We start from the raw sequence: 115,434 nt of genomic DNA, 5'->3' as shown, positions 1-115,434 counted from the left end.
TACATTTCTCCAGCTTGAACCAGGACTGCATCTGAGAAGCAGACGTTAATTTTGCTCCCCGTGCAATAACAAGTTTCACCTCTGTTTTTGCGAGAGCGATTGTACACTGATGAATATCATCAGAATGGGATCTGAAACCGCTGAGAGGCAGGCAGAGCCGCCCGTCCAATGTCTGCATCAATTATTCATACGATATTATAACAACTCGAAAAAAAATAAAAGTTAGCAGAACTGAGCTTCATCACCATCTGTATTCCCTGATGAAAAACAAACGGTCCTGATATGACCTGTGTCTCGGTGAGTGAAACTTTATTGAGTATTGATTTTGTTCTCTCTTCTCCAGATGACAAACACCTCCTGGTCAAGGTCTGTGAGGAGCGAGGGGATCAGTGAGCTGCATCAGCAGGGATAGCTGGCTCAAAATTCCCTCTGGCAGGACCAGGATCCTACGCTACTGCCTGAATCCAGGCACTATCCCCTCTGCTATGCAGCACAAGCAACCTGTTCCAATAAAAAAAAAAAGTTTCAATATAATCGCGAGATCATGGTTGAGCCCCTTTACTAACGTTTAGAAATTTGGGAGCTTTTCCAAGGAATACTTTTATCCAAAGCAATGTACATTTTTAAGAACGCAGGCCCAGACAGTTCCTGGAGCATTTGGCGATTAAGGGCCGTGTTTGGGGGCCCAATAGCGAAATGACTCAAGTGACTCTGGGATTTGAACCAGCAACATTCCAATCACCACCATCCTAATCTGCTGGGTCACACCATGGACACATGTTTCACTGGAAAGGTGTACTAAAGGGTGGTAATATGTATGGAAAATGTTTACAGTTAAATAATACTTCGAATACAGTCACTATCCATAACTACGTATAAGTACAATAACTAGTACTTAAACTTATATCTTAAAGAACTTAATTGAAAGGAAAATGTCTCGATTTTTTATATATTATACATAAAGCACCTTTCGTTTTATTCATTCATCCATACAGTTTTATGTGACGTGGCAGTTAAGTTTTTGTGGAAATTCGTAGTTCTATTTAATAGTTATACCTTTAAATGTCACCATTCAGCCAATTACACCTTAAATATAGAGGAGGAGGGAGAGCTTTTCTTCCAGTTTATGTAAGTGACTTTGTTTAGAAACAATGATTATGCAAACGCTGGGCTGTTTTCAAAACGTGTCAGAAACAATGGTTTCCTTTTCATTAGTTGCTGTAACCTAATTACTCTTTTAATATTTTATAGCGTACTTTCATGCTCTCTCCGGATCAAAGTCTTTACATGACGAGGAAGTCTTTGTGTGAAACTAAAGGTTCGAATATGCAATAACCAGATGGTCTTATTAAACGTGAAAATGCAACCTTCCCTTACAACGTAAAATTTTATAAACTTTGATTATATCATTTCAATTCACTCCCTATTGAACACTTATATAGCGCCTTTTCCCAAATAGGTTGCCCAAAGTGCGTAATCAAACAAGAGTTGTACGAAAAATTAAGGGAAAACCAATTTAAAAAATAGTAAATAAAAGTCCAAATAAGACTATGTATACGGAGTCCAGGAAAAAAAATATAATGTATAGTTATAAATATTCGCATCTTTAATGCGCTTAAATGATTACAATTATATTTATTTTACACTAATTAACAATGGGCCTCTCTCTACCTTAAACTAATTTCACTTTTCTGCTCGGAATAACATGCCGCAGCGTATCCCTTCCCTCCAGCGCTGCCTCATGCTTTTCAGCTCGTCTAACAATAAACGATTAGCCGATTTGAACAAACCACCGTGTTTTAGTAATAAAACCCCTCCCCACAAAAACACTATTACTATATAAACACCTTTCTGCAAACACCCGCTTGAACATTCCGACAAATGCCGATAAATCACTTCGCCCTCGGGACATCATAAAACATTTTCTTAGGAAGAACCGAACTAAGGTTTTTTTGTGTAATACGCCTCAAGTATTGTTATTGGATCACGCATTAATTGAATATGAAATATGGATATTCATAAGCGCGTTTCATTGGCTGGCAGCTGCTGGACGGGTGGCCCACGGTAAATTACGGTAAACTACGTAGCTCTCGCCAGCTCCTTCCTCCGGGCTTGTGCTGTTTTGCAATGGGAAGCGGAGGCGGCCGGGCTGAGAGCCGTAAAGTTACGCTGGCTATTCGGGCATTGAGTTGTGCTTCACGTTTAGCAATTTTCAGTTTTATCTGTGGCTGACATACGCGGAATATGTCACTGCGAGGATCAGCAACGCGCAGTAGCGAATACTGACAGGAGCAGTTATCCGGGGCGGATTGCACTATGCAATTAATCAGGCTGTAAAGTAATGATAGCATAGCACCGGGCTTTACATATTTATTTATATAAAGGAGGTGTCGCACTCGTCTTCTGGTGTTTGGGGCTCCTAGCTTCATATGGAGGCATGTCGGAATGGCTTGCACCAGGAGAACCAAAACTTTGGTGTCTACATGCGTGATCCTAAGCGGCATGACCAACATCGTCTGCTTGCTGTACGTCGGATGGGTCACTAATTACATCGCTAATGTCTACATAAAATTCCCAGAAGCTGCTCCGGAGAAAAAGTTGGAAGAGGACAACAAAGGCGAAACTTTGAGGATTATTGAGAGGCTTGACCGACTGGAAAACGTGGTCAATCAGCATATTCAAGGTGCGTTTCGCTTTTCTGTAAATCTCATAAAAGACTGTCTGTTTCGCTAAGGCGTCTAAGGGTTTCAGTCTAGCATGCATTATATTGTACCCTTTCTTATAATAATTGCCTGTGCTTTTGTAAAAGAAATTGAAACATTTCAGAACTCCACATTACACAAAGACAACCGGTCATTCATTGTGCACTTAAGTTGCGCCGCCAGTTAGTATTATATTGACACAGGTGGGTGAGGCATGCGTAAGCGGTACTAAACGGTGTTATCTTGGGCAAAATTGCAAGCTTTTTTTCACTGAAATGCAGGTTTTACAGGGTACAAAAAAGGGGACCCGAAGATGATTAGGAGTGTGCAAACATTTCCACGCTTGGTATTATATTTGGCATGTGTGCTCATCTTCACTGGACTTAAAATAACTTTACTACTGCTCTGAACCGGCGCCTCGGCTGCTGGCTCTGTAGCTACTTGTGCAGAAATGACGGCACGTCTTTCTCTTTGGCTCGTTTGTAATGTATTCTCTCTTTGCCTAATTACCCATGTTAGTTTAGGCATGAAATGCAATGAGGGAAAGTTCAGTTTTGAAAGGATTATGAAGTTATGCCTAGTTTTTGTGTTACTTTTTATTATCATTATTAGACCCAACTTTGCTTAATTTGTGTACGTTCGAGTCATTAGTTTTGTTTCTCACACTAAGACCAACAGTGTGATATTGCCCTCGCAGTAAAAACATTTTAGCAATTTTTTTTATTGCAGTCAATTTGTCCTCATTGCAACTAATTATAGTTATTGTGTGTCTATTTGTCCCTGCCGTTTAATTTGAATGGAGCAAACTGATTTGCTGTAGAACACTTTTGTATGTAGCAGACACCAATATCAAGGACAGATTGTACAGAAACGCAATGATGTGATGAAGCTGTCCTGTGTAATTTAGCAGCTGGTGAATATGGTGAGCAAATATTCCTTCTAGTATCCAGTATAATATAGTATAGTTATGTTAGACTTCTTTAAACCCTTCCCAAACATTCATGGTGTCCGTTTTGCTGGTTTCGGTTTCTTGGGCATAAAAAATAGCCAGGTGCAAATGTCATGTAGAATCATGACTCTAGAAGCCTGATGAACAGGCATAGAAATCTCACTCTTGGTGCCTTTATCTCTTAAGAAAATACTGTAAAACGCCTACTTTTGATCAGTAAAATTAATTGAAATATGTAGATTGGAATTGTAGCTGTTTAGCTGCTCAGAGCGTGATGACAGTATTAGGCACGTATAGCCTAGTGTCGCATGTCTGAAGTGAACATTAGAACAGCTCCTGGCATTGATCCAGACTGTATGATAGAATCACAAAGTGTCCTTTCACATGCTAGGGGAGACTTTAACACCTACCTGGGTCTTTCGGGAGCACTGGAATGAGCAGCCGCACTGCAAAATTCCTCAAAGAGCTTCTTGGTTCTCTCTCAGTATTTCCCCCTATAAAATATGGGGCAGTTGCTACAGAGTAATAAGTTCAGACCTTACCTCACCCCCCTCCACCTCTTCAAGCCTGAAAATACTGCCTTTATGAAAGGGTTTGCTGTTCAGTTTATTTTTCCAGTCTGTAGTCCTTTTCCTTGGCTATTTAAATGGGATTCTGTGTTGTCATGGGTTTTGACATGAATATTTCTTGTGATAATAAAACTGTATGGTGAGCATAGCATGCCTGCAGTTACTCAGAATATAAATTAAACAGCATTCCTCACACAACAGGGCAATAAATACTGTTCAGGAGGAATTGTTAATCAAGTGATGTATTTCCTGACGTTTTCTGATGCTAGTCAATAATGCAGTGTTTAGTTATTGGCATTGATTAAAAAAGAAAAACCAAACAACGTCTGTTTACCTCAGCAGCTATACAGTACACATTAACTAGCTGTCAGTTATTACTGTACTCTTAGAATGCTGTTTCTATATCTATATATGAATTACAGATATACTCCACCTTACTAGTTCCCACCAAGCTATAGTAATGAATATGTGTTGTTCAGACAATAGACTGCTTGGTATTTCCCTTATAAATAAATTTGTAGGTCATCTTAACTAGCTGTTCCCTCCCGTAATACCAGTCCCTTCCCCATATTTCCGTATGGATCTTTAGTCTTGTGTCAGTGCCCATCGATCTGTTGTACCATCCTACTGTGTCTGGTCAGGGTCATGCGGAGACCTGAATCCTTTGTGCGCCATTTGCTAAATCTGCCTGGGGGCCCCCTAGTGGTGAAGAATGATTATTTTTTTTTGTTCACCCCCACTAAAGGAAGAATTGCTTGATTTATTTATTTGGTATTTAATTGGTAGGGCCGTTGAATACCATAAAGCAACTTTATTGATCTACAGTAACAAGTACTGAGTTTTGGTGAAGTATCAGAAACGGCACTCAATAGTTAATTTATGGTACTTCCTACCACAGAGACATGCTCCGAATTTAAATGACAAAAGTTCTTGTTGAATTGGATTGCTTCAGCGTAATATTAAATGCGGTACTACAGTAATAGTATCATGTTTAATGCAACAGTGCTTAGCGTTACATCCAATTCATCAGTACGTTCTAAAAATATTAACTTGTTCGTATTCAACTGTGCTGGTGTATTTTTAAACCCAAAATATACGCATAGTTTTATAATAATTATGCAGCTTTGGAGTCCAGTGTCTCCTTATGTGATTATTTCTTTTGGTTGTTTTTCTGTACTAATAATGATAACTTCTGTTTTCCCGCTTTTAAAAATAAGAAATTGTCATGCCTTTCTTGTGCTGGATCCATTAAAAACTGGATTGTGTTTTTTCTGAGTTCCATATGACATGAAAAAGAATAGTGGAAACGGGGGGGAAAAAAAACGAGTACATAATCAGGCTGGCAATTGATATTCCTGCTTTCAACATTTTCCTGTGATGTTTCGTGGATCTTGAAAATTTAATAAAGATTTTAGGCAGCAACATAAAAACAACCCTAGATCCCTCAGAGGAAAAAAGGTGGTAGGAGTATTTTTAGTTGTTGACACAGGTTTACCATAACAGTATGGTTGTGTTGTGATATTGATTATAACATTTAATACAGCAACTGACAACAAATATCAGAAAAAATCCATATTAAGTCTGTTGAATATATCTTTTGATGAATTGCACTGCATATGATTTGCTGCTGCCTTTTGTGCAGTGTCTCTGCATTTTGAGGTATTCTACACATTCCTATATAATCTTATATTATGTCAGCACTAAAAACTAAAAGGTGGTTTCAGCATTTCGTCTCCCATTATAATAATTGGATTATCAGTTGTACCGCATATTGTATTATGTGCTTTATCTCTCAGGCGTTTTTGTAATTTTACAGCTACTCCCCCACTAATATTCTTAACACACACCCACATTTTATGTAAATTTTTCTGCCCTATGCTACAAGGGGTATTTCCTTTTTTTTTCCCTTCTATAGATTGTCATGCTTTTCCATTCATTGAAACTGAACCCCCTCATGTAAGAAGTGTTCAGGCTTATTTTTATGTGAGGGTGACTCTCTGGTTGATTACCCCTCCACACATTGTTGGCCTGATTGAATGGGGAGAGACCTTTCACAGGGACGGATGGATGGGGGGGGGGGAGGTGAGCTAACCAGCACTAAGTCAGTGGAAGATGAAAATGTTAATTTGCAAAGATTTATTGGAAGGTCTTAATTAAATCATGCTGCGGAATCAGTTGAAAGGCCCTCTGAGTTGTCATGAACATTAGGTCTTGATGGGTGAGAGAAACTACCAGGGCGATCGGAGTATCTCGCATGTGCCCTTGACTATACAAAGAGGCAGATGGGCAGCCTTTCTAGGTGTTTTCTGAAATCCTTTAAGTGCCAGCGTTATGGTGGCATGACAGAGCGGGCAGTTTGCCTTCAGCGAAAATGCCTCTGCAATGCAGAGTCAGTAGTGGTTGAAGCCCTTGTGGGGCTCTAGGCCGGCTTTGCCATCAGAGCCCCCGGCTGTTGGTAAAAGTTGTCAACGTGCCGATGGTAAGATGATGCCGCCCTGGGCGATTGCCCATGTTGCCCTTTGCCAGGATCTGCCTCTGTGCAGATCTACTCTGAAAAGATTTCTACCAGAAAGTCAGTTGTCTATTTTATGCACGTTTTCATTTATTCATACTGGTAGTAAGGAAATTTCTTTGGTGAGGGCTGTGTGATTAACGGGGGGTTGTGTTCTAGTCACTGCTCAAGGCATCCTTAAAAGTGATATCCATTAATATTTTGGTATATTTCAATGAAACAGCCGAAAATTCACAAGTGCAGGGAAGTAACTTGTAAAAATGTAAAATATCGCTACCTTTATTACCTATTACTGTACCGCTGTTGCAAACGTTTTTGAACATTTAAACATCAAAATAATGCTTTGGCAAATACTTAATACCACGGACAGCACGATAAACAAAACAGTGGAATCAAGCCTGAACTTTGACTTGAGGTGCAAATGACTATATTGAAGTCTTTTTATTTTGGGCTCTGAAAAATCCTGTGCACTCTCTCTGAAAAGACCCAGTGCTCTGAAGAAGATATAATTCTTAGAAAAGCTGAAGGGACAGAGGATGAAGAACTTGGACAGAAGACATAAAATTCTGGAGGGGTGTTGTCTGTATAATCGCTTGGGATCAGCATCATCTTAATGATACCTAATGATAAAATATGAATTTATTTTTTTCCCCAGCCACAAACTCTACCTCATTCTGGGATCCCCACATCCCAGCCAGCTGGAAGACATCCTCTCTCTACCATGCTCTCTTGTACACCATCCAGGGGGCGTAATAATCAGATGCACTGATCTCCCAAGCTGAGGGCTCTCGATCCGAAGGGCCAGTGGCTCTATTTCAAGGTCCCTCTGGATCTCTGCACCCTGTCACGGAGAGTCGGATAACCTCCATGTGAACATTGCCTTGGAAGTCTTCTTCAGTTTGAGGTCCTGTAGCCAGACATTCAATCCTGACTGCTTGCTTGGGTTATCCTGACCAATCTTGGCCTCCTCCTCATGCACAGATTCCAGCTTGCTTATAAATGATGATAAATAAATCGATCATTCTTAGCCCCTGTTCAAGTCAAGTGACAGAACTATGACGTCAACCATTGACCTTTGGCCTTGGGTGCTCTGGTATCATGTATGTTTATGGACATCCTTATGTTCAAACGTAGTGTTTAACAATCCATGTGTTGCAGTGAAGTCCAGTAATTCCCTATTCAGGTTTAGATCTGGGAGGTTATTCTAAATCGTTTCTCACATAAACACTGAAGTCTCCCAGTAGGACTACAGACTCTGTAGGCCATACCCTTTCAAGCACCTCACCCACTTTCTCTAACAGGGCTGGGAACTTGGTGCATACGCACAAGCAGCTGTCCATGTGTGTCTGCCCTTCAAATAGTCTACCGGCTCCTCCTTTGACCCTGTCCAGGATAAATGGTTGGAAGATGGATGGACATAATGCTGTTCTTTGTGTCTAATAGCGGAGTGTAAGGTCATAAAAAGCAATGGAGTCATTCTCAAGTTTAGATATTCCCAACAAGGAATGCTATCCAAAATCGACTGAGATGACTTAACTCTTTGAAGCTAAATTTCATGACATTAGAATTTATACTTGGCCAGCTTCTGTTAACCCTAAAAAGGACTCTACTCTCAGAACATTGCTTATAATTGTTTTGAGCTTGGATTTTCTTCCTGTATATTTAATATGAACACTCATTTATTGAAAAAGTTCAAACTTTGTGTTGGCCTGCGTACAGAAATTCCTTCCTGACACAAATTCACTTCTGTTCCTTGATCTTAGCTTGTTTTTGATACTTTTAAACCCTGCTATTAAATTTGGCTTAAGTGTATTGAGCTGTTTGTATCCATTCTTAATTGCCTTTACTCTAACTTTGCGAGTCATTCTCAGTGTGTACAGAAATCAATTGTTCTGTCACAACACGCCATCATTTCTGCGCACTATTCAGGCAGTATTAGGCGCCTCCTATGTGCTAATACTTATTCAAAATTCATTATAATAATACCATACAAAGGTGTCATGCATTTATAAGCTTACACTTGTACACAACTATAGCAGTTAATCAGACCCAATGAAACACTGTCCATAGCCATTCTTGACAAAATGCTTAACAAAAATATAGAGAAACTAGCTATTGTTAGGTAGTGGGTGGTGGAGTGATTTTCTGGGTCTGCTGCAGCCTCACACCTGCAGGGATGCGGGCTTGACTCACACCGCTGGCTTTTGGTGTGTGGAGTTTGCATCTTCTCCCTGCCTCTGCGTGGGTTTCTTCTCCTACAGTCCAGTGACATGTGGTTTAGGTGAATTGGTGTCATTAAATTGCCAATTGATGTGAGTGTGTAGCCAGCAATCCGGACAGGGTGTCCTTTGGCATGTTCCCTCTCATTCCTGGGACAGGCTCGCTGCGATGCTGTGGCGGATAAACAGTTATGGAAAATGGGTGGGTGATTGAAAATTGTATCCTTTTTACTCTGCTATGTGTACTGGAGTTGGCTGTTTTTCCAATATTTTATCTTTTTTTAAAAAAAAATAAATACATTTTTAAATCCGGCTGCTTTTGTGTTGAATAAAGGAAAAAACTTTATGTATTTCTTACATAAAAATTCCATAAAGTATAAAAGGAAGCCCTGAATATGATCATCTGTCTTTTGACGTTACGTTTTTTTGGTGTTGGCAACTGAATGAAGATCAGCCCTAGTCTGGCTGAATAAGTTAATATTGCGTAATATAGTTTGAATGGTGTGCTTCAAATAAAACCCAAGAATCCAGTAACATCAAATAAAGGAAACGGTATGGTTCCCAGCAACCCTGAGCCGAATAGACAGCAGCCGCCGGACGGAGGGAGGGATGGTGTGAGTTCTTTAGATTAAACGCTGTGTCTGTTAATGTAACAAGTTTAATGTCTTGCAGCTTATATTCATTTCAATTAGCCCAGTAGTTCTGGATAAGAGGATATTTATATAGCCAATATAAATATTATATAGTATTGGCTGATACAGCAACAATCGGCCATCAGCCAATGGTTAAAAACGAGCCGATATTTACTGCCAATATAGTACAGTCGTCCCTCGTTTATCGCGGTTAATCCGTTCCAGACTCTACCGCGTTAAATGAATTTCCGCGAAGTAGAATTCTTTATTTCTTTATTATTCGGCTGCACCTGGCATTGAAGGATTTGCGGGGGTGCTCGAATACATAGGCCTACAGTCCATACGTACAGTAATTTTAATTGTAATACAGAGGTGTATAATTGACCCAGACAACCGAGCGCGCGCTGTATCATTTTCACTGTCTATCAACTTTTTAATGAATAAATGTATTTGAAAAAACCGCGATAGAGTGAAGCCGCGAAAGTCGAAGCGCGAAATGGCGAGGGACGACTGTAATTCCCTTTAAAATGGTGAGCCTTATTGCTTGGCACACCTACGTACTAAACAGTTAGAAAAATGCCTGCTGTGTGGAATTATTTTAACTTCCTTCGAAACACATTTTGCAAACATTGATCTGCTAAAATTCTACGAGAAGGACCTACTAAAACTCTTCAACACGGTACATTTGATTGGTCACGTTATGGCGAGACGGTGAAGAGTATGAAGAGTTCCTGAAAAACAAATTGTCTACTAAAGAAGGCTGCAACACTGCCAAATAAGGCTATGCAGGCATTTGAGCGCAAAAGAAAATTCAGTGCAGACACTGCAAAATCAAAAGATATTACTCACAAAATTACAGAGTTTTGTACACTTGATGATCAGCCCTTCTCTGTTATAAATTTTAGAAATATAAGATGTGTACGGTTAGTGCTCTGGGACTGTTGTTTGCCAGAGTTGGTATTTCTTACCAAAAAATGAATACTTTTTCATATTTCTGGAATGCAATTAATTAAAAAAATTGTGTGGAGTGTCTATTTTATTTAAGCAGAACCTCCCAACCAATCGGTATCGGTAGCCGTTTTTGAAATGATCGAAAATATAATATATAAATTTCCTTATTGGTGCATCACTGTTTGTAACGTAATGAGAGATCAACAGGCTGCACTTGCAGCGATGGCAACAGGTTGGCGTTTGCATCATGGTTTCGATCCTGTTTCAGAACCGTTACACCATTACTAAAAGGGAAGGCGATTCTTTTGCGATATGAATATGTAGAATGGTTGCTGAAATGAATTGCAACAAAGGTTGAGTCCATACATTTGGTCATCTGCTGATGTACTAGTTTATATTTAAAAAAAGGCATTAATTTATTTGGAGTTATCGCCAAAGCTGTCAAATTTTATTAGTTAGTTGTTTTTTTTGTTTTTTTTTTTAACTAAACAGAGGCCGTAATATATAATAATATCTAGAATTTTTTTTCATAGATGTTTTATCCACATACCAAAAGCTGCAAATTCAATATCTTGTTTAGAATAGGAAAATAATTATAAAAGATGGACAGATGTGGCAGTAAATTTTGACAGAATACTGTGAAATGTTACATATTGCAATGAAGGTTGTCAGGGCCTGTCACTTTACTCTGAAGCAGTGTTGAGGTTTCTGGATGCCAGGGACAGGCAACTGCAGATTGAAGAAAGCCATCGCACTGGAATAATCAAAAACAAAGTGCCTTTGTTTCTCCCAATTTACAGAAATCTGATCTGATCTTTTGATAAAAATGGCAGGCTTGTTGTTGAATTACTAGAAGTACAGTGCTGCAAGCCACAAGAGATCTTAGCACATATAAATAAAAAATGTTGTATGTAATTCATTTATATCCACACTGTTTGAAGTTTCGATTCTCAATGATCAGACTCCATTGTATCAAAATATGTTTTTGTTGTGAGCTAGTAAACGAAAGGTTTTTTTTCCCCCCTTAGATTTGCTTTGTTTTGACTGATTCTACATCTCTCCCCTACAATAAAACGCTTTGTTTTCCCATAGCACAAATCAATGAATAAAGTGTTATAGTGCATTCTGAACTATTTAAATCAGGAAGGTTTGTGAAATGAAAACTGCACTGGACCAAAGCGCGGTTGCTTGTTTCCTTCATGAAGAAGTGTGCAGGAAAGGAAATCGGGGTCATTTCAATTGCTCTCTGTGGCCAGGTCCAATCTGGACATGCCCTAGATGACGCTGGGGAGCAGATTTACCCAAAAATCAATTAAAATCTGAGGGTCAGGTCAGGTCCTCATGGTTGATGGAATGGTTTTATTACATGTCATCAGTGGAGGTTTGTTTGGATGTTGGAGTGTGCTCTAAGCTTGTCTAATTTGCGGCCGTATTTAATGCAGTTTTCTAAGAGGAAGTGGGGAGTGCACCCACAAACCCCTCGACGTGTCACTCCTGCACTACTGCGGGAATCTCAGTGGCAGCCTGAGGTTGAACCCAAGGGCCTAAAGGTTGGCTGATTTATGGCACAATCACAGGCGGTTATCGTATGTCAGTCACTGTCGTATCGCCATGACAAAGCCGTGGTGACAGAGACTATTAATCAAGTGACCTTGCATGGTACAAGGTGGCTGCGTTTTTTAGATTGAGGTTTTTTTTTTTTTTGTTTGTTTCATACGTTGCCACAGCTTCTATGAAATTGACTTTGATGGCAATAAATGGGATGTAAAACAGTCTGCCCATTTATTTAAAAAAAATAATAAATAATAGGGGAAGAGAGGCTTGGGTTTAATATTTCATGACACTGCTGTGTTCTTCATTAAAATGGAGCATTGGATATGAGTTTGTATCACTTAAGGCTTCTCTGTATAAAAATGCTACTTTGTTGCTTTACATGTTGGATAACTACATGTGTAATGAAGAGGAGTGAATAGTTTAGATTGGAGGTTCCCAACCTTTTGTTGTCTGTAGACCAGTTTACATTGTTCCTTTCATGGTAAAATGGCTGGGGGGTTGATCGACGATTTCATAACTTGAACAGTGTACATTTAAAAAAAAAATAATAAAATGCATGAAAGTGAGAGGTCTTCAGAAATAGAAAATATGTAGTTTTGTTATTGCAGATTAAGCAGCTCCTCCGCAGAACCTTCTGTGGTTCGCTGCAGACAAGCGCTTTCAAGGCATCGGATGGCGGTCAGTATCTCCTGGGATCCTCATCCTTGGTTCTGATAGAGAGTGGGGGGTGTGACGGGCAGACCACTCTCCTGCAAGACCCCACGTCTCCATACGTTGACCGGGAGCTTGACCGTCCCTCCCACTTTGTGCCAATTAGGTAAATCCATATGACCACACTGCATTCAGGCCACCTTGTAAACGGCTTGACTCGATAATGAGGCTGTCTTCACTGTTAGTATTCCACAGACAATCTGGCCCGTGCCGTCCAACATTAATATGAAAATATATGTGCTGATGAATTTATTGTCCCTTTGTATAATGCAAGCCAGTCACCTCCATGAACACTCCAACCACATATTGTGCCGATTAGCTAAATGCCAAGTAATTAATTTTGGGAAAATGTGCAGAGATCTCTGTTGTAACGAACCTGTGCTTAATTGCTGTATTAGACTGGCAGCTGGAGTAATGCAGCTCCTCAATTTTTCTTCTGTGTTTATTTAGGGAGCTTGGCATCGGGCATCGGGAGTTATGTTACTTCTCTCATGTCCTTCCGTGAGATAGCTGATGATGTTTATAACTGCAATAGACGCTCCATGACTCCATGACTCACCGCTAACAATCGCAGTGTAGTAATCCCCCAGTATATGCCAGGAGGGCTGTCAATGGGCTTGTAGTGTGACACAGACTGTCCTTACTGCCTGTGCCCATGACCTTTGAAATGTATTCATGTTTACAACAGTTCCTATGTAATCCTACATGCCTTAAGTAGTTTCAATAAACCACATACCAAGGCAGTTCTCGTGTGTTCGCTTTCAATCAGTTCATACTTAATTGCTTTTCCAAAAATATGCAGGCAAAAGCGAAACGAAATACCGTACCCCCCCCGCCCCCAAGACCTTAAATGACATGGAAACATGACAAAGTAAACAATAAGACAGTAACGAATAAATAAATTGTTAAATCAATAACTCATGCTGAATCATTTTCTCTCCTCCAAGTTTCTTTTATAATTGAGGTATTTCTGGTACAATATTACTCTTTTCATGTGCAAATTATTTCCCCTAAATTGTGCTTGTGGATCATCTAGTAAATTCTGTGAGTACCTATTTCTGCACAGTTATATGCGCATTCTGTTAGCTATATAGTACGTTGTGGCCATTTAATGACTTTTCTCCGTTCCAGTTGTCTTCTATTTTCAAGTAAATCTGTTTTTAAGAGGAAGAATGAGGTAACAGTGCCAGCCGATGTCACTTTATTATGACTGATGGTATCCCAGTCCTGGCTGTAATTTCAGCTTCGTCCATTTCCTGTTTGATAATTAAAATTTATGGGAAGGGCTGTGTGGCCATGATTGAATAGACAGAGTCCTTTTGTTGTTCTTTCTTACATCAAGGGGAATCGGCTTTATTTGTTCTAAATACCAGACTGGTACCTTTGCATAATACGTCCGCAAGGCATCATTCCGAAAGACAGATACAAGTGTATTTGGAGAATGCGTTATTCTGAGGTTCCGCTGTGTTAGTGGGAGAGACGCACTGCACAAACTTCATTCTGAAGAGAGTCATTAGCTGTTAGACCTGGTCTTTGTGTTTTAGGTAATGAGAAATTTCAGACTTCAGACACAAAACAATGCAACACCTACCAATCCTTATGTGGAAAATGTAAGGGGTGTATGTGTCTGTATTGATTCCAGTGCAAATAATGGCCAGGTATACTAACCTTGCATGAAATGTGCATTTAGAGTGGCTGCAAACGCATTAATAATTCCAATTGTAAATTTAGATATTCAGCAGCACAACTCTATTAAGATTTTTGAAATAACTAGTCCATATTTGGAGACAAATGTCACATTTATAACATTTAAGGTATGCTCTGTTTTTAATTTAGCATAGTGATATTGTAGAAATTAATTTTCATGTTCCAGGATGGGTCAGGTGATGTACCCTTGAGCAGGAAATGTATAAAATCACATTTTATTTCTTTGAATAAACCAGTCATTCAAATACATTTTGGAAAAAACACCTGTGTCTTTAACTTTAAGACATTAGATATGTTTATGAACCGTAAGAACTTCTTGGATTTATATTTTCTTCCTATATTTGAGAAAGTTTAAAAGTGCTGTGATAGCTCGTTTCCCTCGTTTACAGAAATAAAAATAAAAAAAAACTCTGCCCTAGCATTTTTGACATTTTCTGCATTCTTAATACACTTACATTAAATTCATAAGGTGATAAACCACTATTGATCATGAGTCCTATTGCAATTATGTTCAATTCAAATAGTTATACAGCTCATTTCAAAGTCTTCCCTTATTTGTTGGAGTAACTGACCATCGCCAGGATTTTAGACCAAATCAGTGACGGTACTTTAGTATATCTGCCCGATCACCTAAGAGTCTCCAGTGCTCTACTAATGTTCAGTTTGGCTGGATGTACGAAATGAATAAGCGGAAATGTACAGGCTGGGTTTGAGGTTGGCAGATATAAATCATGTGAGAAAGAATGGAATAATTAGAAGGAGCAAATTGATGAGGAATCTTAGAGAAACAAAGGTTGAGACTGAGAGAAGCTTCAAAAGCGAATGCTGATTGTTCTGTACGCCTCCGCAGCAGAACCCAACAGGTTTCATCAATGCCCTGGTTCTACTGGGAAGTGGTGTATCATGCCTTCCTCTCCCAGCAGCAAGGCATCACTGTCCTGGTGTGTTTCTGTTTCTAGGTAACACTTTACTGCAGTTACTGTTCCATATTTTGACTTGGAAGGAATGAATGTGCTAATATCACGTCGCATTCTCTCTTGCACCAAAGAACAGCCACACCTGATTGACAGTGATGTTCATACGTCTCTTCGTGGCCCAACTGTGTACCATGAAAGCATTTCCCACATCTTTGTAACATCATCACCTGCCTGTGATGTCTAGACGCAGCGTGACGAATGCCTGGACTCGAGGTTTGATCTTCATATCCTGGTCTACCTATCAGAACCACGCAGCAGCAACTAGGATTAATCTGACTAGGCAGTTTTTTCCAGGCTACCAGAGTCCAAAAGTGTTGTTTCTTCCATAATGTGGGTCATCACAACGTGACTTTTGTGAGGTGAGATTGGTTTTTCTTTTTTTATTAGACTTCCAGATTGTCTAGTGGACCGCCTGTTGATCTTGTCCAATTGTGTCTGCCTTGGTTCTCCTGATCATCAATGGCTGGCTTTCAAGCACTGACCTGCCATTGGATGGTGGATCTGCCAGCATTTTTATTAATATTATGATCTGTACAATCCATGTCTCATTGTCTAAAGCCTCAAACATCCTCCCTTCATCCATCTCCACCCCTTTATTAATCAAAGTGGACATGGGGTGAAATCCATCGGATCGTAGTTTTTCACTGGTATTCTTTCATTCAAATTGTGTCAATAGAGCAGATGATGTTTTGTGCAATATGTGTGTGATATAGGTCTGCATACATTAGTTATCAAAGGAAAAATGACTTGCACACATAATTAAACATCTCTATTTAGCCCCGTTTTCCTTGTTTATGTTGAATTGTTTTGATATATTTTATGGTTGGATGTGTAGACCTTTTACTTGGTTTGTGGAAAGGGGGAAGACTCACTAAGTTCAGGAAAGGCTGGAATTAAATCTGTGATATATAAAGTAACAGGATAATTTGCCCAGTTGTGACTTCCTGGAACGAAAGACTCAGCAGGGGGTGAAAGACTAATGTCAGAACAACAGTTAATGTTACCGAGAAAGGGATTTAAAATAAGAACAATTTTTAAAAAAACTTTTTTTTTTTATGTTTTAACGTTCTAGTTTTTCTGTACAAGACAGTGACATTTTGTGGGCATCTGTAAAAGAGTGCTGGCAAAGATCAGATGAAAATAAAACTGAACTGACAACTGAAAATGAACTTGTCTTCTAACTTTCTAACTTTGTTAGATTTTTTTCCCTTCCCATCCAGGGGTAAAATATTTCAAACTATCCTTTATCGACTGAAATGCTTCTGACTTCTGAAATATTTTCTCTATATCAACCTGCATTCAAGATGAAATGATTGAGCATTCAACATTGTAAATTGTTAGGAGTTAAAAAAAAAAATGAGAATTGGTTACAAATGTAAAAAATAAGAGACAAGATTTTTGTTTGATCATTAATTTAGGTGTGATAGAGGGAGTTTCACAATATGGTAATGTTTAGTATGCTTAATTTTTGATTTTATACATTTGAGTAACATTGGATATGGGAAAACGTCAAAAACATAAGTTGTATTTTCTTCATTAATGTGTTAATTGTCACCCTTATCTTAACACACGGTATACATATTGTGAGAATATATTTCTGTTTTGCATATTTGTTAGATAGTATTTCACTCTTTAGAGTTAAAAAGTAAAACAAAAATGAGATGTTGGTGCCCTATGGATTTATTATTTAATTACGCATGTCGTCCTCAAAATTAAAATGTTTGCTTAAATGCTAGGAAAAATAAGCAAGTAACAAGTAAAAAGATATTTTTAATATGATAAAAATATTCTGGAAATTGTTCTGTGTGGCGCTGATTCCTGGAGGGCCAAGTACTGCACACGATTTCCCTGTGATTCAGACGGATTTCAGGAAAGGTTATTTCTATGCATTATAAAGTTCAGCCTTGTCTGTACACCTGCCAAACTGCAGGTCTACTGTTCCAGGTAGGATGGATTAAAATTATATGACCTTAATCTCCTTGGTGGTGTGAAATATAAAATTGAATTTCAGAAATTCCTTCCTTTTTCAATTACAGGGTGTCCTTAGGAGAATGGATACCCAGGAGTCATGTGACGTCGAGTGGCACAGCCGTCTTATTTGTGATGAGTCTGGTCTGGCTGTCACTCCGGGCTCCCAGGACCTGTGAGGTAGAGATGCTTATGCAGAGGTCAGCCACAATGACCCGATTGACCTAAATCATTCTCATCTCAGCAGGAAAATAACCTGCTTTGTACTCGCTCTGGTTTCTGATTTACACTCAGGTGTGACACCTGGGCTAATCCAGAGCATACACAGTTGCATATATTGGGAATACTGGGCTATTTTTTTTTTCTCTCTTTTCATTAATTTTTTTCTTTAATTTATGGAAATCATATATAAGTACAGAGAGATGTAGAGATATATACTGTAGGCATGGGTGTAAAATATGGCACACCCCCCCCCCCCCAATGTCCTTGACTGTAGGTATAGATACATAGATGGACAGATTTAAAGGATCTTTTTTGATTTTCCTATTTAGTCACTGAATGACTTTCCAAAGGAAAGTATTACAATGAGTAACTACACATTATGCCATTTTCTTTTACCATGTTTTGCTTTCACTTAATTTCCATATGAGAGCCGAGCAGGTTTCCGCCCACTTGCTCTCACATACTCTCTCCACAGGAAGCTGTCATCCGTGGGGCAGGCTCTCCCGTATGCTTCATGCCTCCCCTGTGAAATTCCTCACTCAGCCCCTACCTCCGACTCCTCGTCCGTTCACTTCCTCCAGAAAAGTTCTCCTACAGCATGTCCTCCTTTCATGTCAAGTGCCACAGTTTTGTTCTGTGGGATCGTCGAGTTTTTAGCAAAGGAGGGGGAAGGAAAAGGATGCGTAGATTCTGCTTCGCGGGAATTTTCCTGATCACTGTTTTGTAGTTGGCAGAAAGGTGCCTAATTAGCACGTCGCCTGTCCATTACGCTCAGCATTTTTCTGTGTTAGTCTGCCCTTTGTCTGCTGTGGTCAGCATTGGTAAGGACCAGAAGGCATCTTTTAGCTGAGTCAAACTGACACTTGGGACCCACATTTAGGGGTTTGAGAGGCTTTTGTATGTTATTTTTATGAAGTTTACAGCAGCGTTTCCGTGGGCCGGTTTATAAAGTGGCCTCCCAGATCACACTGGCAGAAAGATCCAATTAGCTACCGGAGTTTTGCGGCCTTTGAGGCTGACGTCACGCCTCCATTTTTCGCTGCTGTCCTAGCTGGTCCGGACTTTTCTCCCATTCTCTCCTTCCTCGCTCCCACCATCCCTCAAATGCAGTCCTGCCCCCGTCGCCCCTCTTGCCCACGCTTTCCCGCTTTCGCTGTCCCCACGGCTGTTGTATGTGTCATATTTGGCGTCTGCGAGAGGGACATACCTACCCGAGGTTCATGTGGCTTTTGGCAGCATTCTCTCGTCTCTTCCATTCGTCTCTTCCATTATTCCCCTGCCTGACAAGCAGCCAAGCAACTGTCTCTGTTCCTGCTGATGCTTGTTTGTTTGGGTGGGCGGCCGGCGGGGGGGTTGGGGGTTTTGGGGGTGTTCATTTTGCATGTATCAAATGTTTTCCAGCCAAGTGGGTGGAAAGGGTGTCCATCTGAAACCAGAGCCTTTCTGGAGGGGCACTGATTTTTAGAAAAGGATTTTAGGGAACTGATAAGTCCCTAAAAGTTTAATACTTGTGTCCTCTGGAGTGTCCCCTTCGTTCCTGCAGCTCCCCTATCAGATTTCAATGCAAACTTGTCAAAATGTCGTGTCCCCCACACGACGACACTACGATATCGCTCCTTCGCGACGCGCTCCCGTTTGCCTTCTGTCGTCCGCTTTTCATCGATGATGGAAAATCGTAATGCGTTTATCCGTGAAGCGATGGAACAGAGATCACAGGACTGTAAAATGGGATCAGCTAAAGTCGCAGAGGCTGTGCAGAATCTGTGCTGGAAGCAATGGCAGCCGCCAAAGTCTGCCTCACCGTCCTGCATATACACGCCATCTTCCTTCAAAGAAAACGCAGTTTGCTCTCGTTTGCTGTTTTTGTTTTAATCAGCAGAAGGAAATGTGTTCACATGCAGCAGCTTCATACTGCGACCCCGGATGCCCTTTTGCCAATGATCCTGTGACCTGTGCCGCAAATGCAGGCGTATGGCTATGTGACCTAACAATTTATGTTAGCATAGTGGGAGTGACCATTGTGCTGTCCCGTGGAATGAGCTTTCACTTCTGAATGAGTAAATGTGGGCAATAGATTTCAGTCGGACTCCATTAGATCGAATTAAAACACGAAGCCTTTATTTCCCATTCCAGTTCCTAACGGGCACTGGCCTCTGCTTTGTACATTATTCATATGGTCAGGGGTCCAGGTTGTACATTTTGTTCAATTACTTTTATTTGCTGTTTTTTGTCACACATTTTTCGTGCTACATCGTGAGATTATTTTTTAATCAGTAATTAACCTTTTTCCTGGTTTCCTCCTAGTCTGTAGCTTTTATCTCACTAATACAGAGAGTCATGCTTGACCTTGTTCTTACTTTGATGTTTGATATTTTTTTCTCTCTTTTAAATGGACCGTTTAACATCCTTCTGCTCACATCCCATGTTCCTCTCCTCGACGGCCTTTTGTCAGTATCGTCGTCAGCTCGATGTTGACTGACATGATCCCCCTGGGATTCCAAGCTAAAGAAATTGCCACTGAAACTTCCTGCCTGAATATATTCTCACAATGTAAACCTCCTTCTCAGGCTGCCATTCTGCCCCCAATCCGCACCCAAAAATACACATACCTGACAGGTGCCACATCAGATGCAGAAGACACCCAGCCATCTCCTCGTCGCCTCCTTCCCTGCTTGTTTTAACATTCTACACAAGGGAGCATCTCATGTAGGACAGTGATGATTGGCACAAACCCTCCAGAGACTTCAAACTGAAGAATTCCCCTTGGTACTTGGAAGCTTTCATCCACAACAGTATGTACATGTTTAAAAAGCTCAATTGCAAAGAAAAAGTTGTATGATGAAGTTGTTGTGGTTCTCAAGTAATAACCAAGGGTTACCGAGACATTTTATATAAAAGGCTGTTCTTGAACATTGATTCCTTCAGTTGTATAGATATAGCAAAAGATATAGAACGGCAAGTAAAGGCCGTGTCTGTGCTTTTATAGGCCTGTATGAATCATTGCTGTTGATGGGATGTAAAAGCTAGTGACTTCTGTAAAAGCAAACTCGTTGCACTCAGGGGTCCTTTGACCTTTAACAGCACTATTCCCGGAAAAGTGCTCATCGCGACCGACCACTGCAAATAAAATTCAAGCATATAACCTACATAAACGTGCTGTGAATTTAGGAGAAATTGTAGGGGGGAAAAAGCAAAAAAAAAAATTAAAGGTACCCCCCCCCCCCATTCCATCCATTTTCAAGTGGCCTGGATCCCCTCCTGTCCCAGGCACAGCACAAGGGGGCAAAGCTGGGGAACTCTCCGGATGTGATGTTAGTCTATTGCAGGGTACACACACACACACACACACACACACACACACACACACACACACACACACACACACACACACACACACACACACACACACACACACACACACACACACACGTTTGTATTCATATCTTTGTGGGGACTGTCTGTTCATTTCCATGGGCAAAACCCTAATCCCAACAATGACAACCGTGGCCAGTCTTCACTGATTGCACATTCCATTATTAAGTGCAGAGTGTGTGAAGGTTGAATGAGCAGAGCAATGGAACAGCTGTACATAAAATATTGTAATCCGCACAACATAATGGGAGACATATGGGAGTTCAAAAGAGGACAAATTGTTAAGCGTGTCGCTGTGACCAGGACGGCAAGTCTTGTGGCGTACCGAGAGCCACAGTATCCAGGGTAATGTCGGCATACCACCACGAAGGACGGACCACATCCAACAGGAGTAACTGTGGACTCAAGGGGAAGCTGTTTGACAGGGAAGTCCGGGCACTGACCCGGATCGTATCCAAAAACATAAAACCACAGCTGCCCAACTCACTGCAGAATTAAATACCCACCTTGACTCTTCTGTTTCCATCAAAACAGTTCATTGGGAGCCCCACGAGGTCAATATTCAGGGTTGAGCTGTATTACAGTAGCTATACCTTTGGTCACTTGTGCCAATGCCAAGCATCAGCTTCAGTGGTGCCAGCAGCACAAATCTTAGGCTGAGGACAATGTCAAACATATATAGATCTGAATCCACCTTCACTGTTTATCCCTCATCTGGGAGAGTTACGGTGTGGAGAACCCCAAAGAGGCTTACCACCCAGACTGTGCAGACCCAGACTGCAGCAAGGGGTGGATCAGTGATGGTTTGGGCTGCAATATCATGGCATTCCCTAGGCCTACTACTTGTTCTAGATGGGTGTGTCACTGCCAAAGACTATCGAACCTTTCCGGAGGACCATGTTCATCTAATGGTTCAGACGTGAATGTGGTGATGCACGCACGCACACCTTCACAGTCCATGGGCAATCATTTAAGAGGAGCCAGTAAGTCTGATTGCATGTCTGTGGACTGTGACAGAAAACTAGAGTACCTGGAGGTCCTATGCATGAGAACATGCAATTCAGAGCTGTCATGGAATTCGAACCCCTGATCCTGGAGGTGAAACAGCAGTACTACCTGCTGAGCCACTCGTGGATCCTAAATGCTTTTGTCTTTCTGAAGACTCAGCTTAATCATAGCTTCTTTTTTAACAAGTAATTGAAGTCCAAACAATTGAAGAAGCTCTTTTTAAATTTAATTATATCTGTGTGCCAAAATTTAATCTCGTCAGTGCTCAGAAGTTTTACTCATTTTGCAGGAGCAGTTTTTGTACCTGGTTGTAAAAGTCTCTGAGGTTTTAATCCAAATTGCAGATGCCAATGACTATTGCAATCTTTGGTGGATACAAATGAGAAATTATCTGCCTGGTTAATATTAATTAGTAATTCGATTAGAAGATGCAGGTATTTGAAGATGAAGATATTCTAAATTGAGTACATTATTGAGTACACTTTTTATGGCTTCAATCCAGTTTTCCAATCACTATTGCGCACTTCAAGATCTAGTCACTTCCAGCTATATCTAACTTAAAGGGACATAATTGTTCACTTCTGTTTCATCATTGAACGTGTAGGTGACGATAGAATGTGGCATTTCACCTTTTAAACCCGAGACTGTTTAGATTTACATACTATCAATTATGGGTCGGTTTTTGCAAGCCTGGATAGCTTTTCCACCCTTTTTCTCCTGACATTGTGATGGCCGTTCGATCCCGTCGTCGATCTTCCGATAAACATTCAAAACCTGTGCCCGCTGGGAGGGGGGGAAATCCAGCGCATGTATGTTTCAGTGCGTGTGTGCTGGCGGCTCGTGGGTCCTGCTCACTCGACGGGCCGCACACGTCAGGGTGACGCGTAGCACGCCTTTCCGGAGACTTCCGTTTGCTCCATTCCACCCGCAGCTCCGCGCTCCGTAGGCACCCTGCTGGCACTTGGTCCGGTCATGGAGTGACGAGAGGGAGACGAACGCAGCCATGTGTCCCCAAACATGCCTCTGCTAAATTCGTACGCTAAAGGGTCACTCCCTATCAATTTCTGAAAGTACTGCAGCCGTGTGTTACATAAAAGAAGATTTTGCTATGCAAACAAAAGAAAAACATCCCTCTTGACCAGTCAAATGTACCCATTAACCACCCTTTGTGGTCTTTGAGTAGAATGGCGCTGTGAAATGGTTGATGTGCGAAGTGGGCAGAGAGAATGCCGGATTCTGGCCTAGAAGATGAAGCTTGTGAAGGAAGGCGTATACACATTCCATGTAAACCGTGCACACAGATGTTTGGGGGCATTTACAGTGCATTTCTGGCTCTTCATGAATTTTCTCTAATGGTGTGTTTGGCAGCCATGAAACCTACCTCATGTGAGACGTGAATTTTTTCAGAACTTTTCAGTTGCTCTTTAGCAGTATGTTCACAGCCTAATTCCTTGCTTTAATGGTATTTTAATGTGCATTCACTGCCACTTGATTGCTTATTTTTTCTCCCCATATCTTACCAAAGAATTTGCCTGGTAAGTTGGAATGTTTTTTTCCACAAACACAGTCCAGGAGTGACTTTCCTCATTGTAATGCTTTTATTTCGTAATACAATTTGATGATTTTCGTAATGCTTTTATTTGCACTGATGTGTAATTAATTTCTGAATTGGAAGATTTTGATTTAATGTAGCCCGTTTAGATTTTGGAATTATGAAAATTGTTTGTCTGTATTTTCTTGCAAAATCTATGCCTAGATAATTCTTGCCAATTAGCAAATGACCAGAGAATTGCAAAATTCCAAATCTGAACAGAATAATATGAGCCTCCCAAATCCACACTATTCATAGCTAATTACACTTAAGATTGAGGTAGTGACCACTGTGATATATATCTACTGTGAGTGTATGAATAATTGTTATACGTGTGTCCATTGCTGATATCTTACTATTCTCCCTTAATGGGGTGCACAATTGAATCAGATATATTAGAGGTTGGATTAATGCAATGCACCATCCGAACAGAAAAGGGACAGATAAGAAAATGAAATGTCTTTCCTAATAATATAGTAGATTGGTTCTTGGGGAAAAGACATCTGATTTGTTATGGAGATGATCTTTTGATGAAGCTCAGGAACCGTAATCTAACAGTCTATTCTGCCTTGGCCCGATAATCAGGAGAACCTGGCAACGGATCAGTCAGTGCAGGCCACAGAAGTAAGGCAGCTTATAAGTAATGCTTCTTGAACATCAAAACTGGATTCTTCTTGTTGCTAATTGCAACCTATTCTCGGGAGCATTATTGCTTTTTTATTCAGGATTTAGTCCCTAGACTGTATGAGACCATCTTTGATCTTTCTCATAGATTCTGTTAGAGGTCTGAATGAAGGTTGAAGGACAGTAAACAGGTATGTAATCATCATCAGCAGCATGCTAACACGAGTCACTCTGGTGGATAATTCAGCTCAAAGGCACGCGTTCACTGAACTGATTCAGTACACCTAAATGCGGCATTACCTCTTGTGAGATATATATTTCTGAGATATGAAGCTCTCTGCAGTGAACTGAAAGGGCACGCCGCTCTAAAAGACATGGAACGTCGGCAAAGAGCGGAGTTGACTTTTGAAGGGGAGAGGAAATGCATAAAGAAATATGAGTGAATGAATGGGGTAAAAGATTACAGGTTTGGGGATTGCAGGTTGCTATAGGCAAAACAAATCGCAGATGTATCAAAAATCCAGAGCAACAAAGAGAGGTGACATTCATCTGAATGAATAACCTTGTTTACTTTACTTTCTCTCTCAGTATGGCTGGAAGTATTGTAGCCACCTATTTTACACTAAAATAAAGTAAATGTATGGCCTGGGGATGGGAAAAAATGATATTCAGTATTAAATCGATGCGATGGCATCATTTTTGTGCAGTTATTCAGTCTAGTGTCATATAATTTGGTGGAAAGTGAGGGAAAATGACCTGAAAATGAACCATTTCTCCAGCTCTGCCCCCCCCCCCCAAAAAAAAAGCGTGAAGAGCTTTGTAACAGCCACTTACCTTAAACCCCTGCTCCCAAATTCTCTCTACCATCCCTGTGAACTTTCCGTTTAGCCCTGATCTTTGGTTTAAAAAAGGAATTTTAACTTTCATACATTCATGAATATCACCGTCATCACCCTTCGGGTATCCACATCAGTTTTTCAAATAATTGTGTTATGATATGTTATGATATTTTTTTTCTGTTCTATAGGGCATCTCAAAGCAAGTAACATGCTTATTTTTAGTGCAAACTTTCTGCCCACACAACAGCCCCTGGCCACACCAGCCCTTCGACTGCCGCCCCCATCCTTTGGGCAATTTGAAGTGTGAAAGTATAATACTTTCAATAGCACTTCCTGGTTTAATGACTAGATATTACATTTTCTTTGAAGTAGTCTAAAGAAGAGGTACTCTTTTTTTTTTTTTTTTTTTTCTCCTCCACAGAACGTCTGGTAATTACCTTGAATGACTCCATAAGCTCATGTTCAGAAATTGATTATTTAGTTCAGAGAGGAAAAAATATATATTTTTGCAAATTTTATAGTGAAGAATTAGTGCTCTAAAGACCTTGAAAACTTCTGTAATAGAATCAGGGATGTTTTTGTGCTGCCTCTGTCTCATTGTTGTGACCTTGCCTGTGGTTGAGGATTAATATGAAGGAGAGTGGATGTCCCTTTGGCAAGCGACCAAAAGCAAGTTTATTTGGCAGAAGTGTGTGTGTGTTTTTTTTTTTTTTTTTTTGGATTCAGGAGCCTCAGGCGTTATCCACGGCAAAACAAAAAGGTGAATCTGAAATGAGGTGTTACTTCTATGTTGGTTCCTCAATGAGAAAGGGAGCCGTAAATTAAAAAAAAACAAGCTTTCAGTTTCCTTGATGATTAAAAGCTTAGTAAAATGTGATCTGTGTATGCACAAAAAAATATTCGACTAATTTCTGCAAAAAAAAAGACCAGAGTAAGCCACACATCTCATACTGTATCTTTTTGAAGGTGGTTCTGGGCGATGAGAAAGTGGACAGAACACAGAACCGTGGCACAGCAGAGTTGTCCTCTCTTCCTACTCTTCTCCTGGCCAGTAGAACTTCAATCTAGAAACAGAAGCGTGTGAGAAACTCTGAGCGCACCCTGGAACGTCGTGCTCTTGTAGGCTGAGCGTTTATCGGGATGCCCTCTCACCACTGCCCTTGTCCTTGCCTAAAAAAGGCAGGATTTATGAAATCCTGCCATTCTTAGACTTTTGAAGAGTTTAATTCTGGGGGAATCTAAGGAGTCAAAGAGAAAGTCATTTATTGAAAAAGTGAGTGAAGTTCCTTTGCAGGGACGTCTTGTTTCGAAACCCAGTGCTGCTTAGTGTTGTTTGGATGGTTAAGTCAAGATGGATATTCCATAAACTCCACTTCCCATGTAGATGATTTGTATTTAGGTAGTATCATTTAACTTTAGAAATAATACTGTGATTAGTAATGGTTTGTGGAAGAGGAAAACTCATTCAGTTCTTTAAATTCAGTGGTTAAGTCAGTCTTAGGAGCTAGTTGATAGTTAGTGTTTTTGACCCTGGGGGGTTAGTGCTGACCGGTCCAAGTTGTCAGCTGTGAGGGCTGACAGTAAAAGAAACCTTTTTTTTTTTTTTTTTTTTTTAAAAAAAAAGACTACGCAATATGATTGCTTGTTCTGGTAGCTTAGGTCTTGCTTGCTGGTAACTCTTCCAATAGGGTGAGTAAAATACATCTTACCTTCGTCCTAATGTCTGATTTGGAAATGACCGAACAATAGGAACTGCAGTTTTTTTTTGTTTTTGTTTTGTTTTTGTTGTTTTTTTTAACCTTGTATTTCATAAACTCAAACATCACAATAAAACATCCTTTCAGGTGTAAATTTCGGGAGGATGACACTTTTGTCAGTAACACCACTAAGAGGAAACGCATAACAGTTCTTCATAGCATTTCTTTCAGCTGAGTCCTCATCAGTCACGTCTAAACGTGTTTGATCCTGAGCATTCCTGAGCTAAGAAGCCACTTCGAGGTTCGTACACTTGGAGTTCTGTTTCATACCTGAAAAACAAATGAGAAGAGACTATATTCAGTGCCTGTTCTGTGTCTAATGTGTGTCAAACTTAAGAATAATTGTCCAAGACAGCACAAAGCGGCAGTTTTTATTCGTATACTATGACTCAGGCAGCAGTGATGTCTCGTACTTCTCTGCTTCTATTCCTAGAAGACAAAATTCCCGATCATGAGTGTAGAAGGTAGGCCAGAAAAATACATATTCAGGAGTATTCTGGCATTGATATCCTGATGCTTGGAAGACAAGATAGCAAGTCGTTCAGAGGAATTGCAGCCAAGGTCCCTTGTTACCATACCAGCTTGTTCCTCTTGCAGAATAAGGCCAATTTTAGGAATCATCCACTGGTTGAAATCTGAAATGCATGGGGTGTTTCTATTTTCATTCTTTCTCTACCAGTTACAGCACAAACCAGTGCACACGACCCCCTCCTTGCCATTTCCCTTATCTGGGATTCTGTGGAATGCACAGCATCTCCTACCTTACCTGTTTGTTCTCTGCCGTCCACCGGGGGCAGTGTTCCCTGGTGGCGTCATATCAACATGTCACTGCAGGTTTGTGCAGCCAGCCAAGCATCACCATGCATTCCTCACATAGCAATGTTTAGGGGCTAAATAGCTTGTTGAAAGCTGCCATACGTACGTGGCCAGGTCTTCTGGAGCTTGAAACAGTGGCCTTCAAGATACAAACTGCGTTCTATCAGTATGCCCAGGTGCTGCTGTCCATGTCCAGCTTCTCTCAAGAGCTTGTTCTGAAATCTCATTTATGATTAAAAGAAGTGCAAGAATTCTTCCTAAGCTGCCCAGGCACATTTAAAGAGAGGTGGCCGGTCCAGTATGAGGGATGTCTTTTGTGGTTGTACGGCAGTGGCCTTTATGTAGGCAGGCAGTGTCAGAGGTGGGTACTTGCATAACGCCCAATTCTATGCCATTTCTGACAGGCCAGGTGTAGGGGGTTACAGCAGCTGTGAAATGTGGACTCTCGTTTTGTGAGGTATGAGCCATGGTTTTGTTTAAAATGTCACAGTTCAAGGGAGGAGTTACTGTCGGCAAGGTGCACGTGCCTGTAAGGTTTACTGAGTCTTTTGTCCAAACATGACCTTAAGTGCAACTTTGTAAACATTGATTTTGCTAAGGTTGTAACTAACATCCAAACTCTTGGGAGTTTGTGAACCATGCTTAAAATCTGAGCACAAATATTCACCCCCCCAAAATCGCAGTGTTCACAAACCTAATTAATGCAGTGTTCATTTGTTTAAATTGCCTATTTAATATTCTGGATTTTCACAGAACATTTTGTTTTTTAACATCACCTTTGTTCAAATATGTAATGTATGAAACTGAAAATGAAGTATGTATGTCTGCGAGATTTTATTTAATAAGTATGAAATGAAATGAAATTACTAGAGGAGAGTCATCATTAACACTGATAATTTATCATTTCTTAAACCGATTAATCATTCTTTGGCAAGTTTTACTTAAATAAAAATTTGAATAGTGTTAAGTATTCGATCCAGATTGCTATCCGAGAAATCTGTGAATTCTGTTAATGTGTCATGTTACTAGTAATAAGACTTCGACACACATAATTTTCATGCCTGGTGTTGATACTTTTGTCCCACAAATATGATTTTTACCAGCCTTGTTTTATTTTTCAGCAGCTATTATTATAGCAAGCTAAGCTCTCTTGTTGCAGAGCTACTTTGTTGCACAGCGAAGTACTTTTATGTATTCCGAGTATCTCCATCATTTGTTCAATAATTGTTCACGTGTTGCTATATTGCATCTTGACGTGGTTCATTTTGCCCAAGGCCACACACAGCCCTAGATTTTGCATAGTTTACTGGTAGTCACCTATAAACTATGTAGCCTTCTTTTGAACTTGTGTGTTTTATACAATAAAAAACAGGGGATGGATGATATTGGAATTATTTCACATTGCAATATTTGAAAATTTTGTGATGAAATATTTACAAATTAGTTGAAAATGTACCTAAAAACTATTGCCTAATAGTACTTATCTACTAACAGAATCTGTCAAAAAAAGTTGGTGGTGTTGCTGTAAGATGTGCCAACAGACACAAAGAAGTGACAATAAATCTCTTGCTTTTGCTCACTATCATCTCTATGGGATATAAAATATCTCCACAGAGCAGAATCAGTCAATCAATCTTTATTTATATAGCAATGTTTTAACATTCATGTCTCTGGCGACTTTTCCTGTGAAGTCAGTAGATTGATTGGGTGAACTTGGGGGGTCATGAGGTCGCTGGAATGGGGTGTGGTGCTCCCAATTCAGTGACCTTAAACAGAGTCTGAACCCTTTGGTACTGCGTCTCTTCAGAGGATCTTTGGGTACCGCTGGTTTGACTCTGTATCGAACGAGCGGCTGCTCAGGGAGCCCCGAATGAGGCACGTTACCTGCATTGTGAGTGAGCGTCAGTTATAGCAGTATGGCCATGTGGCGCGTTTCCCTGCGGGTGATCTGGCTCCCGGCGTCCTCATTGCTGAGGACCCGAGTGGCTGGACCAGGCCAAGGGGACGCCCACGGAACACCAGGCTGCGGCAGATAGTCGACCATTTCCAGAGTTCATGCTCCCCAACCTGACCTAACGTTAATGTTTTGACCACAGGGTTTACGAAGTGTTTTACAGACATTTTAAAAGAAGGAAAAGAGAGAAATTAAAAGAAGCATAAAAAACCTAATAAAATGCTAGCAGTCCACTGGGCGTTAAGCAGCAAAGTTCTCCCTAGGGGATTTTAAACCCTACCTCACTGGGGGGTTTAGCCCCCACCTTGCCAAAATGTCTTGCTGACCAGTTTTTGTTCACTCTCCTCCTCACTCATTTTTGTCTGATCAAATATCAGGAGCTAAGCTATGGAGTCATATGTGCATAATGATATTTTCGTTTTTTTTCTTTCTTCTTATTTACCTTCAATGTAACTGTCTCCCCAAACGTCATTACTGAACAGAAAGAGCAGCTTGTGGCATGCAGATGCCTTTGCTGATCTTTTTGCAATTCTTTGGCATTCCTGAGGTCTACTTGTCCTCCATCTCCTCTGTCAGCTTCTCCGCGAATTTTCTTCTCTGCATGATTTCTGGATCTGCCATTTCCACTTTGGAACAGGCTGGTCTCCAGCAGATTGTTCCATGGTTTTTGTCTTGGGTTTCGTCCGTCTGACGGAAGGCTATCAGAGTTGGGTTGAAATTGCCCCTCGCTCCCCAATGTTCATCTTCTGTTGGCACACTCATCTAATCTCTCTACTATCCCAATTCCAGCTATCAAAACTACTGCCTCTTGAATGTAAATACAAACGGTGAAAACGAACCCATTCATTTCAAGCTGGACGTTGAAGGGGAAACTAAATAATTGCACTCAAACTATTAGGAGTGTTTAATTTTTGAGTTTTTCTATTGAATGAGGCCATGTAAGTATGGCAAAAATAAGCAGTTTTGCAGTGAAATAACAAGCAGGTAAATGAACATTCTGTAAGCTATTCTACTCACTGAAGTACAAATTATTTTCTCTTCCATCAACAATCCATCATTTTTATGGATCGATCCTATAAAATTTCATTTATCCTGAATTTGATGTTTAATGGCGCATACTGTCATTGGTTATGAAACATAAACGGAAAAATAACGAATTTGTTGAATGACGGATGAAGTTTTTCCATCATGTTGGGTTTAGATAAATATTTAAATGTTGCCCTTACTGAAAATACCTATTCAGTAAGAAGAGAGTTGTGTGTCTACAAATTAGATCTGAGTAACTAGTGCAAAATTACTTTACTTCTACCAAACTCTGGGATGGGATACCTTTCAGCTCAGCTCAGCTTCACATTTGCAAGTATTTACATTTCTGTTGGTCAAAGTCTCCAAGTCAATAGAGCACAAATAGAGGTCTATTTATACACATCATTTATATATCCAAGAGTGTAGTTTTCTGTTCGTTTTTTGGCTTTTATAAAAGATGAGTAATTTGGTTGTAAAGAATAAGGACCTCATTTCCCCATCGAAGATGTATCGGGCTCAGATAAGTACATGTATTTACAAACTATGCCATCTTTATTTGAAGCAAATAAAGAACAATTTTTACAATACAGAAAATGCATTTTATTTTAAAATTGTGTAGGATTTTTAAAAACTTTTAAAACCATTTCACTTTCTCAAGTATTGTTTGTGACACTTCACTGCTGTTTCTAAATGAATCCCTTGTGTATTTCTTTGTGGGGAAAATACTGTAAATAACGTTTGGTACAGCAGTACTAAACCTAGAATATTTGGCAGACTTGAACGTATTGTTCTTTTTCATGAAAACACATTTGCCATTAGAGCATATAATAGTAGTTCATCCATCCATCCATCCATCTTGCTTAGCATTTATCCGTAACAGGGTCACAATGATTCTGATTATCTCGGTAAGCATAGGGCAGAAGGCAGGGGACACTCTGGATGGGATGCCAATCCAGTATTTATCCAGAAAAATGGTTTAGCAGTGTTGTTCACTAATAAAAATATAACCAGACTTAGTAGCAGCTGGCTTCCAAATGGCTAAGTGCCTTGACGGGCATCTGCTTGCTGATATTAAGCATGTTAGCCATGACATCCCATTTGTGTATATCTGTGTTGACATATTGTGTTTGCTTGACTCTTGTACAGTTCATTATATGGAGCCAAAGGAACGAGCTGAAATAATAGGATGTGAAAAGCTTGTAAACAGTAACAGTAGTAACTTTCAGAACTGCGGATTTCTTTTTTATCACTTTATTTTTACATCATAAAGACATTGTGAGGGATAGAGAAGAATTGGCAGTGTTGAAATGCACCATAGCCTCTGTTTCTATTGGCTGGGCACAATCGGCTGTTTGAATTGGTAGAGGCAGCACCCCCTTTCTTAGCTGTGCTGGCCAACAAGGAATAACAGTATTATATTTGTCACATAATTGAATCTCCAGGATTGTTTTGTTCAGTTGGTCAGTCCTCAAATAAGAATAATTCAGGCATATAGGTTGTATTATAGGTCATGTATGTGTGTATGACTTTATCTGAACTGAACTAACTTTTCAGTAACTGTCGTATCTAACCACATATAAAGCCAGTTATACAGTAAATTATAATTCCAATATATAAAGTATAGTTACCTCGGTTGCATAAGGTTAGGGTTGCCAGGTTTTCATGGCAGAGTTACTATAAACACTGTCTGTGTTTATTGGGGGCGGTGTGTGAATCGGCAGGTTATGATGCTATGCTTTTGATCAGAAGGTCACTGGTTCAAATCCCAGCATTGACCGAGGTGGATTCGTTGTTGGGGCCCTTGAGCAAGGTGCTTAATCCCAGGTCACTCTGGGGATTGCATGGGGGAAGAAAGTGTGCATTACTTTGCACCCGCCAAATAAATAAATAAATAAATGTAAATTTCACCTCCTGTTGCGATGGGCTCTTTGTGGGAATGCTTTCCCAGTGACCTCAGCCCCATGCCGTTCGTGCCCTGATCTTGATGCATTACGAGTTCCATGAGTCTCATTCATTCTTCTTGTCCTTTTTTGTTCTAGCCCTGTACCCCATTCTCATGTATGCCCGGTAACAGGAGACTCACCCCAATGAATCTTCTTTCCTGTCTTCATTCCTGTCCTTGAGCCAAAGGCAGCAATCCCAAAGCATTTTCCCCCTGATCTATACATATATAAATACTAATGCTTATCGCTGTGCCCTGAACTCCCTAAACTCCACTTGGAGCTCTGATAGATTGAATGATTACTGGGCTTTTGAATTAAAGGTCACTTCATTTAAGGAACAATATTCTTTTCAGCTTTTCCATCGAATTTGGATTTACTATCAGACTGATAGCGGATCTGACGACCGGCTCCTTTTCCCAAGCAAATGCAGAACAAATAGATTTAATGTTGTTTGTGTTCCATGGGGTCACAGTGCTGGAAGATAAAGGTGATGCATCGACACAACGGCAGTAAATGTAGTGTTTGTTTGTGAATTACCACTGTTTGGTGCGACGGCGTCGCTTCCACCAGTGAGACTATTAGTGACATCCTGGTTTACACAGGGAGGCTACGGCACACATGACGGCGTCTTCAGGGGATCCCGCCGACAGCTCTTCTGCAAGCTGTTTCAGACCCAGGTCTCACACTGACAGCCAGATATTAGGGACTTGATTGATTTTAACATTCTGCAGCAGGACCTTCGTGGGATTGTTTATTGAAATTTGAAGTACAAAATACAGCTATAATACACGTGTGCGTGTGTGTGTACACAAATGTATAAAACCCCTAAAGTATGGTAGATCAGCATACTCTCAATTCCTATCTCAAATATTAGTATCGCTATTTCACTGATTTATCACGCTAGCTTTGCCTGATTCATGGTTCTTTTGGTGCCATCACTGTTGTATTGAACTATTGTATTGCTGTATTTTAACACCTGTCTCATAGTGCCATCTGTTGCGTCGGAGGAATGGGACCAGAGCTCAGGATTTAAAATCGCTACATATGACAGTACTCTGTACTCTCCAGACAACTGCTTTTGGTCAATGGTTACGTTGTCTAGCACCAGTAGTAAACCAAGTAACTGCTGCCTTTTAGAATTAATTTCCCTACAGTTTAATAGCATAATCATACTGGAAATAATGACCTGAATATTTATTTTCTGAAGATCATATACAGATATTAAAAAGTAAACACTGGTAAAATAAAAAATGTGTTCCGTAAAGTGTTGTAATGAAATCTATAAAGAACCTTCAGAAAATGTCAGCAGGCATTTATACAAAATATGGCCACATGTCATAAATGTTTACAGCAGTCAGCACTGCTGCAGTGAAAGAAATGAAAAATATAATTTTGTAATAATTTGTTTGGTTCACCGACTCCTGGGAACAGCTGTAAATAACATCACACTGTTCTGGATTAAATAGGAATGAAACCACGAACAGTAAGGACATTAAAACCTCTGTAGTTCGATTTTTATAATCTTGGTTATATACAGAGTAAACATGTTTGCAGATGTAGCCTGAATCTTAAAGACAACGAAATCATTATTATTGATTCTGATTTATTGGTTCTTCTCAAATTAGTTTATATGAGGTATTGGTCATTTCAAAATGTGGGTGCTATTAGTTACGGAAAATGGTGTTAGTTTATTATTTATTAATAAACATCTTGACAGTTTCTGATCAATGCCCCAAAGAACAAGATGCATTTTATTTTCATGTTGACTGTAATTTCAACGAATTATTCAATGAATTTGCGGCTATCATATATGTTCAGTATCTGCTATGTTGGCTGGTCTAAAAGGAGCTGTGTTACCAGATCACATGAGTCAGATGTGACATATTCGCAATCTGCTACATATCTAAATATGCAATAATTGTATTTCACCTAACGCAGTAAGCAGCTTGTGGCTTGGTTGGTTAAGCCACCCTATAAGTAATTGGAAGGTCACTGGTTCAAATCTCAGTGTTGGCTGAGTGGTTTTACCATTGCCCTTGAGCAAGGCCCTTAACCCCAGTTGCACTAGGGACTGTTTGACTCTACTTACTCAAAAAAACAGTATGTTACTTAAGAGAAAAAATCAACCGCTAAATAAATAAAATATGAATAAAAAGATGAACTTGTAATCAGATTTCAAATGCATTTCATCTTTGCAAATAAGGTGAAAGACATTTCTAAAAAAAAAAACGTAGAAAATAGCGGTATTCTGGTTACAATGCTGCTATGTATCACAGATGGTGCAGCAAACTTTTGCTAATTGATTTTTGATGTTTTCCAGAACTGCGTATGTCTTCCATCACTCTGTACGTGCTGTAATATCCGGAAGCTGCTAAATGTGAAATATGATACATTTTTATTGCTTAAATCCTTTCAGATTGAAGATAACAGGAAAAAAAAAAAGAAATAAAACAAGTCAGTACATGATGGTCTAGATAGAGCAGCTACCAGACGTGTCAGATAGCTGGTGCTACAGGCAGTTTGTAATTTGAATTTGGTGGCAACATTTTCGCTTTAGTATTAAAATGTACAAGACTAGCAGGGGATATTCTGCTTTAGAAAGTCACAGGAGGTCAAACGCCGCAGATTCTTTGCATGATGTAAGACCATTGGTGAAACCAGCATGGAAATAAAGTGGTAATGCAGCTTTGGTTTTCTGTCCTTTCCACCCCCCCCCCCCCATATTCATTTTCTGTGCAATGCTTCTGGTGCAGCCCCTGCTGCTGGCAAACAGTCTCCATAATCACCTTTGCCACCCACCTTGCGAGTGCCTCTAGGATACAAATCCTTCACACAGGCCGGCGACGTTGCCGCGGCTACGACAATAGTATGCCATCCATTTGTATAAACGGGCGAGACCTTCACCCCCAGTGACATTAACACACGCTAGGTCTACGAAAGCCTCACTGGCACTGCACACTGCACACCGTCTATCTCCTGAGTAATAAAGGCGAATAACCAAGTAGGAACTGCGGAGAAACCGTTTCAGAAAACGTTACTGCAGCGTTGCAGCTACCAGCTACAACTGAACTTATTTCACCTTTTGCTCAGTATAAATTAATGATCGTCCTTTATATTGTCCCTACTCTGGTCCTATTATTATTTCATAGGTGATTTTCAGAAGTTCATGACTCTGGCTTTCACTAGTGTAGGTAATACAAATGTTAAGCATGTTACAGCTGGATTTCCTGAAGTAATATGTTTCAAAGAAGCACAAAACATCATCTGGGGAAATCCTTTGTGCCTTTTGTGTAGAAGTAATACTGGTTTAGAAGAAACTAAAGACTAAATCGTACAGGTCTCTGTAAAGACTGAATCTTTTGAATCTGAATCTGAACCTTGAATTTCTGACCTTTCTGAAAGCATTTAGATTTCAGTAGGAGGAAATGTAGCCTTTGCACAGTGTTGTGTTTGACGAGGAGAAAAAAATGAAAAACTGAACACTGACGTTAACGTTCAGTTACATTTAAAATTTGTTTACATATTTTATATATGAGGGAAATGGGTGAAGTAGGGGGCCACACCGCCTTTGTGGGTTTGTGTTGCCAAGTAACATGAGTGGGGGTGATAATTTTAATTGACAATGTCAAGAGGCCTGGTGATGTTGCAACAATGGTGATATAAATAATGTATCACAAAATACACACTCAGCATGGTTCACAGTGTGCAGACAAGTGTTAGAAATTTGCTTTTACATTTTCTGGGGAACAGGGAAAAGAAGTCTGATAATGTGTCTATTTACCATTGAAATTGGTCCAAACCCATTAGAGCCTTTACATGCTGAATGAATGCATATGATGAACATTTCCATTAAATGAGTACAATTATCACCGGTTTTAATTTCTTGGTACTTGGCCCCTTGAGGGAACAGATTCATGCAATACTTGTACAAACTGAAAATGAGTTACTACATATTAGATTAAGGATTAAACTATTTGTAATGTTAAATTAAAAAGTGACCAGTTGAAAATTAAACTAGCTCAGTCATTAGTATGGGCATGTAGGATTTTGTCTTAAAATATGAAAACCAGCTGCGTAATTTTTGGAATTTACATGATAGCTTCTCCTTTTGAGAGCCGTGAAAGCGAGGAGGAATTCTGAAAATTGACTAAAAAAATAACACAAGCAGTTAGCATTCCGGTTGTTGGACTGAAATGGAGGAATATTTCTTCCGTGTTTTCCCCCTACCCTGTGCAAATTATAGCCTGTGTACGTTTTACATGCTCTGATGTATTTCTGCATAATGTCCTTCCCAGATTACTGTAGTGTACTGGATTTGGCTGCACTGGATTTGGCTGCAGTGACTCGCACCTCATACAGTGAGGCTGACAAATTGAGGATGTTGGCCAAGAGGCACAAACTCATACTTCTTTATCATGTCTTTGAATATGATTTTTCACAAATAATTTAATACTGTATTTATCTCAAACATACAGTGGTGATGCCTACCTCTGTTGCTAAACCTTAAAGTATACTCCCAATTGCTTCCTTATTTTATGGAATGAAGCAAAATTGACTTGCCACTTAACAGCAGAGATTAGTACTCTTACACCCGCAGGGTTACGTGCTCATTTCCTACTCATCACTCAGTGTATGTTGTTGGCTTGGTTTCCCGTTTTAACGTGGGTTTCTTTCTGTTCTCCTCCCAAAGTACCTAAAACTTCCTGGCTTGTCTGTCTGTGAGTCCCTGCCTTGTGTCGTGTTTCCTGGAATAGACTCCGGAACTGGCGACTGTACTCGTGTGATCTATTCAATAAGAAGCTGATGAGAGCGACTCATGTAATGTTGGATCGTCACACGTTCCTCATGTCAGGTCGGAATTTGAAGATTAGATCCTCATTTAGTTTGATGGGACTTTGAACACAGATAAGCGCTGAGACCATGTCAGTGGTTCTTTTGTTTGCCTGGTGCATTCCTGACGGGGAACCCAGCTGCGTACCAAGTAAATCTCCGGCGGGGTTCTTGCACTGGCTGCGCTTTTTTTTTCTAACTTTGGTTAATTAAGAGAATAATGATCAAAATAAAAGAACATGGAACTTTGTATTTACGTAAACATGAATAACTCCCAGTACAGCCTGCTTAATTAGATGCTTTTTCTTGTGGTCCCATTCAGATGTCCCATGCACACTTGAGTGAAGTAGAATTCTTTGGGTTTAAACTATACTTCATTGGTGATAGGTTATGAACATGGGAATTGATCATTAAAATTAGATCCAAGAAAGTGCACCATGTAATGTTAAATTAAATAGAATAAATGATTACTCAGTCGTATGGTTACTCAGTCATAAAATCTCAGTTCCCTGTGTCTGTTATTATAGATAATTCTTTCTCATTCTGACCAGGTTCAGATTTGTTCCCGAGAACCTGATTTACTCATAGATGGATTTCTCTTTCAGTATTATCTTGGGGGAGGGGGGGGGAGGGGGGACAGTGTGGGTCACAATAGTGAGTGAGTATGAGTTTTCCACTTTCCCGTCCCGGTCTTCCTCTCTCCCAATTCTCCTCAGCTTTAAGGCTGCATCAGGTACTGTGAATGACTGGTAATAGAGGCAAATGAATCACATCCTCTGAGTGTTAGGATGTTGACAGGGCCTCTTGAATCTGCTGATGGTGTTGGGAGGGTTTCAGTAGAGCAGGACCGTTATTCCTGGTCTGGCCCCGCTCCAAGACAAGGCAGATGAAAGAGGCAAGTTGTCTCTGTAATGAAGTAATAGGAGGTTGGAGCTAGCGGTATCATAGCGGTCGACCATGTCGTTTCCGTGGTAATGAAATGCGATGAGGTTTTCAGTGAGGTAAATCTGTGAGATGTCTGGGATACCTGCCTAGGCATAACCCGTCTTTCTAGATAGAAATCGGAATCGTAATTTTTGTTAGACCCTATATGTCTATACGTTTCCAGTGAGTGATAATCTAGTCAGGCACTGGTGATTCAGAACATTTTTTCAGGATGCGTCAGGCATAAGGCAGGGTCTATGCGGGGTAGGATGCCAGACTATTATGGGTCGTCATTGGGCTATGAGGTGATAGTTCTACTCATTGTATCACTATCGCATAAATATGTATGATATAGTATATTACCTTTTTGTGTTATTTGTATGTATGTGTGTGTGTTTCATACTGTATATAAAATACACATACAGATACCCCTTCACATTCATCAAGGTTAGGGACAGCAGATATATACATAAAATTACACAAACAGAAATATACACACACATGTAAATAGATACGAGTGCATATGTGTTTGTGTGTAAACACGGAAATGTCTCATGTGAACTTTGCTTTGTAGATCTTTTTGTAGAAATTTCTCAGTGGCCCCTAAGTGTCTTAAGCTACACACCCAACAGCGTTGTTTACCCCCAATCAAATCACACATTTATGTGGAGCCCCCTGTTGGCCTGAAACGAGTCACTACACACGGGGGGGAGAAAGCCGCTTTTTGAGTGGGGGCCCCAGGAACATCAAAGCCAGCTCTGTACAATCTATACTTCTAACAAAAACACTGAATGTTGAGCCTTATGCCGAACACTAAGCTTTAATGGATTTCCTGATTTGTGCTATTTTACAAAACTTCTGCTTCTGATGCCTGATTTTACTGCAGTGTTAATGCTTTTACTTGTCAGTCTTTCGCTTGTACATACAGTGAAGTGAATGAGCCTTGAGGAACTCTTTGTGGAATGTAAGGCCATTAGAAGTTAATCTTTTTCTTTTCTTAATTACCACAGTCTCCCATTAGGAGCCTATTTCTATTAATAGACTTTTTCATCAGAGCCGCTTCTAGCTGTAGGTCACACAGCGGTTGCTGCATAGTGGCAGAAAATCAGTCAGCATTCAGTCACTCTTTACCACAGGCTACTCTGAGTATATTGTTAATATTCTAGGTATTTTGCTTACTTGTATATCTCGTTCATAAATACATTTCAAGTAAATTATTCCAGATGCTGACACATCTATAAAAGAAGACTTCTGTGTTTTTCTAACCCGTTGCATCTTTGTTTGTATTACTGTATGTTACCATTAATCTGTCATTTTCACATGCTAATGGCTTTTGGAATACATCGTCAATGCATATATTCCATCTGGATTCTTTTCTTTTTGGATTATTATCACTAGCTATTTTATAAATTATTTTATATTTAAAATGGAAATGTAGGTGGATAGTGTCAGATTTTTTTTTATCTATGTCTTAGTACATTTGATTTTTTTTTTTCTTCTATGTATTGTATTGGAAAATACCTTGTCACAGGTCTAGCCTGACAACCTAAGGCAGTAAGGGCACTGGCTTTGTTACAATAGAAGTTGGATTTCTAACAAATGAAGAGTAGCAGAGCTGTGTGTCTTATAAAAAAAAAAAATCAATATCCATACCCGAGAACTGTGCGCATTCTGAAAATGCAAATATAACGTTATATTCCGTGCTTTCAGCACTCATAGCCTTGCTCTAGTATGACCAGAAATAACCTGTAACTGAGGATTATTCAGAGAGACGGCTCACTTTTTCGTCATGTCCTGCAGTTTTTTTGACACTGTTCAACACAAGACGGAAAACATAGACTGTCCCTATTTCCTTGCTAGGGGATTGCTGATGGCAGCAATACTTATGTAATATACTTACGTAAAGCGATTTCTGAATTTTAAATGACGATATTTGTACTGTATTGACTGTGGTTATTATAGACAAGTATGTTATCAGTGCTGTTGTAGGACGGATATATCGACAAGATTGTGATTGTTTCTGGGCCAGATTGCAGATTTTGCACTTGGGAGCATTGCCAGTTTCAATGTGGCTGCTTCCACTTCTAAACTTAAGATTAATGGTGGAAGCCAAGCTCAGACTCTAGGGTTTCTTTGCCATTTTTATAAACTCCACAACACTCAAACTTTACCCTGATTTTTTTTTCATACTAAATTGACTACAGCTCTGCTCTGATCTCAGAAGCCCTTGCAAAGGATTAGCTTTATACTCAAAACTCTTTTTTTTTAAATTTTCGCCTCATCCTCAGAAATAACTAAAATGGTTATTAAGCTGCAGGGAAGCATGTGAACTGACCGATGCTGAGACGTCCCAGGGATTCTTGTCGGGGAGGGAAAGGTACGGCTTGTTGCCATGGCGCGATGCTGGCGCATTCGATGCGATTCTGTGATGCATTTGGGACTGAGTTCTTGCACTGTAATGACCAGGCGCTGATCCAGAGGGACATTTTGATCACATCTCTGAGTGAGGCTGTGCCCATCCTTTTTACATACAGTACAAGAGTGGGTAAATTTTCTGGAGTCTGCAAAATCACCCCATCAGAAACTAACCAATTGACAATTAAGTGCAGGCATTCTGTGAGCCAATTTATATGGTCATTGAAGTTAATTGTGAACTGTAAGGGGGGGAGGGGGTAGACCTCATAAAGGAATCCTTGTAGAATTTTCAGTTATCATATGGCCAACTTCTTTTTTCATCACCATGAATGTTAAAGGATTAGCTTCAGTGCTACCCCCCTGTAGTGGGACAGTCTGGGGAGAGATATAGCTGTGTGTTTTGCATACTGACCTTTGTGACCTCTGATGTTGAGAGTCTTGTCAGTGTCTAAGACCTAGAATATTTTTGTTCGTACATTATTATAGGCCTAGTAATCTCATAACAGCGGACATCACAGTCTTACTGGTCACTTGCCAAGATTGTGCTTAAGACGATAAAATCACAAACTTGTAGATCAGCAGATACAGAATAATGAAACTCTTTATCTGTGGCTCCTTTCATCTATGACACCAGTCAACGATCATTCTAGTAACCTTGGAAAAGTCACGCCAGAATTGGATGTTGCGGTAATTAACGTTCCTAAAGTCGTGTAGGCACAGCTGGTCCTTTGATAATCTAATCTTCTGTTATTTTCTGCACTGTAATACGCTGCTTTACACATCCCGAGACAAAATGTTGAAGCAATACCTGCTAGCTTTGATCTTTTTCTCAGTTTTTGCATACTTTTGTGACTAAAAGCTGTATACTTAGGATAGTGGTGTAATACCCTCCAAGAAGATGAAATACCTTCCTGTCTCATTTGGTTTTTCCTGAAAAAAAATGCAAGTCAAGTTCGAACCTCAACATTTGTATTATATAGTTAAAAGTGTCCACTGCACCCTCATATTATAGACAGAGACTGTTGACTCTTATGTCTCTGTCTTGCTCATTCTTTTAGCTGAATCGGCCATTTTGATTTCCCAGACATGTTAATATGCTCTCTGTCCCATCCACTAGTCCTGACATAAATTGGATGTGTTTGGCTTCCCAACAGACCCAAAACCTACAAGCACCTCCCATCTGTAATATGTTCTCCCAGTTGCAGCATCACCTCCCAGTTTCATACCAGCTATTCAGCTGTTTCAGTGAGTTTTAGGCAGCTTCCTTCGTTAATGAGCTGAGAGTTATACGGAATATACTGCCGTTTAGCATGCAGCACTGCAAAGGCTGCAGAAAATCCTCAGAGACACATTTAGTTGCTAAGGGCACAACCCAGAAGGTCTGCGGTCGCGGTCCTTGCATACTATGTGGTTCAAGTCCATTCCACCTGCCATGTGGAGTATTTAGGGGCCTTACCGGGTTGCCTGGGAAACCATAGACATGCACTGCGGAAGGTAATTAGACCCAGGAGACTTCCGCTAAAAAACAAAAGAGAGAGGAAAAACTGAGGCATCCACATCTCGCACATGTAAGGCTGATTTTGTCCTGACCCTAGTGAGCAGTAATTTGTCTTTGTTCCCCTGAAACACATTAAAATTGAATGCGAACATTATAACTGCTATTAAAAAGAATGTCAATGTATGTATTTCTTGCAGCATTGGGGAAAAAAACTTAGCATCAGCCAATCCATTTCAGTACGGTTGTATAAAGCCATTATTAAAAGCATCTTTCTGTCCTCCATTACTGTCTGGTTTAGTGACATAGCTGTGCAGCATCTGTACATGTCATTAAAAGGACAGGGGAAGGTCATTTGCTGTAGTTTCGGTTTCAGCGAAGACTTGGAAAAGGAAGAAAGTACACTGTGTAGGGCTCTCTCATCCCTCGCTCCCAGGGCGTTACCTGTGCACCTCACTGCTGACCACCTGACCACATGATTATTAAATCCTGGATTCTAGCATTTTAAGCATCTGAACAGCTTATTTTGCAAAACGCCATTCCTGATGGAAAAAGGAAACCAAGAGCAGTTCAGCACCATCTGATTCCTGCTTCGACTACGCATGTGTTACTCCGGAGGAAATGTTACTCCGGAGGAAATGTTTTCTTAGTGCTATAGGTACGTGATGACATGTTGGGAGAATTAAATCCAGGTTTTTAATCTCTGCAGCTGGGGGGGGGGGGGGGGGGAGTATTTGTAAGTACTGCTCACAGCGCATCTAGTCTTTACACTGACCCATTTCAAATTTCAGAATCAGAATCAGTTTTATTAGCCAAGTAAGAGTGTTTCCATACGAGGAGTTTGCTTTGGTGGTGTTTTTACAAGACATTACAAAAAAGGACATTACAAAGAGCATTCTACGTTTACAAAAAAGTAAAACACTAGATTGGTATTTGGGTAGTATAATAATTATATAATAATTATAATAGTAATAATAATTATAGGGATGTAATTATATATATGTATGTATGTACATAGTAAAAATTTAAGTAGAAATTATATGAGTATAAACTATGTAAAATATAATTTAAAGGGCTTTTATAGTACAATTTGACATAACTTGGCCTGACTGACAGTTGGTTTATTGTCTTATGTGAAAACCCTTAGACTTAAAATGGTTTTGCAGGTTCCTGTACTTGTACTTCCTCTTCGCTGTTTTCCTTTCACTATCTGTTAGTAGCCTGTGACTTTGAGGGCTCTTTATTAGCATGTTTTTTTTCTCTTTTTTTTTTGGCGCTGTTCAAAGGTGTTAAAAAAGTGTGTCCTCTGGTGTGTTCTGGCATCCCCCTCCAAAACTCTGATTTATTTATTTATTTTTGTGCTGCTGTGCTTTGCTGTGCCCAGGTCTTTGCCTCTGATGGATAACTGCTATAAATAATATATAAGTTGAACGCTGTGTACGTGTATGGGACTCTCTTGCACTGTTGTTTTTAATTATTTTGGCAGAACTGTGTCATAAATATGCAGTTTTGGGGTTCATTGTGTATGCAGCTGATGGGTTCCATGCCCAGCCCTCATCCAGCTGCTAATCTCGGTCAGGGTAGTGGAGATCCTGCAGACTCTCCCAAGCAGCACAGGGTACTGTAATACCTGCAAAATGAAGTTCTTCTCCATGTTCTTCTCCATGTTCTTCTCCATGTTCCCCCATGAGTGCTACTGCTTTGATTATCCCTTGGCCCTGGTTCTTCCAAGTTTTGTGACTACAGTTGATCAGTTTATGAACGGCAAAGCAAATTAGCTCATTTGGTGAATTTATTTAATTAATTTATTTATTTATTTGGAATGTTTGGTTTCCTGGAACAAAATCACATTTCCTTTCATTGATAAAATAGTTATTGATTATTGATTGTTATTGTTGATTTATCACCTTTAAAATGGCAGATAACTAAAGAACACTTAATATAAAACTGTACTTACTTTGCTTTGTTACTGTACTTTATCAGTAGTTTTATCAGCATACTGTCTAGTTTTTGCACTGCACCGTCTGAACTACTTTGCATTTTATCTTGTATTTTTTTGCATAGTCTCATATTCTTGCACTGTCTATTGTTTTGCTCTTTCTTTGTAACAGAACCAGCAAGCACTCCAATGCACCTGTTGCACGTGGCCAATAAAGATCTTGAATCTTGTATCATGAAACCTTGTTCCTTGGTGAAGATGAATGTGGGGCTTTATGATCAAGCTGTAAACTAGGGGCTGTTTAGGGCACCTCAGTAATGTGTCCCTCTCACCACTTCCCTGTTGCGATCTCTGCAGCTGCATGACATATAAAGGCACATCCCACCCAGTCTCTGCTAGCTGGGAAGCTGGAACGATTAAGAACATAAAAATTGGATATACATATTCAATTGTTTTAAATAGTTTCATCCAGTGAAGCACAACCATAGAAGCACTGCATGGTACTGTAAGTTGAAATAATAATATCCCTAAAAATCAAAAATATCTTGCCAACTTCTACAAGAACATGCCTACTAATCGGTCTTTCATTTTGTGTCACTGAGAACTTACACTATATATGTTTTATAACATCAACAACAGTAATGAATATGCATATATTACATTTCTAATGTAGTAAGGTATTACTAATATTTATAGGAGGAGACACTTTACCAACAAGTATCATAATTATTTCATATTGCAGTCTCGCCCTACTTTTCAAATTTGAATGCATTTTGCTGAACATTATCTCATGCTGCTCCAAAGTATACCTTAAATATCAAGGTCGCTATGCTGATATTACATCACACCATAATTAAGTCATGATTTACATCCATATGGTCATTATTTACATTTATAATACAAAGCTGCTGGCATTCAGTAGCCAAAAACACACTGCAAATTGCAGTGGCGACCATACAGTAGCTCAGGTTCACAGCGATTCGTATCCAGTGGACGCGACAAAACATGGAGAACTGGATATCATTTTGGTTATTACAGGACTCCCACTGATTTAACAAAAAAAAAACTCTGCAGTCCTTCAAAACCAGTTCCACGAAAGCATTAAAGAAAATATTAGTTGACAAGTAATAAAAGAACAGTGACAACCTGCTGAAAAGCTTAGACTGGGGAAGCTGAATATAAAACCGAATTTGTGGATAAGTGCTGATATCTTACAAGCCCCGTTAACCCTTGTTGTCATATTCAGAGATGGAAAATAAGTCATGTGGAGGCTGAATAGATATAGTTGAAGGCCTGAAGTATATTTTCCCCATTTGGAGTGTAAGCTTGTTTATTTGGCAGAATAGAACACCCAAGCTGTGCTGCATTTCAAATGGTTACCTTTAGGTGAAAGCAATGCCTTTAATGAGTCTGCAGTGTCAGTGAAGGGTGACCATCACCCAAACCTCAATGATGCAATGATGGATCTGTTGGGTCTTTGAGGAAGGAACTCTGGAGTGTGCCTCTAATTAATTACCTCTGCCGTTAATTAGCATTCTTTAATTACACTCACGGTGCATTTGATCATTTTGCATTTTTATCGCCGTGCTTTATGTTTCTGCGCGGATACTGATGCTGCGGGGATTGTTCCGGAGTGTCACGTTTGCATGAAACAGAATTGATATTGAGAGAGCAACACTGCTGTTTTGAATCTTTCAGTTCTGTCTTGCAGGTTGCGGAATAAGAAGGAGGCAGTGTTGGAGTCGTGAACTGAATCACTTTGAATTTTAAAATTATTCTAAAAAAGACCTGTAATAGCATGGGCTATTTTAAAGTTGAAATATGCATTTTTGTATCTATCGTCAGGTTTTTGTAATGCTATGGAGATCTTAATGCTCTTTTTGTATCAGCCTTCACATGGCTGGTAAATTCTTTGCTTTGTATTATTCTGTTTGTCTGAAAATGTATTCCTTAAGCAATCCTGCCAGAATTTTGAGCAGTAGGACTACATCTTCATGCATGGGTCATCGTGTTGAAGTCTGTGCTGCTGTTTGCTCACAGAATACCCTGTAGTCATGGTAATACACAAACAGTGCACGTATTTAATGCTCATGCTTGTAAGTCTTTAATTCTTATGTTCGTGAAACATTTACCTCTGCCTAAGGTTACTTGGACATTAAATATGTAATGCACATTCGAGGTTTGATTAACTTATCTGGAGGCCCCTGGCAGCGCCACCCCCCCCCCCCCCCACACACACACACACACTTTGGGTGAGTTGGGGCTGAGTCCAGGGGTTGGGACACGGAGGCACTGGCTCCAGCTGAAAGCTGATTGGCCTGTGCAGTACCCTGTTCCTTTTCGCTCACTGATTCAGAACATACCACTGGCTAATGATGAGATTGGCCCCTCTGTATGAATTGTGGCCCCTCTATATGAATTGTGGCCCCTCTGTATGAATTGTGGGGACCCTCTTATGCCCCCTCCCTTAAATAATCCTAGAACTGCCCCTGCATAAAAGGATGCTCTCACTTACTCTGCAGTCTCGGTCCAAATCGCCCTGATGTTCTTCTCTTCCTGGTCACTCACAGATACTCCGCAGAAGACTGACACTGCAGATGAGCTGTTCTCAGACTCCTCCCTCTTTGCCCACTGGGGACAAGACCTAAGTGCAGAGAACCGGAGGGTCGCGCTGAAGAAGTTCCAGTACTACGGCTACAATAGTTACCTTAGTGATCGCATCTCTCTGGACAGGACCATCCCAGACCTGAGGCCTGATGGGTAATTACATTTTTTCACTTCAGCCTGAACAAGGCATGTAGCACAGCCTCAGAACATGAACTTTGCAATTCTCTAGTGTTCTTCATAAATCAATAAACCTGGAAGGAAAATACAGTATATTGTATAAACATGGCAGGCTTTTCTGCTTTTCTGTTTTTCATTCCATTTCAGATTTTATTTGTGTGTGTGTGTGTGTGTGTGTGTGTGTGTGTGTGTGTGTGTGTGTGTGTTTGCATAGATCACATTTGAGGACCAAATTGTCCCCGAAGTGTAGTAAAACCTGAAATTTCCCTACTTTTGGGGACATCTTTTGAGGTCCCCATTTGGATAACCTCAGTTTTATAAAAATCTGTGAATGCAATCAAAAAAGTAAAAATGCCAAAAGTCTTGTATTTGGGTTGGTTACTTATGGTTAAGGTTAGGGATGGGTAGAAGTTAAGGGTGTCGTGATTGGGATTAGGGTTTTTCCCCATAGAAATGAATAGACGGTCCCCATTTAGATAGGTACACCAACATGTGTGTGTGTGTGTGTGTTCCAAGTGTCCCCACAACGTGATGAATACCCATTTTTTTTTTTTTTAACCTTATGAGGACCAGTTTCCTGTTCCCCATATGGGAAAACTCTATTTTAAAATAATCAGTGACTGCAATGAAAAAACTTATGGTTACTTATGGTTATGGTTAGGGCTGGGTAGGGGTTAAGGTTGTCATAGCTAGCATTGGCATTTTTCCAGTAGAAATGAATGAGCGGTCCCCAAAAAGATATGATTACACGACTGCATGTGTGCGTGTGCGTGTGCGTGTGCGTGTGCGTGTGTGTGCATGCATGTGTACACATACAAATATTACTGTTTCTTTAAACAACAGTATCTTCTCTAATGAACACTTTTCCCACTGAATCATGGATAGAGAGAAATATTTAAGCAGAATTTTCAAACTGTACTGGGCAGTGTGAGGGTTACATCAAGTCAAGAAGTATTTTTTTTTTTTTATTGGTTTCCATGGGAATGTGGTTACTGTGGTACATGGGGGCTTTTCAAGCACCTTTACATCAGGCATGTTTTTCACATAAAGTTTAGGAGAACGATTGTTAAAAAGCATTTGTGTCCTGCCCATCCACCTTCCATCTGCTTATGTGATCCAGGGTCACAGTGAACCGGGCAAGTCTCAAGAACGACATGTCACAAGGCAGGAGACATCTAGGGCAGGATGTCAGTCCTTTGTAGGGGACACATTCACATATATCACACTGTATAAAGACACATGCAACACATAAAATACAGAGCCAAGGATGAGCATTTATATTGGATTAGATGTAGACTGAGCACTGCATTTCTGCACAGGGTGTCTGAACTCTCCTCTTTTTCGAATCTCCAGAGTGTGTAGAATAGCCTGCTTAAGAAGCTGCACTCTGTTCAATGTCTGCTCCCCCAGGTGCAGAAACATTTCCTACCCTGCAGACCTCCCACAGGTCAGCATTGTTTTCATTTTCGTGAACGAGGCGCTCTCGGTCATCCTGCGCTCCGTCCACTCCGCCATCCACACGACGCCCTCTCATCTGCTGAAGGAGATCATCTTGGTCGATGACAACAGCAACAATGGTAAGCGTGTGCCCTGTTTGCTCAGTGTATGGAAGCGTAGATGTTTACTGGATGAGATGGTTCGACATTTTTGCAGTAGTCATGTTTCTGCTTATTCACTGTAGCCAAACAGATTAATATGGAGTAATCAGCGAAGAGGAAACACTTGAGTGTAAACAAGGTTTTTTCCGATGTAATTACCAAGCAAAATAATGTTAACATGGAAATTGTGAAATTAAGAATGCAAATTGTGCAACAAATTAACCAGTATGAAGAAACTGAATCTGTCATATTCACAGTCCATCCCCCTGTGGTGAAGCTGAGAAAGGGAACTGAACTTGTTCCTTATCTGCCTTCCTGAGTATCTTAAGTATTAAAATAGTATCTGTCAGATTAAAAAGGAAATAAACAGTTATCAGTATTGTCACTCAGGCAGAAAAGGAAGGAGGACGATTCCAGTTTCCTCCTAGTTTGTCTCTGCCCACCTGCTGCTGAGTTTGGCTCCAAAGCTTCCCGCAACATTTGACCAATGGCACCTGCAGTCAGACAGACTTCTGCAGGTGTACAGTCCTAAATGAGGCCCTCCCGGCCACGATCTATCCTGAAACGCCGCCAAATTCTCTCTGCTGTTACAGCTCTGCACGCCCATGCTTGTAAGCAAGTGTCTCTGCAATCACACCTGCTGGGACAGGGAAATTCCTCACCCACTGCAAGATTAAAATGTCACGCCTGACCAGTCAAAACTGGCCCTGGTACCGCACGATTCTGCCCAGCTGGGATAAGCACTGGGCTTAAGAAGGCCTCCAGACCATGGGGCTATGTCAGGCCCCCACTTCAGGGCTACCATCGCCAGCATTTAAAATCTTGTCCCTTCCCTGGGTCATCTAGACACCTGAAGCACAACATTATTGGACTTGTGAGTTTGTCGAGCCGGAGTCTTGCCTACAGTATGGTAGCATTTCCTTAATCAGGAGAGAACCGAAAATCAAATAAACCGTAGCATTTCACCTCTCAGGGGATTGCCCTTTTTGAAAAGCCTTATATTATTTAATATCATGTCCTCAAGCCTGACCCTCAGGAAATTCACACTCAGCGTCTTTCTACCGTCAGTTTAACTTTTTTGCATGAACATTGTGCCAGGGAAAGTCTGATAGCAGATTTCCACTGAGCTTATCTATTTTCTTTTTTTCCCACTGATCTCCAGCCAAAGTAAGTTTACCTGTCATCTGTATGCCATTTTCTGTTACTGGAAGTTAAATCTCTGGCTTAGCTAATCTGCATCATTTTAAGAACTTCACCCTGAGTTACAGTACTTGGCCAGAAAGCCTGCGCCTGCCTTTCATGAGTTGACTTGTGTTGTTCTCGACAGTGTCATAACGTTTGGGTCAAACACTGCTCTTTGCAAGTTACCTGACAAGAGTAAACAGGTTACAGGGACTTCAGGGATGCACTGTGACACAAGACGCGACGATGAAACCTCACCGGTGACCTTGAGGTCTCCTTGAAGGCTAACCAGGAAGCAGGAAAGCCGTGCAGTGATATTAAAGTTTCTGGAGATATAAACCTATTATTTGTGGGAGAGAAATATAAAGGTATCCAACGGCCCCCTGGGAAAGTGGCAGGACAGAGTATTTGAGGTTGTCCTCCCATCTGCAGCTGTACTGTACATTGTAGGCCTGCATCAGAAAGATTCAGAGGTATCTGTGTTATCTTATAGACTAGAGATAAAATATCCGAGAGCCTGTCACGCCTTATTAAAGAGAGCTACTCTTCACCCACGTCACACATCCTTCAATCCTGTCATTCAGTGGCGATCCTAGAATTTTTTTAGATGGGGGGCACGAGAGGGGCATAATTCATACAGAGGGCCAACCTTATCATTAGCTAGTTATATGTTTTGAATGTAAGCAAGAGTGGTGGGGATATTCTGGGTACCAGTCAGCTTTTAGCTGGGGCCAGTTCCCCACCCCTGTATGTGGCCCCAGGATCATTCAGCATCCCACGGGAAAGTACATTTGCTACAGTTGGTTTTTAGTATTTATTTTTTGTCTGGCACTCATTTCATCGTGTCACTTAATCTGCTGTAGTGAACTGATGGGTCGCTGTTACTCCCTTAGGTTCAGCTCGCCCTTGGGGGGGGGGGGGGGGGGGGGGAGGAATACAGAATCCAGGAATACCGAACTTCCTCCGCTAATCACTCATGCGCCAAGCTTGGGAAGGTTTTGCTTCTTCCTGCCAAACGTTTTAGTGACCCAGTCATATATTAGATTATCTATAAGGACACTATGTCGCTGAGAAAATGCATAGAATAATAAAATTGTGATATTATATTCATCCCTGTGGGGAAATTGCCGTTTTATTCCATCTTTCTCTCCATGAGACATACAGACACATCGGCTGTGGGACAAAAAAAACTCCCTCTCTAAATTTATTTCTAAATTCATCATCTGCTAATTTGTTACAATAAGCTCTAAGCATATTGTGACTTTTACAGAATAATTTATCTTTGTACAGGTGTTAAATACAGAAAAAAAGTCAAGTAGTAGAGACTAATTTGTATGAATAAGCTTCTAGAATTTGTGGTCGTGTTGGTTTTGTTATTAGCAGAGCTGGGGTTGCTGTGGACCCATGAAGCACATTTACAAGATCTGGGGTTTTGTGTCATTCTTACTCAACGTTCAAATGCATGGTGATGCTGATGTAATTAAAGTGAACTGGGAAGTCCCTGTACTGTGTTTCAGAGCTAAGGTGCGGCTTACAGATTTTATATGGAGAAAATATTTTGTATATCATATACTGTTGTAATATATATTTAGCAAAGGAAAAGGTTAGAGAGTTTAAATATACAGTAAGGGCATGAAATAGCCAATCCAAATACACTCTAGATACAATTTATGGTAAATTCCACATTGACGGTTACTCGTTTGTTGCTTGTGGTGGTTTGTAGAGCTAATCATGAAGTTACCTGCAGGTCAATCGGGGGTAGTCTCCTGGTCAAGATATTCAAATCTGCCCGCTGCTATAATTTTCTGATTTAGATTCATTTATCTTCACTCGACTGTTCAGTCAACCATCATCACAAGCTAATGTGCTAAGCCTCTGTGACATTCCGTGGAGGTCCAGCTGTTCTTTGTGCTAGTTTGATTTTTTTTCTCATAAATAACCACATATTTCTTTTTATTGTTGTTACTGTGGTTCAGTGTAGTTTTTTTTAAATGATTTAATTCAGGCTTATGTTTAAAGCAAGGTATTGACCTTATGACATTAAAACAAGTAAATCTAGAAGTAAATGAGTGCACATCTCTAATCGGGCTGTGTATACATATTCCTCGTGTACCGTTCGGTGCATAGGTTTCGGTTCAATATACACAATGAAATGAATACGTTTATTGACACGGGTGGAACATAAATTCGCAAGCTGATGTTCAACACATAATGCTAACTGTGGCTGTAAGCTGATTATGGCTACTGTTGGAGAGCTTCCTCCTGCTCTTAATTCTGTAGTTTGGGAACATTTGGGCTTCCCAGTAATACTGGAGAGAGTGGTTGATAAGACCAAGATTGTCTGTCAGATATGTTACTGCTGATGCACCCAATGTGCTAACCCGTTTGTGATGACATCATACCAGTGTGTGTACGACCGGAGCGAGGCAGCTTTGGCCAGTTAGTCTCCCCAAGCCGCTTGAAACACCTGTGCCAGGAAATTCGGACCCTGCTGTATCAAAATTGCACCGAACCATGAATCCAAAACCGAGGTTTGTACCGAACCGTAATTTTATGTGCCATTACATCCCTAATCGGTAATCTGTTGACGCTGTCTGAAGCTTGGAACTTGTGTGAATCAGAGATCATTTAGTCGTCCTGAATCTAGGGCAGGGGTGGCCAATCTTATCCGCAAAGGGCCGCTGTGTATGCGGGTTTTCGGTGCAACTCCCTAATTAGAGGACTGATTGGCTGAAGAGTCCTCACACCTGGGTTTGAACAGCTGACCTACAGGTTATCCCAAAAACCTGCATACACACCGGCCCTTTGCGGATAAGATTGGCCACCGCTGATCTAGGGTCGAATGCACACGGCTCATGATTCCGTAACAGGATTAGCCAGGAATTGCTGCCCACTGCAGGACCTGCATATCGTTAGCCTGCCCACCTCAAATACCCATTTGCCAAATATTTCTTTCTCAAGGCGTTCAGGGTCTTTGGGTTTGTGAGTGCACACCTGTTATTATGGAGAAGGTTTTCTGTATAACAGCATGAAGCAGTGTGGGTATGATGGGCCACAACTCAGTTGCGAGATGAGACAAGGTGGTTCATGGCATCAGGTCATGGGGGGGGGGGGTGGTGTGAGTTAGAAAATTCCTGAAAGCCAATGGTGGAGATCCTATAGTAGATCCTCATGCCCTCAGCTTCTGCTCCATCCACCCAAGCCCAGCTGTCTGCAGCCCTGCCAGCTCACATTCGAGTGGCTGTTCTGGATGGCTGCTCGCGTCCTAACAGAAGCACAAGAAGCCTTAATGGATTCCGCACCGCCGGCGAAAATCTGATTAGCCGACAAAAACAAAAACAGAGGAACCGCTGATTGCTGTGGTGGTTTTCAAAGGCTCCTTTTGACCGAGCTGAACTAAACGGTATATTCTAAATAATGAAAAAAAAATGGATGGCGGTTTTATCTGTGTCATTAAGGTGAGTTGTTTATACACCTGTCTTTACTTGAAGGGAAGAAATTGCTGACAATGGCCTGATTTTATCAAATTCCTGTAATTGAGTTGTGTGTCATTCAGGGTGTTTGTAAATGGGAGAAATGGAATGTTTGTACTTTTTAAACAATTATAGTACAGTACTTGTGTCTGGCACCATTAAATAAAGAGTAGTATTGCACAGAGAGAGAAACCTGTGGTTCTTACACCTTGCTGTTGATAAAGATAACCAGTCAACAATCAGGGTTTGTACAGAATAATCCATCCAGCCACGTTATATCCGCCAGTCCTGGTCAGGGTCATTAGGGCTGGGGGGTGGAGGGTACCTAGAGCCTGTTGAAATAGGACACATGGCTGGGGGGCACCCTCAGCATATGCACAAACAGTCGTACTTCATTGATATTGACATACAGACAGCTATTGGCCTACCTACAATAATACTTTACTTACCCACACAGCACTGGGAAGACATGCAAACTTCACATACACAGAGCAGAGCAGGACTTCCACCCCCCCCATGTGAGACAGCAGTGCCACCCACTGAGACACAGTGCTCCAGTGCCGGATGATGCACGGGAAAATTCACTGCGATTCTCAGATTTGACCTGAAGCCTGTATCGGATAAGACTTAGTCAAAGTGAAGACTCAGCACATTACCAGAGACCAGTGTCTTGAATAAAATGGAAAAATACCATTTTACCTGCAGAGATCACATTTAATTGTATATTTGTGCGTCTGTGTAACTCCATCTGTCAATTTCCCATAAGTTAGGCACCCAGTGCAGATTTGCAGTGACTGTATGCAGGAATGCAGGAAACCAGTGAATGCAGGAGGCCAGTCCTCCACAGGACACAAACACTGAGGCTGCATGTTTCTGCACTGTGGGGAGCCTTTACTACATGAGAAATCCTGGTGTGTATGTTCACACATGCAGGCAGACACTCTCCAACCCTGGCTGCTGTGAATGTAGTAAAGTTAGTTGGTAGTGTTAAATGTAGGATTATCACTGCAGCTTTTATCTTGAATAGTGAAATCTTGGCTTCAGAACCATTAATAATTTTGTAATAGCTAAGGTTTTTTCTTTGTGATAGTGGATGTAATGCCAGATATTTAAAGGACTATGAACTGCCAAGTCCTAGTTTAAAAGCAGAGGGCTTACAGAAACAAAAGCAGCATAGAATTCCTGGAATTCCTAACATGGACGGTTTCTCAAAATTTTGCTTTTATGGCATAGAATAGTCCCAGAACAGCTGGGCATTTATATTTCAGTCAAGCCATGAAGCAGATAGACCGTAACTTTCAGGGGTGCAGCTTTGCGTAAATCAGGCAGAAGTACTGCATGCAGTGCTTCCTGAATGACGTGCCTTGGACGAGAGAACACAGACCGCAAAAACAGGAGAGTGATGTCGCTTTACTGATGGCTTCCGATACAGCAGTGTTTCTCAAACCAGTCCTCGGGGACCCCCAGACAGTCCATGTGTTTGCTCCCTCCCAACTCCCAGGGAATTGGGTCTGGGGATCTTTGAGGACTGGTTTGAGAAACACTGTGCTAGAGGATGGGATCCCATAAGAAAACCAAAATCAGGAATCGTAATTTATACGACGTTAATTTATTCCATGAAAACTATAATGAAGATTAATTTCCCATTATTACCGTTTTGCTTATAATTTGTTCTAGAGGTCGAAACTTTTCTCCTCAAACACCTAACATCTTATGTAACTCAGAATGCTATTGAAGTGTCAGAATAGTACCATTCCACCTTCTGCACTGAGATTCATTAGGAGTACCGGTCAGTGGGCAAAATATCAACAAAGATCATCAGCAAGGTGACTCAATCATGAGAACAATGGGAGGGACTGATACCGACAGCTGTGCACGTTGAGTCCAATAACACCCCTATTAATTGTGACAAGTATTTGGGGGAAAGAAAGAGGCTTGAAAAGGGATGTATTGTCCCCCCTTCTATAAATGTCATATAAGCTATAAACCAACTGCCCATATTGCAGCAGATTAGTGTATGTTATCTGAAGTGTCAAAATAGAGATGAGACAAATAGAGATGAGAGAGATGGAGAAAGACAGATTGAGGAATCCATTTTTTGAGGTTTAGGACTCTGCACTCTTTCAGGTTTCAAGTTTTATTGTCACATGTTGTGAGGCACTCCGTGAAATTCTTATGCCACAGTTGCAAGGTAGGGGACAGGTGCCTAGGGGGACAATAGGAAAAGCAGTAGTGCAATAAATGACAAGACTGTGCAAGAAAAAACAGTGCAATATAAGAAGTGACAATATGCAGTGAATTTGTGGTGCTCAGTAACTCAGAAGGACTAGACATATTTCTAGGTTTGTATGTAACTTGCCACATATTCTTTTACTAAATGCAAAAGTTGAATCTCTGAATGTCACCATGTGTGACCATGTTTGCGAATCATCGCCTTTAGTTTGAGCTGACAACCTCCCGAGAGTATGTCAAAGAGCTCCGCCTAGACTGGCCAGCCAATTAACCTAAACGCAAGGTGAGGCGAAGGGGAACTCAACACGGAATCAAGTGAACAAAAGGGGACGTTATTTCATTAGCGGAGAGCTTTTTCCATTAAAAGTCCGTATAAATTGGAGGGGGGGTGGGGGGGGGGGGGAGTCTTTGTCTCTTCTCCAGCAATCAATAAAACATTTCCAAGCTGCAAGAAATATGTTGATGAATATTGAAAAGCTTTAAAGGGAAATATTTAGGATGTAAGGCTTCAAAGACAGACAAATAATGGCAAGACACTCTCAATATTTTGAAATTAATATAAGTAATGACATAATGCATATATGAGAGAACATATCCATTGATGGCAGCAAACAGAATGACACAACAAGGACCTGGCAGTACAGGCAGTTCTCGACTGATGTCGGTAATCCGTTCCGCAAACCCTTACGTGAGTCAGATTTTACGGAAGTTGGATTTACCTTCCCATAACATTCAAGAGACCCTATATAGCAAGAAACACATAAACCAAAAATGTACGAGTAATACATAGTAAAGTGCACATACTAATGAAAGTGTAAATTTGCATATATCGCCTTTTTTTCATTAGCACTTCCATAAACTTTATCTCGGACATTATTTCTGTATTTCTAGACGGACTTACGTTGGCTTTACATAAGTCAGCAACTGCCTGTAGTTGCACTCTCACAGTTAGACATGGACAGGGGTTTCACTAAATGAGGAAAGCTGCAGGTTTTGGGATGGGGGGGGGGAACATTAAGGTTTCACTGGGGTCCAGGTAGTGGGGAGCAAACAAAGGATCGCAGCAATAAGGAGAAGGAGGGGTAGGTGGTGCAAATCAGTGTGATAAAACCAGTCATTTGACTTTGTCCTGATAGAGTTGCCGTGATTCCCCCTGCACTGCAAATGGGGCTGACATAAAATAGCATTTATCATGACATATAGCTCTGCGTAATGTGTAAAACTTTTCCGAGTGTCTGTGAGATATCTGGGACAATTCAGATAAAATAATTCCATACTATATTGGTTGGAAGAAGCGATGTGAATTTTTTACAAGAGAAAATTGTTGGACAATCAATGCTTATATATCTTCAGAGATTAATACTAGAACAGAGAATTAACAGCTTCTGTAAAAACATGTCTGTATGTAGAAATAGATTTAATTGTAATGTTGATTATCAGTTTTCTGGACCCCTGATATTTCCTAGGCAGACATGGTTTTGGAAAAGCTTAAAAGTATAGCTATAACTGTACAATGTGAAACTGCTTTTCTATAGAAGTAAATGGCTAGTAAGAGGCTTCTTGTTTTTTTATGTAAATATGGAAAAAAAAATTTAACACTCAAAGATAGTCCTTGCAGAGATAAAGATATCCACGGTTCTGATCGGCGAAAAGCCGACCTGCTGTTAGGACGCTGTTTACATGCGATGCTAGGCAGGAGCTAAATGACGCTACGAGCGTTAATGGAGGCGGCAAGCTTTCTGACTTGGTGATTACGGCGGTGTGAGTTCAGGCCCTAGGAGATGCCCTTCTGGGAATGAAGTGGCTCGGCAGACTTAGGCTGAGTGTGTGGGGGGGGGGGGTCACGCAGGGGGCCTTTGAAAAGACAGGATGGCATGCGACAAAACAGCTCCGTCGGCACCTCATCCGTGTGTGTTTGCAGAGGAGTTGAAGGAGAAGCTGCAGGACTTCGTGGAGGAGACGAATGCCCAGAAGTCGGGTTTCATCAAGGTTATCCGTCACTCCAAGCAGGAGGGGCTCATCCGCTCGCGGGTGAGTGGGTGGAGGGCCGCCGCCGCCCCCGTCGTGGCCCTCTTTGACGCCCACGTGGAGTTTAACGTCGGATGGTGAGTTACGGTGCCTTTCCCCCCCTGCGAATTGATTTTCTGCCAGTTATGTGGCTTTTAGTGCACTGGCATTCTGTGGGTCAGTCGCCATCTCTCAGAATTAACCGTTGATTTACACATTAAAGAACATTAATTATGAAATAATGATTGTTTGAGTTAATTACCGTTGTGTGTTGAGATTTATTACACAACTATCGCTGTTCTGAGGCTGCCAAATATTTTAAGAGATGAGCTGATCACAGGTGTGCTATCCATGGCGCTGTTGTTTACCAAGCCCACCTTCCCATGATCCCCTGGGGCGAAGCGTTTCTTTGTCTGATGGAGCCTCTGTGCTTTTTAAGATGGTTCTCAGAAACCCGACCCAAATCTGTCAAAATGCTTTGATCCACTTCCAAAATATTTTGCCACTAATGTGCGATGACATGGAAAATCCATGTAAAAGAAATGCCATGCATTTTAAAAAGAGTCACCATCTAATCTGAAATTTTCAAAAAACAGAAATGCCAGAATTAATGGCTGATTTATAAACAGTTTTCGATGCCAAGGATCTGAATTTTATTATTTGGAAATACCAAATAATAAACCATGCAAAATACATAAACTGTTGATGCTGTTGTCTGTCTGACAATTAAATGTGACTGTCCTTCTTGATACTAAGTGTACCCTTGTAGTGGGTGGTATATTTATGATTTTGATTACCTAGAAATTTGGTTTCAGATTTCTGTGTAAAGACCTGTTTGTAATGCTGTGCTTTCATCGTGGGGTTTTGCTATGATTTATAATCCACTAATAAAATCCAATCACATTCTCACAAGAAAGAGCATAGTATTCCATTGAGATGAGGATGTTTTTTTCCCCTGCTGTCAGTGAATCTGCATATTAGCCAAATGATGTGAGTCAGGTTTATTAAAGCCTGTAGCATTATATCCTGCCTTGGCATGTGTCATCATAACAAAGAGACGCATATTTTACATGAGATGGATTTCATTTGAAATATTCTGTAAGTGTTGAACGTGTAATTGTTGTAGGGATTTGATGTGTGAAAAAAGATTTGACATTTGACATTCCCAACATAGAAAACACTGAGCTTGTAGCTCTGCAGAACCTGAAACCAATCTCTATGCAACAAACTGCCCCTCCTATGTGATGGATGTGTTCATATAGACCATTGTTTGTCAACCCAGTCCTCGGGGACCTCCCAGACAGTCAAAATTTGTGCTCCCTTCCAGCTCCCAAGACACTAGTTTCAGTATTCTTGATTGTTTTGCTTGTTCTTTATTGTTTGCTTCAGGTGTGCTGAGTGGGAGGAAAAATGTGTACTGTCTGGTGGGCCCCAAGAACTGGGATGAGAAATACTTGTATAGACAATTTATAACTAATATATAATCAATCCATTTTAAGGGCTGAACCCATTCTGCTGAGAATTAAGGAGGACAGAACTCGGATCATTTCCCCCTCATTTGACAACATCAAGTACGACACCTTCGAGATTGAGGAGTACCCACTGTCTGCGCAAGGCTTCGACTGGGAGTTATGGTGTCGCTACCTGAACCCACCCAAGTCGTGGTGGAACTTGGCTAACAATACTGCTCCGATCAGGTAACTCGGACGAGATGCTGGCAGAATGCGCCACTTTGTGTCCGAAAACACCATGTGCGTGTCGCTTAAACACCACAGCGAATAGCATGCTGATGTCCGTGAATAATCTGCAGCAGTTCATGTTTGCCGGGTTCTCGCTGCTGTGGCTTGCAGCAGATGTGAGTTCTACATATTAATCTTATTCATAATCACTTTAGTTTAATGTAGAGTTTAACTGTCCTCCTAGAAAGCCAGTACAGCCTAAGATGTGTAAACAGCGTGGGCATTTTATTGATCTGTGGCGGCAGAGGTCCCTGTTTATGCACTCTGCTGATGACAGGGTTCTGCAAAAAAGGCTGTGGACCAGTGTGACTGGAAATATTTTCTACATCATTTGCCGGTGATTACAGATGCAAATGTATTTGTGGTGCCAGATCGCAAAAACCCCCCCAGAGAAGCATAACTGATTCATTTGGCTCTGACATGGAGAGACGCTATGTGAGCATGCAGCGATAACACTATGTTAAAAAAAAAAAAACACCCATTCAGGAGGTACTAAGACTAGTCTTAATGATCACTCTGACCTGCGTTACAGAGGAAGATTAAAGGTAATGAACAAAACAGTTCCTGTTCAGTGACTGCTGTATTTGCTTTTCCCTCAGGAGTCCGGCCCTGATTGGCTGCTTTGTGGTGGACAGGCAATACTTTGAGGAAATCGGCCTCCTCGATGAAGGAATGGAGGTTTACGGGGGTGAGAATGTGGAGCTGGGCATCAGGGTGAGTCTTGGTGCCACTTTAATGTGCAGCAGAGCCTGCCGTGTCCACATCAACATCAACAACAGTATACGTACCTTTTTCACTTCATCCTTCTCATTCATGGGTTGGTATTTTATAAACCATATAAAGGCCATTTTTAATGGACTGAAGGGAAGTTGGCTTTATAGGGACATATGGTGTTTTCATCAGCTAGCCAGTTGAACTGCCAATATTGTATCCTGTCCAATGGCCTTATAATCATAGGTACAGCATTTGATTCTGTTTATTCAGCGAAGATGCAACAAAGATTGTTCCCAAGCACTGGTTAAAACAGGTATAAAAATAAGTGGTAAAAGCACACAAACTGGGCTAAACTGGTAAACTGGAATCAGGCCTTGTTTTGGAAGTGTAATTTTGTACTGCGGGTATAATTTGTGCTGGTTCGGTTTGTAATGAGGCATCTAACAGAAGGTAAAGCACTGGTTCAAGAGCTGGCAGCCGGTCGCGCACCACGACACTGGCTCCGGCCACAGGGTCCAGAAAAAAGAAAAAGCCGTGCCCGGTCCCGGAGGGCGGGGCACCCCTACTGAGAGTGCTGCAGCATGCAGTGGGCCTGCTGCTTGTGCTCACCACTGCTGTGAACATCGCAGTGCCAGTGGAGCGACTGCTCGCGGGTGCAGTGACCCATTTTGTTTCAGCGGAGCTTAGCGACAGGGGTGGTAGCAATTTGAAAGAAAACTGCAGCTGGTGTAGAATCAAAGCCTGAGACTTTCAAAGGGCTGCTGCACTCTAGGTCTGCATGCTGCCACATTGTAACACTTTCAGATTTAAAAGAAAACCCATAATGTGGATTAGCTTCGCCTCTCTGCTCTGTCCGGCACCGCAAACGGCTGATTGTATGGCACAGTCTTTAAGGAGACGTTAGCGCTGATTTTGTCTGCTGTGTTGACTGCCTGGTTTATGTTTTGGAGAAGGACAGAAGAGGAGGTCTGAATTTCTTTCCAGAGACCAGGGCATTTGAGAGTCTGGGCTAGAAACAATAAAGTGGATGAAGGCAGCGTTGGGGAGCAGGATGTTGAAAGCTGCACGCGCGCGGCTTCTGAGCACTTACAGATGGCATCCTGTCTTCGCTGTGATATCTGCTGCCATGAATCACATCCAGTCAGCATTACTCTTAGCGATTTCCAAGCCGACTGAAAGAAAGAAGAAATGGAGATAATTAAACACTGCAGTAAAGCTTATAACGTATTTATGCAAATATGATGTGCGCATTTTGCTCTTCGATTTTCACTTATTTTTTTATCAATTAGTACTCAGGAGGTTATAGGGAGCAGGTCTGATTATTCAGGAATGAAGCGTGACCGAAACCAGTGGCACGTTCAGAAATGGTGTTAATGTAACAAGCTGCGATGAAATGTCGATAATTGTTCCGTTTTCTGAAAACAGTCGCAGATCGTTAGCATCACTGTACGTAATCTAGTGGCAGCCTTATGAGCTGTGGGTCAGTCCGCCAGAATGCATCAATCACAAGCCAATGCGCACGTGACAAACAGTTATAGGCGAGATCAGTCAGCTATGACAGTTGTGTTTTCCTTCTTGATTAAAGTTGCAACTCTTACCCTTTGTAATTTATCGTAAAAGTATTTAGACAGACTTCAAAGTCGTTAATCCTCTGACCATTCTTTCCAGGGTTTTGATGCCCGCTGACACTAATTGGTTAGCTATCTAGCTGTTTGCTTTTAACGGAAGCAGCTTACATATCTTATCGACTCACACATTGTTCATTTGTCCAGAAAGAAAAATCAAAATTATGTAGATCATTCTCTCTTTGTTTGTTCTGGTCAAGGTTATGGTGGCAGATGCCTAGAGCATATATCAGACAGGACAGGACACAAGTCAGGGGTACTTGGTCAGTGGGGTGCCACGTCACTGCAGGGCAGATACACACAGCCATACGCTATGGGAAATTTGATGATGATGATGAAAACCCTTTATTGCTGTTGCAATACACCATGTCACTAGTCACAAGTACCAGCGAAAAACTGGCCATCAACCCGACCATACATAGACAAACATCACATTATAGGGGGTAGACAGGTCAGGAAGATGGGGGATATAGGAAGAACAGAGAAAACAGAATTACATGAGGAGAGAGGAGCAGATTAAAAAAACAGCCCCCAGACTGTACTCCAGTAGGGAGTACAATTCTAGGAACAGAAAAAAACACCTCAGCAACATAATCACATAGTGTTTGTGGGGACCTGAAAAATGGTTCCCACAACATCAAAATAAAACAAAATCCACACACACACACGGGAGATGAGACTCAATCTCCCAACACTGGTGGCACCTTAACCCGAGCCCAGCATTATTTACAATTAAGAAAATACTGAACAAAACAATCGTAGAGGTACTAAGCCAGAGAGATATGTCTTACACATAGTTTTAACATCCTGTTCCACATAATATCCCAATGACAGGTGAGTACTGTATGTGGCCCAAATGAAGGACACTTCTGAAGGTCAGACCAAGTGAGATGCATGCGGCAATCAAAAATGCTTTCATCACGTTTATAAGAAACAAGCACAAATGGTCTTGTGTTAATCATGTAGATAGGCAGTAACCTGTACATAAATTGATAATTGTATAATTTCTGGGAAAATTATAAAAATGTAAATTATGTAACCACATAACTTGACAGCTGAGATTAGTGGTTAAGCAGTCCATTGTCTTCTGATCTAAGGGAGCTGCAAACACTGCATAAATGACTGCTGAGATTAGTGGTGAGTAAGGTTAACCAGTCCAGTGTCTTCTGATCTAAGGGAGCTGCAAACACTGCATAAATGACTGCTGAGATTAGTGGTGAGTAAGGTTAACCAGTCCAGTGTCTTCTGATCTAAGGGAGCTGCAAACACTGCATAAATGACTGCCGAGATTAGTGGTGAGTAAGGTTAACCAGTCCAGTGTCTTCTGATCTAAGGGAGCTGCAAACACTGCATAAATGACTGCATGTGACTGTGCAGATGCTGTAAAAGCGGCCTGGTCAAGACTTGAGCAAGAGGTACCCAACCTAAGTCACAAGAACAGCAAAATATCACTCTTTAAAAAAAAATAAATAAACCTGCCTGAGGCTGAGCAGCTGAATCATGTACAGCTCTGTGCTTCAAGGGTGATGGCGCCGGGTGCGAGCGCGTCCGCATGATTGACGAAGACACAAACGCCACCAGACCGGGGGGGTGATCTCGGGAGCCATTCATCCATCTTCCTAACACAACGAGGCATAGTAAGATTGATGAGAGGCGGCGTCTTCCAGCTCCACGCGTCCGCGCGTCATCCTGCCGCCGTTTGTCGCTCCTGCCAGACGGGACTCAGCCACACACACACACGCGCACGTTTGGCTTTGAAAAGCGCGAAGCTGGCATTGACGCTAACCTTTCCATTCTGCATTTCCATTCTAAAGACCTTGCTCTTTGTTCTGTCACATCTTATGCTTCAATTAACTGCATTGTGTGAAGGGAGTCCTTCAGTGACAGAGTGTGTCAGGCTTTCAGTGTGTCTTTGGCTATCTTTCATCTGCCCACCGCTATGTGCAGATTACACATCTCCACTTCCCTGCCCCTCCCCTGGCCTCTGTCTATGATCAATGCTTTTTGTTCCTCCGACGACTTCTCCCTTCCTCTTTACTCTCTTTTCATTTGCTCTTCGTCTTTCCACTCTACCGGCTACATGACACAAATGCTGTTTGCGCGGGGCTTTCTGGAAGCCTCCAGTGAGCCCCGCGAAGGGGACCCCTAGATAGTTCCCCCCCAAAGCCAAGTTCCTCCTGCTTATGTCAATCCTCCTATGCCTTATTGGAAAGGAGCCAAGTCCCCGTTTCCCTGGGGCTTGTCTTGTAGAGATGAGGGGACAGGGGAGAAATGTATTTGAACACAGGGGACCTTTCCATTGAAAGCAAACATCCTTTCTCTGAGCACCTACTGCAGAGTAGCACTCAAAAACAGGCCAATAAGACAATCCAGTGTTTTCTGCCGCCATCATGTCTATTGACTTTAGCATCAAGTTGGTCATAAATTAAACCTGATTCAGGTTATGACACTCATTAACACAGATGTTATAATTGGCTCACCTTACCCCTAACAATCAATCTGTATCATCATGTGTGATTTGACGCATATCATGGATTCCAGGCAGCAATTATGCAGCTTTGTAGTCTGCTGCAAATTTTCTATAGAAGCCATATATCCATTCTAAAAATGCTTTATCTAGTCTTGCTATATCTATCTATCTGCTTTTTACTCGCTGATCCTGGTCAGGGACTTGGGAGTCCGGCTATATTTGAAAGTTAATTTAAACCGTATCTGGAACAAATTGTGATTGAAAATAATATATGACGCGTGTGTCAGTTTGTCTTCCCTAAATCTTCAGAGCTGCTGGCAAATAATTTCACCAGACTTGAAAAATTAGCGTTAAATGAAATGTGGATAGAATAATTTGTCTGCCCCGCATTGAGTAAAAACGGCTCACTTTGACATACTTTAGGTTCATTTTATTTGGGTATTAGAGTCTCTTGCTGGGTAATAAGCTGGTAAATTGTAACATTACATTCCTTAGCAAGACAACCTGAGAACCAGACAACATTTTCTGCATTGCAATATCCAAGACACCTTTCATTAATGTAAAGCTCCAAAAATCAATCCAATTTGATTCATATTTGAATTTTTACAAATAAAAATTAATTTTTTTTGGTACATTGGGGGAAAAAACTCTAAAAGAAAATTATCTAAATGATCGATAGTGGCATAAAGTCTGCTATTCAAATAGGGGTCCATTCATGCCTTTCACTGATAATAGAAGTACCAGGTTTTGGGCATTGTGCTCTAAGGGGTGAGTTTCATTAAATGTACTCGCTGAAACATCTCCAGCCTAATTAAGGAAATACAATGGACCCTTCCACATTGAGGGGATTAGGGACGCAGGCCCCCGTGATCTGGAAAACCACATAAAATTCGTTGGTCCCCATGGCAAGCAGAGTGAAGCGAAAAGATTAGAGAAATGCGAGGCATAGAGATCAATGCGAGATATCATGTGAGAGGATGGCGTAAACAAGCTTGGCGTCCTCCAAACCAGCACTGTACATACATTTTATGCATTTACAAGTTGCTGAGCTTTTTGTGTGTCCCCTGCAAACCTTTGCCTGCTGTCCGCGTCTTTCAGAAAACTCCCAAAAAATTCTCATTTAAAATCTTAAGCCGACCCTGTAATGTATCGAAACTGAGATTGGGAAAGTCACAATGCCGAAGGGTCGACTATCATACTTTTATGTAGCATTTATTCTTACAGGTACTGAATTAACCGTGAGCCCGTATGTGCCTTTGTAACTGCAGGTGTGGCAGTGCGGAGGCACTGTCGAGGTGTTGCCTTGTGCCCGAATCGCGCATATCGAGCGAGCCCACAAGCCATACACAGAGGACCTGACAGCCCACGTGCGCAGGAACGCCCTCCGGGTGGCTGAAGTCTGGATGGATGAGTTTAAGAGCCACGTCTACATGGCCTGGAACATTCCACAAGAAGTGAGTTTATACATGTAAAGGTTAAACACAGTAAAGCAGTTGTCAGGACATGGTGTTATTTCCAAGATTAACCTCAGCTGCTCTTTATCAGATTCTTTATGAGTGTCACTCTAAAGTGAAATTCGAAACGTAGTATGTGACCTAGGGCCTGAACACTGAAGCTCTGTAGTATTGCTTTAACAATGTTGGCCTCGACTGCATTCGAGGCCAACAATCACTCTAATGTCGAGTGTCTGTTGGCAGGAGTGTTTATTACATGCATAACAAATGCTGGACATGCAAATATCTGAGGTTTCATAAAGAGAGAACCCGTGTCTCTCCACTCCTCCGTTTGTTAAAATGTCTTCCTGTCATAGTTCCACCCCCTTGTGGATTCCTGAGGGATGCTACCCAGTTCCATTCATTTTTACATCATTTGGAGCATCCTGAAAATTATCTTAAAGAAGAATGAAATAATCAATAACAAAATGTTTAACAAAAATTTAACCATTGCCAAAAAAACAAGATATATCAGACACATTTTTGTTTGGCTCAGCCCAGCTCTGCCCTCAGAACAGGTTGTGGTGAGAGACAGTGATGATTTTCTGCTTCTCTTTCTGGACCTGGAGGAATGGGCTCCAAGCCAGCAGAGGTCCTGCGCAGACTGACATAGAACTGAGGAATATCACAACCCTTGCCACACACTGAGAACCGAGGGGGAAAAAATTGTTTTCTATAAACAATTTTATTTGGTTTTTGATAAATCAGAACCAAGTTGGTGTTAAGAATCGTATGTGGTCTCCCTTTATTTTTATGAAACCGTTAACTATTCATGGAAATATAAAACATAATGGGATTATAGAGTAGAGTAGGGCTGCACCATTAATTGTAAAAAAAATAATGCAATCTTGATTCACACCTCTATGCGATCTCATTTCTAAATTAGAAAGATTCTTCTGCATTGTATTACATCAGCTGGATAAAAACAAGCACTCCCACTTTTCCCCAGAGTCTCAAGCATCCCATAATACTGCGTTCTCTTTAAAAGGCACTTTCCCATAGCCCCAGGTACCTTACTTTTGGTACTTCAAGAAATTATCAAAAATACGGTACTTCAATGTGTAGGTTCTCCACTGGCGTAAAAACCGGTGCCGGAAGAGAACGATATCACAGCGCGAGATGGGGTATTTTTGACTGAATTAGAAAAACGGCAGTATATTGTAGGGCTGGCCGATGTGCGATATTAATACCAACATCGCATGTTGTGCACCTGCAATTCTCACTTAGCCAGTCAGCTAGATTAAGACTTGGGTATTAGAGACTGATGCTGGGTAATAAGCTGGTAAAGTGTAACATAGATTAAGGCTCTTTCTTACTTTAAATTCTGTTTATGGACATTATAGTGCAGGGAGTTTGTTTCACTAAAACATTTTTACTCTGTCATAGGAAAAAACATTACCAAATTTTATAGTTTTAATGATTATTCCTTCTCAAGATTATCTAGTATAAAAGCTAGTTTAAAAATTAGTTTAAAGTTTACCTCTGTTACTTTTGCATGAACACTGCATGCGTTCTCCGAGACAATTATAATCATTTTCATCCTTGCTGTTTAAATCACACTTAGACAGGATTTTAAAAAATCTATGTTGGACTCCTGTTTTGTTTTATGAATACCCCGATATTTTTTACAACAAAATCACATTGCAATACTTAGACATTTTCCAATACCGTGCTATCCGAGTACATTATACAAAATATTGCGACCAGATTGCAGTTAGAGCTAGGTTCACTTAATTTGTCCAGGCATCCATTATTATTATTTTTATAATTATTTTTATCTCGTTTATGGTTGTTTTCTGAGTTTGCAACTGTTTTCAAGACAGCGGTCATATTGCATTTCAGAGGCTGGCTTTTGCAAAACCCATCGGCAAAAAACCCACTGGAACGTTTGGTACTAAAATCTGCGGTACGGCCGTTTTGGTTACTCTGATTAAATGGCCAATGGAGTGTTTCTTTTCTGTTGTCAGAAGTTGATTTGCTGGTCCTGGATCAATCATATGTTTGGCACAGTCATGTTTTGTTGTGTTTCCTTTTGCAGTTTAATGAGTGCAAAAAAAATAATAATTAATTTAAGAAAAAAAATTGTTACAGAGAATCACGATCTCAATTCTAAGCAAAAAAAATCGCAATTCACATTTTTTTTCAGAATCGTGCAGCCCTACGGTGGAGTGTGGCAGTTGCTTCAGAAATGTGAAAAACTTCCCTCCTGTCTGTTCTTGGAGCCATAGTGTGTGTGTTTGTGCGTGCGTGCATGTGTGTGTGTCTGATTTTTGTCTGTATATATTTTTTTCAGGACTCCGGAATTGACATTGGTGATGTCTCTGAGCGGAAGGCCCTTAGGAAGAAACTGCGATGCAAAACCTTCCGGTGGTATTTGGTCAACATCTACTCTGAGATGAGAATGTATACAGATACCATTGCCTACGGAGTGGTGAGACTTCAGCTACCCTTTCTCCTTTCTGATTATTCCTGGTTTTATTATAGAATATTGCCTTTTTTAGGTACTGAGATGTTGATATTATTTTATAACCACAGCCCACAATACACTTCATTCATTCATTGGATTTTCATTTGGGGTGATATGTTTTCTCCATGTGACATTGGCCGCCCACATTCCGAGACATGCAATTAGGCTAATTGGTTTCTCTGAATTACCCATAATACACCAGTTCATAAATGTGCTTTAATGGTCTTATATCCCATCCAAGGTTGTTCCCCTGCCTTGTGCCCTGTGCTGCTTGGGATAAGCACTACAGTAGGTGACCATGATCAGGATAAGCTGTTGGAAGAATAGACAAATCTGTTGCAAAAGAAGTCGTATTTGAAGTAAAGTGAAAAACGTACGGATGCCCAACTGCTTCTTGGTTCATCTTATTAGGAGCAGTAATGTTATTACTCACTTTTTTTTAACCAAATAAGAAATTTATACTTTGAAAACTTCTGAAGTCCTGCACAGAAAGCTACCGACTGCATTCTGCCTGTAGGAGAGGGGTTTCTGTTCCTGTCTGCCCTGGCTCAAATCTGTGTACGCTCCTGGGGTATTTGCAGAATACCACTTATCTCCAGCTCACGGAGGCGAGAGGGAGGGCAGGGTGCTTGTCCTGACTTATTTGTGGGTAGACCCAGGCTTAAACTGAAAAAGGGACTTTGTGCACATAAATATTTCACCCCGTGGAGGTGGATCTGTAACCAACGCTTTGTTCATGGGAAGGCCTTGCACTGCCGTGTCCTATGTGGATAAATGGAGATTCACCAGGAGCACTTGTCCCTGGTGACAGAAAGGCAGCCTCGTAACTGTTATGTTCTTACTCTTTATTGATGGAAAACTCAAAAATACCGTTTTTAACTAATATATTTAAGTTGATGCTGAAATATAGATTTGACTGGGGTCAGATTGTGCTTCTGAACCATCATAATTAAATGTGGAAGCAGTTGGGAGAATATATCAGCCTTATTAAAACCTAGCGAAGGGGTTAGGCGTCCCAGAAGGTTTCATGACGTTCCTGAGATTCTTCGTCTGTGTCTGAGCATGCCAGTCACGTCTCGAAATTCATTCATCGCCGACGATTTCAGAGTGTTATTAGTGTAGGATTGCCCTCATATTCCAGTGGCTTTAAACTTCATTCCTGATTAAACCCAGAAATACCTCCTCTCTTAATGAAAAAGAGAAGACAACATTGTTTATTATTTTTTGTTATGTGTGTATCCCATAGAGACACATTATCTTTTATCTGTGTCTGGGTTTTAAGCTTTAAATTGAATTTTCCACAAGGTTTGGTTGGGAGCTTAGCAGACCATCCCAACACAACCAATTAAACCGAGCTGAATGTTTTGTTTTGAAGACATTAAAAATAGGGTTATGGTCTTGCATCAGCTCCTCCGTCATGTTCTAGCCATATCCCACCTTTTGTTCTGTTTCACTGCTTATTGTCCTACAGCCAGTCCCTCCACTGGACTCTAAGCTTACGTCAGTGTAGCTGAAAAAACCCTCAGCCATTTAGATGGCTGTTACAGTACCTGCACATCAGAAATGCGATCTCCTATTTATATATACTGTATATATATGTCCAGTTCAAAGGGAAAGTCTTATATGGGGGTCTATTCATTGACTGTATTGAAGTACATGCTTGCAATGCTTTGTTTAAATCACAGTATTTGCTTCTATAATCTCTGTATTTTAAGGTAGCAGAATGTAATGGCATAATGGAATTTTTTCCACCATTCTATTCTTGCTCCAAGGCCCAGTATTATGAACCTCTCTGTAATCCTTTCATTTTTCATGGCTTTAGCTATGAAAAATAGGGAAGGATGCTTACTTTGTCTAAAATTATCTAAATAACTCCTCTCTTTGCTAGCGCAGAGGCAGACATAATACAATGTATACAGTGGGGAAATATTCTCTCAGAGGTGCCAAATAAGCCGATTAGTAGGCCGGAAGGTACAAGAACACCTCTCCTTAGCCCATGTAGGTCCCCAAATGCCGTGTACAGTTGCAAGCCAAATTGTTCTGGCCCATTCCTGATTTCCCATCTTCTGCCGTTGCTTCCAGCTGAAGAATTCCCTGAAGACTGATTTGTGCCTGGACCAGGGGCCTGAGACGGACAATGTTCCGATTCTTTACATCTGTCATGGAATGACACCTCAGGTAAACATCCTTGAGGTTTCTGCTCCATCCGCAAGATCATTCTGTGTGTCCGCTTAGAATCCATTGTCAATATTATAACGGGAAAAGGAAGTTCTTGTCTTGAGCCAACAAACAATCTACTATGTTATGAAATCATATAAAATCTACAGAGATTTAACAAAAGGTGACCACGTTACTTTTTATGTCTAGTATAGTTTGCTCGACAGTCATATGATTCAACTACTGTTACAAGCCTTGCTCAGGGCAATGTAAGATGAAAAAGGAGACCACACATGGATTCGATTCAACTCATAATGTTTATTAAAAAATTAAGTGAAATCTCAACCTGAGCTAGACATCATTGAAAGTGGAAGGTTAAAGGAAAGGTGTTGGAAAATCAGTGTGTGCTTAACCATCCAAAAGGTGCTGGACATTAGGGGTGAAGACCAATGACATCAGACCAGGAGTCTTTTATCTCCCCCTAGAGGTGTGGCTGGGCCATTAAGAGTATCCACCAAAACCTGCAAGAGAAAGACAAAACACAGAGAGGACCAGGCAGGGCCGTGACATAACTGACATGCAATAAGATGATTATCCATGACAGGTGTCAACCTTTCCCATCAACCAGAAGTTAACATTTCAGGGTTTATACTCTGTAGCTGTACTAGCCATGTCCAGCTGCTCGTTGATGGCCATTTTTATGCAAAAGAAGATGTGTGCTTGAAAGAGCATGCTGTACTTATGCAGGTATGGAGAGGTGCTTCCAGCTGGAGCGAGAGCACTACAGAGAATTCATGCACCAGTAATACCTGCCATTTTATTTGCTCAACATCTACAATCATTCCCTCACGTTATCAGAGAATAGAGACTGTGTCAAATCCTATAAGAAGTGCAAAGGCTGCTAACTCTCAGCTATCTGCTCTTGTCCATATTTGCGTGCAGCTCTTGTACCGCTAGATCTCTTAAAGTTTTAGTCAACCCTTGAACTACTGATTGGGGTGAGTTTGGTAAGTTGTCTTAGGGCTTAGTAAATGCAAACACCTTTGTGACCTTGGTGTTCGTTTGTTTTTTTCATCTGCGCCACAGTGACAAGTTCCGTTCCAGTGGTGTAGAACTAACATCTCCACATACGGACTTGTAGAAGAATATTTAGGTCCTGAAAGAGAGATGCAGTGAGGAAAATTTAGGAAGCGCTGAGAGAATTTAGAACTGCATAAATGTAAAAATGACTGAGCACGTTGTAGGGTGTGAATCGAGTAAATAAGTGTACACACAGAGCACGTAATCCAGGGGTCATAGAAGACATTAGCCCCTTTTAGCACAGATGTGTTTACTCATAACTGTCTCAAAGTCATCCTGAAGAATAATTTTGGGTTACTCATAAATATTCAGTCAGCAATTTGTTACATTTAAACATAGAAGTGGAATTTTATACTGAAGTATCATATATTTATACATGTATGTGCCCTGCGATGGTTTACCATTTGGGGTGTACTGTACTGCTTCCATGTTCCCAGTGCCACGTGGAAATAGGCTGCAGACCCCCCCTATGACCCTGACCAAGTATGTTCCACTGCAGTCCAACTCCACTAGATCAGTGCTTTTCAACCCAGTCCTCAGGGACCACCAGGCATTCCACAGTTTTGCTCCCTCTCAGGTCCCTGCCAGACAGTCCACTGGGAGATCGAAGGGAACAAACACATAGACTGTCTGGAGGCCCCTGAGGACCGGGTTGAAAACCACCATTGTAGTGGAGTCGGATTTAAATATGGTGCTCTTGAGTTTTTTCCCCAAATAGAATTTGGTTATCAGTCCATCATAAGGAAATAAAGTTCAGTTCTTCCACTTCAGTAAAATACAGCTTCAGTTATTTATGGAGAGCACGGATAATCCCGCCAAGGGCACTGTTCACAATATGAGTTCTCACACTCGCTGGATCCAGACAAATAACCCATCAGATTCAACGTGCAGCCTAGTCATATCTGCAAACTGCAGCAGCTCTTGTTTGTATCTGCGCCTACTGTATATGTATATGATGTCATTTTTTCCTGTTAAGTCCCTGGGTTAAGAACACCTGACTTACAGTATGGACAGCTCGTATTTAAAAACCTGTAAAGTGAAATTTGATTATTACTGTATTATTATTATTATTATTCCATCCATCCTTTTTCTGTAAAGTATTAAGTCATATCAAAGGAAACCCCTTCAGAATTATTATTATTATTCTTGTATTATGGTGTTTAAGATGTTTTAATGTATTTGGAAGTGTTTGGTAAGTTTTATATGCATATAAAGGTAAAATATGTATTATATACTAAGACAAACATGTGAGTAACTAACGCTAAATAAGAACCGTATGTACTTATTCCGACTTACCTACAAATCCGACTTAGACTCAGCATCGGATCTCGTCCATAACCCGGCGACGGCCTGTAATGCACAGCAGAGGGGTGTGCTGTCATCAGGCAGTGCCAGAGTCATGGGGCAGCTCACGTCGTTAGGTTGCCCTGTGTCATTCCGAAGTGTCATCTGGCTGCAAGGCTTTAAGACTCAAATGATCTGTGGACATTAAGCTCAATTTCAGGGAACATCCAGGTACAATCTTCCACGTGGGGACCTGCTGTTGTACAGCCATAAAGGAATGAACAAATATGCAGTGTAATTTTCTGCAGTTATTCTTATATGAATGTCTTTAAACCATCCATCATCCATCCATTCTACGCCTGTAACAATTTACCCCATAAATTGGCTGATTAGATCATTTTTTCTCTGTGACAATAGTACAATTACCATTAGTCTAACTAGAGGAACACTGTTGACTGGTCTTATATTTTTACTATGGGTTGCAAATAATTTCCATTCACAATTAGCCTAGTACTGCCTTTACCGTGCACATTTAAGGGTTTCCTGAACACAGCAGCATTTCCTGACAATTACTTTATTATGATTCTAAGTAACTTTTTCCCACATGACTTTAGCCTTTGATATGATACCTTGATTCTTGAATCAGTTGTAGATTGGTTCTTTAGATGACTTTCCCCTGAACTATTCTACTTAGACAAACATCATTTAAAAAATTACAAAACATATAGATTTGTTGACGTGGAGGCACAGCCGAAGAAATCCGTCACGTTCACAGTTTTGACTTCCCAGCCGGTCGGAGTTGCGAATAGATCTAGGGTTGGGCATGGGGAGAGAAAGAAAAAGCAGTTTCTGTTATGTGAACAGCATTCCCTGCATTAATTTTAGACAGATTGGCGGGGTGGGGGGGGGGAGTGCAGCTGATTGTGTTTTGCACAGTTCAGCATTTTCTAAATGAACCCTGTGAAGCACAACCTGCCATGGACACTGCAGGGCAAAGGGGGGCTATATTATTTTACACCCACTGCAAGCGATCCTCCTTATATTTCAGCCGGAACGCATCAGTCCAGATCAGCTGCAATTCGCCAGGGTACATTATTATGAACCTTTTAGAACCATTTGAATTGTATCTTGTGATGTTAAGAATTGGCTTCTGCTTTCAGTTAGTGACGTGTGACGCCTATGGATCCTTTCGCTTTTTATCCATTAGCCTATTTTCTGAGTGCCTGTCCGGTGCAGGGTGGCATGGCAAAGGGGATGGCGTCTATCACATCTGCAACCAGTACAGTGCCGGTGAAAATACTGGGCAGGATACTGGTCCATTGTGGGATGTGATGAATGTAGAGGATAAACAGGTCAAAATTCACTGTCGCATAACCCAATACACCCTCTGCACGGTACACCATGGATTGTTTCATTACAATTATTTTATCTAATTGTTTCTCAGTGTCACCATTGTCACCTAACTGTGTCTCTATGGACTATAGGAGCAAACCAGAATACCCATAGAAAACCCACATGACACAGGGAGTAACCTTCACACAGTGCCGGGGGGGGGGGGGGATTTCAGCCCCCCACCCTAAAGAGATGTGAGATAACAATGCCATCCACAGCACTGCCTCACTTTCATACTACACTTTCCTGAAATTTTGCATTTTGCTATGACCCTTTTACAAAATGTAGGTAATTTGTGGTCAATTTGGAAGCAATAAAATAAATATTAAATATATAGAACAGAAATACAGAATTGAATGTTGAAAATAAATAGCTTTGTTGTTGTGAAAGCGCAGCAAATCTAATTTATTTTTAGAAGAGCTTTCAACACAGCAGGTGTAGTGCTCTCCAATCTGTTTCATTAAAGTGGTTTGAGTGAAAAGTGTAATTTGATTGGCTGGGCTCTGTGCTTGTGATCATCAGTTACCACTAAAATTACCAGTACAAGTAACTCTTTCTCTGTGTGGTGTGTGGCTCAGCCAGTTAGGATGCTTTGCCTGTGCTCACAAGGTTGTCAGTTCAAATCCCAGTTTCAGTGCTTTGTGCTTGTGATGTGCTTTTGCTGTTGGGCCCTTGATCAAAGCCTTTAACCCCCAGTTGTTCCAGGGACTGGCTGACATATTTAGCTTTTGATAAAAGTGTCTGCTAATTAAGTTAATGTGATGTCTTTTAATACCGGTCCATCACATCCCAAAATAATAATTGTTGATGTGCATTCAGATTTAATATCGTTTAACTATTTGTTTGGGATAAATGTATTTTACCAAACAATTACAATACAGTACAATCTATTTTATAAGCAGCAGAAATTTATATATATATATATATATATATATGGCCTGTAAACATAAGATGGAATATAATTGTTGTTAACATTGGATTTTTAAGTATAATAAAGTATTATTTTAAGTATAATAAATAAAGTTTATCATCATGATATTCATAGGTAATTTTATAGAAGAGAGCTGTTAATTTCAAGGATTCAAAGACCTTTTTTTCATTTTTTTTGTATAAGGCTGATGGGTAGCTCAGTGGTTGAGGGCTCTCTGGCATGTCTGGAAGGTCATGGGTTCAAATCCCCTGGCATAGCAGTTGTATCACCCTTGGTCCCTGGAGTGTGGGCCTTAACCCCAACTATTCCAGGAGAGCTGTGCTGGTTCTGCTCTCTAGCCCCACGTGTGCGTCACTTTGGCCAAAGGCGTCTGCTGAGTGAATAAATGTAGTCTGCCAAATGCAAGCTAAAAATAATTATTTTATGCTGAACTCATTTGCCTTTAGACTATTTCATGACTTTTAAAAAATGAATACAAAACAAGAGTAACAATATTGTTATTACCCCTTTGTTCTTAAGTATGGAGTAAAGGAGTGAATTCAGTAAAACTTTAGTAATTTGCTGTGGAATGTCACCAGCTCCTTATGGAAATGTGGAGTGCTGAGTAAATAAGCTTATGCTTTACAGCTTTCTGCAGGTAAAGAGGATATTTCACTGTTCCCTGCGACATTTTTAATCCAGTGCTCTCAAGGCACCCATAATACCCAGAATTCCCTATCAGAGAGTCACTCCATCACACAAGGATGAATCGCTAAATAAAGTCAAACCGCTTCTGTACTAATAATATAATGTATTTTTCCATGATATAGTGGTACAAATATTTTTGTGATATTTCACTTCGCATATTGTTTCATTTACAGGTGAGTTGCAGCTTTCTCAGGGTAAGACTAATGCATACAGTCTTCAGCGCAGGTTTTCTGGAAAAATCAAAATCTTTGAAGTGAAGGTGAAGTGGAGTCAGCAGGCATTTTACCTTAAAGTATGAAGAACCTTGTCTGTGTGAAAGCATCTCACTCACTGATGGGGAAGAACGATGTGGAGAATTTTTGTGTGGAAAACACAGGATGAGGATGATTAATTTAAAACAAGATAAGGGTTGTGGCCACACTTTTTTCCTTCAAACGAGTCTTTTTCAGTGTGAAAAATAGTCAAACTTGACTTAAAAATACTATAATTTGTTCATATTACAGCAGGCTGATACCCTTGGTGAACCTCACAGTATTACCTAAATAACATTTTTATGTAATTAATATGGAACATAAATAGGTAGAAATCACTGTTATAAAACACGCATTTTAGTTGCATTGAATGTACCCTTTATGAAATACAGCATGGATTGTTTCATTACAGTTATTTTTGCTGAGAGTCAAATATTGTTAAGTATGGGCTTACTTGTTACACAATGTGCAAAAAGTGAAAAAGGTTCAAATCATATTATGCACAGTCCTCAAAATGCCGTGAATAAGTCATGCAGTTTCAAATCTAATACTTAAATAATTCTGTTCTGAATTCATTAAATAAACACTCAGTAAATTATAAAGAAATTCAGCCTTCTAGTAATATAAACAGAACAGTACAAGGGAATTGCATGTGACTGTATCCAGAACAAATTTGCCTTTGCATAAATTTGAGACTTAAAGTGTATTTAAACTGGAATGAAGGATTTGTTAATGTTTCATTAGCATTTCCTTGAAGAGCACCAACTCATGTCAATCGGGGAATGTTTTTCTGGATGGAAGCATCGTCCTCTGTCTGAATGAAATCTGAGCATTAATGCTACTATGCAACCTGCGTAATAGATGGTGTCATCGCGGAAATTCGTCCTAATAAACAACTGTGCCGAGGACGAAGCTGCACGATGGAAGTGTCACATCTGTCTGTGCCAGCTGTTAGGGGACTTGTTGTAATGACACCCAGCTGTCTTGTCCACACGCCAGCGCTCCCACAGTCCTGTGTGTGTGGAGAGATCTCTCTTACATGCTAGCCAACAGAGTGCATTGAAATTTCAGGACGTTTCTAGGAGTTGCCTATAAAGCTTCCTGCTCCTTAATTTGAGCGCTTTTGCTAACCACCAAAATCTAGTTCTTTCTTGTTATGCAGGAATAAATGCCCTAAAAAAACTGCTGGGCTTCATTTCTTTCCAATCTATATTTATTGTACCATTAGCATTGTTTCCATCATGCATGAGCTGGGTTCATATCACTGACCTCTATTAAGTATCAGTTTATGGTACCATGGACATATGACACATCCTGGGTTAATGTATTTATCAGAATTTGTAATCTCAAAACATCAACGGAAATTGTTACATTCCTATGATAATTATGAGATGTTTGTTTTTTAATCGTAGCCTGCAAGTAGTTTATTTTAGTATGTTGTTCATGGTTTTACTCTAGCTGCCATAGAACTAAGAGGAAGTAAGAGCTTGTAAGAGGGTCTGGGTTGGATGTATTTGGGCTTCTCTGTCTGGAGTTTACTGAGGCAGGGCAGGGACAGCGTTAACACCGAGAGGAGTGCAAATGAAACCAACAGGAATATTTCCATCGTCAATTTATGCCACTATATAAAACACAGCTGTAATGGATTCACATGAAGTTGCCGGTCTTCATTTAGCCAAAGTCGTTTGTCAGTTTGACTCATTTGATTGGTTGACTAAGCGAATGTACTAATGACAATGCAGACTTAATAAAAGGAGATTTTTAGCACAAACAATTTTAACAAAATATGGGTAGATGTTTAGAAATGCACTTAGTTTTTTCCATTAAAAATGAATTGTCTAATCAACAATTGCTCAATTATTCAGTAACCTTTGAACAGTCAACTAGTCATTTCCAAAAAAAAGTTCTTATAAACGATTCAGTTCTGTAAATTGCTTGTTTTGTCGTGGTCTGTATATTTGAAATACCAGTTTAGCAGTCCTGTGTGGCTTTGCATGCTGTCTTTCCAGAATGTGTACTACACCAGCACTCAGCAGCTACACATCGGAGTCCTGAGCCCAACCATCGACGATGACGACAACAAGTGCCTGGTTGACGTCAACAGCAGGCCGCGGCTCATCGAATGCAGCTACGCTAAGGCCAAGCGAATGAAACTCTACTGGCTCTTTACTCAGGTAAGGGCCTGTGGCCCATGGCGTAAGTTATCCTTCTGTATGCATCTATGAGAATGAGGTAATTAAGTAAAGTTATAGGTCACTGGAAAATTCAGCAAATGAAAGTCTTAAGGAGACATTAACGAATCTTGTTTAATGAGGCTGATTATTAAGAACATGATTTGAATTTCCCATGGCTGATTTTGGGCTCATTAGGAAATGTCCTTACAAATTGTGTCGGGCGAGAACCCGGTGACCCACTGGTCTCTAACATTGCTATTTTAATTTTTTTTTTGCATTACTCAATTCCAGGTAGGAGTAAGTAGTAAATAGATGCTGATGACATTCATTTGCATTGTCACAGCAAAGTCCATTCTTAGTATCAAAAATGAGAAGCTATGAGAAGGTCCTCTGAAAATCATCCGCCGAATTACTGCTGGTCATGAGCAAAGGTGGAATGTTTAGGTCTAGAAAGTACAAATCCAGACCAGGAGTTTGTTCCAGCCAACAAGTTGACTACTCCGTGAATGTGACTCTTTACACTCAACTAGCTGGCTGACACAAAATCTTGGCCTGGATTTGTACTTCCGGAACCTGAACTTTCTACCTCCGGTCACAGGGAGCCTGGAGCTTATTCCATGAAGGCAGGGGGACACTCTGGATGGCATGCAAGACCATCACATGACACTCACACGCGCACAATACAGACAAATGAGAGACATCACTTCAGCATGTCTTTGAACAGTGGGAGGAAACCAAAGGACCATTAGGACATCCACACAACCCGGAGATGTGAGGCCACAGTGCCAGCTTCTGAGTAGCCATTCACACGTGAACCATGCTGATTCATGTGTCTGATCATTCTCATTCATTTTTTGATCAACGCAGAGAAAATGCTTAAAAATACTGATAATTGATTGATACTTGTTTCTAGCAGGATATCGTGCTTTGCAAAAGCCTTTGTATTCGAAATGATGTTTGAGATGGTTAAACTCAAAGTATTGTGGGTGGTCTGTGGAAATGGTAGGCAATAAAGGCTCGGATGTTTTTCTTTTGTACAGCTGACATTATCAGGACTTTAAGGATTAAGGATCTCCCCTGTGTTTTAGCTTTCTTCAGGTTTACTGTCTAGTATCACTCAAGAAGACACTGTGTGCATTATCCACCCGATCAGTGTCAACGAAATTAAAGTGCAAACTGAAAAGTCAAAAATCTTTTCATAGGATTTATGCATTGTGGTACATTTAATCTTGCTGATTTCTCAGTTATTTTTTTATTTTGTTGATTGATTGATGCAAGACAGACAGACTCAAGGGGAAGTTAACGTGCAAACAGCATGCAACAAGATGTATTAACCACAGATAATTAACGTTTCTTCATTCTCATTGTTCTTTTTTTCCCCCTGTGCTTTAGGACACAATTATCATTTGCTTTGAAAACAACCTTCTATGATATTATGATTGATATTAAATTTGGTGGAGCAGTAGTTAGCACTGTTGCCTCATACTTCTGGGACCAGGGTTCAAGTCTCTACCATGGCTTGATGTGTTTGGAGTTTGTATGTTCTCCTGGGGGGACTCTGGTTTGCCCCCACTGTCCAAAAACTTGCTGAGGTTAATTGGAGATGCCCCTTTGCCTGCTGGTGTGCTTGTGTGAGTGAATGGTGTGTGAGTGAATGGTGTGTGAGTGTATGGTGTGTGAGTGTATGAGATGTGAGTGAATGAGGTGTGTGAGTGAATGAGGTGTGTGAGTGTATGGTGTGTGAGTGAATGAGGTGTGTGAGTGAATGAGGTGTGTGAGTGAATGAGGTGTGTGAGTGTATGGTGTGTGAGTGTATGGTGTGTGAGTGAATGAGGTGTGTGAGTGAATGGTGTGTGAGCGTGCACTGCGATGGCTTGTTCCCTGCCTTGTGCCCGTAGCCTGTGGGATAGGCTCTGGACCCCCCATAACCCTAAATAGGATGATGGATGGATGGATGGATGGAAGTTTATGCAGTCAGCTGCTTCTTGTTTTGGTGGTGTAGCAGGATATAGCAGTCGTCGTTGTAACACCCGTCTCTGCATTATTCTTTTAGCATGATTCCTTTCTGCTTCCTAAAGGTGAATGTGTTTTCCTTCAATACCAGTCATTATGTTGGCTGTGATGTGGAACATCTCAGCAGGCCTGGGATTTAGATGGAGGCTAGAGACCAGCTGCTAATGGACCCACAATTGCACTCAGTAATGTGGAGTGAGCTGCAGGTCCATTATCCAGGTGTAATTGGGCTGCGGAGAGCTTGGTGATCACTGTGGACAGCACACAGGTGCAGCATGTCATTAGGGCACAACGACTGTTACATGTCTTTTGTGAGATCCTGAAGAGCTCTGTCCTTATTTTTGATTTTTTTTATGATTAATGTAGTTATAAAAAAAAAAGTATAAATTAATGATGAGAAATTTCCAGGAAAGTATTTACAGCAATGGTCACACACCATTTACAGGAGATGTACTAATATCCGTTGCTATCCTTGGCTTTAAGTGTTGCAAGCACCGCTTTTCTGTTTAGGCGTACAGAGCCAAAATCATCATTTTGCAAAGCTGAGCTCTGATTTTGTATGCAGTCCTGTTTTGTCATCTCATTCAAGCATGTGGTAAAACAATTGTATTGTGTCTTCAGAGGAAAGGAGTCCTTATTATTTTATCCAGAAGGCGATGAAATCTGAAATTAATTCAGTGAATATTAACAGGCATGTCAAACTAGCAAGTGCAAGCGGAGTATAATTTATTATGTCAGCTTTGATAGTGTTTCTCTAGAGCAGCGTTTCTCAACCCGGTCCTCAGGGACCCACAGACGGTCCATGTTTTTGCTCCCTCCCAGCTCCCGGTAGGAGCAAAAACATGGACTGTCTCAGCATCCCAGATAACCGGGTTTAGAAACACTGCTCTAGAGACACATATTTTGGGATTGCTTAGCCTCATGGAGAGAGATCTACAATATAATATGACATCCCTGTTATAACACTGAGCTTCAAAAGCAATTTAATTTGTGAACAGTGGAGACTTTATAGTGTACATTTAAAATAATGTTACAGATTGTATGCTGGTCATTGGGGAGGGATGTTCCTCACACTCGTCTACAGTTTTCTCCACCTCACTCCATCTCCTCAAACTCTCCTGGTGGCTGACAACCAGAATTGAACATCTTTCAGACGTAGATGACAAATGAGCTTTCAGTCTGACTAGTTGTCTTCCCTGAATTCCATCCCTAATCTGAATCAGTTATGCAAATGAACTTATTTAAAATTGAAATATTCTCTGGATAGACAGATGCAGGGTGGATAGAAAGCAAACAGGAAGAGCTGCGTATATCTATCAGCAAGCATTATTGTGGCATATTTTAGTTTATATTATAGTATGGAATGTACAGTATGACATCTTTTTTTCAGTAAGGGTTCAAATGAAAAGTATATATAGTACAGTTTTATCATTTTGGGAAGGTCATTGTCATAATAGGTTATACTGGAAGTAGTGCAGCTCCTAATAACGTAATTGCTATATTCAGCATGAAATATGTTCAGGCAATAGAAATTATGCTATTTAAAATATGCAGTTCTTAAGTTTTACCACATCTTATTGCTGTACTTGACCCAAAACAATAAAAAAAACTTTGACTCTTAAGGCAAATTTGGGCCATTGGAGGTTACATAAAACAACCTACAATTTTATCACCAATAAACTCACGTTTAACCAGATCTTAACAGTACCTTGGGCATGGACGAGGACTGGGTTGTGTTTACAGAGATTAAGCCCCGAATGTTTTTAGCGAAGCCCAGTTTCTTTCTGGTGCGTGACAAAGACCTAGATATCTTCTGACCCCAGATCAGCCCCTGATTTCAGGATCACTTACTCAGCCACACAGAACTGTGCCTTTCTAGTATTTATTGTTTTTACCCTCCCAATCCATCAGCCCTGTTTTCGCCCTTTGATTACCAGAATCGAAGCTGCAAATAAAATTTTGAAGGTGATTTAACTCTGGCAGAGATTGTTTGATTCTAAGTCTGGAGCATCATCTCAGCCCCTGTCATCACAGCTTACTTATTTGTGAATGAATATAGCAGCAGGAGGACTTGATCCAGGAAATTATGGCTCCAGCGTCATGTGAATTGATTCATTTGAGCTGTATTAGAGCTGAATATGGATGTGCAGAAGAGGGTCTCCATTTTCTCTCTTCCTTTTTTCGTCGTTTTGTGGCAACATATTATCGAGCCTAATATTTATAATATATAGAGCAATAGTATTTTTATCGTTTTGTAGTCTAAAAATAAAATAAGGACTTATAAATTAAACACACAAAATTCGTGAGCCAATAAGTTATGGAAAAAATGTTTTGTGCAAGATTAGTGTTAATGAAAAACATCTAAGGATTTATCAGGGTTGTTTAAAATAATTGGATTACAAATGCATATATTTCCCAGTCTTAGAATTGGGAGTTTTATACTTTGCCAAAAATTCGTTCATTTATTAAACAAAATCCTCAGCACTGAAGTGGTCACATATCTCTAGTGTTACACACAGATATAGATCTAGTGAATAAGTGCCCTAAGGCCTCTTATCTTCAGTTGTTAAGAGCAAGATAAGCCTTTCTGTGTTGTGTGCTCATCCTATATTCCCTTCTGGAGAGCAGCTTGCTTTTAATGCTGCTTGGTTGGTTGTTTGGGCCTCATTCGCGTTGGGTCCAGAATTCTCCCCTGCAGGTGAGAGTGCAGTATGTTCACAGCAGCATAAAGCGGATGGACCCTAAGCAGCGATTAGCCGGAAGGCATCCCCCATAAACAGCGACTGGTACTGATACGTAGCCTGTCAGCATAGGATGGCAGTCAGCTTAAATAGGGTTTACCTAACCTAGCAATTAAGGTATAATCACGTGTTGTGATGGGTTCGGTTTTGATGTAGGGGAAGGCTTAGAGGAATGAGGATGGAAGGTAATTGAAGGCCTGGCACTTTTAACAAAGGGCATTTATAATGGAAACACAGAGAAGGCAGGGTAGGGGAATGCTGCAGTATGCATGCAAGTGTACCAGTAACGAGAGGGTGTAAGTGTTAGGAAGCCTTGTAAAGGTGGAAAATTGCTAGCAAGAACAACATCTGCAGACCGTGTGTCAGCAAATCAGACCGATGGCCTCTTATGGGACAATTGAAGTGAGTCAACTAAATTATGGGCATGTACTGTAACAAGAGAAATTAGCCACAGTGAATTGCCGTCATGGGTGATTTTGTATTTATATAAATTCCAATAAACAGGCAGATTTTTTAATAATAACCAATTCTGGTGATCAGGGGCAAGCAATATAGAAATTTGTCCTTCGTATTGTCAGTAGAGTAAGGATATGATTTCTGCACTGTGGAAATAACTGATGTTTAAAATAGGCTGTATTTATAAATAATTAGGCATTATAACTCAGTCATTAAATAAGCAAAACCTCGGATTGCGAGCATAATTCGTTCCGGAAACATGCTTGTAATCCAAAGCACCCGTATATCAAAGCGAATTTTCCCATTAGAAATAATGGAAATTCAGATGATTCGTTCTACAACCCAAAAATATTCATATAAAAATGATTAATACAAAATATAAAGTAAAAATACATAAAACAAATTTACATGCTCTTTAAGAATCATGGATGGATGTTTGGGAGACGAGAGAGAGAAGAGGAGGGTTATTTTGTAGGACGACTTTCACTATAACGAAATCACTGGCTCACTGGAATCTTTTTCTTTTTGTGCGACAATGCAGTGTGGACATTGCATTGTCGTTAAACAGATTCATTACTCGCACTGCTACGCCCTTATTCGGGATGGTGCTTTTCTACTAAATTTTAACTATACGGGTGAGGGACGCCGACCGAGACCGAGCAGGGGAGACGATTACCCACAATCCCACAGCGAGAGAGAAGAACCGTTGGCTCAGTTGTGATCATGTGACACTAGGCAGACAAAGCGTATATGTAATACTCGTATTGCAAGACTTCGCTTATTTATCAAGTTAAAATTTATTACAAATTTTTGCCCGTCTTGCAAAACACTCGCAAACCAACTTAATCGCAATCCGAGGTTTGACTGTATATGGAAAATTATTCTCTGTGTATAAAACATGATTGAATGTTTAATGAAATGAGAGAATTAGTTTATATATCCGTGGTAAGTGGAGGGTACTGTCAATACTTATGTTATTTGTTAAAAACATTAATTTAGAGGAAGAATGTAATTTGTAGTGGATCTTTGACGCCACGTCATTATTCAGTAAATGTGTCCCTCTGTGTAAACTAATCAGGAGTGGCTTTCCCGAAAGCAATCGATCTTAGCGAATAACGAACAAGATAAAGAACAAGTGAGATCTACGTGCGTTTGCCATAACCCTTCATTATTTCAGAATTAACGAACGAACATTAAGTAATACTTTGTTGGCTCCTCCCCAGCCTCCGTGTGAGAAAATCCCAGAGTGGCGATAACAGGAACATCGACCCCATGTATTTCAATGGTGAAATATGTTATGTGATTGGCACACCAGACATATGCAGAATAAACTAAATAAACATAATAAATAAATAAACTAATTAGAACATCTATAAAGACACCAAAGCAATCAAAATTAAGACCAAAATAAATTAATCTATTTGCTTAAAATATAAAAATGGGCTCAGTCAAGCAGCGGAGAGCAGCAATAGGAAAGGGAAAATATCACTTCTCCAAAGAAGCCTTTAAACAACTTATTGAGCAGGTGGTCAAAAACATATTTTAATTAAATAATCACTGCAATGCTGTGCGGCATAGTGCCCATAAGAAAAACAGCACAGCAGCATTCAGGGGAAAATCTCTGAGCTCCCAAGGACTTGTGTAGGCACCAGATTCACATCTTCCACATGTCCAAAGCCCCCTCTACAGCAGTGTGTGTTCTTTGGTATGTGGTGTGATTCCTCTCCTCAGCCACAGTTTGGGGATTCAACACTGGAATCAGCAGGTATTCGCTTAGCAGATGCCTGCTGTCTCCCAGTAACCAGCCACCAGCAAACACACCATCCTTTGCCATCTGAGACACTCCAAAGCTGGACCAGATATAACCGTCATGTGTACTTCCAGGCCACTTCGCGACAATGTCTGTAAAATGTCCTTGATAGCTGCATGTCACCTGGACATTTAGGCCTAGTTCCAAGAACCCTTTTCAACAGATGCAGGTGGGATTCAAGGGGCTGGGAATATGAATAGGACTGAGGGTTCCATCCACTGCACCTGCAATGCCAGGTATGCATAATATGAGTGTTATGCAAGGCATCCCCACCTGCTGGACATTGTATGTAGTTGTGCACACGGTGCAAAAGAAATGTGATCAGTGGATGCACAGATGCAGGAACTTGCTGAGGCCTAGTGCATCTGTAGGTCTGCAGGAGTCCACCAATGGTGTGGAAGCAGAGGCCTGTCAGAACCTGCACGGTGCATTGAGGACAAGATTCCGATGTGTTCCTTTTTTCAGTTTATCCAGCACCAGAATAAGGAGGCTCATTATTTCACCCCAGGCCTGGATTTCTCTACGAATTGTTCATTAATGAGATGGTCCAAGGGGTTCAAGATGACCCACAAAAGCAACTTGGCTTCCTGCATGGCGCTGTCTCAAAAGCTGTCTTCTGTTGACTTGCACAGTTCTGCACATTTGAGGGATGATTCACCTTCCCAGTTCAAAAGATGTGACTGAACGCATAGCAAGTTTGATTGGTTAGCTCATTATGTAGCTTTACCAGGTTTGTAAAGAATTTTTGAAACGGATTTTGAATTGACCCTGTAAGATGCTGAATTGAAATGGCAGTAAGAAGAATTTACTTCATTTCAATTCAGTGCAATCATACAACACATGAATGTCATTTAATCTAGCAAAGCATAATTACATAACAGATTTTCTTCCAATATGGTACTGTAGATGCATATATTGACCTTATACATATTAGTGAGTAAACTTTATATTAGTATGATTGTAAGATAATAAATGTGTGTTTTAGCCTATTCTAATAATATGCATTTGGTTTGCCATCCCTCTACTTCCTTTTCCACGTGCATGTATTGATTGTTTTTGCATGTTTAACTGCTTTTGTGTGTCACCATTTGTGAGGAGACTCTATGCAGCAGCTTCTCCTGTGGTTTGTCAGATGGATAGGGTTGTGTGGATAAGGTTACTTTTATGACTGCATGAAGTGCTTTTTCTCTATGGTACACAAAATCACAGTTAATTCATTTATTGTATAGGTGACACTTCAAATGTGGCATTCATTATGAATAACGGTGACATGCACAGACTCTTCAGGCAGATGCTCGAACACTGGGACATGGCTGACGGAATTTTTTTGCTGCTGTAAATATTCGTGATCGTGTGGGTATGGGCAGGATTCTGTAAATGCTGTTTATGTTAACATGCTGGGAAATTCATATAGAAATATGAAACTGTATTGTTAAAGCTGCACTTACACTATGTATATGAATTTATGTGAAATCAATTCCATTTTAATTCTACTTCCTTATATTTAAAGTGAAATTGCAATGTGTGTACCATGTTTTCAAACGATTTATGAATTGAATTTGATTTTCAAGGTCATTTTCAAGGCAGTTCTGAGTGGTGCACATCCCTGTTATGTACTCAAATGGCATGCAGGTATTACAACAACGACCCCATTTGCATTAATTTATAGTCGACACTATAGTTTATATTGCAATATTAGCCTCTTATTATATCATCAGCATTATTATGTTGTCCAAAAAAGAGTGTCCGTGTGTTTTTGTCATCTATTTTGGCCGATCTCTGTGTCTCTGTTGACAGGACAGCAGGCAAAAGTGCAAATAAAGAACGACGTAGAAAATAACAAGTGGGTCGGAGCATTCGTACATCTATGAAGGAGATAACGAACTACTTTAGTTACGAAGGGTTTCTGGAAACACGTGCTAATTAACGATTGATCTTATGTACTAGATGATGAACTACTTTAGTTACGAAGGGTTTCAGGAAACACGTGCTAATTAACGATTGATCTTAAGTACTAGATGATGAACTACTTTAGTTACGAAGGGTTTCAGGAAACACGTGATAACGATTAACGATTGATCTTAAGTACTAGATAACGAACTACTTTAGTTACGGAGGGTTTCAGGAAATACGTGCTAATTAACGGTTGATCTTAAGTACTAGATGATGAACTACTTAGCGGAAAGCCACCTCAGAAAGCTTCCATCCAACTTCCAACTGCTTATCTAGTACAAAATCGCAGGCAGCAAAGGGCACAAGGCAGAGGTACCCGCTATATGGGATGTCTGCCCATCGCAGGCTAGGCACATACACACAATCATTCTCAGGCAAACTTGCATCATGGGCAATTTAAGGATGCCACTACTACAGATGCTAATGGGAAGAAGTAACACAAGTGGAGACCATGCAGTCTTCAGACATAGGGACTCAAAACCCCACTACTGGAGCCACTTGCTGCCCCAAACAGAAAGTATGATAATTGTTTTACATGGTATAATGACAATATAAGGCTTCTAATTCTAAAAATACTCAGGTGTATCAACCTAGTCGCATGCATTGAATTTATTTAAGCAAATTATTATCACTGCTAGCTAAAAAAAATCACATTTGTATATTAGTAAAATATAAATATGTACATGCAAGGGATTGAAACCGTTATTTCTTAAATTATTTCTTGCAGCCCACATATATGCAAAGCTTAATAGCAGCAACTGTCTTCTTCGCAAGAAAAAGCATTCGATTTGTTTCCCTTTCGGGAGCGATGCTGATTCACGTTAGAGCTGATTACATTACATCTATGCCTTTTTGAAGTAAAAGCCCCTTCCACCCCCATCCTAAAATAATCCCTGTGAGTCTCCCAGTTAATTCTCATGTCCTTCAGGCTAGGAAATAAAAGGCTTGAAGCGATACAGAAATCCTTACAAACGTGCTTATCGTCAGCTGCTGCGTTATGCCACTCCTTACACCGGCTGTATTTATTTACTGTTTATCTCGTAGGATTCTGGATAGCTGTGTGCAGGTGGCGCGGTATCAGAAAATTACATGGTGTTTACTGTTAGCTCATATATAATTTAGAAATTTAGAAAATGATTATATAAATATTTGTCAGTTTAATTATTGAAAATAAAAATCACTTTTCCATTATAGATAGTGAAGGTGACAGAAGATGCATGTGTTGCAAATTGTCATATATAAATCCGGTGTTTCCCAATCTGGTCCTCGGGGACCCACAGATAGTGCATGTTTTTGCTCCCTCCCACACTGGGAGGGAGCAAAAACATTGACTGTTTGACAGGGAGTTCAGAGGGAGCAAAAACATGGACCGACTGTGGGTCCCTGAGGACTGGATTGGGAAACACTGTATTAATCTAATGAGTAGATAAATCAAATGGTGTCATTTGTGCGTCTTGTGCTCCAGGGAGGATCAATCCAGAACAGGAAATCCAAGCGATGCCTCGAGCTTGTGGAAAGCAGCGTCGGCGAATTTGGATACCAGCTGGCCCTCCAGAAGTGCAATGGTCAGACATGGACAATCAGCAATCTGCTCTCTGCCAGCTCTTTCTAATGGAATATGAATTGTCTGTCCATTTTCAGCACAGGACCTGACGTGGCCATAGAGGACAGACTTTTGAATTCTGCCCTTTTGTGTTTCCATGGCAATAGTTGAGAACGGCGCCACACCATAGAAAACACTTCAAGCACTTTGATTTTTATCCTGTTTCCTCAGTGGCATCATGCAGTTAATGGTAAACACTTAAGGTGTTTCAACTCACAAGTCAGTTACAGTTTGTTAAATTCACCCTCTGAAACCAACATTTTTTAAATATATATTTTGATTAAGGCATCCTCAGTTTGATTTGAGTTTTTTTTCTGAGTTTTACCAGATCCAATACACTCATTTAACATTTTTGCTACTGTGTAGCGTGCATTTGAAGTGTATTCTGCTGGTTATCTCTCTGGTGTCTCAGGTTTGTAGGTCTTGCTCATTATGAAATGTCGCAGTTCTGAGGAGATGCATACGTGCTGGAATATGATAGACTGAAGATTCAAACTATTTTCTAAATATTATGAATATTTATATCTAATAGTAAACATAAGAATGGTAAATATGTCTGGGTGTGTTATTTCTGCAAAAAAAAATAGATGATGAATATATACTGAAACAATATATAATGTATATCAGAAATATATGAGTAACATTTATTCAGAAAGCAGCATAATTTATTCAAAGTATAAACTTACATGGTAAAGTCTTACATGGTAAAATAATTTAAAAGGAGAGAAACAGAATGTTTGAAACATTTTAACCATATTGCACACGGTTGGCTATTACTGATGTATGTAGAAGTTCATGTACTGAAGTATATAGATATATAACCTTATTAAGAGCAGTGGTGTGCTTTGAGCACTAAAATCTGCTTTGCTATTCTGTGGTAGTATTACCCTTCAAAGAAGACTGTTCAGCCAATAGGGATTCAGACCAACAGAAACCGTTTTATACACAATGATTTTTGAGGTCAGACCCCAGGTTGCATAATGTGGGACTTGTAACGACAGTGACAGAATCGTGTTGTTATGAAAATAGGAAGCTCTAAATTTCACTTTTCATTACAAAATTCCCTATTTATATTTACAGAATCTCCTTGTTTAAACATAGTTCAGGTACTGAAACTGCAAACCTTTCAATTTTTTTTTTGTTTTAATGGGCTCAACCCAGTTTTATCTAAATGCAAACTTTTTGGGATTTCTGAAGGCTTTAGTCAAAGTATCTAATCTAATTTTTCACAAAATTAGTGGATCACAGCAGGAGTCTCATTACTCACACATACTGCTATAGACCAGCACATTTACTTCATAATATCAAGACACAAAAAAAGCAGCTTTGTATTTCTGCATCACTGAATTCCTTAGGAAAAGCATGTCAATCCTCTAAAATCTAAAATCATTACTAATTTTAGGGTCATACACACCTTGGGAGAATATATATTAATTCAATGGATTTCATATTATCAAATATGAATGTAATTCCACTTTCAAAGCTTTGATAGCCTGAAAAGTTTCAATAATGTAATAGTTTCAGAACTATCCATTCTGCATTCTTTCTCACACTTGAAATGGCCAAACAGAACATATTTTAAGCACAAAATGTCCTTTTTGCAGCCAAAATTTCTGTCCAATCAAATCTTTTAATGTCACACTGATCTCATATTTTCTATTTCAGTTACCTCCTATTTAAACACAGTGGACGCATGTTCCGGATAAAACATAAACTGGGCACTTCTATATACAGAGAGAACTTATAACAACCTAAAGAGATGTTTGTTATCAATCTGTCCATCTTCTAATTGCGTATCTTGGTCAGAGTTTTACTGGGCCTGCAGTCCATCCCAGTGCCATACTGGGCTCAAGGCTGGGCTACAACCAGGATGGGAAGCCAGCGATGATCCTTATAAGCTTAAAGATTATGGTAGCAGAAGGAAATGTCTATGAGACTTTTTGTAAATGATTTTTTTAAAAAGCAATTAAATGAAAATTTTTATTGTATATTTTGCAGAATAAGCTGAAGCAAGAGATGCAAAATATTATAGTCATACATATCAAATATCTCAGGCTAGGTAATTATGAAATAAAAGCCTTTTAAATTTTTAATCATCACAGCACTGCATCTTCCATTCCATTCCACTGCATTCCAGGTGGAATAGGACACTGTAAAGCAGTGCTTCCCATCCTGGTCCTCAGGCATCCCCCAGTCAGTCCATGTTTTTGCTGCCTCCCAGCTCCCTGCCAGACAGTCCATATTTTTGCTCCTTGACCTGGACTGTCTGAAGGTCCCCAAGGACCGGCTTGGGAATCACTGCTATAAAGAAATTATTCATTAATCTTCTAACTGTCTATCCTTGTCAGGTTTTGTGGAGACTGAAGTACATTCCAGGCAGCTCTGTGCACATGGCTGAGGTACACCCTGCATGGGATAATAAAGAAATATGAAATATTTAAATATTCCAGTGAATTGCATAACATCAAAGCATTTCAGAGATATAACACTTTAATATGGTTCATAAATATTGTTCAAGAGATAAGCAAAGGCCTGTACACCTGACTAACAATTCACTCTTTAGTATTTTTAGTGTGAACCCAGCCGGAACAGCTCTGCATACTAAAAATATATGCAATAAAAGCCATCTCACTCCATAAGTAGATCCCAAATCCGTTCATATTTACGTCATTACTAAGCCACAAACAGTCCATCTTGCTGACTCATTTAATTCCAATAGAGTGGAAAGCATTCCAGCCTCCGATATTATGACAGTAATTCAGATTTGTCTCAAATATCTAATTTAAAATGTTAGGCATTACTTATTTTAACAGAGTCTCCAAGATAAACCTCAGTGATTACCATTTCACTCATAAAATGTGAGCTTCCTTGCAAAACTCTTAAGCCACAGAGCGAATAACTAAATAACAGACTTTGCTCCTCTGAACAGAGAGTGGGAGTTCAGTCTGGGATATCGGAGACATTTGAGAGCTATTGGATTCCACAGTTCCCTCTCTCTGACACAGTGAATTCAGAACCATGTTTGACATTCTTGAATGCAACAAACCTCCTGCTAAATAAACATTTACTGCTAGCCTGTCATGCAAAAAAATTGCTGACACCAACAAATTTTTTATATATATATTCAGTAACAAGCCGACTCATTCTACAAACACGGATGGATATCTTTACCTTAAACCCGTAATTGTTATTGAACTGTGTAAATAAGCTTCATTACACTTGTGCCTAAAAGTGTAATTCATTACAGCTTCCTCCCTGGTAAGAGACAGAGGGGAGGCTATTGAACGTGGAGTCTGAGTCTCAGTCAAGCTAGACACACTGGTCTCCAGCTGCTCCAAGGAAACGCGTCTAGTGTGAAGAATCTTTGAAGCTGCCGACTACAGTATTGTCCTGTGTGTGTGTGTGTGTGTGCGCGTGTGTGTGAGTGTGTGTGCGCGTGAAATTTTTGAATATTTATTACAGTTACTTCAAAGACCTTATTAATATATTATTGACTTCCTTTACATTTCAACAAGTCTGCATATTGTTTGTTGATAAAGCAATAGAAACTAGGTGTCACAGTACGGTACCGTGGTAAGGCATTACTTGCACTGGGATATGTTAATGTTTGTGGGCATTCCCAATGACAACAAGGTTCCTGATTAAAAATGAATGAAAAAGGAGGGGGGGAAACAAACAAACACCGTCTTCTGAATGCATAGGAGTGAAAACAATTCCTCTCGCTGTTTGTTTAGCCATCTGCCACTGACGGGGAGAGTGTTCTGGCTGCCACACGCAGGTAAAAGGTGGGCGTAATTACACGCAATCACACAAATGGCTAGAAGCAGGTACAAAGAGGCGGCTATGAATAGCAAGTGGAAGCCATCTAGTGTCTCCCTGGAGTGTAAGACCGTGACAACAGAGCCTGGAAGCCTCCGGAAGACTCACAGGGACGAGGCTGCCGAAGCAGGCATGAAACTCAGGGGGACAGAGAGACGTCAAGAAAAACTGAAGATGCCACTATAGTCGTTACCCATACAGAATGTGCTTGAATAGCATGAATGAGACACACTTTCGTGAAGCACCATTTCATACACTGTATGGGGCTCTGCGTCCAATCATCGAGAAAAAGAGACACGACCCCAGCTGATAGCACTGCGTGGCAAAAAAAACACAGCTAGCCTGAGCTCTGACGAACTTATCTATGTTTATGAATATATGAATTATGAGCCGCCCATTGATACGGGTGTTAAAACATAAAGGGGAGACCTAATTAAAAGAAAGTTTCCCAGAGGAGGACAGAGATTGATATCAGCATTTGTGTCTCTGAGAGCCTTTTTCTGCAGTTTCGACTGGCAGTTCGAAGTGTCTGCGCTGGGAGGTACTCAATACCGCACCATCAGACAAGGACTCCATCTTCGATATTCTTTTGTACATTGATACAAAGGGATTGTTACAACGGCAATAAAAAATAATGGAAAATAGGAGATCAGCAACAACAATGAAAAAAATGAGTTCCATTTTTTACATTTCAGCAACCATAGCAAATTAGGTATGAGTTAAGCAACTGTAAACTTATAGAGATCCCTCACTAGCCGATCAGCCATCAGTCTTCCATGCCTAAGCATTATGAGAAGGCTGGGTCTGACTTTTGCTGCCTCTGTGTCCTTGTCTGTGTGTCCTCCACTGTCATCCTTCCAGCACATTCCATACGCAACCTAAAAACAGCCCCAACAGTCAACTGGAATTATAAAGCACGGTGACACCAAAGTGAGGGCTTAGGCGATGGATTAGGCCATGGTTTTAAAGTCATGGAGTATGAGTCTGCAAGTAGGCCAGTGGCCTCAAGCATGGGTGAGTCTTGAAATACTACTGAAAGAAATGTAACTGACTTTGTGGGTTGTCCTGATGGTATGGTCAATTTGGAAGTAGGTGCTGAAAGCTTCTGCCACAGACATCATTAAGTTTACTGCTGGAAAGACGGATTAACATGGAGACCTCAAACTTGCTACAAAGTTTCCTTTTTCTTTTTTAGAACCATGCTAACTTTTGATTCTTCTGTGACTGAAATCATGCAGAACTACATGACTTTTTAAGAGATGTATAACGTAATCGTACGGATTGCTTGAAAATCTTATGCACTTAAGAAGATTATTTCATTTGTAAATCTTTGCAGTCACTTAATTCCCAGTAGCAATCAAATCCTTTTTTTTTTTTATTTATCTGATAAGCACATTACACCATTGTCTTGCTGTTACCCTAATTATTATGCACGGGCAGTGTTTGCTCCTTCCTGTTAAGTGAGCTTCTTTGTGAGTGTGACCAGCCTAGGGAGAGGGAAGCGACTGGTATAGCAGGGTATCATCCCAGCAGTGCGGATCCTGCTGTCACGGCATAGATTAATACGGCCAGTTATTGCTGTTGGTCCTGCCAGGTTTTCACTAGGAGATGAGCTTGAATATTACAGCTTTCAGTATGTGTTATACCTCAGTGTCACCCAAGCAACAACGAGGATAAATCACAAACCTAATTTCATGGGCAATACTCCCCCCAAGATTCCTCTCTGGTGTGAAATACTTGGGTACGAGCACGGGCACAGATGTGTATGGGCATGCTTTTATTAAACATTTTGAAAACACCTGACACAATGACCATGAAAATTCTGCTGAATCCAAGGATATCAGATAATTTCTTGGTGGAATGTAATTATCTAAATTATTTTGTTTTAAATAGCATGCGCTCATTTATATGCATGATGCGTGATTGCACGAGAATTGTGGTGTGTTGCTTAAGATTTTGTGGATCTTACTTAATAGCAATTATTAATGAAATTGCTATTTTTCATCATTCTAGTTAGCCTCTCCACAGCTGTTAGTTTCTCTTTTAAATCAGAATAACAAATACTAATTTTAACGTCCATTGTCCCAAACCAGTTACAGGGTTGTGGTGAGTCTGGACCCTACTGCAGGAAGTACAGGCCATGAATCAAGGCACTCGCACACACAGTAACGCACACAGTCACACATTAGGGGGAATTTAGAGACATCAATTTAAACAGAAGCCAAAAAACCTGGAAGAAACCCGCAAAAACACGGAGAGACTCTGCAGTCAGAGTCTCCCCGCACACAGAGCCAGGGGCAGGATTCAAAGCCACAACCCAGAGTTGCAGTAAAGCTACAGTGAGTCACCATGTGACTCAGTATTAATTTCCATTCTCAATTGTTTCTTTCTTCTCCATTGTAATGCACTTATCTAATACCTGCGTTTGTTTTATTCATTTAGTACTGATAAAAGGTAAAGTCCTCTGTGAGTTACAGTAAAAGATTGAAAATGAAAAGTGCACAGTCAAGCTCTGCATTCTGGTCAAATTCTCTACCCCAGTTCCATCTTTACAAATGATAGAGCACCGGCTATAGTGATTTTCCATCTCCAGTCTCTCCCAGTGACCAAAGAGAATGGGGAATATAGAAACCTCTGGTCCTGTGCTGCACATTAGCCAGAAACACATTCAAAACCCATCGCGCTATTTTACTAAGTGTACCAGGCTATACGGTACATTCTTTATTTTTACCGGATATGACTAGGTTGATTGTGAATAATAGTATATTTTATTACCTCTCTGGATAACTTTCAAGGGTAACTGTGGGTGGGATCAAACTTTTATGCTCGATACACTAAGCATCATTGAGGATTACATAAAATCAAAGATATTTCATTTTTGTATTCAAACGCTCTGTTACATGACATATGTTCAATACCAATTATAAGGGAAGGGAAATACATTTTTGGTACCTCAGAACCCAATAGGCAGAACAGAAATAAGAGTTAATTAGACAGAAACAATTAAATGAGCATTTTAATTTATCAAACATGACAGGGGGGATTTTTTCCCCTTGTTGCTATTTTTTTAATATCCTCCATAAGCTGTATTTACAGGCCAATTTTGAAAGACAGTAAAGGTGATTTATATGGTGTAATTAGCTGGAAAATATCTGTCTGGTACATTTTGTACAGACTGAATGCATTCAAGTACAATCAGTGAGATGCAAGCAAAAATACGATCTTTAGTAAACGGCACATGCTGACCATTACATATGAAATTATTTTAATAATATTTGTATGTAGTTGTGTTTTTCGTTTGTTCAGAAGGCCGCCAGTGTTGACTCTCCGGGGCATATTGTGCAAATAGAATCATCGGTCTCTGTCAAGCGTAAGGTTGGTTCTTATTAGTACAGCTCCTGACCCTGTACTTAATTCATGTGCACCTTCAAGTCTACAAGGATTTTGGTGTTCTGTTCTTAATTTCTTTGGCTGGTAGCAAGTGTACATGATACATTGCACATATTGAGTGGTAAATGATGCTATATGGTAATTGATGCAGAGGTGCAGAAAATGTATTAATCAAGAACAGTATAAGCTGTTTCAAACAAAGGCCTATTTGCTATAAGTAATAGAAACATAATAACAACAATAATAATAATAATTATTATTATTATTGTTGTTGTTGCTGTTGTTGTTGCTGCTGCTGCTGTTGTTGATGTTATGTTGGTGTTGTTTAATATTTATTAAATGTTGGCATACCTTTTGAGTCACATGAATGTTTACAAAGTTGCCTTTTCTTTCTTCTCGTCGACCCTCCTAGGAGCAGGCCCCTTCTGCTCCTCCCCGTCCTTTGATGTTCTCCTCCAACACGTTGGGGCCTGACCTGCAGAGGAGCAGAGAACCCGAAGGCAAACGGAATCACCGAAAACAAAAGCGTGGATATGCGGGGGGAGTGAGGGGTTTGGTGCTGGTGTTTATCTCTGAGAGGCGGCACTGGAGGAAACACAACTTCACGCAGTTTCCGAAAGCCCTGGTGTTTTGTACATGACGGCTCCCAAAAGGACGGGGGCAAGCCCAAGTATTAGCAGCATATACTTTAATGCAGTGGACACTCTACCCAGATTGGGAGTCCATTTGTCAATAGATTTATTATCTGTGATTCTGGCACAGTACTCTTAAGGGAGTATAGTTTAATGTCAGGCTTTACAGTGCATACAAGCAGGGGTGAAAACCAGCTGACAACTCTGTGACTTTGACTCTTTATAATCAACTGTTTGGTTGGTCTGGATTTGTACTTTCTGAACCTGACTTTTCCACCTCTGCATACAAGACAGTGAGGCATTGTTATTCCTATCACATAACAACAGAACCTTTATTCTCAGGGAATAAGAAAGAGAGCTATGACCTGTAACATATTTTAATAGAGAAATCTTTTGAAATTATGTTCTATAAAATGAAGAAAAAAAAAAAAACAAATATAGGCTCCAGGCTCACCTTGAACTTGTACTGGAGAAGGGAATGTGGAGAGCTGGATGGATGGATGTAGATCATTAATCTGATGTGCCTTATTGCTCGTGACTTTGTTGAAATTTTCAGGAAGTTGTAGAGGTGATATGGATGCACAGTATTATGAATATGGTTTTAATGATGAAGGAAAGCCTATTTTTATAGATACTCCTATAGCCTACACCCAGATGCACATGAGAGCACCTAGAAAATCAGCTTTAACCCTTTGACTTTGATGCTATTGTTACTATTATTCAATGCATTTCAGCATACGAGGATTTACGCAGAGAGAGAACTGAGACAGTCTTGATTCCTTCATTCCATGTAGTTTGGAATGGTTGGTGGAGGGTTTGTGGGCATTGCATTGATCTCGCAGTGTTGGCAGAAGGGAATTGGACTTACAAGGTAAGTTCTTCTTGTTTTCCATGACAGATGTCCATTTACAATTTACGATAGATGAGATTGACAGAAAACGGAAACACAGTTTAATTGTCAAACCTAAAGTGCATTGAGGGTGTGTGCGTGTGTGTGCGTGTGTGTGGGTTCCATCCATCTGTACCTATCAGGACAGTCAGGTGACTATCAGAGTTCAGTTTTTCTTTTTTCCATCACCCCCCCTTCCCCCCCGGGTTTCTTATTTTCCACAACCCTCAGTTGTAGCTCTTATTTTGGTCCTTGGTTTTTTTAAGATGTGTTTTCCCCTGTGCATATTCAGCTATGTCTGTGCATTGTTTTCTCTCCTTCCCGTCTCCTCTCCCGTCTCCAAACGAAATCTCTTTCTCTTCCTTGAATCCCCCAGAGTCACATATCACGTGACTCCATCCACCATCGAGCCTGGAGCAAGTCTTACAGTGTGCTGGATGTTGAAGTGTCGTGGGGAATTCGTCTGGGCGATTTGAAGTGAGTCGGCCCTCAATCCTAAAATCAACAGCAGCGTATTGGTGCTTTGACAGATGCCTTTCACACCTGTCAAAGCCGCGTGAGAAGACTGTCGGCACCACTAACACTGCCCACAGCCCCGCTGGTGATGTGAAGAAAGAGATGCAGTTGCACTTTGTAGAGTATTTTATATCAATCACTCTAAAGTGACGTCAGTATCGTATTCAGCTGGCGAGTAACGTATAAACAAATACTTTGTCTGATTTATAGACACTGAAATTTGTTTCATATTTCAGAATGCACTTTCATTTAGAGCCACAAACTTACAGAAAGCGTGACTCTTCGGCACAAGCAGGCCATTATTTCCATCTCCGGGGAACACGGTCAGGGCGCCAAACATTCTCCTCGGTGTTGGCTTTGTGAAATTGGATGAAAAATTTGCCTTTTATTTGTTGGCAATGATTAAAATCTGCCACGGCCAAAGAAAATCCACATAGTAGTTATGAAAGCAGGGATTCCACGGGTTGTACACAGGACAGCAGTAGGAGTAACATTTTTAATGGGACCGTTTTAACCAAAAGAACCTAACAAAGAGGTCAGCTCACCAAGTATTTCATGGTATAATTGGAATGACCTGAATTGACTATTTATTATGTGTATTCATGGCTTAAAATAAAATTCCGCCCTCACTATTATGTAACATTACTGAATCATTGTTTGTCTTCTCTCCAGTACGTGAAGCCATGTCACGGTTTCTCTGAATGCCCTTTAATAAGTGTCATTGTCACACTGACAAACTAAGGCCACTTTTCAACTGCAGCAGGTACCGAACAATTGGTACTTCAAAACAGTACCAAATTCAATGGTACTTCTTATGTTTGTTTTCCACTAGCATGGAAAACTGCCACCAGTGCAGAATGACATCATCACGACGCACGATGGGGTATTTTGTACCGAATTCAAAAATTGCTACAGTATATTGTAGGACTGGGTGATGTGTTATGCACATGCGATTCTCACATCACAAGGACTGCGATAATCCGCTGGGTTAGAGATCAGGCTTTTTCATACCATATGTCCAGACGTAATACCACGATATTTTCAAAAACAACATTATTTTCTCTGTCATAGGAAACTAAGCTTAGTATCGATTTTAATGATTAGTCCTTTCCAAGTTTATGTCGTATATTTTAAAAAATCAGTTTTAAGTTTCCCACCACTGCTTTTGCATAATTGTCAGGACCAATCCCATCAGCCCATCATGTTCCCGTTTGGCCAGCAGAGGTCACTGGCCATTCCATAATCACCTCATTGTTTCCAGTCTGATGTGCTAATCATCCACACTTGTCTTTCGTTTGTTCCTCGTCATTTCACCTTTGATTTGACGGCACAACTTACGGCAACACTACTGACTTATTTGACACCGTCTATTCTAAGATTATAATAAGTTCTATTTGGCTATGGTTTATTCTCAGTAAATTTTGAAGTCCTTTTTTGCTTTTTAAATATTACAGTATTCATCACAAAAAATTAATATCACAATCTTTCTGATATTGTGCAGCCATAATATATTATACCAAATGCTTTTTTATTTCTTATCATACCATCCAGTTTTTATTGAATATGTTATTCCAACAAAATCAAAATTAAACCTTGGATATCTTCACTTGTCCATGCATCCACTATTATTACATTTATTGTTTTACTTTGTTTATTGTTTTTTTCTGAGTTTGTAACTGTGCCTTTTTTCCAAGATGGTGGTTGTATTTTCTGTTTGTGAGGCAGGTCATTTGCATGAACAATCAATAATAAACATGCTTGCAAGTCCCACCCCAAACTATAGAAGTAACAAAGTAGTACTCCAACTGGTTTAGCGATTTGGTACCGATACTGGACCGAAAATCGGAAAAGAGCTATACTGATTTTTAGAGCCAAAAGTTCAGTGCCAGGTGTAGTGGAAAAGCACCCTAAAATTTCTATCCCTAAATGCTGTGGGTAGTCACTCATCATATAATAGCCATTGACGAAACCCAACTACAGATCTGGAAAGATGGCCGCTTGCTTAGCCCTAGTGACTGTGGTCCATCCATTTTGGTGCTGCTGGGAACTGGCATGTTGACAAGCTTTTCTGGTGTCGCTGTTTAAATTACTTTTTCAATCTAAATGGAATCAGCTTCCCACTCTTTGCCACACAGCCACAAAATACCTTTTACCCTCCTTTCCTGGTTCCCTTTCTGCCCTTTAAAATCGAATCAGAGTCTTGTCACTGGATGGGTTTTGTGCTGGTTATCCTAAATGAAACATTCCAGGTATCAGTCCTGTCAATAGCACTCAAAACAAATGGAAATAATGAGGAGGACAACAAAAAATATATTTACAATGCTTTGGGATATGTATTATAATGACAATTTGCAGCCATTTTTGTCACTGACGGGAAATTTCTTTTTACATCAGGCCTGAGTGTTCATTGTGTGTAGTTCAAAACTTTATCTGAGGTGTCCATTTTATTTGTGTGACTCTATAATAGGAAAAACTGCACTATAAACTGCCCCAAACAGATGACTACTCACAAGCAGAAACAACTCTGTCATTTGCAGAAAACGGTAAAATAACCTGGACAAGCCCATAGCCATTTAAATAGAACTTTGAAGGTAGTCCTGGATTTTCTCCTGTCAAGAAGACAGGGTTAAAAGTTTGAGCTGTCTTCAGTGAACCCAGCTGGTATTGCTAAGTACTAACTTTAAATGCCATTAGAGCTGAAGACAAAAATGGAAGTCATTTAAAAATGACAGCTTTTTGCTTTCTCCTCTATAATGTAAAGGTCAGAATCTCTCTTAAAGAAAAGATGTTAAAATGAAAGATGTCTGTGAAGTTCTTTGGCACAAAAAAAGACTACTAAACGTAATAATAATGGTAATGATAGTGATGATCATTTAATAAAGTAAATGGGGGCAGAAATAACGTCACATTTAGAGAAAGATGATATTTAAATGAATCCATTTTGATAAATAATCCAAAGTGAAAAATATTTAAAATGCTGGCAGATCAAAAACTTTGTTCGTATCTTCCTAGTCATTAGTCATTAAGTAATCAGAGTACTCATCATTAAGTACCCAGCTTTCTAAATATTTGACCTTACATGGTTTCTAAATATCTTGGATGATAGCAACGTCTAAGTAAACTCTGTCGAGGTTATTTGCATCTTCATGAAAAGCAAACACTTTGCATATTCATTCTAGAGTTTTTGTTTTCCCATGTACCCCCTCCCCCTCCCCCTCCCCCACCCCCCAATTAACAAGTTGCATGACAAACTTGAAATGCAGTATTTATGATGGCTGCAGTGGGCTGGTAGCCCATCCCGGGGGTCCCTGGCTTCGTGCTGCCTGCCATTGGCTCCAGATTTACTGTGCATGATAAGCAGAATGGACGACGGATGGAGTATTTATTATGAGGCTGACATTTATCTGGCCAATAATCTCATTAAGATGTAAATTTTTCAAAGTTCTTTCATTATATTTCACAGTTTATTTGGTGTCACTGGGACCACTAATCTTAAAACACCGTAATGCAGTTTCCCATAGCCGACTTCCCGCAGGGATATATATATATGCGGGATTACATCTGTTTGATTTGCCCAGAGATGGCTGTCAGTCCCCCACATCCACTTTACTATATAGTACTAAGTTGGGGTTTAGAAAAACCAGACACGTCTTGCTCCTCTATGCAAATGCAAACTCTTGTTGCTGCCATCTAAAGCGAAAGGAAAGATTTTACCCTTCAGATGTTGACATTTTTAGTGCTTGTTTGGATTTCTCTATGCAAATGCAATAAAATGCAGTGAGTATTTCACACTACTTGGATGCTTTCCAGATCAAGTCTTAATAAGATGGAATGAGCCTCCTTAGTAGAGACCCTAACCCTACGCCGCTTTCCTGAGGCAAACACACCGAGCAAAATTAATTATACGGCGAATACACAAGGCAAGCATGAAAGGCAGAACTCTCGGGGGACAGAGTCCAGGAACTTTCAGCGCATCTTCATTTGAATTTCATTCACCCCACGCTTTCGATCATGCAGAAGGAAAATGGGGAAATCGAGTCAAAGGTGTCTGGCAAAGAAGTGTGAAGTCAATACAGATATACAAGAGTGAAATACAGAGGCTTTTTACGATACACACGTAAAAATGGTGCTGTGTGGAGCAGTGCCACTTAACATGCCTTTTAAACCGTGCAATACGTAACCCAGAACTACAATGGTACTTTGCACCTGCAACTGGTTTATGGTGGTTTTCGGTCAAAAGCTTTGATATGCCATACTGTACTTTGTGGAGAGTCGAATTGAAAGCCAAACCACTCTGAAAAGCAGGAACAACAAACTCAACATCGGTTCAATCACTCTAATATTACCACGATGCTTTTTTGTCTTAGATAACCCTGTTCGGATTCATTATAAGAGCACACGTTTCTGTAACTGGTGCATCTAGCTTCACTAAAATATACGGAATATTCTCCAACCTGCTTTTAAGATTTTGTGTATAAAATGTATGAACAGTTTAGTGTATATTTAATAATGGCGAAATGTTTTTTTTTTATCAACTGACCGCTTCTAACTCAATGAGTAGAGCATTGTACTAAGAATAGTTTTAAATTCAAGACAGACTCCATGAATTAATTCCACCTTTATTATCATTTCCGGTATCATGTTTTGAATAAGTAATCTCTAATACCTTGCTTACTGGGATGACACTAATTGCCATGAATGTCACCCCAGGGTAACAGGTTATGCCAAATTACTCTGGCACATTTCAAAATGAGTATAGCTTTATTCATTTGTTTTCACTGAGAAAATGTTTAAGAATTATACCTTCTGGGAGTGAACACAGCTGTCCAGTAATGGTGCAATAGTGCCCCAATCCTTGCAACTTTAACATAATTTGATATGATCTGAGTTACTTTGCTCTATTGATTCTAAATGGTATCATTTTATTCACAGACATGACTACCTTGTTAGTCAACATGTAAAAGTTACTACCAACCAAGTTTTTAGACAACTAAAGGCTGATGGCGCAGGTCTCCAATGTTTCAGACATTATTCAGCCTTATGCTCCTTCTCAGACTCGTAGATTAACCAGTCAGCAATTACTGTTCATTCCGCAGGCTTACTTGAAATCAAAAGATGGCTATGCCTTTGCCATTGCTGTGCCCAGGATGTGTGATGTCATACCACTGAATCAGAGATCATCCCCAGCTGTCAATATTTTAAAATCTCATTTAAAAACCTACTTATATCCTCAGGCCTTTGGTTCTGTTTCATCTTAATTTTATCTTAATTTAATTTCTCTGCTTTTATTATGTTTTTTTATTATTATTATTTTAATGTACAGCACTTTGGCACAACATACTTTGTTTTTAAATTTGCTATATAAATAAAAATGATTTAATTTTTTCCAGAATATGTGGCATAGGTTTGGATATACAGGATATATTATCTACAAAGATAACTTCTTTAGCATATAATACTAATACTATTTAAATACCAAATCTATATGCAGAACAACTGATTTAAATGTTATATTCCATCAAATGTTAATTTATACATTTCTACCAGAAGGTAAACCCATGTTCATATTGATTTCTTGGCGAACATGGCGACCGTCATGGGTAAAAACGTTAGACATCCTTGTAAAATCTGTTTAAGCAATGTCCCAAGCTTCTCTAAATATCTTTCAGGAAAAAAAAATAACTTAATAAATGTTACACCACACATACCCATAGCAAATGTATTTAATCTGAAGCATTATTTTAACATCATAATCATAATATAATATGCGTGCGCATGCACACGCACCTGTGTGTGTGTGTGTGTGTATTAATTTGTGTGTAAATACATGATTATTTCAAATTAGATAAGGGCATGTTTCCTGTAATATCCATACTGTGCACAATTTACTTTAGAAACAGATACATATCTGCTAGAAGCGACTGTACATGTTTGCCAATTACTACGATTCAGTTTTCTTGATTCCAGTTCCTTTCATAAAAGGAATGAACATCTCTAGTTATCCTGCTGGTGCTGTGCGCTGTGGGCCGTACAGCTTATGCAAGGACATGCTGCACCAATGCTGTATTGCATGCGACTGTAGCACAGCAGGCATGTCTGCTCTTGTGCAGGCTCTTTTTGACACTGACGCAGTAATCACACCAGTGATTACGGACGGTACCAACAGGTCACTGCGTTATTCATCAAAGCTCAACCAGTGCCGGCTACAGTGCCTTTCCAAGGAGCGCGCTGTCTTCACAGCGCCGAGGGCCTCGGCAACTTTGGGGAACTTCCTGAGAACTTTGGGGGCATTCCTGAGAGATTCAGCAGTCTCTCTCTACCATGCGATTACCCAACAGGACATCTGTTCTTTCATTGCAAGTCAGATCGTAGTCTGAAGCAGTGCTTTCTTGTGGAGGTGGGCTGTGGACTAAATAGGCATGTTCATGGTATATATCTGACATGGCATACACAGGAATGTGATGAAGCATTGTTTTTATAGCGATAGATAGATAGATAGATAGATAGATAGATAGATAGATAGATAGATAGATAGATAGATAGATAGATAGATAGATAGATAGATAGTTTTTTAAAATTCAAATGTAATGTGTTGTATAATTACACGGAGAATTGTAGCTGAAATTTATGCATTGCTAAAGATGCTGATTCATACTGAGAAGACATTAGCATGCTGTGCACACGGGAGTGTATTTACAGCGTCTGGTTCCACTAGCTCTACACACAGGAACAAACTGTAACTCAAACAGGAAGGAATCGTTACTTAAGGGTTGTCTGTTGATTACTTACATAATTATGTGATTATGTGGTTTAATTAAACACAGAATTAATGAGGAACAACAGAAATTCAAAATTCCTGGTTACACCCTTGAAAGGAAACTTAAAGAGCATAACGTTGATGTAACTTTGTCTTGTATAATGAAACATTCTCATTTTCAGATGATATATTATACGTGTTCAGTTTCTAAGAACCTGTTTCTCAACACAAAAAGAGCAAACGCTGCTGATGCACTTATAGCCAACCTTGCGTTTGCCTTTTTGTCTAAATGTTGAAACAGAAAGTCTTTGGGGGCGGCATGGTGGTGCAGTACTTAGCACTATTGCCTCATATCGCTAGGGTTCAAATCAGTACCATGTGTAGAGTTTGTACGTTCTCCAACTGTTGGGCTTTCCTCCAGGTGCTTCCCCAATCCGCAAACATGCTGAGGTGAATCGGAGTTACTAAATTATCCATTGGAATGTGAGTGTGATACGTTGGCACCCCATCCTGGGTTGTTCCCTGCCTTGTGCTCATAACTTCCGGGGTTAGTCTCTGAAACTTTGAGCTCTTGAATGGATGGAAAAACATCTTGTCTAGTCATTGGTTACCAGAAGCTTTGCAGTATAAGACATACAATAGGGGGGCACCTTCCGCTGTAAAGATGGAAGCAGCATCAGCTCCTTGGGTATTATAGCAGGTCTGGCCAAGAATGTCTTATGTGGGAATGGAGAATGCAGTATCCTTACATGTTCATCTGGGACCTGCCTGTCATTTTCACTCTGCCCCGAGGTGTATTCAGTGAAGACCTGGCTACAAAACGTGTACCAGCTCCATCTGACAACGGACTTCTAGGATCTGTGTGGATAGGCCTGGAATACGTGCATAGTCATTCCAGATGATTGATGCTTCTGCGCGATGAACACGGTGGGCCTTTCGTCCAGCACCTGGTATAAGTTAAATAGTGGGTTTAATAAAAAGGTAGAATAGAATGGTATTTTCACTTCTGACCTTTATTTTTTTTTCCCCTTTTTTCCTCACTGATTTCACATATATTGCTGCAGGTCTAACATGCCAATGCAAATCAAAAGTTATGCCCAATCTCTAAGTACAGTCAAACTGCAGCATGATTCTTTAATATAATACATCAAATTACTTTGCAACTAACTTTCTGGTATGGCAGATGGAACAAAAAAAGCATTAGAAAATATTAAAAATTGGACTGTTGTTTACATTTGCCAGCATTGTAAATGTAATTATAGTGGGTTAGGTGGCTATCTGATACTTCTAGGGCTGGTAAAGATTCATGATGTTTCTTTTATCTTATTGCTGTGAGTTTGAAACTCTGTGTGTGGAGACTCCTCATGGCTTTCCTACAATTCTGTTACCTCCCACAGCCTAAAGACCTGCTATTTAGGTGGTCTGGTATCTTTCCATTTGCTGTGACTGGCCATGTGTGAGTTCCCTGCCTCGTGGCATACACTTCCTGTGTTCACTCAAGGCCTGTTAATTACTTAGCCGTTTACCTCAATTCAAGAGGAGAGAGAGAATGTTTGACTTCACGTATAAAGCAGATCTGTGGTGTAATAATCTACACAATTAAATGGATGAGTGAGATTCACAGCCCCAGGCACCCAGTGTACCCAGTTCCCACTGACAGAAGAGGAAGACGGAGACACAGGCACTGGGGAGTAAGCACAGCAGGGATGATCCCCTGTCACACACAGGATGGGTACACAGCCTTGGGTTTTTGTCCTGCTGCTCAAACACTCACGAAACCATGACAACATGATTATGATGTCACACTCAACTACTACTCTGAAAAATGAAATATAATTAGTGTTCTACCTCGGACAATGTACTTTAAATGATACTTAGATTTAATATACTTATCAGTAGCATATATCAAAAATTTAAAGTAACACTGTAACCAATCATTTTAGGTAATGACATTTAATATGACAAAGGAATATGTCCAACCACATGCTACACGCTACATCCCACTCACACACAAAAAAAGACATACACACTCTTTGCACTCATCCAGTGACATCCAGAGCAAATATATTTCTGCCACCAACATCTTGCACAGAGGCACTCGAAAATGTCAGCCCTCCACCACTGTGAGAGCACAAAGACTACTCTCTTAAAGCACAGAGTTCCCTAGATCTTTTTCTGGAGACCTACTGGGCAGTCTGTTGTTCACACCAGGGTATTATGACTGTTTCTGGGCAATTTGTTTTGAGACGCCTTAAATATAACATATAATCCCAATCACAGACTGTACAGACCAAAGCCTGAGTCATCTGTACTTTCAACTGTGTAAAATGTTCATATTTAATTCATTTTTCTCAATTTTCAAATTATAATAAATAAATTAACTTAAAATGTTTTTTATTTTGTCATTCTTACATTTGCATGCCTGTTGTGTACAAAAAGACTTGGCATATTGGGAGTAATATCCTTTTGTAATAAAACAGATGAAAAAATGCAATAGCAATTTATATATCAAACCTATACAAATGACCTCTCCAAAGTACATAATGATTTTCAGAGACAAAATTCCGTTATTAAATTCTGTCATCCCCATGCCATATACAGTTATGCCATATGTATAGTAATGTATATGAAATAAAAATGCATGTATATTTATACATATATTACCTCTACTGTATGTCGCACCAACTAAGTGAAAATCTTTTACTTCTAAGAATAATACAGGTGTTTAATTCATTGTGTCATCCCAGGAAAATTCCACAGTGGAATCCCCAGTCTCAATAGAAGCACAAAAAAAATGAAGATATTCACTGAAGAAATTCAGGGTAAATATCTAGAGGTGGAGATTTCAGGTCCAGAGAGTACAGATCCAGACCATGATTTCAACCAGTTGAATACTCTGTGCCTGTGACTCTTTATATTCAATTGGTTGGTTGAAACAAAATCTTGGTCTGCATTTGTACTCTCTGGACCTGAAATCTCCACCTGTGTGCGTGTGTGTGTGTGTCTGTGTGCATGTGTGTGTCTGTGTGCGTGTGTGTGTCTGTGTGTGTGTGTGCGTGTGTGTGTGTGTGTGCCCACCGTGCGTGTTTGAGGTAAGCGGGGCGATGGGCAGGCTGGACTGTGGGTGAGTGTTTTGAGTACGACTGGTACAGGTGCAAAAAAGGCCACTTTGTGATTAAACCTGACATCGCCTCAAACTGTTCAATTTAAGCGATATGCCTCAACCACCATTAAAGGTACAGAAGACAGACGTTCTTTAAAAGGAATATCAAATTCTGATTGAAACTGATCCTCTCTGGATGGAAATCACTGAATTCTACATTTCAAAATATGCTTAAGTGGTTATTTATGTATAGATATATATTACACTGTTGATATGCTGATAGTAGCATAATAGATGATCTTTGCATCTTTAAACTTGCATCTTCCAACTGAAATAGTAGGTGGATTCAGCAAAAAAAAAAATGAATTAATGTACAATTTACACCTATGATACACATAACATAGAAAGCAATATACATGCCTCAACTCAACGCTTCATTTTTTCACCCTGTAATCTGCAGCAGACTGGTGGGCGATTCTGTCTGAGTTACTAGAACCGACACCAGCTGGTTGTTAGCTGTAGGGCAGAACAGGGGACCTATCAGGTCCCTGCAGAATTCCATAAATGCGCTGAAAAAATCCATTCCACTGCAGTCCACTCAAATACTGCAGGCTTTGCTCCTCCGACTGAGCGCTCAGGGTAATGCCCAGACTTGTGGGATATTCTAAAAAACCCCTTCTTTGCATTAAGATCTCTCTAACATTATGTTTTAAACAAAAATCAACAGAAATTAATATGCCCTAGACTCGCGAAGAATTCTGTGTCTGGGTGTAAACAGCTATAAGAAGTGTTCTTTCCCAAATGATACAAATCCTACCCTGTGGTACGTTTTTTGAACACGTTAATGTGCTGCACTTTTAATCAGGTGAGAATGGAAGAGTAGTCAAAACTCACCATCAGTTTCTCTGAAATATGTGCACAGTTAAAGATGTTTCTTTTCGCGATCAAACGCAGACCCTGAGTCCCAGATCCAAAACTATCAAGATATGAAGCAAAGAGAAAGATATTGATCCTGAATAAGAAAGTGCATATTTGAATTATGTCAATAGGAGATACGACTTTATGAATGACGCATTCTCCACTAACTCAAAGGAGAATGTTAAAGAGAATACTTTTTAACCCACTTGATAAAATCCCCTGCCATTCTACTTATTGGTCCCAAATGCAATGTCCTAAATGATTATCAGCTCAATCAAGGTCTGCTGGATTTTATTACCAGTGGCATCTTTAGATGGTAATGACCACGATAATGATAGAGCTTACCCAAACCCAACTCAGCTACATGTTTGGCTAGTTCACATTAAAAAATTATATGCTGAAATGAAGTACAGTCAAATTGTATCATCAATTCTTCATGCATTTTTATTAAAAATATGCAGCAGAATGAAAGTTGCATTTGCAATGGCACAATGTCAAGAGAATTCTTTATGTAGGGTAATGTACCATGAGGTAGATTAAGTAAACGGGAGGTAATGTTTTTACACAAATAATTCCCTGGCTTATAATTGCGCTGAAGAAATGTGTATCAGAGGCACTTTGCAAGTTGCCCACCACTGACAATATGCAATTTAAACCATCCTATTATCAGCTTTAATGCAATGGTCGGTGGTTCGAATTCTGTGAGGCATAATGCATTCATCGAACTGATCTTGTACAAAAACAATTCAGGCTGAATGCCACATTTAAATTTCACTGGAAAAGAATGCCTAAAATTGTACCAACTAAAAATCACAATTACATGCGTGAAGAGGCTATATTTAATGAACACTACTCAGAGTAAGCAGGGGACACTGAGCATTCAAGATCATTATGTGATTAGGTGATCTGATCATAAAATATCCTGAGAATAATACAGACACTCATCACTGTCTTAAACTAGTGCCTACTTGCAGGAGCAAACCTAGAAACCATAGGCCCCCCTATCCGAGATTTCATAAAATGTAAGTATTCATGGGCCCCTCTGAAGTGCTGGGCCTGCTTGATCTGCTGGGGTGTCCATGACCCCAATGTATCCCTGCCTACACGACACAGAAGAGCAGTTAAATACTCCCCTCCCACCGCCGGTCATTCCGGAGTATATATGCAGTCACATGGACTGGGATTCTGCAGAGCCGAACTAGGACACTGCCCCGGTGAAATGCCAAACAGGCCGGCCCACACGTGGCAGCCACAGCATGCAGAATCAGCACAGCAGCACACGTGGATGACAGGTAGCAGGTGCACACTGACGCTACGTTTTGTGCGAACAATCCGTTCAGGCTTAAATAATCCCCAGGTGGAGAGTATCAGCTGTCACAGAAGAAACGGCTTTGTATATCTGTTTTGAGGAAATTATAGACCACCTTACCATTTTTTTTTATTTACAACAGTCATGTGACTGCTAGAGTTTCAAACAATTTATATGCTCCAAAAATAAGCACATAAATCATATATAATAATGCCGCACAAAGATATTGGTTTCCGTATGAAGCTTTAAGGTCCAGTGACTCATAATTTGTGTGTTCTGCTCAGTCACAGCTCTTTCTGGATCAATATCAGATTTTAAGGAACAAAATGCAGTCTGGTGACAGTATTGAATTTATGCCACTTGACAGCTTGGATGTATGTTCTGATGGGTAGAGATGGCTCATTTATCATTGTGCCATCTTGGACATGAAGTGCTCACCACTTTGAGGTTGGTTTGTGCTGAATAAGCAGAGATGGTTGCACAGCTGTTAAAAAAACATCCAAATTACGTCAAACCAACTTTTGGAAAGAGTTTTAAATGCTATTAAAAAGCATGGAAACCTTTTTATGAAATGTTTGCTGGTTGTCATCAAAGGGATTAGATTTCACAATGATGAGGGATTTAAATATATGCTTCATATATTATATGATTCATTACATTTATGGCCATCATTTGTATCAGGTTGGACAATTGAAGCTCTCATGGGCAACACAGTGCAGTAGTTTTCATTTTTTCTCAACTCTTCTTTGATTAAAGTCATTATTTGGGATAATAACCCAGCTCCCTGCCTGTTTCAAATGTAAATCAGTCACTAATTGAAGGTTAACTCTGAAACCTACGGGGCGGTGACCTGAGAAGGCCTTCCCTGATTTTAATTATTCAGTCCTAATAATCCCCTTTGAATATTATCTCAAAACATTATGCAGCTATGTAAAGCACATTGTGTCAACTGCACAACAGGAAAATCAAACTGACAGCTACAACAGACACATAGTATATGACATTTATTTCATACAAGCTGCTGTGTCCCAACATTATGAGTCCAGCAATGTTTTTGAGCAGTTTGTGCACTGGTCCAAAATTCTAATAACATTTGTGATGATTGTGTTGATTTCCATGATGATTTACACAGTCAAGCTGCAATCCATCCATCCATCCATCCACTCATCCAGTTATCCAGTACAGGACTGCAGTAAGTCAGTAGCCTATCCCAGGAAACACAGGGCACTTGACTGAAGGCATTCCGGACAGGATTCCAGTCAAGCATACAGCCTACGCTAACACTCAGTCACACACTATGGGCAATTTAAAGATACCATTTCTCCTAACCAAGTGTTTCTGAACTATAGCAGAGAACTGAAGTATCTAAAGGCAGTCCATACAGACAGGACGAATGAGCAAACCCTCAGACTGTTTTCAAAATTTATACAGAGCAAAATAAGTTATTGTTATTCATTCCTATATCCTCCCTGCATAGCTAAAGAACAGCGTGTCCGCATCGTGTGTCCAAGGGCCCAAGCACCTGTGATGGACCCAGAGTAGCTTCCATGAATCCCTTGCTATTGCAGCCCAGACTGGCCTCCGATGTCCGGACAGTTGGACAGGTCCGTGCGTATTGGAGATGTCAAAAATCAAGCTTTCCATTCGCGAGCCCTGATGGAATCACTCCCAGCACCACATGTAGCTCATTCAGGTTCGATCTGCTCTGTTTCAGGCTTGTCGAGCCCTGACAGGTCTGTCTGGAGAATTATAAAACACTCCGGCAGCGTTTAGACAGGCAAGAGTTTCACCATCAGTCATAATTCTACTGTAAGGCAAACACTGTGCACATACCAGAACTTTATCAATATTAAACAGGAAAAAGGTATTCATATTCATGGTCATTTATTTTGTGTTGTTGTTCATTTGAAAACAGTATTTTTACAGATTCAGGTTTAGTAAAGGGCTTCTACGAGGTATTGACAGTATGGATCAGAAAATGACCCGTAAAACCACCAGTACAGGAGCTGATGTCATTGCTCTCATGTCATTATTTCTTTATTTTTTTAATGTATTTATAAATCAGGAGACAATAATCAGTCAAATTACAGTTGTTTTATTCCCATTGAATGATATACCTGTAGTAATATTTGCAACTGAAATATATTTGCATATTAAATCCTCTGCCCTGGATTTTGCTCTGCTGTAAATAGGCATTTGTTAGTGTGAATCATTTTATTGTTGTTCTTCTTTAAAAAAAAAAAAAGCAGTAACACTACTTGACAGGACACATATACTTAGTAATAATTCAGTTACTACTGAAGTACAAATCATGAAAAATATAGTCGCTACTTGAGATAAAAGATCCCTTATGATTCATTAATTATGAACAAACATGAGATCAGTATTTCACTTGTGTTATTCACATCTTGTTTCTGGGTAAGTCCTTCAGAAGTTCACAATGATTTACAGAATTAACAGATATAGTAACAAATATAGTAACTGCTTGAGATAAAACATGCATCACCATTTATTAATGATGAATTAACATGAGATCAGTATGTAAACTCTTAAGGTAGTGATTAATTAATACATAAGTAATATCATATTACTATATTATTTGTGCCCTGTCAAGTAAAGTGATACCAAAAAAGCTAATGTCCACCCTTTGCTAAGTCAGTAAGGATAGACTAAGGTCCTGTAATGCATTGTGTTAAAAAAGAGAAACATAAATTTATGTTTAAGGGGAGTTGGGCACCTGGGGGGCACACAAATCTCACGGAGGCAAGGCCATTGGGGCGGGTCAATGACAGGATATTTCTGCACACACTCTAACTCCATTTCTCTGGCTGCCAGGCTGACTGATCACCAGTCATCTGTCACTGAGGTTCACTCTCTCCCTGCTCCACACTGGGCTTGTTCACTATTCCCAGATTCCATTCCTTCTACTTCAACGTAATCCCCTACGTGGGAACAATTTCACGCTGCAACAACTGGTTACATGTTTTGTATTTAACGAGTTAATTTTTATTTCACAAGAACAGTGTTGCCCAATCCGGTCCTCGGCGACCCACAGACAGTCCATGTTTTTGCTCCCTCTGGGAGCTGGGAGGTAGCAAAGATGTGGACTGTCTCACAGGGAGCTCAGTGGGAGCAAAAACATGCACCGACTGTGGCTCTCTGAGGACCGGACTGGGAAACACTGTGTTAGAGTATTAAATGTTTCTCTGGGACACATTAGAAAATGGTACAAAATGATCCTTTACAGATTGATATGGATTAATTTTAATGAATAGATTAATCAAATATTCCTGCAAGAAATTGAAAATAGTGAATAACATTCGGAAGAGATGGTATCTAATAAAGCCAGTTAACTATACCTGTACACACTTTCCAACACAAGAAAAATTGCTCTAAACCCCTCGCAGAAGAATGAGCTGACTACTTTCACTTTTCAGCTACATCTTTATCACTCATTAGTTTTTTCATTAAAACGTATCTCAGGAGTATTGCTGTACCTCTCATTGTCCAAATTGCCTTTTTGTCTCTCTAAAAGTTTTTTTATCATAAAGAACAGTATTCTGATGGGAGGGGATTAAGTACCAAAATCTAATAAGTCTATTTCCTTTGATAATATTTTAAACTCAACAAATTTGATTCTATGAAGTGCCACACGAGGCCTATAATCTGTGATTTAAATGATTTTATTCAGACAATGTCTTCTATTATAGTTATGAGATCATGCGACCTGAAATGAATTTCAGCAGTTTCTGAAAGGTTTTTATTATCTGTTGTTATTACCTGAAATGCATTACGCTGGATGGCCCGTTACCACAGTCTAAGTGTAATTTAATTGGACAAAGGGAGATAATGAGCAATCCCTCTTGGTTTAATTGCCTATGAAAGTTCAAAGATACAGTAAATCAATATCCCAAACTTTAAAATGTAAGGGATCAGGACACAAGAATATGGCACCCAGGGATATTTATGGATCAGTGCTTTGGATCCAGTATTTTACACTGCCATTTTAGCCACGTAATGAGTCTGTCTCAAATTACACCTTTGTTTCAATCATTTTAGGTTGTGGTTTTCTTACAGGGAACAGAACTCCTTGTATTGACAAAAGAAATGTTGATAAATAATGGAAAAGTACTTTAATATGTTTTCTCAGATATGCAGTTATAATACTGGTCTCTGTGCTATATTCAGAGCGTAGTATATATAGCCTAACATTAAAAGGAACGACTAGATTATAATAAACATTTCAGAGCAGCAATTTCATTTTGTGCTTTGCAGATAACAATATGAATGATATCATATAAAATACTAAGGTTTTGTCTAATTATTTTAACTCACATTCATAATAACCTCCTTTATCATTTATGCATTCAGGTGTGAAAAATCATGATTGAAATTTGGTTGTGTGACACTGCAGACGCGTTATTTAGATGTATAGTGACATCATGTGGTTAAAACAGTGCAATGCGTGTCTCTCGTTCTTTCTCGTAATGATACAGTAGCTTCTGGGGGAATCTAAGTAGTAGTAGTAATCTCTGTGTGTGGACCAAATGGCCCCACAATGTTTGACGATGTGGAGATCATCTTTCAGGCCCCCATAAAGATCAAAAAAGTAAAAATGCCAAAAGTCTCGTATTTTGTTTGGTCATGTATGGTTATAAGGTTAGGGCTGGGTAGGGGTTAAGGGTGTCATGTTGGGATTAGAGATTTCCACATTGAAATGAATGGAGAGTCCCCACACAGATATAATTACTGTGTGTGTGTGTGTGTGTGTGTGTGAGAGAGAGAGAGAGAGAGAGAGAGAGAGAGAGAGAGAGCGGGTATACCTTACCTTATGGCGACACAATGTCTCTACAACGTGATGAATACCCGCATTTTTCCCTGTATGGGGATCAGTTTCCTGGTCCCCATAATGGAAAACTCAATTTATTAAAAATCTGTAACTGCAATGAAAAAACTAAAACTGCAAAATCTCTTGTATTTTGCTTGGTTACTTATGGTTATGGTTAGGGCTGGGTTAAGGTTGTCATAGTTAGTGTTAGCCCATAGAAATGAATGAGCGGTCCCCATTTACCCGACTACATTATACTCGTCCTTATATTTTTGTTATATAAAACAACGTTTCCTTTCAATGTCCCATTTTCATACAATTTTTCATTTCATTTCGTAGTGATATTTGCAATTATACCGTAAATATTTCAGTTAGTTAGGAGTTTTATGGAATCAGATTTGTGCCAATATTATCAAGTTCATAACTTGTTTTGCTTGATAATATTGGCACAAATCTGATTCCACAAAGTTTTTGGATCAAATGAAATGACAAAGAACCAAACGCCTTGTAGGCGATGGCAGCCTGAACGTGCGGCGCATGGAGCGCCGGTTTTCAGTAATGTTTCCCCTAATATTAAAACAAAGAGGTATGTGAAATGTCTGAAAATCACTCAGGTACATTATTACATGTGAATACTGTTTTGTTATTAGTACCGAGGCCCAGAGTTGCTGTATACCTGTTTTAACAGGGGGGGACCAAATATCCTGGATGTCAGGAAATAATGATTCTCCTAATATTTAGGCAAATATGT

At 40.1% G+C, this 115,434-nt stretch overlaps 1 protein-coding gene across 1 annotated transcript; it reads left to right on the top strand.

The window, feature by feature from the left end:
* The first annotated feature begins 2,085 nt into the window (after positions 1–2,085).
* LOC111832994 (polypeptide N-acetylgalactosaminyltransferase 18-like) lies at positions 2,086–89,073 on the top strand. The gene is made up of 11 exons (XM_023790842.2): positions 2,086–2,683; positions 46,777–46,966; positions 48,401–48,567; positions 57,397–57,580; positions 58,982–59,179; positions 59,821–59,935; positions 65,299–65,484; positions 67,817–67,954; positions 70,073–70,168; positions 77,782–77,946; positions 88,385–89,073. Exons 1-11 carry the CDS (start codon positions 2,446–2,448, stop codon positions 88,529–88,531), a joined length of 1,824 nt encoding a protein of 607 aa, XP_023646610.1. The 5' UTR covers positions 2,086–2,445; the 3' UTR covers positions 88,532–89,073.
* Positions 89,074–115,434: the final 26,361 nt, after the last annotated feature.

This window comes from Paramormyrops kingsleyae, chromosome 11 (genome assembly GCF_048594095.1).
Source record: "Paramormyrops kingsleyae isolate MSU_618 chromosome 11, PKINGS_0.4, whole genome shotgun sequence".
NCBI classification, from domain to species: domain Eukaryota; kingdom Metazoa; phylum Chordata; class Actinopteri; order Osteoglossiformes; family Mormyridae; genus Paramormyrops; species Paramormyrops kingsleyae.
Note: the sequence above shows the minus strand (reverse complement) of the source record. Positions and strands in the feature narration are given on the sequence as shown.

Excerpts from the sequence above, each read along its gene's own strand:
- LOC111832994 (XM_023790842.2), top strand. The coding sequence starts at position 2,446 with ATGGCTTGCACCAGGAGAACCAAAACTTTGGTGTCTACATGCGTGATC. Across the intron at positions 48,568-57,396 it reads CGATGACAACAGCAACAATG|AGGAGTTGAAGGAGAAGCTG; the intron begins GTAAGCGTGTGC and ends GTGTGTTTGCAG. Across the intron at positions 59,180-59,820 it reads AACAATACTGCTCCGATCAG|GAGTCCGGCCCTGATTGGCT; the intron begins GTAACTCGGACG and ends CTTTTCCCTCAG.